The sequence below is a fragment of the Colletes latitarsis genome, unplaced genomic scaffold, assembly GCF_051014445.1.
Source record: "Colletes latitarsis isolate SP2378_abdomen unplaced genomic scaffold, iyColLati1 scaffold0021, whole genome shotgun sequence".
Classification (NCBI taxonomy): Eukaryota; Metazoa; Arthropoda; class Insecta; order Hymenoptera; family Colletidae; genus Colletes; species Colletes latitarsis.
Genome location: NW_027488371.1, coordinates 6,074,352 through 6,218,530, shown reverse-complemented (window position 1 = coordinate 6,218,530; position 144,179 = coordinate 6,074,352).

Below are 144,179 nucleotides of genomic sequence, written 5' to 3'. Positions count from 1 at the left end.
GTGAAAAAGGCGAAAGTATGAGCCAGATAAAGGCAAATACCAGACCTAACCCTGACCTAACCGGTGTTATCCTCCAAAATATAGATTGAATCCAGGTTTAACTCAATGTTTGAGAGTGGCTCCACATTACTACGTGACCCAAACCAGAAAACGCCCAGGATCTGGCCAACAAGGGTGCGAAAAATGCGAAAGTATGAGGTGGATGATGGCAAATACCAGACCTAACCCTGATCTAACCGGTGTTATCCTCTAAAATATAGATTGAATCCAGGATTACTTCACTGCTTCAGTGCGGTACCACACTACTACCTGATACAACCCAGAAAACGCCCAGGATCTGGCCAACAAGTATGCGAAAAATGCGAAAGTATGAGCCGGACGAAGGCAAATACTTGACCTAACCCAGACCTAACCGGTGTTACCCTCTAATATATAGATCGAATCCAGGATGATCTCACTGTTTCAGTGTGGTACCACATTACTACGTGATCCAAACCAGAAAAAGCCAGCATTTGGCCAACAATTATGCGAAAAAGGTGAAAGTATGAGCGAGATGATGGCGAATCCCAGACCTGACCCAGACCTAACAGGTATTATCCTCTGAAGAATTGATCGGATCCCGGTTTAACCCGCTGTTTCATTGTGGTACCACATTACTACGTGATACATACCAGAAAAAGCCCAGGATCTGGACAACATTTATACGAAATATGCGAAAGTATGGGCAAGGTAATATCAAATACCAGACCTAACCCAAACCTAACCGGTGTTACCCTCTAATATATAGATCGAATCCAGCATTAATTCACTGTTTCAGTGTGGCATCACACTACTACGTGATCCAAACCAGAAAAAGCCAGCATTTGGCCAACAATTATGCGAAAAAGGTGAAAGTATGAGCGAGATGATGTCGAATCCCAGACCTGACCCAGGCCTAACCGGTGTTATCCTCTAAAGAATTGTTCGGACCCCGGTTTAACCCGCTGTTTCATTGTGGTACCACATTACCACGTGATCCATACCAGAAAAAGCCAAGGATCTGACCAACATTTATATGAAATATGCGAAATTACGGGCAAGGTAATATCAAATAGCAGACCTAACCCAAACCTAACCGGTGTTACCCTCTAATATATAGATCGAATCCAGCATTAATTCACTGTTTCAGTGTGGCATCACACTACTACGTGATCCAACCCAGAAAACGCCCAGGATCTGGCCAAAAAGTATGCGTAAAATGCGAAAGTATGAGCCAGATGATGGAAAATACCGGCCCTAACCCTGACCTAACCGGTGTTATCCTCTAAAATATAGATTGAATCCAGGTTTAACTCACAGTTGCAGTGTGGTGCCACATTACTACGTGATCCAAACCAGAAAACGCCCAAGATCTGGCCAACAAGAATGCGAAAAATGCGAAAGTATGAGCTGGATGATGGCAAATACCAGACCTAACCCAAACCTAACCGGTGTTACCCTCTAATATATAGATCGAATCCAGGATGATCTCACTGTTTCAGTGTGGTACCACATTACTACGTGATCCAAACCAGAAAAAGCCAGCATTTGGCCAACAATTATGCGAAAAAGGTGAAAGTATGAGCGAGATGATGGCGAATCCCAGACCTGACCCAGGCCTAACCGGTGTTATCCTCTAAAGAATTGTTCGGACCCCGGTTTAACCCGCTGTTTCATTGTGGTACCACATTACCACGTGATCCATACCAGAAAAAGCCAAGGATCTGACCAACATTTATACGAAATATGCGAAATTACGGGCAAGGTAATATCAAATAGCAGACCTAACCCAAACCTAACCGGTGTTACCCTCTAATATATAGATCGAATCCAGCATTAATTCACTGTTTCAGTGTGGCATCACACTACTACGTGATCCAACCCAGAAAACGCCCAGGATCTGGCCAAAAAGTATGCGTAAAATGCGAAAGTATGAGCCAGATGATGGAAAATACCGGCCCTAACCCTGACCTAACCGGTGTTATCCTCTAAAATATAGATTGAATCCAGGTTTAACTCACAGTTGCAGTGTGGTGCCACATTACTACGTGATCCAAACCAGAAAACGCCCAAGATCTGGCCAACAAGTATGCGAAAAATGCGAAAGTATGAGCTGGATGATGGCAAATACCAGACCTAACCCAAACCTAACCGGTGTTACCCTCTAATTTATAGATCGAATCCACGATTAATTCACTGTTTCAGTGTGGCACCACACTACTACGTGATCCAACCCAGAAAACGTCCAGGATCTGGCCAACAAGTATGCGAAAAATGCGAAAGTATGAGACAGATGATGGCAAATGCCAGACCTAACCCTGACCTAACCGGTGTTATCCTCTAAAATATAGATTGAATCCAGGTTTAGCTCACTGTTTCAGTGTGGTTCTACATTACTACCTGATCCAACCAAGAAAAGGCCCAGGATCTGTCCAACAAGTATGCGAAAGATGCGAAAGTATGAGACAGATGATGGCAAATACCAGACCTAACCCTGACCTAACCGCTGTTATCCTCTAAAATATAGATTGAATCCAGGATTAACTCACTGTTTCAGGGTGGTACCATATTACTACGTGATCCAAACCAGAAAACGCTCAGGAGCTGGCCAACAACTATGCGAAAAATGCGAAAGTATGTGCCAGATGATGGCAAATACCAGACCTAACCCTGACCAAACCAGTGTTACCCTCCAATATATAGATCGAACTACAGGATTACTTCACTGTTTCAGTTCGGTACCACACTACTACCTGATGCAACCCAGAAAACGCTCAGGATCTGGCCAACAAGTATGTGAAAAATGCAAAAGTATGAGCCGGATGATGGCAAATACCAGACCTAACCCTGACCTAACAGGTGTTATCCTCTAAAATATAGATTGAATCCAGGTTTAACTCAATGTTTGAGTGTGGCACCATATTACTACGTGACCCAAACCAGAAAACGCTCAGGATCTGGCCAACAAGTATGCGAAAAATGCGAAAGTATGAGCCAGATGATGGCAAATACCAGACCTAACCCTGACCTAACCGGTGTTACCCTCCAATATATAGATCGAATTACAGGATTACTTCACTGTTTCAGTTCGGTACCACACTACTACCTGATGCAACCCAGAAAACGCCCAGGATCTGGACAACAAGGGTGCGAAAAATGCGAAAGTATGAGCGAGATGATGGCGAATCCCAGACCTGACCCAGACCTAATCGGTATTATCCTCTAAAGAATTGATCGGATCCCGGTTTAACCCGCTGTTTCATTGTGGTACCACATTATTACGTGATCCATACCAGAAAAAGCCCAGGATCTGGCCAACAAGTATGCGAAAAATGCGAAAGTATGAGCCGGATGATGGCAAATACCAGACCTAACCCAAACCTAACCGGTGTTATCCTCTAAAATATAGATTGAATCCTGGTTTAACCCACTGTTTCATTGTGGTACCACATTAATGCGTGATCCAACCCAGAAAACGCCCAGGATCAGGCCAACAAGTATGCGAAAAATGCGAAAGTATGAGCCGGATGATGGCAAATACCAGACCTAACCCAAACCTAACCGGTGTTATCCTCTAAAATATAGATTGAATCCTGGTTTAACCCACTGTTTCATTGTGGTACCACATTACTACGTGATCCAACCCAGAAAACGCCCAGGATCAGGCCAACAAGTAGGTGAAAAAGGCGAAAGTATGAGCCAGATAAAGGCAAATACCAGACCTAACCCTGACCTAACCGGTCTTATCCTCCAAAATATAGATTGAATCCAGGTTTAACTCAATGTTTGAGAGTGGCTCCACATTACTACCTGACCCAAACCAGAAAACGCCCAGGATCTGGCCAACAAGGGTGCGAAAAATGCGAAAGTATGAGCTGGATGATGACAAATACCAGACCTAACCCTGACCTAACCGGTGTTACCCTCTAATATATACATCGAATCCAGGATTAATTCACTGTTTCAGTGTGGCATCACACTACTACGTGATCCAACCCAGAAAACGCCCAGGATCTGGCCAAAAAAGTATGCGATAAATGCGCAAGTATGAGACAGATGATGGAAAATACCAGACCTAACCCTGACCTAACCGGTGTTATCCTCTAAAATATAGATTGAATCCAGGATTACTACACTGCTTCAGTGCCGTACCACACTACTACCTGATCCAACCCAGAAAACGCCCTGGATCTGGCCAACAAATATGCGAAAAATGCGAAAGTATGAGCCACGTGATGGCAAATTCCAGACCTAACCCAAAGCTAACCGGTGTTACCCTCTAATATATAGATCGATTCCAGGATTACTTCACTCTTTCAGTGCGGTACCACACTACTACCTGATCCAACCCAGAAAACGCCCAGGATCTGGCCAACAAGTATGCGAAAAATGCGAAAGTATGAGCCGGATGATGGTAAATACCAGACCTAACCCTGACCTAACCGGTGTTATCCTCTAATATATAGATCGAATCCAGGATTACTTCACTCTTTCAGTGCGGTACCACACTACTACCTGATCCAACCCAGAAAACGCCCAGGATCTGGCCAACAAGTATGCGAAAAATGCGAAAGTATGAGCCGGATGATGGCAAATACCAGACCTAACCCGGACCTAGCCGGTGTTATCCTCTAAAATATAGATTGAATCCAGGTTTAACTCACTGTTTGAGTGTGGTGCCACATTACTACGTGATCCGACCCAGAATACGCCCAGGATCTGGCCAACAAGTATGCGAACAATTCGAATATATGAGCCAGATGATGGCAAATACCAGACCTAACCCAGACCTAACCGGTGTTATCCTCTAAAATAAAGATTGTATCCAAGTTTAGCTCACTGTTGCAGTGTGGAACCACATTACCACGTGATCCAAACCAGAAAACGCCCAGGATCTGGCCAACAAGTATGCGAAAAATGCGAAAGTATGAGCCGGATGATGGCAAATACCAGACCTAACCCGGACCTAGCCGGTGTTATCCTCTAAAATATAGATTGAATCCTGGTTTAACCCACTGTTTCAGTGTGGTACCACATTAGTACGTGATACAACCCAGAAAACGTCCAGGATCAGGCCAACAAGTAGGTGAAAAAGGCGAAAGTATGAGCCAGATAAAGGCAAATACCAGACCTAACCCTGACCTAACCGGTGTTATCCTCCAAAATATAGATTGAATCCAGGTTTAACTCACTGTTTGAGTGTGGTGCCACATTACTACGTGATCCGGCCCAGAATACGACCAGGATCTGGCCAACAAGTATGCGAACAATTCGAATGTATGAGCCAGATGATGGCAAATACCACACCTAACCCTGACCTAACCGGTGTTATCCTCTAAAATATAGATTGTATCTAGGTTTAACTCACTGTTTCAGACTGGTTCTACATTCCTACGTGATCCAAACCAGAAAACGCCCAGGATCTGGCTAACAAGTATGCGAAAAATGCGAAAGTATGAGCCACATTATGGCAAATACCAGACCTAACCCTGACCTAACCGGTGTTATCCTCTAAAATATAGATTGTATCCAGGTTTAGCTCACTGTTGCAGTGTGGAACCACATTACCACGTGATCCAAACCAGAAAACGCCCAGGATCTGGCCAATAAGTATGCGAAAAATGCGAAACTATGAGCCAGATGATGGCAAATACCAGACCTAACCCGGACCTAGCCGGTGTTATCCTCTAAAATATAGATTGAATCCAGGTTTAACTCACTGTTTGAGTGTGGTGCCACATTACTACGTGATCCGACCCAGAATACGCCCAGGATCTGGCCAACAAGTATGCGAACAATTCGAATATATGAGCCAGATGATGGCAAATACCAGACCTAACCCAGACCTAACCGGTGTTATCCTCTAAAATATAGATTGAATCCAGGTTTAACTCACAGTTGCAGTGTGGTGCCACATTACTACGTGATCCAAACCAGAAAACGCCCAAGATCTGGCCAACAAGTATGCGAAAAATGCGAAAGTATGAGCTGGATGATGGCAAATACCAGACCTAACCCAAACCTAACCGGTGTTACCCTCTAATTTATAGATCGAATCCACGATTAATTCACTGTTTCAGTGTGGCACCACACTACTACGTGATCCAACCCAGAAAACGTCCAGGATCTGGCCAACAAGTATGCGAAAAATGCGAAAGTATGAGACAGATGATGGCAAATGCCAGACCTAACCCTGACCTAACCGGTGTTATCCTCTAAAATATAGATTGAATCCAGGTTTAGCTCACTGTTTCAGTGTGGTTCTACATTACTACCTGATCCAACCAAGAAAAGGCCCAGGATCTGTCCAACAAGTATGCGAAAGATGCGAAAGTATGAGACAGATGATGGCAAATACCAGACCTAACCCTGACCTAACCGCTGTTATCCTCTAAAATATAGATTGAATCCAGGATTAACTCACTGTTTCAGGGTGGTACCATATTACTACGTGATCCAAACCAGAAAACGCTCAGGAGCTGGCCAACAACTATGCGAAAAATGCGAAAGTATGTGCCAGATGATGGCAAATACCAGACCTAACCCTGACCAAACCAGTGTTACCCTCCAATATATAGATCGAACTACAGGATTACTTCACTGTTTCAGTTCGGTACCACACTACTACCTGATGCAACCCAGAAAACGCTCAGGATCTGGCCAACAAGTATGTGAAAAATGCAAAAGTATGAGCCGGATGATGGCAAATACCAGACCTAACCCTGACCTAACAGGTGTTATCCTCTAAAATATAGATTGAATCCAGGTTTAACTCAATGTTTGAGTGTGGCACCATATTACTACGTGACCCAAACCAGAAAACGCTCAGGATCTGGCCAACAAGTATGCGAAAAATGCGAAAGTATGAGCCAGATGATGGCAAATACCAGACCTAACCCTGACCTAACCGGTGTTACCCTCCAATATATAGATCGAATTACAGGATTACTTCACTGTTTCAGTTCGGTACCACACTACTACCTGATGCAACCCAGAAAACGCCCAGGATCTGGACAACAAGGGTGCGAAAAATGCGAAAGTATGAGCGAGATGATGGCGAATCCCAGACCTGACCCAGACCTAATCGGTATTATCCTCTAAAGAATTGATCGGATCCCGGTTTAACCCGCTGTTTCATTGTGGTACCACATTATTACGTGATCCATACCAGAAAAAGCCCAGGATCTGGCCAACAAGTATGCGAAAAATGCGAAAGTATGAGCCGGATGATGGCAAATACCAGACCTAACCCAAACCTAACCGGTGTTATCCTCTAAAATATAGATTGAATCCTGGTTTAACCCACTGTTTCATTGTGGTACCACATTAATACGTGATCCAACCCAGAAAACGCCCAGGATCAGGCCAACAAGTATGCGAAAAATGCGAAAGTATGAGCCGGATGATGGCAAATACCAGACCTAACCCAAACCTAACCGGTGTTATCCTCTAAAATATAGATTGAATCCTGGTTTAACCCACTGTTTCATTGTGGTACCACATTACTACGTGATCCAACCCAGAAAACGCCCAGGATCAGGCCAACAAGTAGGTGAAAAAGGCGAAAGTATGAGCCAGATAAAGGCAAATACCAGACCTAACCCTGACCTAACCGGTCTTATCCTCCAAAATATAGATTGAATCCAGGTTTAACTCAATGTTTGAGAGTGGCTCCACATTACTACCTGACCCAAACCAGAAAACGCCCAGGATCTGGCCAACAAGGGTGCGAAAAATGCGAAAGTATGAGCTGGATGATGACAAATACCAGACCTAACCCTGACCTAACCGGTGTTACCCTCTAATATATACATCGAATCCAGGATTAATTCACTGTTTCAGTGTGGCATCACACTACTACGTGATCCAACCCAGAAAACGCCCAGGATCTGGCCAAAAAAGTATGCGATAAATGCGCAAGTATGAGACAGATGATGGAAAATACCAGACCTAACCCTGACCTAACCGGTGTTATCCTCTAAAATATAGATTGAATCCAGGATTACTACACTGCTTCAGTGCCGTACCACACTACTACCTGATCCAACCCAGAAAACGCCCTGGATCTGGCCAACAAATATGCGAAAAATGCGAAAGTATGAGCCACGTGATGGCAAATTCCAGACCTAACCCAAAGCTAACCGGTGTTACCCTCTAATATATAGATCGATTCCAGGATTACTTCACTCTTTCAGTGCGGTACCACACTACTACCTGATCCAACCCAGAAAACGCCCAGGATCTGGCCAACAAGTATGCGAAAAATGCGAAAGTATGAGCCGGATGATGGTAAATACCAGACCTAACCCTGACCTAACCGGTGTTATCCTCTAATATATAGATCGAATCCAGGATTACTTCACTCTTTCAGTGCGGTACCACACTACTACCTGATCCAACCCAGAAAACGCCCAGGATCTGGCCAACAAGTATGCGAAAAATGCGAAAGTATGAGCCGGATGATGGCAAATACCAGACCTAACCCGGACCTAGCCGGTGTTATCCTCTAAAATATAGATTGAATCCAGGTTTAACTCACTGTTTGAGTGTGGTGCCACATTACTACGTGATCCGACCCAGAATACGCCCAGGATCTGGCCAACAAGTATGCGAACAATTCGAATATATGAGCCAGATGATGGCAAATACCAGACCTAACCCAGACCTAACCGGTGTTATCCTCTAAAATAAAGATTGTATCCAAGTTTAGCTCACTGTTGCAGTGTGGAACCACATTACCACGTGATCCAAACCAGAAAACGCCCAGGATCTGGCCAACAAGTATGCGAAAAATGCGAAAGTATGAGCCGGATGATGGCAAATACCAGACCTAACCCGGACCTAGCCGGTGTTATCCTCTAAAATATAGATTGAATCCTGGTTTAACCCACTGTTTCAGTGTGGTACCACATTAGTACGTGATACAACCCAGAAAACGTCCAGGATCAGGCCAACAAGTAGGTGAAAAAGGCGAAAGTATGAGCCAGATAAAGGCAAATACCAGACCTAACCCTGACCTAACCGGTGTTATCCTCCAAAATATAGATTGCATCCAGGTTTAACTCACCGTTTGAGTGTGGTGCCACACTACTACGTGATCCAACCCAGAAAACGCCCTGGATCTGGCCAACAAGTATGCGAAAAATGCGAAAGTATGAGGCAGATGATGGCAAATACCAGACCTAACCCGGACCTAGCCGGTGTTATCCTCTAAAATATAGATTGAATCCAGGTTTAACTCACTGTTTGAGTGTGGTGCCACATTACTACGTGATCCGGCCCAGAATACGACCAGGATCTGGCCAACAAGTATGCGAACAATTCGAATGTATGAGCCAGATGATGGCAAATACCACACCTAACCCTGACCTAACCGGTGTTATCCTCTAAAATATAGATTGTATCTAGGTTTAACTCACTGTTTCAGACTGGTTCTACATTCCTACGTGATCCAAACCAGAAAACGCCCAGGATCTGGCTAACAAGTATGCGAAAAATGCGAAAGTATGAGCCACATTATGGCAAATACCAGACCTAACCCTGACCTAACCGGTGTTATCCTCTAAAATATAGATTGTATCCAGGTTTAGCTCACTGTTGCAGTGTGGAACCACATTACCACGTGATCCAAACCAGAAAACGCCCAGGATCTGGCCAATAAGTATGCGAAAAATGCGAAACTATGAGCCAGATGATGGCAAATACCAGACCTAACCCGGACCTAGCCGGTGTTATCCTCTAAAATATAGATTGAATCCAGGTTTAACTCACTGTTTGAGTGTGGTGCCACATTACTACGTGATCCGACCCAGAATACGCCCAGGATCTGGCCAACAAGTATGCGAACAATTCGAATATATGAGCCAGATGATGGCAAATACCAGACCTAACCCAGACCTAACCGGTGTTATCCTCTAAAATATAGATTGAATCCAGGTTTAACTCACTGTTTCAGACTGGTTCTACATTCCTACGTGATCCAAACCAGAAAACGCCCAGGATCTGGCCAACAAGTATGCGAAAACTGCGAAAGTATGAGACAGATGATGGCAAATGCCAGACCTAACCCTGACCTAACCGGTGTTATCCTCTAAAATATAGATTGAGTCCAGGTTTAGCTCACTGTTTCAGAGTGGTTCTACATTACTACGTGATCCAAACCAGAAAACGCCCAGGATCTGGCCAACAAGTATGCGAAAAATGCGAAAGAATGAGGTAGACGATGGCAATCACCAGAGCAAACCCTGACCTAACCGGTGTTATCCTCTGAAATATAGATTGAATCCAGGTTCAACTCACTGTTTGAGTGTGGTGCCACATTACTACGTGATCCAACCCGGAAAACGCCCAGTATCTGGCCAACAAGTAGGTGAAAAATGCAATAGTGTGAGACAGATGATGGCAAATACCAGACCCAACCCTGACCTAACCGGTGTTATCCTCTAAAATATACGTTGAATCCAGGATTAACTCACTGTTTCAGTGCGGTACCGCACTACTACCTGATCCAACCCAGAAAACGCCCAGGATCTGGTCAAGAAGTATGCCAAAAATGCGAAAATATGAGCCAGATTATGGCAAATTCAAGCCCTAACCCTGACCTAACCGGTGTTATCCTCTAATATATAGATCGAATCCAGGATTACTTCACTCTTTCAGTGCGGTACCACACTACTACCTGATCCAACCCAGAAAACGCCCAGGATCTGGCCAACAAGTATGCGAAATATGCGAATGTATGAGCCGGATGATGGCAAATACCAGACCTAACCCTGACCTAACCGGTGTTATCCTCTAATATATAGATCGGTTCCAGGTTTACTTCACTCTTTCAGTGCGGTACCACACTACTACCTGACCCAACCCAGAAAACGCCCAGGATCTGGCCAACAAGTATGCGAAAAATGCGAAAGTATGAGCCGGATGATGGCAAATACCAGACCTAACCCTGACCTAACCGGTGTTATCCTCTGAAATATAGATTGCATCCAGGTTCAAGTCACTGTTTAAGTGTGGTGCCACATTACTACGTGATCCAACCCAGAAAACGCCCAGTATCTGGCCAACAAGTATGCGAAAAATGCGGAAGTATGAGCTGGATGATGGCAAATACCAGACCTAACCCTGATCTAACCGGTGTTTTCCTCTGAAATATAGATTGAATCCTGGTTTTACCCACTGTTTCAGTGTGGTACCACATTACTACGTGACCCAAACCAGAAAACGCCCAGGATCTGGCCAACAAGTAGGTGAAAAATGCGAAAGTATGAGACACATGATGGCAAATACCAGACCTAACCCTGACCTAACCGGTGTTATTCTCTAAAATATAGATTGAATCCAGGATTACTTCACTGCTTCAGTGCGGTACCACACTACTACCTGATACAACCCAGAAAACGCCCAGGATCTGGCCAACAAGTATGCGAAAAATGCGAAAGTATGAGCCGGATGATGGCAAATACCAGACCTAACCCAAACCTAACCGGTGTTATCCTCTAAAATATAGATTGAATCCTGGTTTAACCCACTGTTTCATTGTGGTACCACATTACTACGTGATCCAACCCAGAAAACGCACAGGATCAGGCCAACAAGTAGGTGAAAAAGGCGAAAGTATGAGCCAGATAAAGGCAAATACCAGACCTAACCCCGACCTAACCGGTGTTATCCTCCAAAATATAGATTGAATCCAGGTTTAACTCAATGTTTGAGAGTGGCTCCACATTACTACCTGACCCAAACCAGAAAACGCCCAGGATCTGGCCAACAAGTATACGAAAAATGCGAAAGTATGAGCTGGATGATGGCAAATACCAGACCTATCCCTGACCTAACCGGTGTTATCCTCTGAAATATAGATTGCATCCAGGTTTAACTCACTGTTTGAGTGTGGTGCCACACTACTACGTGATCCAACCCAGAAAACGCCCTGGATCTGGCCAACAAGTATGCGAAAAATGCGAAAGTATGAGCCCGATGATGGCTAATACCAGACCTAACCCAAACCTAACCGGTGTTATCCTCTAAAATATAGATTGAATCCTGGTTTAACCCACTGTTTCATTGTGGTACCACATTACTACGTGATCCAACCCAGAAAACGCCCAGGATCAGGCCAACAAGTATGCGAAAAATGCGAAAGTATGAGCCGGATGATGGCAAATACCAGACCTAACCCAAACCTAACCGGTGTTATCCTCTAAAATATAGATTGAATCCAGGTTTAACCCACTGTTTCATTGTGGTACCACATTACTACGTGATCCAACCCAGAAAACGCCCAGGATCAGGCCAACAAGTAGGTGAAAAAGGCGAAAGTATGAGCCAGATAAAGGCAAATACCAGACCTAACCCTGACCTAACCGGTGTTATCCTCCAAAATATAGATTGAATCCAGGTTTAACTCAATGTTTGAGAGTGGCTCCACATTACTACCTGACCCAAACCAGAAAACGCCCAGGATCTGGCCAACAAGGGTGCGAAAAATGCGAAAGTATGAGCTGGATGATGACAAATACCAGACCTAACCCTGACCTAACCGGTGTTACCCTCTAATATATACATCGAATCCAGGATTAATTCACTGTTTCAGTGTGGCATCACACTACTACGTGATCCAACCCAGAAAACGCCCAGGATCTGGCCAAAAAAGTATGCGATAAATCCGCAAGTATGAGACAGATGATGGAAAATACCAGACCTAACCCTGACCTAACCGGTGTTATCCTCTAAAATATAGATTGAATCCAGGATTAACTCACTGTTTCAGTGTGGTACCATATTACTACGTGATCCAAACCAGAAAACGCCCAGGATCTGGCCAACGAGCATGCGAAAATTGCGAAAGTATGAGCCACATTATGGCAAATACCAGACCTAACCCAAACCTAACCGGTGTTACCTTCTAATATATAGATCGAATCCAGGATTACTTCACTGTTTCAGTGCAGCTCCACACTACTACCAGATCCAACCCAGAAAACGCCCAGGATCTGGCCAACAAGTATGCGAAAAATGCGAAAGTATGAGCCAGATGAAGGCAAATACCAGACCTAACCCTGACCTAGCCGGTGTTATCCTCTAATATATAGATCGAATCCAGGATTACTTCACTCTTTCAGTGCGGTACCTCACTACTACCTGATCCAACCCAGAAAACGCCCAGGATCTGGCCAACAAGTATGCGAAAAATGCGAAAGTATGAGCCGGATGATGGCAAATACCAGACCTAAACCCGGACCTAGCCGGTGTTATCCTCTAAAATATAGATTGAATCCAGGTTTAGCTCACTGTTTCAGAGTGGTTCTACATTACTACGTGATCCAAACCAGAAAACGCCCAGGATCTGGCCAACAAGTATGCGAAAAATGCGAAAGAATGAGGTCGACGATGGCAATCACCAGAGCAAACCCTGACCTAACCGGTGTTATCCTCTGAAATATAGATTGAATCCAGGTTCAACTCACTGTTTGAGTGTGGTGCCACATTACTACGTGATCCAACCCAGAAAACGCCCAGTATCTGGCCAACAAGTAGGTGAAAAATGCAATAGTGTGAGACAGACGATGGCAAATACCAGACCCAACCCTGACCTAACCGGTGTTATCCTCTAAAATATACGTTGAATCCAGGATTAACTCACTGTTTCAGTGCGGTACCGCACTACTACCTGATCCAACCCAGAAAACGCCCAGGATCTGGTCAAGAAGTATGCCAAAAATGCGAAAATATGAGCCAGATTATGGCAAATTACAGACCTAACCCTGACCTAACCGGTGTTATCCTCTAATATATAGATCGAATCCAGGATTACTTCACTCTTTCAGTGCGGTACCACACTACTACCTGATCCAACCCAGAAAACGCCCAGGATCTGGCCAACAAGTATGCGAAAAATGCGAAAGTAAGAGCCGGATGATGGCAAATACCAGACCTAACCCTGACCTAACCGGTGTTATCCTCTAATATATAGATCGAATCCAGGATTACTTCACTCTTTCAGTGCGGTACCACACTACTACCTGATCCAACCCAGAAAACGCCCAGGATCTGGCCAACAAGTATGCGAAAAATGCGAAAGTATGAGCCGGATGATGGCAAATACCAGACCTAACCCTGACCTAACCGGTGTTATCCTCTAATATATAGATCGAATCCAGGATTACTTCACTCTTTCAGTGCGGTACCACACTACTACATGATCCAACCCAGGAAACGCCCAGGATCTGGCCAACAAGTATGCGAAAAATATGAAAGTATGAGCCGGATGATGGCAAATACCAGACCTAACCCAAACCTAACCGGTGTTATCCTCTAAAATATAGATTGAATCCTGGTTTTACCCACTGTTTCAGTGTGGTACCACATTACTACGTGACCCAAACCAGAAAACGCCCAGGATCTGGCCAACAAGGGTGCGAAAAATGCGGAAGTATGAGCAGGATGATGGCAAATACCAGACCTAACCCTGACCTAACCGGTGTTACCCTCTAATATATAGATCGAATCCAGGATGATCTCACTGTTTCAGTGTGGTACCACATTACTACGTGCTCCAAACCAGAAAACGCCCAGGATCTGGCCAACAAGTATGCGAAAAATGCGAAAGTATGAGCCGGATGATGGCAAATACCAGACCTAACCCGGACCTAGCCGGTGTTATCCTCTAAAATATAGATTGAATCCTGGTTTAACCCACTGTTTCAGTGTGGTACCACATTAGTACGTGATACAACCCAGAAAACGTCCAGGATCAGGCCAACAAGTAGGTGAAAAAGGCGAAAGTATGAGCCAGATAAAGGCAAATACCAGACCTAACCCTGACCTAACCGGTGTTATCCTCCAAAATATAGATTGCATCCAGGTTTAACTCACCGTTTGAGTGTGGTGCCACACTACTACGTGATCCAACCCAGAAAACGCCCTGGATCTGGCCAACAAGTATGCGAAAAATGCGAAAGTATGAGGCAGATGATGGCAAATACCAGACCTAACCCGGACCTAGCCGGTGTTATCCTCTAAAATATAGATTGAATCCAGGTTTAACTCACTGTTTGAGTGTGGTGCCACATTACTACGTGATCCGGCCCAGAATACGACCAGGATCTGGCCAACAAGTATGCGAACAATTCGAATGTATGAGCCAGATGATGGCAAATACCACACCTAACCCTGACCTAACCGGTGTTATCCTCTAAAATATAGATTGTATCTAGGTTTAACTCACTGTTTCAGACTGGTTCTACATTCCTACGTGATCCAAACCAGAAAACGCCCAGGATCTGGCTAACAAGTATGCGAAAAATGCGAAAGTATGAGCCACATTATGGCAAATACCAGACCTAACCCTGACCTAACCGGTGTTATCCTCTAAAATATAGATTGTATCCAGGTTTAGCTCACTGTTGCAGTGTGGAACCACATTACCACGTGATCCAAACCAGAAAACGCCCAGGATCTGGCCAATAAGTATGCGAAAAATGCGAAACTATGAGCCAGATGATGGCAAATACCAGACCTAACCCGGACCTAGCCGGTGTTATCCTCTAAAATATAGATTGAATCCAGGTTTAACTCACTGTTTGAGTGTGGTGCCACATTACTACGTGATCCGACCCAGAATACGCCCAGGATCTGGCCAACAAGTATGCGAACAATTCGAATATATGAGCCAGATGATGGCAAATACCAGACCTAACCCAGACCTAACCGGTGTTATCCTCTAAAATATAGATTGAATCCAGGTTTAACTCACTGTTTCAGACTGGTTCTACATTCCTACGTGATCCAAACCAGAAAACGCCCAGGATCTGGCCAACAAGTATGCGAAAACTGCGAAAGTATGAGACAGATGATGGCAAATGCCAGACCTAACCCTGACCTAACCGGTGTTATCCTCTAAAATATAGATTGAGTCCAGGTTTAGCTCACTGTTTCAGAGTGGTTCTACATTACTACGTGATCCAAACCAGAAAACGCCCAGGATCTGGCCAACAAGTATGCGAAAAATGCGAAAGAATGAGGTAGACGATGGCAATCACCAGAGCAAACCCTGACCTAACCGGTGTTATCCTCTGAAATATAGATTGAATCCAGGTTCAACTCACTGTTTGAGTGTGGTGCCACATTACTACGTGATCCAACCCAGAAAACGCCCAGTATCTGGCCAACAAGTAGGTGAAAAATGCAATAGTGTGAGACAGATGATGGCAAATACCAGACCCAACCCTGACCTAACCGGTGTTATCCTCTAAAATATACGTTGAATCCAGGATTAACTCACTGTTTCAGTGCGGTACCGCACTACTACCTGATCCAACCCAGAAAACGCCCAGGATCTGGTCAAGAAGTATGCCAAAAATGCGAAAATATGAGCCAGATTATGGCAAATTCAAGCCCTAACCCTGACCTAACCGGTGTTATCCTCTAATATATAGATCGAATCCAGGATTACTTCACTCTTTCAGTGCGGTACCACACTACTACCTGATCCAACCCAGAAAACGCCCAGGATCTGGCCAACAAGTATGCGAAAAATGCGAATGTATGAGTCGGATGATGGCAAATACCAGACCTAACCCTGACCTAACCGGTGTTATCCTCTAATATATAGATCGGTTCCAGGTTTACTTCACTCTTTCAGTGCGGTACCACACTACTACCTGACCCAACCCAGAAAACGCCCAGGATCTGGCCAACAAGTATGCGAAAAATGCGAAAGTATGAGCCGGATGATGGCAAATACCAGACCTAACCCTGACCTAACCGGTGTTATCCTCTGAAATATAGATTGCATCCAGGTTCAAGTCACTGTTTAAGTGTGGTGCCACATTACTACGTGATCCAACCCAGAAAACGCCCAGTATCTGGCCAACAAGTATGCGAAAAATGCGGAAGTATGAGCTGGATGATGGCAAATACCAGACCTAACCCTGATCTAACCGGTGTTTTCCTCTGAAATATAGATTGAATCCTGGTTTTACCCACTGTTTCAGTGTGGTACCACATTACTACGTGACCCAAACCAGAAAACGCCCAGGATCTGGCCAACAAGTAGGTGAAAAATGCGAAAGTATGAGACACATGATGGCAAATACCAGACCTAACCCTGACCTAACCGGTGTTATTCTCTAAAATATAGATTGAATCCAGGATTACTTCACTGCTTCAGTGCGGTACCACACTACTACCTGATACAACCCAGAAAACGCCCAGGATCTGGCCAACAAGTATGCGAAAAATGCGAAAGTATGAGCCGGATGATGGCAAATACCAGACCTAACCCAAACCTAACCGGTGTTATCCTCTAAAATATAGATTGAATCCTGGTTTAACCCACTGTTTCATTGTGGTACCACATTACTACGTGATCCAACCCAGAAAACGCACAGGATGAGGCCAACAAGTAGGTGAAAAAGGCGAAAGTATGAGCCAGATAAAGGCAAATACCAGACCTAACCCCGACCTAACCGGTGTTATCCTCCAAAATATAGATTGAATCCAGGTTTAACTCAATGTTTGAGAGTGGCTCCACATTACTACCTGACCGAAACCAGAAAACGCCCAGGATCTGGCCAACAAGTATACGAAAAATGCGAAAGTATGAGCTGGATGATGGCAAATACCAGACCTATCCCTGACCTAACCGGTGTTATCCTCTGAAATATAGATTGCATCCAGGTTTAACTCACTGTTTGAGTGTGGTGCCACACTACTACGTGATCCAACCCAGAAAACGCCCTGGATCTGGCCAACAAGTATGCGAAAAATGCGAAAGTATGAGCCGGATGATGGCAAATACCAGACCTAACCCAAACCTAACCGGTGTTATCCTCTAAAATATAGATTGAATCCTGGTTTAACCCACTGTTTCATTGTGGTACCACATTACTACGTGATCCAACCCAGAAAACGCCCAGGATCAGGCCAACAAGTATGCGAAAAATGCGAAAGTATGAGCCGGATGATGGCAAATACCAGACCTAACCCAAACCTAACCGGTGTTATCCTCTAAAATATAGATTGAATCCTGGTTTAACCCACTGTTTCATTGTGGTACCACATTACTACGTGATCCAACCCAGAAAACGCCCAGGATCAGGCCAACAAGTAGGTGAAAAAGGCGAAAGTATGAGCCAGATAAAGGCAAATACCAGACCTAACCCTGACCTAACCGGTGTTATCCTCCAAAATATAGATTGAATCCAGGTTTAACTCAATGTTTGAGAGTGGCTCCACATTACTACCTGACCCAAACCAGAAAACGCCCAGGATCTGGCCAACAAGGGTGCGAAAAATGCGAAAGTATGAGCTGGATGATGACAAATACCAGACCTAACCCTGACCTAACCGGTGTTACCCTCTAATATATACATCGAATCCAGGATTAATTCACTGTTTCAGTGTGGCATCACACTACTACGTGATCCAACCCAGAAAACGCCCAGGATCTGGCCAAAAAAGTATGCGATAAATCCGCAAGTATGAGACAGATGATGGAAAATACCAGACCTAACCCTGACCTAACCGGTGTTATCCTCTAAAATATAGATTGAATCCAGGATTAACTCACTGTTTCAGTGTGGTACCATATTACTACGTGATCCAAACCAGAAAACGCCCAGGATCTGGCCAACGAGCATGCGAAAATTGCGAAAGTATGAGCCACATTATGGCAAATACCAGACCTAACCCAAACCTAACCGGTGTTACCTTCTAATATATAGATCGAATCCAGGATTACTTCACTGTTTCAGTGCAGCTCCACACTACTACCAGATCCAACCCAGAAAACGCCCAGGATCTGGCCAACAAGTATGCGAAAAATGCGAAAGTATGAGCCAGATGAAGGCAAATACCAGACCTAACCCTGACCTAGCCGGTGTTATCCTCTAATATATAGATCGAATCCAGGATTACTTCACTCTTTCAGTGCGGTACCTCACTACTACCTGATCCAACCCAGAAAACGCCCAGGATCTGGCCAACAAGTATGCGAAAAATGCGAAAGTATGAGCCGGATGATGGCAAATACCAGACCTAAACCCGGACCTAGCCGGTGTTATCCTCTAAAATATAGATTGAATCCAGGTTTAGCTCACTGTTTCAGAGTGGTTCTACATTACTACGTGATCCAAACCAGAAAACGCCCAGGATCTGGCCAACAAGTATGCGAAAAATGCGAAAGAATGAGGTCGACGATGGCAATCACCAGAGCAAACCCTGACCTAACCGGTGTTATCCTCTGAAATATAGATTGAATCCAGGTTCAACTCACTGTTTGAGTGTGGTGCCACATTACTACGTGATCCAACCCAGAAAACGCCCAGTATCTGGCCAACAAGTAGGTGAAAAATGCAATAGTGTGAGACAGACGATGGCAAATACCAGACCCAACCCTGACCTAACCGGTGTTATCCTCTAAAATATACGTTGAATCCAGGATTAACTCACTGTTTCAGTGCGGTACCGCACTACTACCTGATCCAACCCAGAAAACGCCCAGGATCTGGTCAAGAAGTATGCCAAAAATGCGAAAATATGAGCCAGATTATGGCAAATTACAGACCTAACCCTGACCTAACCGGTGTTATCCTCTAATATATAGATCGAATCCAGGATTACTTCACTCTTTCAGTGCGGTACCACACTACTACCTGATCCAACCCAGAAAACGCCCAGGATCTGGCCAACAAGTATGCGAAAAATGCGAAAGTAAGAGCCGGATGATGGAAAATACCAGATCTAACCCTGACCTAACCGGTGTTATCCTCTAATATATAGATCGAATCCAGGATTACTTCACTCTTTCAGTGCGGTACCACACTACTACCTGATCCAACCCAGAAAGCGCCCAGGATCTGGCCAACAAGTATGCGAAAAATGCGAAAGTATGAGCCGGATGATGGCAAATACCAGACCTAACCCTGACCTAACCGGTGTTATCCTCTAATATATAGATCGAATCCAGGATTACTTCACTCTTTCAGTGCGGTACCACACTACTACATGATCCAACCCAGGAAACGCCCAGGATCTGGCCAACAAGTATGCGAAAAATATGAAAGTATGAGCCGGATGATGGCAAATACCAGACCTAACCCAAACCTAACCGGTGTTATCCTCTAAAATATAGATTGAATCCTGGTTTTACCCACTGTTTCAGTGTGGTACCACATTACTACGTGACCCAAACCAGAAAACGCCCAGGATCTGGCCAACAAGGGTGCGAAAAATGCGGAAGTATGAGCTGGATGATGGCAAATACCAGACCTAACCCTGACATAACCGGTGTTATCCTCTGAAATATAGATTGCATCCAGGTTTAAGTCACTGTTTAAGTGTGGTGCCACATTACTACGTGATCCAACCCAGAAAACGCCCAGTATCTGGCCAACAAGTATGCGAAAAATGCGGAAGTATGAGCTGGATGATGGCAAATACCAGACCTAACCCTGATCTAACCGGTGTTTTCCTCTGAAATATAGATTGCATCCAGGTTTAACTCACTGTTTGAGTGTGGTGCCACATTACTACGTGATCCAACCCAGAAAACGCCCAGTATCTGGCCAACAAGTATGCGAAAAATGCGAAAGTATGAGCCGGATGATGGCAAATACCAGACCTAACCCAAACCTAACCGGTGTTATCCTCTAAAATATAGATTGAATCCTGGTTTAACCCACTGTTTCATTGTGGTACCACATTACTACGTGATCCAACCCAGAAAACGCACAGGATCAGGCCAACAAGTAGGTGAAAAAGGCGAAAGTATGAGCCAGATAAAGGCAAATACCAGACCTAACCCTGACCTAACCGGTGTTATCCTCCAAAATATAGATTGAATCCAGGTTTAACTCAATGTTTGAGAGTGGCTCCACATTACTACCTGACCCAAACCAGAAAACGCCCAGGATCTGGCCAACAAGTATACGAAAAATGCGAAAGTATGAGCTGGATGATGGCAAATACCAGACCTAACCCTGACCTAACCGGTGTTATCCTCTGAAATATAGATTGCATCCAGGTTTAACTCACTGTTTGAGTGTGGTGCCACACTACTACGTGATCCAACCCAGAAAAGGCCCTGGATCTGGCCAACAAGTATGCGAAAAATGCGAAAGTATGAGCCGGATGATGGCAAATACCAGACCTAACCCAAACCTAACCGGTGTTATCCTCTAAAATATAGATTGAATCCTGGTTTAACCCACTGTTTCATTGTGGTACCACATTACTACGTGATCCAACCCAGAAAACGCCCAGGATCAGGCCAACAAGTATGCGAAAAATGCGAAAGTATGAGCCGGATGATGGCAAATACCAGACCTAACCCAAACCTAACCGGTGTTATCCTCTAAAATATAGATTGGATCCTGGTTTAACCCACTGTTTCATTGTGGTACCACATTACTACGTGATCCAACCCAGAAAACGCCCAGGATCAGGCCAACAAGTAGGTGAAAAAGGCGAAAGTATGAGCCAGATAAAGGCAAATACCAGACCTAACCCTGACCTAACCGGTGTTATCCTCCAAAATATAGATTGAATCCAGGTTTAACTCAATGTTTGAGAGTGGCTCCACATTACTACCTGACCCAAACCAGAAAACGCCCAGGATCTGGCCAACAAGGGTGCGAAAAATGTGAAAGTATGAGCTGGATGATGACAAATACCAGACCTAACCCAGACCTAACCGGTGTTATCCTCTAAAATATAGATTGTATCCAGGTTTAGCTCACTGTTGCAGTGTGGAACCACATTACCACGTGATCCAAACCAGAAAACGCCCAGGATCTGGCCAACAAGTATGCGAAAAATGCGAAAGTATGAGCCGGATGATGGCAAATACCAGACCTAACCCGGACCTAGCCGGTGTTATCCTCTAAAATATAGATTGAATCCAGGATTACTACACTGCTTCAGTGCCGTACCACACTACTACCTGATCCAACCCAGAAAACGCCCTGGATCTGGCCAACAAATATGCGAAAAATGCGAAAGTATGAGCCACGTGATGGCAAATTCCAGACCTAACCCAAAGCTAACCGGTGTTACCCTCTAATGTATAGATCGAATCCAGGATTACTTCACTCTTTCAGTACGGTACCACACTACTACCTGATCCAACCCAGAAAACGCCCAGGATCTGGCCAACAAGTATGCGAAAAATGCGAAAGTATGAGCCGGATGATGGCAAATACCAGACCTAACCCGGACCTAGCCGGTGTTATCCTCTAAAATATAGATTGAATCCAGGTTTAACTCACTGTTTGAGTGTGGTGCCACATTACTACGTGATCCGACCCAGAATACGCCCAGGATCTGGCCAACAAGTATGCGAACAATTCGAATATATGAGCCAGATGATGGCAAATACCAGACCTAACCCAGACCTAACCGGTGTTATCCTCTAAAATATAGATTGTATCCAGGTTTAGCTCACTGTTGCAGTGTGGAACCACATTACCACGTGATCCAAACCAGAAAACGCCCAGGATCTGGCCAACAAGTATGCGAAAAATGCGAAAGTATGAGCCGGATGATGGCAAATACCAGACCTAACCCGGACCTAGCCGGTGTTATCCTCTAAAATATAGATTGAATCCTGGTTTAACCCACTGTTTCAGTGTGGTACCACATTAGTACGTGATACAACCCAGAAAACGTCCAGGATCAGGCCAACAAGTAGGTGAAAAAGGCGAAAGTATGAGCCAGATAAAGGCAAATACCAGACCTAACCCTGACCTAACCGGTGTTATCCTCCAAAATATAGATTGAATCCAGGTTTAACTCAATGTTTGAGAGTGGCTCCACATTACTACCTGACCCAAACCAGAAAACGCCCAGGATCTGGCCAACAAGGGTGCGAAAAATGTGAAAGTATGAGCTGGATGATGACAAATACCAGACCTAACCCAGACCTAACCGGTGTTATCCTCTAAAATATAGATTGAATCCAGGTTTAACTCACTGTTTGAGTGTGGTGCCACATTACTACGTGATCCGGCCCAGAATACGACCAGGATCTGGCCAACAAGTATGCGAACAATTCGAATGTATGAGCCAGATGATGGCAAATACCAGACCTAACCCTGACCTAACCGGTGTTATCCTCTAAAATATAGATTGTATCCAGGTTTAACTCACTGTTTCAGACTGGTTCTACATTCCTACGTGATCCAAACCAGAAAACGCCCAGGATCTGGCCAACAAGTATGCGAAAACTGCGAAAGTATGAGACAGATGATGGCAAATGCCAGACCTAACCCTGACCTAACCGGTGTTATCCTCTAAAATATAGATTGAATCCAGGTTTAGCTCACTGTTTCAGAGTGGTTCTACATTACTACGTGATCCAAACCAGAAAACGCCCAGGATCTGGCCAACAAGTATGCGAAAACTGCGAAAGTATGAGACAGATGATGGCAAATGCCAGACCTAACCCTGACCTAACCGGTGTTATCCTCTAAAATATAGATTGAATCCAGGTTTAGCTCACTGTTTCAGAGTGGTTCTACATTACTACGTGATCCAAACCAGAAAACGCCCAGGATCTGGCCAACAAGTATGCGAAAAATGCGAAAGAATGAGGTAGACGATGGCAATCACCAGAGCAAACCCTGACCTAACCGGTGTTATCCTCTGAAATATAGATTGAATCCAGGTTCATCTCACTGTTTGAGTGTGGTGCCACATTACTACGTGATCCAACCCAGAAAACGCCCAGTATCTGGCCAACAAGTAGGTGAAAAATGCAATAATGTGAGACAGATGATGGCAAATAGCAGACCCAACCCTGACCTAACCGGTGTTATCCTCTAAAATATACGTTGAATCCAGGATTAACTCACTGTTTCAGTGCGGTACCGCACTACTACCTGATCCAACCCAGAAAACGCCCAGGATCTGGTCAAGAAGTATGCCAAAAATGCGAAAATATGAGCCAGATTATGGCAAATTCCAGACCTAACCCTGACCTAACCGGTGTTATCCTCTAATATATAGATCGAATCCAGGATTACTTCACTCTTTCAGTGCGGTACCACACTACTACCTGATCCAACCCAGAAAACGCCCAGGATCTGGCCAACAAGTATGCGGAAAATGCGAAAGTATGAGCCGGATGATGGCAAATACCAGACCTAACCCTGACCTAACCGGTGTTATCCTCTAATATATAGATCGAATCCAGGATTACTTCACTCTTTCAGTGCGGTACCACACTACCACCTGATCCAACCCAGAAAACGCCCAGGATCTGGCCAACAAGTATGCGAAAAATACGAAAGTATGAGCCGGATGATGGCAAATACCAGACCTAACCCAAACCTAACCGGTGTTATCCTCTAAAATATAGATTGAATCCTGGTTTTACCCACTGTTTCAGTGTGGTACCACATTACTACGTGACCCAAACCAGAAAACGCCCAGGATCTGGCCAACAAGGGTGCGAAAAATGCGGAAGTATGAGCTGGATGATGGCAAATACCAGACCTAACCCTGACCTAACCGGTGTTATCCTCTGAAATATAGATTGCATCCAGGTTTAAGTCACTGTTTAAGTGTGGTGCCACATTACTACGTGATCCAACCCAGAAAACGCCCAGTATCTGGCCAACAAGTATGCGAAAAATGCGGAAGTATGAGCTGGATGATGGCAAATACCAGACCTAACCCTGATCTAACCGGTGTTTTCCTCTGAAATATAGATTGCATCCAGGTTTAACTCACTGTTTGAGTGTGGTGCCACATTACTACGTGATCCAACCCAGAAAACGCCCAGTATCTGGCCAACAAGTAGGTGAAAAATGTGAAAGTATGAGACAGATGATGGCAAATACCAGACCTAACCCTGACCTAACCGGTGTTATCCTCTAAAATATAGATTGAATCCAGGATTACTTCACTGCTTCAGTGCGGTACCACACTACTACCTGATACAACCCAGAAAACGCCAAGGATCTGGCTAACAAGTATGCGAAAAATGCGAAAGTATGAGCCGGATGATGGCAAATACCAGACCTAACCCAAACCTAACCGGTGTTATCCTCTAAAATATAGATTGTATCCAGGTTTAGCTCACTGTTGCAGTGTGGAACCACATTACCACGTGATCCAAACCAGAAAACGCGCAGGATCTGGCCAACAAGTATGCGAAAAATGCGAAAGTATGAGCCGGATGATGGCAAATACCAGACCTAACCCGGACCTAGCCGGTGTTATCCTCTAAAATATAGATTGAATCCTGGTTTAACCCACTGTTTCAGTGTGGTACCACATTAGTACGTGATACAACCCAGAAAACGTACAGGATCAGGCCAACAAGTAGGTGAAAAAGGCGAAAGTATGAGCCAGATAAAGGCAAATACCAGACCTAACCCTGACCTAACCGGTGTTATCCTCCAAAATATAGATTGCATCCAGGTTTAACTCACCGTTTGAGTGTGGTGACACACTACTACGTGATCCAACCCAGAAAACGCCCTGGATCTGGCCAACAAGTATGCGAAAAATGCGAAAGTATGAGGCAGATGATGGCAAATACCAGACCTAACCCGGACCTAGCCGGTGTTATCCTCTAAAATATAGATTGAATCCAGGTTTAACTCACTGTTTGAGTGTGGTGCCACATTACTACGTGATCCGGCCCAGAATACGACCAGGATCTGGCCAACAAGTATGCGAACAATTCGAATGTATGAGCCAGATGATGGCAAATACCAGACCTAACCCTGACCTAACCGGTGTTATCCTCTAAAATATAGATTGTATCCAGGTTTAACTCACTGTTTCAGACTGGTTCTACATTCCTACGTGATCCAAACCAGAAAACGCCCAGGATCTGGCTAACAAGTATGCGAAAAATGCGAAAGTATGAGTCACATGATGGCAAATACCAGACCTAACCCTGACCTAACCGGTGTTATCCTCTAAAATATAGATTGTATCCAGGTTTAGCTCACTGTTGCAGTGTGGAACCACATTACCACGTGATCCAAACCAGAAAACGCCCAGGATCTGGCCAATAAGTATGCGAAAAATGCGAAACTATGAGCCAGATGATGGCAAATACCAGACCTAACCCGGACCTAGCCGGTGTTATCCTCTAAAATATAGATTGAATCCAGGTTTAACTCACTGTTTGAGTGTGGTGCCACATTACTACGTGATCCGACCCAGAATACGCCCAGGATCTGGCCAACAAGTATGCGAACAATTCGAATATATGAGCCAGATGATGGCAAATACCAGACCTAACCCAGACCTAACCGGTGTTATCCTCTAAAATATAGATTGAATCCAGGTTTAACTCACTGTTTCAGACTGGTTCTACATTCCTACGTGATCCAAACCAGAAAACGCCCAGGATCTGGCCAACAAGTATGCGAAAACTGCGAAAGTATGAGACAGATGATGGCAAATGCCAGACCTAACCCTGACCTAACCGGTGTTATCCTCTAAAATATAGATTGAATCCAGGTTTAGCTCACTGTTTCAGAGTGGTTCTACATTACTACGTGATCCAAACCAGAAAACGCCCAGGATCTGGCCAACAAGTATGCGAAAAATGCGAAAGAATGAGGTAGACGATGGCAATCACCAGAGCAAACCCTGACCTAACCGGTGTTATCCTCTGAAATATAGATTGAATCCAGGTTCATCTCACTGTTTGAGTGTGGTGCCACATTACTACGTGATCCAACCCAGAAAACGCCCAGTATCTGGCCAACAAGTAGGTGAAAAATGCAATAATGTGAGACAGATGATGGCAAATACCAGACCCAACCCTGATCTAACCGGTGTTATCCTCTAAAATATACGTTGAATCCAGGATTAACTCACTGTTTCAGTGCGGTACCGCACTACTACCTGATCCAACCCAGAAAACGCCCAGGATCTGGTCAAGAAGTATGCCAAAAATGCGAAAATATGAGCCAGATTATGGCAAATTCCAGACCTAACCCTGACCTAACCGGTGTAATCCTCTAATATATAGATCGAATCCAGGATTACTTCACTCTTTCAGTGCGGTACCACACTACTACCTGATCCAACCCAGAAAACGCCCAGGATCTGGCCAACAAGTATGCGAAAAATGCGAAAGTATGAGCCGGATGATGGCAAATACCAGACCTAACCCTGACCTAACCGGTGTTATCCTCTAATATATAGATCGAATCCAGGATTACTTCACTCTTTCAGTGCGGTACCACACTACCACCTGATCCAACCCAGAAAACGCCCAGGATCTGGCCAACAAGTATGCGAAAAATGCGAAAGTATGAGCCGGATGATGGCAAATACAAGACCTAACCCTGACCTAACCGGTGTTATCCTCTAATATATAGATCGAATCCAGGATTACTTCACTCTTTCAGTGCGGTACCACACTACTACCTGATCCAACCCAGAAAACGCCCAGGATCTGGCCAACAAGTATGCGAAAAATACGAAAGTATGAGCCGGATGATGGCAAATACCAGACCTAACCCAAACCTAACCGGTGTTATCCTCTAAAATATAGATTGAATCCTGGTTTTACCCACTGTTTCAGTGTGGTACCACATTACTACGTGACCCAAACCAGAAAACGCCCAGGATCTGGCCAACAAGGGTGCGAAAAATGCGGAAGTATGAGCTGGATGATGGCAAATACCAGACCTAACCCTGACCTAACCGGTGTTATCCTCTGAAATATAGATTGCATCCAGGTTTAAGTCACTGTTTAAGTGTGGTGCCACATTACTACGTGATCCAACCCAGAAAACGCCCAGTATCTGGCCAACAAGTATGCGAAAAATGCGGAAGTATGAGCTGGATGATGGCAAATACCAGACCTAACCCTGATCTAACCGGTGTTTTCCTCTGAAATATAGATTGCATCCAGGTTTAACTCACTGTTTGAGTGTGGTGCCACATTACTACGTGATCCAACCCAGAAAACGCCCAGTATCTGGCCAACAAGTAGGTGAAAAATGCGAAAGTATGAGACAGATGATGGCAAATACCAGACCTAACCCTGACCTAACCGGTGTTATCCTCTAAAATATAGATTGAATCCAGGATTACTTCACTGCTTCAGTGCGGTACCACACTACTACCTGATACAACACAGAAAACGCCCAGGATCTGGCTAACAAGTATGCGAAAAATGCGAAAGTATGAGCCGGATGATGGCAAATACCAGACCTAACCCAAACCTAACCGGTGTTATCCTCTAAAATATAGATTGAATCCTGGTTTAACCCACTGTTTCATTGTGGTACCACATTACTACGTGATCCAACCCAGAAAACGCACAGGATCAGGCCAACAAGTAGGTGAAAAAGGCGAAAGTATGAGCCAGATAAAGGCAAATACCAGACCTAACCCTGACCTAACCGGTGTTATCCTCCAAAATATAGATTGAATCCAGGTTTAACTCAATGTTTGAGAGTGGCTCCACATTACTACCTGACCCAAACCAGAAAACGCCCAGGATCTGGCCAACAAGTATACGAAAAATGCGAAAGTATGAGCTGGATGATGGCAAATACCAGACCTAACCCTGACCTAACCGGTGTTATCCTCTGAAATATAGATTGCATCCAGGTTTAACTCACTGTTTGAGTCTGGTGCCACACTACTACGTGACCCAACCCAGAAAACGCCCTGGATCTGGCCAACAAGTATGCGAAAAATGCGAAAGTATGAGCCGGATGATGGCAAATACCAGACCTAACCCAAACCTAACCGGTGTTATCCTCTAAAATATAGATTGAATCCTGGTTTAACCCACTGTTTCATTGTGGTACCACATTACTACGTGATCCAACCCAGAAAACGCCCAGGATCAGGCCAACAAGTATGCGAAAAATGCGAAAGTATGAGCCGGATGATGGCAAATACCAGACCTAACCCAAACCTAACCGGTGTTATCCTCTAAAATATAGATTGAATCCTGGTTTAACCCACTGTTTCATTGTGGTACCACATTACTAAGTGATCCAACCCAGAAAACGCCCAGGATCAGGCCAACAAAGTAGGTGAAAAAGGCGAAAGTATGAGCCAGATAAAGGCAAATACCAGACCTAACCCTGACCTAACCGGTGTTATCCTCCAAAATATAGATTGAATCCAGGTTTAACTCAATGTTTGAGAGTGGCTCCACATTACTACCTGAGCCAAACCAGAAAACGCCCAGGATCTGGCCAACAAGGGTGCGAAAAATGCGAAAGTATGAGCTGGATGATGACAAATACCAGACCTAACCCTGACCTAACCGGTGTTACCCTCTAATATATACATCGAATCCAGGATTAATTCACTGTTTCAGTGTGGCATCACACTACTACGTGATCCAACCCAGAAAACGCCCAGGATCTGGCCAAAAAAGTATGCGATAAATGCGCAAGTATGAGACAGATGATGGAAAATACCAGACCTAACCCTGACCTAACCGGTGTTATCCTCTAAAATATAGATTGAATCCAGGATTACTACACTGCTTCAGTGCCGTACCACACTACTACCTGATCCAACCCAGAAAACGCCCTGGATCTGGCCAACAAATATGCGAAAAATGCGAAAGTATGAGCCACGTGATGGCAAATTCCAGACCTAACCCAAAGCTAACCGGTGTTACCCTCTAATATATAGATCGATTCCAGGATTACTTCACTCTTTCAGTGCGGTACCACACTACTACCTGATCCAACCCAGAAAACGCCCAGGATCTGGCCAACAAGTATGCGAAAAATGCGAAAGTATGAGCCGGATGATGGTAAATACCAGACCTAACCCTGACCTAACCGGTGTTATCCTCTAATATATAGATCGAATCCAGGATTACTTCACTCTTTCAGTGCGGTACCACACTACTACCTGATCCAACCCAGAAAACGCCCAGGATCTGGCCAACAAGTATGCGAAAAATGCGAAAGTATGAGCCGGGTGATGGCAAATACCAGACCTAACCCGGACCTAGCCGGTGTTATCCTCTAAAATATAGATTGAATCCAGGTTTAGCTCACTGTTTCAGAGTGGTTCTACATTACTACGTGATCCAAACCAGAAAACGCCCAGGATCTGGCCAACAAGTATGCGAAAAATGCGAAAGAATGAGGTAGACGATGGCAATCACCAGAGCAAACCCTGACCTAACCGGTGTTATCCTCTGAAATATAGATTGAATCCAGGTTCAACTCACTGTTTGAGTGTGGTGCCACATTACTACGTGATCCAACCCAGAAAACGCCCAGTATCTGGCCAACAAGTAGGTGAAAAATGGAATAGTGTGAGACAGATGATGGCAAATACCAGACCCAACCCTGACCTAACCGGTGTTATCCTCTAAAATATACGTTGAATCCAGGATTAACTCACTGTTTCAGTGCGGTACCGCACCACTACCTGATCCAACCCAGAAAACGCCCAGGATCTGGTCAAGAAGTATGCCAAAAATGCGAAAATATGAGCCAGATTATGGCAAATTCCAGACCTAACCCTGACCTAACCGGTGTTATCCTCTAATATATAGATCGAATCCAGGATTACTTCACTCTTTCAGTGCGGTACCACACTACTACCTGATCCAACCCAGAAAACGCCCAGGATCTGGCCAACAAGTATGCGAAAAATGCGAAAGTATGAGCCGGATGATGGCAAATACCAGACCTAACCCTGACCTAACCGGTGTTATCCTCTAATATATAGATCGAATCCAGGATTACTTCACTCTTTCAGTGCGGTACCACACTACTACCTGATCCAACCCAGAAAACGCCCAGGATCTGGCCAACAAGTATGCGAAAAATGCGAAAGTATGAGCCGGATGATGGCAAATACCAAGCCTAACCCTGACCTAACCGGTGTTATCCTCTAATATATAGATCGAATCCAGGATTACTTCACTCTTTCAGGGCGGTACCACACTACTACCTGATCCAACCCAGAAAACGCCCAGGATCTGGCCAACAAGTATGCGAAAAATACGAAAGTATGAGCCGGATGATGGCAAATACAAGACCTAACACAAACCTAACCGGTGTTATCCTCTAAAATATAGATTGAATCCTGGTTTTACCCACTGTTTCAGTGTGGTACCACATTACTACGTGACGCAAACCAGAAAACGCCCAGGATCTGGCCAACAAGGGTGCGAAAAATGCGGAAGTATGAGCTGGATGATGGCAAATACCAGACCTAACCCTGACCTAACCGGTGTTATCCTCTGAAATATAGATTGCATCCAGGTTTAAGTCACTGTTTAAGTGTGGTGCCACATTACTACGTGATCCAACCCAGAAAACGCCCAGTATCTGGCCAACAAGTATGCGAAAAATGCGGAAGTATGAGCTGGATGATGGCAAATACCAGACCTAACCCTGATCTAACCGGTGTTTTCCTCTGAAATATAGATTGCATCCAGGTTTAACTCACTGTTTGAGTGTGGTGCCACATTACTACGTGATCCAACCCAGAAAACGCCCAGTATCTGGCCAACAAGTAGGTGAAAAATGCGAAAGTATGAGACAGATGATGGCAAATACCAGACCTAACCCTGACCTAACCGGTGTTATCCTCTAAAATATAGATTGAATCCAGGATTACTTCACTGCTTCAGTGCGGTACCACACTACTACCTGATACAACCCAGAAAACGCCCAGGATCTGGCTAACAAGTATGCGAAAAATGCGAAAGTATGAGCCGGATGATGGCAAATACCAGACCTAACCCAAACCTAACCGGTGTTATCGTCTAAAATATAGATTGAATCCTGGTTTAACCCACTGTTTCATTGTGGTACCACATTACTACGTGATCCAACCCAGAAAACGCACAGGATCAGGCCAACAAGTAGGTGAAAAAGGCGAAAGTATGAGCCAGATAAAGGCAAATACCAGACCTAACCCTGACCTAACCGGTGTTATCCTCCAAAATATAGATTGAATCCAGGTTTAACTCAATGTTTGAGAGTGGCTCCACATTACTACCTGACCCAAACCAGAAAACGCCCAGGATCTGGCCAACAAGTATACGAAAAATGCGAAAGTATGAGCTGGATGATGGCAAATACCAGACCTAACCCTGACCTAACCGGTGTTATCCTCTGAAATATAGATTGCATCCAGGTTTAACTCACTGTTTGAGTCTGGTGCCACACTACTACGTGATCCAACCCAGAAAACGCCCTGGATCTGGCCAACAAGTATGCGAAAAATGCGAAAGTATGAGCCGGATGATGGCAAATACCAGACCTAACCCAAACCTAACCGGTGTTATCCTCTAAAATATAGATTGAATCCTGGTTTAACCCACTGTTTCATTGTGGTACCACATTACTACGTGATCCAACCCAGAAAACGCCCAGGATCAGGCCAACAAGTATGCGAAAAATGCGAAAGTATGAGCCGGATGATGGCAAATACCAGACCTAACCCAAACCTAACCGGTGTTATCCTCTAAAATATAGATTGAATCCTGGTTTAACCCACTGTTTCATTGTGGTACCACATTACTAAGTGATCCAACCCAGAAAACGCCCAGGATCAGGCCAACAAGTAGGTGAAAAAGGCGAAAGTATGAGCCAGATAAAGGCAAATACCAGACCTAACCCTGACCTAACCGGTGTTATCCTCCAAAATATAGATTGAATCCAGGTTTAACTCAATGTTTGAGAGTGGCTCCACATTACTACCTGAGCCAAACCAGAAAACGCCCAGGATCTGGCCAACAAGGGTGCGAAAAATGCGAAAGTATGAGTTGGATGATGACAAATACCAGACCTAACCCTGACCTAACCGGTGTTACCCTCTAATATATACATCGAATCCAGGATTAATTCACTGTTTCAGTGTGGCATCACACTACTACGTGATCCAACCCAGAAAACGCCCAGGATCTGGCCAAAAAAGTATGCGATAAATGCGCAAGTATGAGACAGATGATGGAAAATACCAGACCTAACCCTGACCTAACCGGTGTTATCCTCTAAAATATAGATTGAATCCAGGATTACTACACTGCTTCAGTGCCGTACCACACTACTACCTGATCCAACCCAGAAAACGCCCTGGATCTGGCCAACAAATATGCGAAAAATGCGAAAGTATGAGCCACGTGATGGCAAATTCCAGACCTAACCCAAAGCTAACCGGTGTTACCCTCTAATATATAGATCGATTCCAGGATTACTTCACTCTTTCAGTGCGGTACCACACTACTACCTGATCCAACCCAGAAAACGCCCAGGATCTGGCCAACAAGTATGCGAAAAATGCGAAAGTATGAGCCGGATGATGGTAAATGCCAGACCTAACCCTGACCTAACCGGTGTTATCCTCTAATATATAGATCGAATCCAGGATTACTTCACTCTTTCAGTGCGGTACCACACTACTACCTGATCCAACCCAGAAAACGCCCAGGATCTGGCCAACAAGTATGCGAAAAATGCGAAAGTATGAGCCGGGTGATGGCAAATACCAGACCTAACCCGGACCTAGCCGGTGTTATCCTCTAAAATATAGATTGAATCCAGGTTTAGCTCACTGTTTCAGAGTGGTTCTACATTACTACGTGATCCAAACCAGAAAACGCCCAGGATCTGGCCAACAAGTATGCGAAAAATGCGAAAGTATGAGCCGGGTGATGGCAAATACCAGACCTAACCCGGACCTAGCCGGTGTTATCCTCTAAAATATAGATTGAATCCAGGTTTAGCTCACTGTTTCAGAGTGGTTCTACATTACTACGTGATCCAAACCAGAAAACGCCCAGGATCTGGCCAACAAGTATGCGAAAAATGCGAAAGAATGAGGTAGACGATGGCAATCACCAGAGCAAACCCTGACCTAACCGGTGTTATCCTCTGAAATATAGATTGAATCCAGGTTCAACTCACTGTTTGAGTGTGGTGCCACATTACTACGTGATCCAACCCAGAAAACGCCCAGTATCTGGCCAACAAGTAGGTGAAAAATGGAATAGTGTGAGACAGATGATGGCAAATACCAGACCCAACCCTGACCTAACCGGTGTTATCCTCTAAAATATACGTTGAATCCAGGATTAACTCACTGTTTCAGTGCGGTACCGCACTACTACCTGATCCAACCCAGAAAACGCCCAGGATCTGGTCAAGAAGTATGCCAAAAATGCGAAAATATGAGCCAGATTATGGCAAATTCCAGACCTAACCCTGACCTAACCGGTGTTATCCTCTAATATATAGATCGAATCCAGGATTACTTCACTCTTTCAGTGCGGTACCACACTACTACCTGATCCAACCCAGAAAACGCCCAGGATCTGGCCAACAAGTATGCGAAAAATGCGAAAGTATGAGCCGGATGATGGCAAATACCAGACCTAACCCTGACCTAACCGGTGTTATCCTCTAATATATAGATCGAATCCAGGATTACTTCACTCTTTCAGTGCGGTACCACACTACTACCTGATCCAACCCAGAAAACGCCCAGGATCTGGCCAACAAGTATGCGAAAAATGCGAAAGTATGAGCCGGATGATGGCAAATACCAAGCCTAACCCTGACCTAACCGGTGTTATCCTCTAATATATAGATCGAATCCAGGATTACTTCACTCTTTCAGAGCGGTACCACACTACTACCTGATCCAACCCAGAAAACGCCCAGGATCTGGCCAACAAGTATGCGAAAAATACGAAAGTATGAGCCGGATGATGGCAAATACAAGACCTAACACAAACCTAACCGGTGTTATCCTCTAAAATATAGATTGAATCCTGGTTTTACCCACTGTTTCAGTGTGGTACCACATTACTACGTGACGCAAACCAGAAAACGCCCAGGATCTGGCCAACAAGGGTGCGAAAAATGCGGAAGTATGAGCTGGATGATGGCAAATACCAGACCTAACCCTGACCTAACCGGTGTTATCCTCTGAAATATAGATTGCATCCAGGTTTAAGTCACTGTTTAAGTGTGGTGCCACATTACTACGTGATCCAACCCAGAAAACGCCCAGTATCTGGCCAACAAGTATGCGAAAAATGCGGAAGTATGAGCTGGATGATAGCAAATACCAGACCTAACCCTGATCTAACCGGTGTTTTCCTCTGAAATATAGATTGCATCCAGGTTTAACTCACTGTTTGAGTGTGGTGCCACATTACTACGTGATCCAACCCAGAAAACGCCCAGTATCTGGCCAACAAGTAGGTGAAAAATGCGAAAGTATGAGACAGATGATGGCAAATACCAGACCTAACCCTGACCTAACCGGTGTTATCCTCTAAAATATAGATTGAATCCAGGATTACTTCACTGCTTCAGTGCGGTACCACACTACTACCTGATACAACCCAGAAAACGCCCAGGATCTGGCTAACAAGTATGCGAAAAATGCGAAAGTATGAGCCGGGTGATGGCAAATACCAGACCTAACCCAAACCTAACCGGTGTTATCCTCTAAAATATAGATTGAATCCTGGTTTAACCCACTGTTTCATTGTGGTACCACATTACTACGTGATCCAACCCAGAAAACGCACAGGATCAGGCCAACAAGTAGGTGAAAAAGGCGAAAGTATGAGCCACATAAAGGCAAATACCAGACCTAACCCTGACCTAACCGGTGTTATCCTCCAAAATATAGATTGAATCCAGGTTTAACTCAATGTTTGAGAGTGGCTCCACATTACTACCTGACCCAAACCAGAAAACGCCCAGGATCTGGCCAACAAGTATGCGAAAAATGCGAAAGTACGAGCCGGATGATGGCAAATACCAAGCCTAACCCTGACCTAACCGGTGTTATCCTCTAATATATAGATCGAATCCAGGATTACTTCACTCTTTCAGAGCGGTACCACACTACTACCTGATCCAACCCAGAAAACGCCCAGGATCTGGCCAACAAGTATGCGAAAAATACGAAAGTATGAGCCGGATGATGGCAAATACAAGACCTAACACAAACCTAACCGGTGTTATCCTCTAAAATATAGATTGAATCCTGGTTTAACCCACTGTTTCATTGTGGTACCACATTACTACGTGATCCAACCCAGAAAACGCCCAGGATCAGGCCAACAAGTATGCGAAAAATGCGAAAGTATGAGCCGGATGATGGCAAATACCAGACCTAACCCAAACCTAACCGGTGTTATCCTCTAAAATATAGATTGAATCCTGGTTTAACCCACTGTTTCATTGTGGTACCACATTACTACGTGATCCAACCCAGAAAACGCCCAGGATCAGGCCAACAAGTAGGTGAAAAAGGCGAAAGTATGAGCCAGATAAAGGCAAATACCAGACCTAACCCTGACCTAACCGGTGTTATCCTCCAAAATATAGATTGAATCCAGGTTTAACTCAATGTTTGAGAGTGGCTCCACATTACTACCTGACCCAAACCAGAAAACGCCCAGGATCTGGCCAACAAGGGTGCGAAAAATGCGAAAGTATGAGCTGGATGATGACGAATACCAGACCTAACCCTGACCTAACCGGTGTTACCCTCTAATATATACGTCGAATCCAGTATTAATTCACTGTTTCAGTGTGGCATCACACTACTACGTGATCCAACCCAGAAAACGCCCAGGATCTGGCCAAAAAAGTATGCGATAAATGCGCAAGTATGAGACAGATGATGGAAAATACCAGACCTAACCCTGACCTAACCGGTGTTATCCTCCAAAATATAGATTGAATCCAGGATTACTACACTGCTTCAGTGCCGTACCACACTACTACCTGATCCAACCCAGAAAACCAGTAAACGCCCAGGATCTGGCCAATAAGTATGCGAAAAATGCGAAACTATGAGCCAGATGATGGCAAATACCAGACCTAACCCGGACCTAGCCGGTGTTATCCTCTAAAATATAGATTGAATCCAGGTTTAACTCACTGTTTGAGTGTGGTGCCACATTACTACGTGATCCGACCCAGAATACGCCCAGGATCTGGCCAACAAGTATGCGAACAATTCGAATATATGAGCCAGATGATGGCAAATACCAGACCTAACCCAGACCTAACCGGTGTTATCCTCTAAAATATAGATTGAATCCAGGTTTAACTCACTGTTTCAGACTGGTTCTACATTCCTACGTGATCCAAACCAGAAAACGCCCAGGATCTGGCCAACAAGTATGCGAAAACTGCGAAAGTATGAGACAGATGATGGCAAATGCCAGACCTAACCCTGACCTAACCGGTGTTATCCTCTAAAATATAGATTGAATCAAGGTTTAGCTCACTGTTTCAGAGTGGTTCTACATTACTACGTGATCCAAACCAGAAAACGCCCAGGATCTGGCCAACAAGTATGCGAAAAATGCGAAAGGATGAGGTAGACGATGGCAATCACCAGAGCAAACCCTGACCTAACCGGCGTTATCCTCTGAAATATCGATTGAATCCAGGTTCAACTCACTGTTTGAGTGTGGTGCCACATTACTACGTGATCCAACCCAGAAAACGCCCAGTATCTGGCCAACAAGTAGGTGAAAAATGCAATAGTGTGAGACAGATGATGGCAAATACCAGACCCAACCCTGACCTAACCGGTGTTATCCTCTAAAATATACGTTGAATCCAGGATTAACTCACTGTTTCAGTGCGGTACCGCACTACTACCTGATCCAACCCAGAAAACGCCCAGGATCTGGTCAAGAAGTATGCCAAAAATGCGAAAATATGAGCCAGATTATGGCAAATTCCAGACCTAACCCTGACCTAACCGGTGTTATCCTCTAATATATAGATCGAATCCAGGATTACTTCACTCTTTCAGTGCGGTACCACACTACTACCTGATCCAACCTAGAAAACGCCCAGGATCTGGCCAACAAGTATGCGAAAAATGCGAAAGTATGAGCCGGATGATGGCAAATACCAGACCTAACCCTGACCTAACCGGTGTTATCCTCTAATATATAGATCGAATCCAGGATTACTTCACTCTTTCAGTGCGGTACCACACTACTACCTGATCCAACCCAGAAAACGCCCAGGATCTGGCCAACAAGTATGCGAAAAATGCGAAAGTATGAGCCGGATGATGGCAAATACCAGACCTAACCCTGACCTAACCGGTGTTATCCTCTAATATATAGATCGAATCCAGGATTACTTCACTCTTTCAGTGCGGAACCACACTACTACCTGATCCAACCCAGAAAACGCCCAGGATCTGGCCAACAAGTATGCGAAAAATACGAAAGTATGAACCGGATGATGGCAAATACCAGACCTAACCCAAACCTAACCGGTGTTATCCTCTAAAATATAGATTGAATCCTGGTTTTACCCACTGTTTCAGTGTGGTACCACATTACTACGTGACCCAAACCAGAAAACGCCCAGGATCTGGCCAACGAGGGTGCGAAAAATTCGGAAGTATGAGCTGGATGATGGCAAATACCAGACCTAACCCTGACCTAACCGGTGTTATCCTGTGAAATATAGATTGCATCCAGGTTTAAGTCACTGTTTAAGTGTGGTGCCACATTACTACGTGATCCAACCCAGAAAACGCCCAGTATCTGCCCAACAAGTATGCGAAAAATGCGGAAGTATGAGCTGGATGATGGCAAATACCAGACCTAACCCTGATCTAACCGGTGTTATCCTCTGAAATATAGATTGCATCCAGGTTTAACTCACTGTTTGAGTGTGGTGCCACATTACTACGTGATCCAACCCAGAAAACGCCCAGTATCTGGCCAACAAGTAGGTGAAAAATGCGAAAGTATGAGACAGATGATGGCAAATACCAGACCTAACCCTGACCTAACCGGTGTTATCCTCTAAAATATAGATTGAATCCAGGATTACTTCACTGCTTCAGTGCGGTACCACACTACTACCTGATACAACCCAGAAAACGCCCAGGATCTGGCCAACAAGTATGCGAAAAATGCGGAAGTATGAGCCGGATCATGGCAAATACCAGACCTAACCCAAACCTAACCGGTGTTATCCTCTAAATTATAGATTGAATCCTGGTTTAACCCACTGTTTCATTGTGGTACCACATTACTACGTGATCCAACCCAGAAAACGCACAGGATCAGGCCAACAAGTAGGTGAAAAAGGCGAAAGTATGAGCCAGATAAAGGCAAATACCAGACCTAACCCTGACCTAACCGGTGTTATCCTCCAAAATATTGATTGAATCCAGGTTTAACTCAATGTTTGAGAGTGGCTCCACATTACTACCTGACCCAAACCAGAAAACGCCCAGGATCTGGCCAACAAGTATACGAAAAATGCGAAAGTATGAGCTGGATGATGGCAAATACCAGACCTAACCCTGACCTAACCGGTGTTATCCTCTGAAATATAGATTGCATCCAGGTTTAACTCACTGTTTGAGTGTGGTGCCACACTACTACGTGATCCAACCCAGAAAACGCCCTGGATCTGGCCAACAAGTATGCGAAAACTGCGAGAGTATGAGACAGATGATGGCAAATACCAGACCTAACCCTGACCTAACCGGTGTTATCCTCTAAAATATAGATTGTATCCAGGTTTAACTCGCTGTTTCAGACTGGTTTTACAATCCTACGTGATCCAAACCAGAAAACGCCCAGGATCTGGCTAACAAGTATGCGAAAAATGCGAAAGTATGAGCCACATGATGGCAAATACCAGACCTAAGCCTGACCTAACCGGTGTTATCCTCTAAAATATAGATTGTATCCAGGTTTAGCTCACTGTTGCAGTGTGGAACCACATTACCACCTGATCCAAACCAGAAAACGCCCAGGATCTGGCCAATAAGTATGCGAAAAATGCGAAACTATGAGCCAGATAATGGCAAATACCAGACCTAACCCGGACCTAGCCGGTGTTATCCTCGAAAATATAGATTGAATCCAGGTTTAACTCACTGTTTGAGTGTGGTGCCACATTACTACGTGATCCGACCCAGAATACGCCCAGGATCTGGCCAACAAGTATGCGAACAATTCGAATATATGAGCCAGATGATGGCAAATACCAGACCTAACCCAGACCTAACCGGTGTTATCCTCTAAAATATAGATTGAATCCAGGTTTAACTCACTGTTTCAGACTGGTTCTACATTCCTACGTGATCCAAACCAGAAAACGCCCAGGATCTGGCCAACAAGTATGCGAAAACTGCGAAAGTATGAGACAGATGATGGCAAATGCCAGACCTAACCCTGACCTAACCGGTGTTATCCTCTAAAATATAGATTGAATCCAGGTTTAGCTCACTGTTTCAGAGTGGTTCTACATTACTACGTGATCCAAACCAGAAAACGCCCAGGATGTGGCCAACAAGTATGCGAAAAATGCGAAAGAATGAGGTAGACGATGGCAATCACCAGAGCTAACCCTGACCTAACCGGTGTTATCCTCTGAAATATAGATTGAATCCAGGTTCAACTCACTGTTTGAGTGTGGTGCCACATTACTACGTGATCCAACCCAGAAAATGCCCAGTATCTGGCCAACAAGTAGGTGAAAAATGCAATAGTGTGAGACAGATGATGACAAATACCAGACCCAACCCTGACCTAACCGGTGTTATCCTCTAAAATATACGTTGAATCCAGGATTAACTCACTGTTTCAGTGCGGCACCACACTACTACCTGATCCAACCCAGAAAACGCCCAGAATCTGGCCAAGAAGTATGCCGAAAATGCGAAAATATGAGCCAGATTATGGCAAATTCCAGACCTAACCCTGACCTAACCGGTGTTATCCTCTAATATATAGATCGAATCCAGGATTACTTCACTCTTTCAGTGCGGTACCACACTACTACCTGATCCAACCCAGAAAACGCCCAGGATCTGGCCAACAAGTATGCGAAAAATGCGAAAGTATGAGCCGGATGATGGCAAATACCAGACCTAACCCTGACCTAACCGGTGTTATCCTCTAATATATAGATCGAATCCAGGATTACTTCACTCTTTCAGTGCGGTACCACACTACTACCTGATCCATCCCAGAAAACGCCCAGGATCTGGCCAACAAGTATGCGAAAAATGCGAAAGTATGAGCCGGATGATGGCAAATACCAGACCTAACCCTGACCTAACCGGTGTTATCCTCTAATATATAGATCGAATCCAGGATTACTTCACTCTTTCAGTGCGGTACCACACTACTACCTGATCCAACCCAGAAAACGCCCAGGATCTGGCCAACAAGTATGCGAAAAATGCGAAAGTATGAGCCGGATGATGGCAAATACCAGACCTAACCCAAACCTAACCGGTGTTATCCTCTAAAATATAGATTGAATCCTGGTTTAACCCACTGATTCAGTGTGGTACCACATTACTACGTGACCCAAACCAGAAAACGCCCTGGATCTGGCCAACAAGGGTGCGAAAAATGCGGAAGTATGAGCTGGATGATGGCAAATACCAGACCTAACCCTGACCTAACCGGTGTTATCCTGTGAAATATAGATTGCATCCAGGTTTAAGTCACTGTTTGAGTGTGGTGCCACATTACTACCTGATCCAACCCAGAAAACGCCCAGTATCTGGCCAACAAGTATGCGAAAAATGCGAAAGTATGAGCCGGATGATGGCAAATACCAGACCTAACCCTGACCTAAACGGTGTAATCCTCCAAAATATAGATTGAATCCAGATTTAACTCAATGTTTGAGAGTGGCTCCACATTACTACGTGACCCAAACCAGAAAACGCCCAGGATCTGGCCAACAAGGGTGCGAAGAATGCGAAAGTATTAGCTGGATGATGGCAAATACCAGACCTAACCCTGACCTAACCGGTGTTATCCTCTGAAATATAGATTGCATCCAGGTTTAAGTCACGGTTTGAGTGTGGTGCCACATTACTACGTGATCCAACCCAGAAAACGCCCAGTATCTGGCCAACAAGTATGCGAAAAATGCGAAAGTATGAGCCAGATGATGGCAAATACCAGACCTAACCCTGACCTAACTGGTGTTGTCCTCTAAAATATAGATTGTATCCAGGTTTAACTCACTGTTGCAGTGTGGAACCACATTACCACGTGATCCAAACCAGAAAACGCCCAGGATCTGGCCAATAAGTATGCGAAAAATGCGAAACTATGAGCCAGATGATGGCAAATACCAGACCTAACCCGGACCTAGCCGGTGTTATCCTCTAAAATATAGATTGAATCCAGGTTTAACTCACTGTTTGAGTGTGGTGCCACATTACTACGTGATCCGACCCAGAATACGCCCAGGATCTGGCCAACAAGTATGCGAACAATTCGAATATATGAGCCAGATGATGGCAAATACCAGACCTAACCCTGACCTAACCGGTGTTATCCTCTAAAATATAGATTGAATCCAGGTTTAACTCACAGTTTCAGACTGGTTCTACATTCCTACGTGATCCAAACCAGAAAACGCCCAGGATCTGGCCAACAAGTATGCGAAAACTGCGAAAGTATGAGCCAGATTATGGCAAATTCCAGACCTAACCCTGACCTAACCGGTGTTACCCTCTAATATATAGATTGAATCCAGGATTAACTCACTGTTTGAGTGTGGTGCCACATTACTACGTGATCCAAACCAGAAAACGCCCAGTATCTGGCCAACAAGTAGGTGAAAAATGCAATAGTATGAGACAGATGATGGCAAATACCAGACCTAACCCTGACCTAACTGGTGTTGTCCTCTAAAATATAGATTGTATCCAGGTTTAACTCACTGTTGCAGTGTGGAACCACATTACCACGTGATCCAAACCAGAAAACGCCCAGGATCTGGCCAATAAGTATGCGAAAAATGCGAAACTATGAGCCAGATGATGGCAAATACCAGACCTAACCCGGACCTAGCCGGTGTTATCCTCTAAAATATAGATTGAATCCAGGTTTAACTCACTGTTTGAGTGTGGTGCCACATTACTACGTGATCCGACCCAGAATACGCCCAGGATCTGGCCAACAAGTATGCGAACAATTCGAATATATGAGCCAGATGATGGCAAATACCAGACCTAACCCTGACCTAACCGGTGTTATCCTCTAAAATATAGATTGAATCCAGGTTTAACTCACAGTTTCAGACTGGTTCTACATTCCTACGTGATCCAAACCAGAAAACGCCCAGGATCTGGCCAACAAGTATGCGAAAACTGCGAAAGTATGAGCCAGATTATGGCAAATTCCAGACCTAACCCTGACCTAACCGGTGTTACCCTCTAATATATAGATTGAATCCAGGATTAACTCACTGTTTGAGTGTGGTGCCACATTACTACGTGATCCAAACCAGAAAACGCCCAGTATCTGGCCAACAAGTAGGTGAAAAATGCAATAGTATGAGACAGATGATGGAAAATACCAGACCTAACCCTGACCTAACCGGTGTTATCCTCTAAAATATAGATTGAATCCAGGATTACTTCACTGCTTCAGTGCCGTACCACACTACTACCTGATCCAACCCAGAAAACGCCCTGGATCTGGCCAACAAATATGCGAAAAATGCGAAAGTATGAGCCACGTGACGGCAAATGCCAGACCTAACCCAAAGCTAACCGGTGTTACCCTCTAATATATAGATCGATTCCAGGATTACTTCACTCTTTCAGTGCGGTACCACACTACTACCTGATCCAACCCAGAAAACGCCCAGGATCTGGCCAACAAGTATGCGAAAAATGCGAAAGTATGAGCCGGATGATGGCAAATACCAGACCTAACCCTGACCTAACCGGTGTTATCCTCTAATATATAGATCGAATCCAGGATTACTTCACTCTTTCAGTGCGGTACCACACTACTACCTGATCCAACCCAGAAAACGCCCAGGATCTGGCCAACAAGTATGCGAAAAATGCGATAGTATGAGCCGGATGATGGCAAATACCAGACCTAACCCAAACCTGACCGGTGTTATCCTCTAAAATATAGAATGAATCCTCGTTTAACCCACTGTTTCAGTGTGGTACCACATTACTACGAGATACAACCCAGAAAACGCCCAGGATCAGGCCAACAAGTAGGTGAAAAAGGCGAAAGTATGAGCCAGATAAAGGCAACTACCAGACCTAACCCTGACCTAACCGGTGTAATCCTCCAAAATAAAGATTGAATCCAGATTTAACTCAATGTTTGAGAGTGGCTTCACATTACTACGTGACCCAAGCCAGAAAACGCCCAGGATCTGGCCAACAAGGGTGCGAAGAATGCGAAAGTATGAGCTGGATGATGGCAAATACCAGACCTAACCCTGACCTAACCGGTGTTATCCTCCAAAATATAGATTGAATCCAGGTTTAACTCAATGTTTGAGAGTGGCTCCACATTACTACGTGACCCAAACCAGAAAACGCCCAGGATCTGGCCAACAAGGGTGCGAAAAATGCGAAAGTATGAGCTGGATGATGGCAAATACCAGACCTAACCCTGATCTAACCGGTGTTATCCTCTGAAATATAGATTGCATCCAGGATTACTTCACTGCTTCAGTGCGGTACCACACTACTTCCTGATACAACCCAGAAAACGCCCAGGATCTGGCCAACAAGTATGCGAAAAATGCGAAAGTATGAGCCGCATGATGGCAAATACCAGACCTAACCCTGACCTAACCGGTGTTACCCTCTAATATATAGATCGAATCCAGGATGATCTCACTGTTTCAGTGTGGTACCACATTACTACGTGCTCCAAACCAGAAAACGCCCAGGATCTGGCCACCAAGTATGCGAAAAATGCGAAAGTATGAGCCGGATGATGGCAAATACCAGACCTAACCCAAACCTAACCGGTGTTATCCTCTAAAATATAGATTGAATCCTGGTTTAACCCACTGTTTCAGTGTGGTACCACATTAGTACGTGATACAACCCAGAAAACGCCCAGGATCAGGCCAACAAGTAGGTGAAAAAGGCGAAAGTATGAGCCAGATAAAGGCAAATACCAGACCTAACCCTGACCTTACCGGTGTTATCCTCCAAAATATAGATTGCATCCAGGTTTAACTCACTGTTTGAGTGTGGTGCCACACTACTACGTGATCCAACCCAGAAAACGCCCTGGATCTGGCCAACAAGTATGCGAAAAATGCGAAAGTATGAGCCAGATGATGGCAAATACCAGACCTAACCCGGACCTAGCCGGTGTTATCCTCTAAAATATAGATTGAATCCAGGTTTAACTGAATGTTTGAGAGTGGCTCCGCATTACTACGTGACCCAAACCAGAAAACGCCCAGGATCTGGCCAACAAGTATGCGAAAAGTGCGAGAGTATGAGACAGATGATGGCAAATACCAGACCTAACCCTGACCTAACCGGTGTTATCCTCTAAAATATAGATTGTATCCAGGTTTAACTCGCTGTTTCAGACTGGTTCTACATTCCTACGTGATCCAAACCAGAAAACGCCCAGGATCTGGCTAACAAGTATGCGAAAAATGCGAAAGTATGAGCCACATGATGGCAAATACCAGACCTAAGCCTGACCTAACCGGTGGTATCCTCTAAAATATAGATTGTATCCAGGTTTAGCTCACTGTTGCAGTGTGGAACCACATTACCACCTGATCCAAACCAGAAAACGCCCAGGATCTGGCCAATAAGTATGCGAAAAATGCGAAACTATGAGCCAGATGATGGCAAATACCAGACCTAACCCGGACCTAGCCGGTGTTATCCTCTAAAATATAGATTGAATCCAGGTTTAACTCACTGTTTGAGTGTGGTGCCACATTACTACGTGATCCGACCCAGAATACGCCCAGGATCTGGCCAACAAGTATGCGAACAATTCGAATATATGAGCCAGATGATGGCAAATACCAGACCTAACCCAGACCTAACCGGTGTTATCCTCTAAAATATAGATTGAATCCAGGTTTAACTCACTGTTTCAGACTGGTTCTACATTCCTACGTGATCCAAACCAGAAAACGCCCAGGATCTGGCCAACAAGTATGCGAAAACTGCGAAAGTATGAGGTAGACGATGGCAATCGCCAGAGCTAACCCTGACCTAACCGGTGTTATCCTCTGAAATATAGATTGAATCCAGGTTCAACTCACTGTTTGAGTGTGGTGCCACATTACTACGTGATCCAACCCAGAAAACGCCCAGTATCTGGCCAACAAGTAGGTGAAAAATGCAATAGTGTGAGACAGATGATGGCAAATACCAGACCCAACCCTGACCTAACCGGTGTTATCCTCTAAAATATACGTTGAATCCAGGATTAACTCACTGTTTCAGTGCGGCACGACACTACTACCTGATCCAACCCAGAAAACGCCCAGGATCTGGCCAAGAAGTATGCCAAAAATGCGAAAATATGAGCCAGATTATGGCAAATTCCAGACCTAACCCTGACCTAACCGGTGTTATCCTCTAATATATAGATCGAATCCAGGATTACTTCACTCTTTCAGTGCGGTACCACACTACTACCTGATCCAACCCAGAAAACGCCCAGGATCTGGCCAACAAGTATGCGAAAAATGCGAAAGTATGAGCCGGATGATGGCAAATACCAGACCTAACCCTGACCTAACCGGTGTTATCCTCTAATATATAGATCGAATCCAGGATTACTTCACTCTTTCAGTGCGGTACCACACTACTACCTGATCCAACCCAGAAAACGCCCAGGATCTGGCCAACAAGTATGCGAAAAATGCGAAAGTATGAGCCGGATGATGGCAAATACCAGACCTAACCCTGACCTAACCGGTGTTATCCCCTAATATATAGATCGAATCCAGGATTACTTCACTCTTTCAGTGCGGTACCACACTACTACCTGATCCAACCCAGAAAACGCCCAGGATCTGGTCAACAAGTATGCGAAAAATGCGAAAGTATGAGCCGGATGATGGCAAATACCAGACCTAACCCAAACCTAACCGGTGTTATCCTCTAAAATATAGATTGAATCCTGGTTTAACCCACTGTTTCAGTGTGGTACCACATTACTACGTGACCCAAACCAGAAAACGCCCAGGATCTGGCCAACAAGGGTGCGAAAAATGCGGAAGTATGAGCTGGATGATGGCAAATACCAGACCTAACCCTGACCTAACCGGTGTTATCCTCTGAAATATAGATTGCATCCAGGTTTAAGTCACTGTTTGAGTGTGGTGCCACATTACTACGTGATCCAACCCAGAAAACGCCCAGTATCTGGCCAACAAGTATGCGAAAAATACGAAAGTATGAGCCGGATGATGGCAAATACCAGACCTAACCCTGACCTAACCGGTGTAATCCTCCAAAATATAGATTGAATCCAGATTTAACTCAATGTTTGAGAGTGGCTCCACATTACTACGTGACCCAAACCAGAAAACGCCCAGGATCTGGCCAACAAGGGTGCGAAGAATGCGAAAGTATGAGCTGGATGATGGCAAATACCAGACCTAACCCTGACCTAACCGGTGTTATCCTCTGAAATATAGATTGAATCCTGGTTTAACCCACTGTTTCAGTGTGGTGCCACACTACTACGTGATCCAACCCAGAAAACGCCCTGGATCTGGCCAACAAGTAGGTGAAAAAGGCGAAAGTATGAGCCAGATAAAGGCAAATACCAGACCTAACCCTGACCTTACCGGCGTTATCCTCCAAAATATAGATTGCATCCAGGTTTAACTCACTGTTTGAGTGTGGTGCCACACTACTACGTGATCCAACCCAGAAAACGCCCTGGATCTGGCCAACAAGTATGCGAAAAATGCGAAAGTATGTGCCAGATGATGGCATATACCAGACCTAACCCGGACCTAGCCGGTGTTATCCTCTAAAATATAGATTGAATCCAGGTTTAACTGAATGTTTGAGAGTGGCTCCACATTACTACGTGACCCAAACCAGAAAACGCCCAGGATCTGGCCAACAAGTATGCGAAAAGTGCGAGAGTATGAGACAGATGATGGCAAATACCAGACCTAACCCTGACCTAACCGGTGTTATCCTCTGAAATATAGATTGAATCCTGGTTTAACCCACTGTTTCAGTGTGGTACCACATTAGTACGTGATACAACCCAGAAAACGCACAGGATCAGGCCAACAAGTAGGTGAAAAAGGCGAAAGTATGAGCCAGATAAAGGCAAATACCAGACCTAACCCTGACCTTACCGGCGTTATCCTCCAAAATATAGATTGCATCCAGGTTTAACTCACTGTTTGAGTGTGGTGCCACACTACTACGTGATCCAACCCAGAAAACGCCCAGGATCTGGTCAACAAGGGTGCGAAGAATGCGAAAGTATGAGATGGATGATGGCAAATACCAGAACTAACCCTGACCTAACCGGTGTTATCCTCTGAAATATAGATTGCATCCAGGTTTAAGTCACTGTTTGAGTGTGGTGCCACATTACTACGTGATCCAACCCAGAAAACGCCCAGTATCTGGCCAACAAGTATGCGAAAAATGCGAAAGTATGAGCCGGATGATGGCAAATACCAGACCTAACCCTGACCTAACCGGTGTTATCCTCTGAAATATAGATTGCATCCAGGTTTAAGTCACTGTTTGAGTGTGGTGCCACATTACTACGTGATCCAACCCAGAAAACGCCCAGGATCTGGCCAACAAGGGTGCGAAAAATGCGAAAGTATGAGCTGGATGATGGCAAATACCAGACCTAACCCTGATCTAACCGGTGTTATCCTCTGAAATATAGATTGCATCCAGGATTACTTCACTGCTTCAGTGCGGTACCACACTACTACCTGATACAACCCAGAAAACGCCCAGGATCTGGCCAACAAGTATGCGAAAAATGCGAAAGTATGAGCCGCATGATGGCAAATACCAGACCTAACCCTGACCTAACCGGTGTTACCCTCTAATATATAGATCGAATCCAGGTTTAAGTCACTGTTTGAGTGTGGTGCCACATTACTACGTGATCCAACCCAGAAAACGCCCAGGATCTGGCCAACAAGTATGCGAAAAATGCGAAAGTATGAGCCGGATGATGGCAAATACCAGACCTAACCCTGACCTAACCGGTGTTATCCTCTGAAATATAGATTGCATCCAGGTTTAACTCACTGTTTGAGTGTGGTGCCACACTACTACGTGATCCAACCCAGAAAACGCCCTGGATCTGGCCAACAAGTATGCGAAAAATGCGAAAGTATGAGCCGGATGATGGCAAATACCAGACCTAACCCAAACCTAACCGGTGTTATCCTCTATAATATAGATTGAATCCTGGTTTAACCCACTGTTTCATTGTGGTACCACATTACTACGTGATCCAAACCAGAAAACGCCCAGGATCTGGCCAACAAGGGTGCGAAAAATGCGGAAGTATGAGCTGGATGATGGCAAATACCAGACCTAACCCTGATCTAACCGGTGTTATCCTCTGAAATATAGATTGCATCCAGGTTTAAGTCACTGTTTGAGTGTGGTGCCACATTTCTACGTGATCCAACCCAGAAAACGCCCAGTATCTGGCCAACAAGTATGCGAAAAATACGAAAGTATGAGCCGGATGATGGCAAATACCAGACCTAACCCTGACCTAACCGGTGTTATCCTCTAATATATAGATCGAATCCAGGATTACTTCACTCTTTCAGTGCGGTACCACACTACTACCTGATCCAACCCAGAAAACGCCCAGGATCTGGCCAACAAGTATGCGAAAAATGCGAAAGTATGAGCCGGATGATGGCAAATACCTGACCTAACCCAAACCTAACCGGTGTTATCCTCTAAAATATAGATTGAATCCTGGTTTAACCCACCGTTTCAGTGTGGTACCACATTACTACGTGATACAACCCAGAAAACGCACAGGATCAGGCCAACAAGTAGGTGAAAAAGGCGAAAGTATGAGCCAGATAAAGGCAAATACCAGACCTAACCCTGACCTAACCGGTGTTATCCTCCAAAATATAGATTGAATCCAGGTTTAACACAATGTTTGAGAGTGGCTCCACATTACTACGTGACCCAAACCAGAAAACGCCCAGGATCTGGCCAACAAGGGTGCGAAAAATGCGGATGTATGAGCTGGATGATGGCAAATACCAGACCTAACCCTGATCTAACCGGTGTTATCCTCTGAAATATAGATTGCATCCAGGTTTAACTCACTGTTTGAGTGTGGTGCCACATTTCTACGTGATCCAACCCAGAAAACGCCCAGTATCTGGCCAACAAGTAGGTGAAAAATGCGAAAGTATGAGACAGATGATGGCAAATACCAGACCTAACCCTGACCTAACCGGTGTTATCCTCTAAAATATAGATTGAATCCAGGATTACTTCACTGCTTCACTGCGGTACCACACTACTACCTGATACAACCCAGAAAACGCCCAGGATCTGGCCAACAAGTATGCGAAAAATGCGAAAGTATGAGCCGGATGATGGCAAATACCAGACCTAACCCAAACCTAACCGGTGTTATCCTCTATAATATAGATTGAATCCTGGTTTAACCCACTGTTTCATTGTGGTACCACATTACTACGTGATCCAAACCAGAAAACGCCCAGAATCAGGCCAACAGGTAGGTGAAAAAGGCGAAAGTATGAGCCAGATAAAGGCAAATACCAGACCTAACCCTGACCTAACCGGTGTAATCCTCCAAAATATAGATTGAATCCAGGTTTAACTCAATGTTTGAGAGTGGCTCCACATTACTACCTGACCCAAACCAGAAAACGCCCAGGATCTGGCCAACAAGTATACGAAAAATGCGAAAGTATGAGCTGGATGATGGCAAATACCAGACCTAACCCTGACCTAACCGGTGTTATCCTCTGAAATATAGATTGCATCCAGGTTTAACTCACTGTTTGAGTGTGGTGCCACACTACTACGTGATCCAACCCAGAAAACGCCCTGGATCTGGCCAACAAGTATGCGAAAAATGCGAAAGTATGAGCCAGATGATGGCAAATACCAGACCTAACCCGGACCTAGCCGGTGTTATCCTCTAAAATATAGATTGAATCCAGGTTTAACTCACTGTTTGAGTGTGGTGCCACATTACTGCGTGATCCGGCCCAGAATACGCCCAGGATCTGGCCAACAAGTATGCGAACAATTCGAATGTATGAGCCAGATGATGGCAAATACCAGACCTAACCCTGACCTAACCGGTGTTATCCTCTAAAATATAGATTGTATCCAGGTTTAACTCACTGTTTCAGACTGGTCCTACATTCCTACGTGATCCAAACCAGAAAACGCCCAGGATCTGGCTAACAAGTATGCGAAAAATGCGAAAGTATGAGCCACATGATGGCAAATACCAGACCTAACCCGGACCTAGCCGGTGTTATCCTCTAAAATATAGATTGAATCCAGGTTTAACTCACTGTTTGAGTGTGGTGCCACATTACTACGTGATCCGACCCAGAATACGCCCAGGATCTGGCCAACAAGTATGCGAACAATTCGAATATATGAGCCAGATGATGGCAAATACCAGACCTAACCCAAACCTAACCGGTGTTATCCTCTAAAATATAGATTGAATCCTGGTTTAACCCACTGTTTCAGTGTGGTACCACATTACTACGAGATACAACCCAGAAAACGCCCAGGATCAGGCCAACAAGTAGGTGAAAAAGGCGAAAGTATGAGCCAGATGATGGCAAATACCAGACCTAACCCAAACCTAACCGGTGTTATCCTCTAAAATATAGATTGTATCCAGGTTTAGCTCACTGTTGCAGTGTGGAACCACATTACCACGTGATCCGACCCAGAATACGCCCAGGATCTGGCCAACAAGTATGCGAACAATTCGAATATATGAGCCAGATGATGGCAAATACCAGACCTAACCCTGACCTAGCCGGTGTTATCCTCTAAAATATAGATTGAATCCAGGTTTAACTCACAGTTTCAGACTGGTTCTACATTCCTACGTGATCCAAACCAGAAAACGTCCAGGATCTGGCCAACAAGTATGCGAAAACTGCGAAAGTATGAGCCAGATTATGGCAAATTCCAGACCTAACCCTGACCTAACTGGTGTTGTCCTCTAAAATATAGATTGTATCCAGGTTTAACTCACTGTTGCAGTGTGGAACCACATTACCACGTGATCCAAACCAGAAAACGCCCAGGATCTGGCCAATAAGTATGCGAAAAATGCGAAACTATGAGCCAGATGATGGCAAATACCAGACCTAACCCGGACCTAGCCGGTGTTATCCTCTAAAATATAGATTGAATCCAGGTTTAACTCACTGTTTGAGTGTGGTGCCACATTACTACGTGATCCGACCCAGAATACGCCCAGGATCTGGCCAACAAGTATGCGAACAATTCGAATATATGAGCCAGATGATGGCAAATACCAGACCTAACCCAGACCTAACCCAGACCTAACCCAAAGCTAACCGGTGTTACCCTCTAATATATAGATCGATTCCAGGATTACTTCACTCTTTCAGTGCGGTACCACACTACTACCTGATCCAACCCAGAAAACGCCCAGGATCTGGCCAACAAGTATGCGAAAAATGCGAAAGTATGAGCCGGATGATGGCAAATACCAGACCTAACCCTGACCTAGCCGGTGTTATCCTCTAATATATAGATCGAATACAGGATTACTTCACTCTTTGAGTGCGGTACCACACTACTACCTGATCCAACCCAGAAAACGCCCAGGATCTGGCCAACAAGTATGCGAAAAATGCGAAAGTATGAGCCGGATGATGGCAAATACCAGACCTAACCCAAACCTAACCGGTGTTATCCTCTAAAATATAGATTGAATCCTGGTTTAGCCCACTGTTTCAGTGTGGTACCACATTACTACGAGATACAACCCAGAAAACGCCCAGGATCAGGCCAACAAGTAGGTGAAAAAGGCGAAAGTATGAGCCAGATAAAGGCAAATACCAGACCTAGCCCTGACCTAACCGGTGTAATCCTCCAAAATATAGATGGCATCCAGGATTACTTCACTGCTTCAGTGCGGTACCACACTACTACCTGATACAACCCGGAAAACGCCCAGGATCTGGCCAACAAGTATGCGAAAAATGCGAAAGTATGAGCCGCATGATGGCAAATACCAGACCTAACCCTGACCTAACCGGTGTTACCCTCTAATATATAGATCGAATCCAGGATGATCTCACTGTTTCAGTGTGGTACCACATTACTACGTGCTCCAAACCAGAAAACGCCCAGGATCTGGCCAACAAGTATGCGAAAAATGCGAAAGTATGAGCCGGATGATGGCAAATACCAGACCTAACCCAAACCTAACCGGTGTTATCCTCTAAAATATAGATTGAATCCTGGTTTAACCCACTGTTTCAGTGTGGTACCACATTAGTACGTGATACAACCCAGAAAACGCCCAGGATCAGGCCAACAAGTAGGTGAAAAAGGCGAAAGTATGAGCCAGATAAAGGCAAATACCAGACCTAACCCTGACCTAACCGGTGTTATCCTCCAAAATATAGATTGCATCCAGGTTTAAGTCACTGTTTGAGTGTGGTGCCACATTACTACGTGATCCAACCCAGAAAACGCCCAGTATCTGGCCAACAAGTATGCGAAAAATGCGAAAGTATGAGCCGGATGATGGCAAATACCAGACCTAACCCTGACCTAACCGGTGTAATCCTCCAAAATATAGATTGAATCCAGATTTAACTCAATGTTTGAGAGTGGCTCCACATTACTACGTGACCCAAACCAGAAAACGCCCAGGATCTGGCCAACAAGGGTGCGAAGATTGCGAAAGTATGAGCTGGATGATGGCAAATACCAGACCTAACCCTGACCTAACCGGTGTTATCCTCTGAAATATAGATTGCATCCAGGTTTAAGTCACTGTTTGAGTGTGGTGCCACATTACTACGTGATCCAACCCAGAAAACGCCCAGTATCTGGCCAACAAGTATGCGAAAAATGCGAAAGTATGAGCCGGATGATGGCAAATACCAGACCTAACCCTGACCTAACCGGTGTTATCCTCTAATATATAGATCGAATCCAGGATTACTTCACTCTTTCAGTGCGGTACCACACTACTACCTGATCCAACCCAGAAAACGCCCAGGATCTGGCCAACAAGTATGCGAAAAATGCGAAAGTATGAGCCGGATGATGGCAAATACCTGACCTAACCCAAACCTAACCGGTGTTATCCTCTAAAATATAGATTGAATCCTGGTTTAACCCACCGTTTCAGTGTGGTACCACATTACTACGTGATACAACCCAGAAAACGCCCAGGATCAGGCCAACAAGTAGGTGAAAAAGGCGAAAGTATGAGCCAGATAAAGGCAAATACCAGACCTAACCCTGACCTAACCGGTGTTATCCTCCAAAATATAGATTGAATCCAGGTTTAACACAATGTTTGAGAGTGGCTCCACATTACTACGTGACCCAAACCAGAAAACGCCCAGTATCTGGCCAACAAGGGTGCGAAAAATGCGGAAGTATGAGCTGGATGATGGCAAATACCAGACCTAACCCTGATCTAACCGGTGTTATCCTCTGAAATATAGATTGCATCCAGGTTTAACTCACTGTTTGAGTGTGGTGCCACATTTCTACGTGATCCAACCCAGAAAACGCCCAGTATCTGGCCAACAAGTAGGTGAAAAATGCGAAAGTATGAGACAGATGATGGCAAATACCAGACCTAACCCTGACCTAACCGGTGTTATCCTCTAAAATATAGATTGAATCCAGGATTACTTCACTGCTTCAGTGCGGTACCACACTACTACCTGATCCAACCCAGAAAACGCCCAGGATCTGGCCAACAAGTATGCGAAAAATGCGAAAGTATGAGCCGGATGATGGCAAATACCTGACCTAACCCAAACCTAACCGGTGTTATCCTCTAAAATATAGATTGAATCCTGGTTTAACCAACCGTTTCAGTGTGGTACCACATTACTACGTGATACAACCCAGAAAACGCACAGGATCAGGCCAACAAGTAGGTGAAAAAGGCGAAAGTATGAGCCAGATAAAGGCAAATACCAGACCTAACCCTGACCTAACCGGTGTTATCCTCCAAAATATAGATTGAATCCAGGTTTAACACAATGTTTGAGAGTGGCTCCACATTACTACGTGACCCAAACCAGAAAACGCCCAGGATCTGGCCAACAAGGGTGCGAAAAATGCGGAAGTATGAGCTGGATGATGGCAAATACCAGACCTAACCCTGATCTAACGGGTGTTATCCTCTGAAATATAGATTGCATCCAGGTTTAACTCAATGTTTGAGTGTGGTGCCACATTTCTACGTGATCCAACCCAGAAAACGCCCAGTATCTGGCCAACAAGTAGGTGAAAAATGCGAAAGTATGAGACAGATGATGGCAAATACCAGACCTAACCCTGACCTAACCGGTGTTATCCTCTAAAATATAGATTGAATCCAGGATTACTTCACTGCTTCAGTGCGGTACCACACTACTACCTGATACAACCCAGAAAACGCCCAGGATCTGGCCAACAAGTATGCGAAAAATGCGAAAGTATGAGCCGGATGATGGCAAATACCAGACCTAACCCAAACCTAACCGGTGTTATCCTCTATAATATAGATTGAATCCTGGTTTAACCCACAGTTTCATTGTGGTACCACATTACTACGTGATCCAAACCAGAAAACGCCCAGAATCAGGCCAACAGGTAGGTGAAAAAGGCGAAAGTATGAGCCAGATAAAGGCAAATACCAGACCTAACCCTGACCTAACCGGTGTAATCCTCCAAAATATAGATTGAATCCAGGTTTAACTCAATGTTTGAGAGTGGCTCCACATTACTACCTGACCCAAACCAGAAAACGCCCAGGATCTGGCCAACAAGTATACGAAAAATGCGAAAGTATGAGCTGGATGATGGCAAATACCAGACCTAACCCTGACCTAACCGGTGTTATCCTCTGAAATATAGATTGCATCCAGGTTTAACTCACTGTTTGAGTGTGGTGCCACACTACTACGTGATCCAACCCAGAAAACGCCCTGGATCTGGCCAACAAGTATGCGAAAAATGCGAAAGTATGAGCCAGATGATGGCAAATACCAGACCTAACCCGGACCTAGCCGGTGTTATCCTCTAAAATATAGATTGAATCCAGGTTTAACTCACTGTTTGAGTGTGGTGCCACATTACTGCGTGATCCGGCCCACAATACGCCCAGGATCTGGCCAACAAGTATGCGAACAATTCGAATGTATGAGCCAGATGATGGCAAATACCAGACCTAACCCTGACCTAACCGGTGTTATCCTCTAAAATATAGATTGTATCCAGGTTTAACTCACTGTTTCAGACTGGTTCTACATTCCTACGTGATCCAAACCAGAAAACGCCCAGGATCTGGCTAACAAGTATGCGAAAAATGCGAAAGTATGAGCCACATGATGGCAAATACCAGACCTAACCCGGACCTAGCCGGTGTTATCCTCTAAAATATAGATTGAATCCAGGTTTAACTCACTGTTTGAGTGTGGTGCCACATTACTACGTGATCCGACCCAGAATACGCCCAGGATCTGGCCAACAAGTATGCGAACAATTCGAATATATGAGCCAGATGATGGCAAATACCAGACCTAACCCAAACCTAACCGGTGTTATCCTCTAAAATATAGATTGAATCCTGGTTTAACCCACTGTTTCAGTGTGGTACCACATTACTACGAGATACAACCCAGAAAACGCCCAGGATCAGGCCAACAAGTAGGTGAAAAAGGCGAAAGTATGAGCCAGATGATGGCAAATACCAGACCTAACCCAAACCTAACCGGTGTTATCCTCTAAAATATAGATTGTATCCAGGTTTAGCTCACTGTTGCAGTGTGGAACCACATTACCACGTGATCCGACCCAGAATACGCCCAGGATCTGGCCAACAAGTATGCGAACAATTCGAATATATGAGCCAGATGATGGCAAATACCAGACCTAACCCTGACCTAACCGGTGTTATCCTCTAAAATATAGATTGAATCCAGGTTTAACTCACAGTTTCAGACTGGTTCTACATTCCTACGTGATCCAAACCAGAAAACGTCCAGGATCTGGCCAACAAGTATGCGAAAACTGCGAAAGTATGAGCCAGATTATGGCAAATTCCAGACCTAACCCTGACCTAACTGGTGTTGTCCTCTAAAATATAGATTGTATCCAGGTTTAACTCACTGTTGCAGTGTGGAACCACATTACCACGTGATCCAAACCAGAAAACGCCCAGGATCAGGCCAATAAGTATGCGAAAAATGCGAAACTATGAGCCAGATGATGGCAAATACCAGACCTAACCCGGACCTAGCCGGTGTTATCCTCTAAAATATAGATTGAATCCAGGTTTAACTCACTGTTTGAGTGTGGTGCCACATTACTACGTGATCCGACCCAGAATACGCCCAGGATCTGGCCAACAAGTATGCGAACAATTCGAATATATGAGCCAGATGATGGCAAATACCAGACCTAACCCAGACCTAACCCAGACCTAACCCAAAGCTAACCGGTGTTACCCTCTAATATATAGATCGATTCCAGGATTACTTCACTCTTTCAGTGCGGTACCACACTACTACCTGATCCAACCCAGAAAACGCCCAGGATCTGGCCAACAAGTATGCGAAAAATGCGAAAGTATGAGACGGATGATGGCAAATACCAGACCTAACCCTGACCTAGCCGGTGTTATCCTCTAATATATAGATCGAATACAGGATTACTTCACTCTTTGAGTGCGGTACCACACTACTACCTGATCCAACCCAGAAAACGCCCAGGATCTGGCCAACAAGTATGCGAAAAATGCGAAAGTATGAGCCGGATGATGGCAAATACCAGACCTAACCCAAACCTAACCGGTGTTATCCTCTAAAATATAGATTGAATCCTGGTTTAGCCCACTGTTTCAGTGTGGTACCACATTACTACGAGATACAACCCAGAAAACGCCCAGGATCAGGCCAACAAGTAGGTGAAAAAGGCGAAAGTATGAGCCAGATAAAGGCAAATACCAGACCTAACCCTGACCTAACCGGTGTAATCCTCCAAAATATAGATGGCATCCAGGATTACTTCCCTGCTTCAGTGCGGTACCACACTACTACCTGATACAACCCGGAAAACGCCCAGGATCTGGCCAACAAGTATGCGAAAAATGCGAAAGTATGAGCCGCATGATGGCAAATACCAGACCTAACCCTGACCTAACCGGTGTTACCCTCTAATATATAGATCGAATCCAGGATGATCTCACTGTTTCAGTGTGGTACCACATTACTACGTGCTCCAAACCAGAAAACGCCCAGGATCTGGCCAACAAGTATGCGAAAAATGCGAAAGTATGAGCCGGATGATGGCAAATACCAGACCTAACCCAAACCTAACCGGTGTTATCCTCTAAAATATAGATTGAATCCTGGTTTAACCCACTGTTTCAGTGTGGTACCACATTAGTACGTGATACAACCCAGAAAACGCCCAGGATCAGGCCAACAAGTAGGTGAAAAAGGCGAAAGTATGAGCCAGATAAAGGCAAATACCAGACCTAACCCTGACCTAACCGGTGTTATCCTCCAAAATATAGATTGCATCCAGGTTTAAGTCACTGTTTGAGTGTGGTGCCACATTACTACGTGATCCAACCCAGAAAACGCCCAGTATCTGGCCAACAAGTATGCGAAAAATGCGAAAGTATGAGCCGGATGATGGCAAATACCAGACCTAACCCTGACCTAACCGGTGTAATCCTCCAAAATATAGATTGAATCCAGATTTAACTCAATGTTTGAGAGTGGCTCCACATTACTACGTGACCCAAACCAGAAAACGCCCAGGATCTGGCCAACAAGGGTGCGAAGAATGCGAAAGTATGAGCTGGATGATGGCAAATACCAGACCTAACCCTGACCTAACCGGTGTTATCCCCTGAAATATAGATTGCATCCAGGTTTAAGTCACTGTTTGAGTGTGGTGCCACATTACTACGTGATCCAACCCAGAAAACGCCCAGTATCTGGCCAACAAGTATGCGAAAAATGCGAAAGTATGAGCCGGATGATGGCAAATACCAGACCTAACCCTGACCTAACCGGTGTTATCCTCTAATATATAGATCGAACCCAGGATTACTTCACTCTTTCAGTGCGGTACCACACTACTACCTGATCCAACCCAGAAAACGCCCAGGATCTGGCCAACAAGTATGCGAAAAATGCGAAAGTATGAGCCGGATGATGGCAAATACCTGACCTAACCCAAACCTAACCGGTGTTATCCTCTAAAATATAGATTGAATCCTGGTTTAACCCACCGTTTCAGTGTGGTACCACATTACTACGTGATACAACCCAGAAAACGCCCAGGATCAGGCCAACAAGTAGGTGAAAAAGGCGAAAGTATGAGCCAGATAAAGGCAAATACCAGACCTAACCCTGACCTAACCGGTGTTATCCTCCAAAATATAGATTGAATCCAGGTTTAACACAATGTTTGAGAGTGGCTCCACATTACTACGTGACCCAAACCAGAAAACGCCCAGTATCTGGCCAACAAGGGTGCGAAAAATGCGGAAGTATGAGCTGGATGATGGCAAATACCAGACCTAACCCTGATCTAACCGGTGTTATCCTCTGAAATATAGATTGCATCCAGGTTTAACTCACTGTTTGAGTGTGGTGCCACATTTCTACGTGATCCAACCCAGAAAACGCCCAGTATCTGGCCAACAAGTAGGTGAAAAATGCGAAAGTATGAGACAGATGATGGCAAATACCAGACCTAACCCTGACCTAACCGGTGTTATCCTCTAAAATATAGATTGAATCCAGGATTACTTCACTGCTTCAGTGCGGTACCACACTACTACCTGATACAACCCAGAAAACGCCCAGGATCTGGCCAACAAGTATGCGAAAAATGCGAAAGTATGAGCCGGATGATGGCAAATACCAGACCTAACCCAAACCTAACCGGTGTTATCCTCTATAATATAGATTGAATCCTGGTTTAACCCACTGTTTCATTGTGGTACCACATTACTACGTGATCCAAACCAGAAAACGCCCAGAATCAGGCCAACAGGTAGGTGAAAAAGGCGAAAGTATGAGCCAGATAAAGGCAAATACCAGACCTAACCCTGACCTAACCGGTGTTATCCTCCAAAATATAGATTGAATCCAGGTTTAACTCAATGTTTGAGAGTGGCTCCACATTACTACCTGACCCAAACCAGAAAACGCCCAGGATCTGGCCAACAAGTATACGAAAAATGCGAAAGTATGAGCTGGATGATGGCAAATACCAGACCTAACCCTGACCTAACCGGTGTTATCCTCTGAAATATAGATTGCATCCAGGTTTAACTCACTGTTTGAGTGTGGTGCCACACTACTACGTGATCCAACCCAGAAAACGCCCTGGATCTGGCCAACAAGTATGCGAAAAATGCGAAAGTATGAGCCAGATGATGGCAAATACCAGACCTAACCCGGACCTAGCCGGTGTTATCCTCTAAAATATAGATTGAATCCAGGTTTAACTCACTGTTTGAGTGTGGTGCCACATTACTGCGTGATCCGGCCCAGAATACGCCCAGGATCTGGCCAACAAGTATGCGAACAATTCGAATGTATGAGCCAGATGATGGCAAATACCAGACCTAACCCTGACCTAACCGGTGTTATCCTCTAAAATATAGATTGTATCCAGGTTTAACTCACTGTTTCAGACTGGTTCTACATTCCTACGTGATCCAAACCAGAAAACGCCCAGGATCTGGCTAACAAGTATGCGAAAAATGCGAAAGTATGAGCCACATGATGGCAAATACCAGACCTAACCCGGACCTAGCCGGTGTTATCCTCTAAAATATAGATTGAATCCAGGTTTAACTCACTGTTTGAGTGTGGTGCCACATTACTACGTGATCCGACCCAGAATACGCCCAGGATCTGGCCAACAAGTATGCGAACAATTCGAATATATGAGCCAGATGATGGCAAATACCAGACCTAACCCAAACCTAACCGGTGTTATCCTCTAAAATATAGATTGAATCCTGGTTTAACCCACTGTTTCAGTGTGGTACCACATTACTACGAGATACAACCCAGAAAACGCCCAGGATCAGGCCAACAAGTAGGTGAAAAAGGCGAAAGTAAGAGCCAGATGATGGCAAATACCAGACCTAACCCGGACCTAGCCGGTGTTATCCTCTAAAATATAGATTGAATCCAGGTTTAACTCACTGTTTGAGTGTGGTGCCACATTACTACGTGATCCGACCCAGAATACGCCCAGTATCTGCCCAACAAGTATGCGAACAATTCGAATATTTGAGCCAGATGATGGCAAATACCAGACCTAACCCAAACCTAACCGGTGTTATCCTCTAAAATATAGATTGTATCCAGGTTTAGCTCACTGTTGCAGTGTGGAACCACATTACCACGTGATCCGACCCAGAATACGCCCAGGATCTGGCCAACAAGTATGCGAACAATTCGAATATATGAGCCAGATGATGGCAAACACCACACCTAACCCTGACCTAACCGGTGTTATCCTCTAAAATATAGATTGAATCCAGGTTTAACTCACAGTTTCAGACTGGTTCTACATTCCTACGTGATCCAAACCAGAAAACGCCCAGGATCTGGCCAACAAGTATGCGAAAAATGCGAAACTATGAGCCAGATGATGGCAAATACCAGACCTAACCCGGACCTAGCCGGTGTTATCCTCTAAAATATAGATTGAATCCAGGTTTAACTCACTGTTTGAGTGTGGTGCCACATTACTACGTGATCCGACCCAGAATACGCACAGGATCTGGCCAACAAGTATGCGAACAATTCGAATATATGAGCCAGATGATGGCAAATACCAGACCTAACCCAGACCTAACCCAGACCTAACCCAAAGCTAACCGGTGTTACCCTCTAATATATAGATCGATTCCAGGATTACTTCACTCTTTCAGTGCGGTACCACACTACTACCTGATCCAACCCAGAAAACGCCCAGGATCTGGCCAACAAGTATGCGAAAAATGCGAAAGTATGAGCCGGATGATGGCAAATACCAGACCTAACCCTGACCTAGCCGGTGTTATCCTCTAATATATAGATCGAATACAGGATTACTTCACTCTTTGAGTGCGGTACCACACTACTACCTGATCCAACCCAGAAAACGCCCAGGATCTGGCCAACAAGTATGCGAAAAATGCGAAAGTATGAGCCGGATGATGGCAAATACCAGACCTAACCCAAACCTAACCGGTGTTATCCTCTAAAATATAGATTGAATCCTGGTATAGCCCACTGTTTCAGTGTGGTACCACATTACTACGAGATACAACCCAGAAAACGCCCAGGATCAGGCCAACAAGTAGGTGAAAAAGGCGAAAGTATGAGCCAGATAAAGGCAAATACCAGACCGAACCCTGACCTAACCGGTGTAATCCTCCAAAATATAGATGGCATCCAGGATTACTTCACTGCTTCAGTGCGGTACCACACTACTACCTGATACAACCCGGAAAACGCCCAGGATCTGGCCAACAAGTATGCGAAAAATGCGAAAGTATGAGCCGCATGATGGCAAATACCAGACCTAACCCTGACCTAACCGGTGTTACCCTCTAATATATAGATCGAATCCAGGATGATCTCACTGTTTCAGTGTGGTACCACATTACTACGTGCTCCAAACCAGAAAACGCCCAGGATCTGGCCAACAAGTATGCGAAAAATGCGAAAGTATGAGCCGGATGATGGCAAATACCAGACCTAACCCAAACCTAACCGGTGTTATCCTCTAAAATATAGATTGAATCCTGGTTTAACCCACTGTTTCAGTGTGGTACCACATTAGTACGTGATACAACCCAGAAAACGCCCAGGATCAGGCCAACAAGTAGGTGAAAAAGGCGAAAGTATGAGCCAGATAAAGGCAAATACCAGACCTAACCCTGACCTAACCGGTGTTATCCTCCAAAATATAGATTGCATCCAGGTTTAACTCACTGTTTGAGTGTGGTGCCACACTACTACGTGATCCAACCCAGAAAACGCCCTGGATCTGGCCAACAAGTATGCGAAAAATGCGAAAGTATGAGCCAGATGATGGCAAATACCAGACCTAACCCGGACCTAGCCGGTGTTATCCTCTAAAATATAGATTGAATCCAGGTTTAACTCACTGTTTGAGTCTGGTGCCACATTACTACGTGATCCGACCCAGAATACGCCCAGGATCTGGCCAACAAGTATGCGAACAATTCGAATATATGAGCCAGATGATGGCAAATACCAGACCTAACCCAAACCTAACCGGTGTTATCCTCTAAAATATAGATTGATTCCTGGTGTAACCCACTGTTTCAGTGTGGTACCACATTACTACGAGATACAACCCAGAAAACGCCCAGGATCAGGCCAACAAGTAGGTGAAAAAGGTGAAAGTATGAGCCAGATGATGGCAAATACCAGACCTAACCCGGACCTAGCCGGTGTTATCCTCTAAAATATAGATTGAATCCAGGTTTAACTCACTGTTAGAGTGTGGTGCCACATTACTACGTGATCCGACCCAGAATACGCCCAGGATCTGGCCAACAAGTATGCGAACAATTCGAATATATGAGCCAGATGATGGCAAATACCAGACCTAACCCAAACCTAACCGGTGTTATCCTCTAAAATATAGATTGTATCCAGGTTTAGCTCACTGTTGCAGTGTGGAACCACATTACCACGTGATCCGACCCAGAATACGCCCAGGATCTGGCCAACAAGTATGCGAACAATTCGAATATATGAGCCAGATGATGGCAAATACCAGACCTAACCCTGACCTAACCGATGTTATCCTCTAAAATATAGATTGAATCCAGGTTTAACTCACAGTTTCAGACTGGTTCTACATTCCTACGTGATCCAAACCAGAAAACGCCCAGGATCTGGCCAACAAGTATGCGAAAACTGCGAAAGTATGAGCCAGATTATGGCAAATTCCAGACCTAACCCTGACCTAGCCGGTGTTACCCTCTAATATATAGATTGAATCCAGGATTAACTCACTGTTTGAGTGTGGTGCCACATTACTACGTGATCCAAACCAGAAATCGCCCAGGATCTGGCCAATAAGTATGCGAAAAATGCGAAACTATGAGCCAGATGATGGCAAATACCAGACCTAACCCGGACCTAGCCGGTGTTATCCTCTAAAATATAGATTGAATCCAGGTTTAACTCACTGTTTGAGTGTGGTGCCACATTACTACGTGATCCGACCCATAATACGCCCAGGATCTGGCCAACAAGTATGCGAACAATTCGAATATATGAGCCAGATGATGGCAAATACCAGACCTAACCCAGACCTAACCCAGACCTAACCCAAAGCTAACCGGTGTTACCCTCTAATATATAGATCGATTCCAGGATTACTTCACTCTTTCAGTGCGGTACCACACTGCTACCTGATCCAACCCAGAAAACGCCCAGGATCTGGCCAACAAGTATGCGAAAAATGCGAAAGTATGAGCCGGATGATGGCAAATACCAGACCTAACCCTGACCTAGCCGGTGTTATCCTCTAATATATAGATCGAATACAGGATTACTTCACTCTTTGAGTGCGGTACCACACTGCTACCTGATCCAACCCAGAAAACGCCCAGGATCTGGCCAACAAGTATGCGAAAAATGCGAAAGTATGAGCCGGATGATGGCAAATACCAGACCTAACCCAAACCTAACCGGTGTTATCCTCTAAAATATAGATTGTATCCAGGTTTAGCTCACTGTTGCAGTGTGGAACCACATTACCACGTGATCCGACCCAGAATACGCCCAGGATCTGGCCAACAAGTATGCGAACAATACGAATATATGAGCCAGATGATGGCAAATACCACACCTAACCCTGACCTAACCGGTGTTATCCTCTAAAATATAGATTGAATCCAGGTTTAACTCACAGTTTCAGACTGGTTCTACATTCCTACGTGATCCAAACCAGAAAACGCCCAGGATCTGGCCAACAAGTATGCGAAAACTGCGAAAGTATGAGCAAGATTATGGCAAATTCCAGACCTAACCCTGACCTAACCGGTGTTACCCTCTAATATATAGATTGAATCCAGGATTAACTCACTGTTTGAGTGTGGTGCCACATTACTACGTGATCCAAACCAGAAAACGCCCAGGATCTGGCCAATAAGTATGCGAAAAATGCGAAACTATGAGCCAGATGATGGCAAATACCAGACCTAACCCGGACCTAGCCGGTGTTATCCTCTAAAATATAGATTGAATCCAGGTTTAACTCACTGTTTGAGTGTGGTGCCACATTACTACGTGATCCGACCCAGAATACGCCCAGGATCTGGCCAACAAGTATGCGAACAATTCGAATATATGAGCCAGATGATGGCAAATACCAGACCTAACCCAGACCTAACCCAGACCTAACCCAAAGCTAACCGGTGTTACCCTCTAATATATAGATCGATTCCAGGATTACTTCACTCTTTCAGTGCGGTACCACACTACTACCTGATCCAACCCAGAAAACGCCCAGGATCTGGCCAACAAGTATGCGAAAAATGCGAAAGTATGAGCCACATGATGGCAAATACCAGACCTAACCCGGACCTAGCCGGTGTTATCCTCTAAAATATAGATTGAATCCAGGTTTAACTCACTGTTTGAGTGTGGTGCCACATTACTACGTGATCCGACCCAGAATACGCCCAGGATCTGGCCAACAAGTATGCGAACAATTCGAATATATGAGCCAGATGATGGCAAATACCACACCTAACCCTGACCTAACCGGTGTTATCCTCTAAAATATAGATTGAATCCAGGTTTAACTCACTGTTTGAGTGTGGTGCCACATTACTGCGTGATCCGGCCCAGAATACGCCCAGGATCTGGCCAACAAGTATGCGAACAATTCGAATGTATGAGCCAGATGATGGCAAATACCAGACCTAACCCTGACCTAACCGGTGTTATCCTCTAAAATATAGATTGTATCCAGGTTTAACTCACTGTTTCAGACTGGTTCTACATTCCTACGTGATCCAAACCAGAAAACGCCCAGGATCTGGCTAACAAGTATGCGAAAAATGCGAAAGTATGAGCCACATGATGGCAAATACCAGACCTAACCCGGACCTAGCCGGTGTTATCCTCTAAAATATAGATTGAATCCAGGTTTAACTCACTGTTTGAGTGTGGTGCCACAGTACTACGTGATCCGACCCAGAATACGCCCAGGATCTGGCCAACAAGTATGCGAACAATTCGAATATATGAGCCAGATGATGGCAAATACCAGACCTAACCCAAACCTAACCGGTGTTATCCTCTAAAATATAGATTGAATCCTGGTTTAACCCACTGTTTCAGTGTGGTACCACATTACTACGAGATACAACCCAGAAAACGCCCAGGATCAGGCCAACAAGTAGGTGAAAAAGGCGAAAGTATGAGCCAGATGATGGCAAATACCAGACCTAACCCGGACCTAGCCGGTGTTATCCTCTAAAATATAGATTGAATCCAGGTTTAACTCACTGTTTGAGTGTGGTGCCACATTACTACGTGATCCGACCCAGAATACGCCCAGGATCTGGCCAACAAGTATGCGAACAATTCGAATATTTGAGCCAGATGATGGCAAATACCAGACCTAACCTAAACCTAACCGGTGTTATCCTCTAAAATATAGATTGTATCCAGGTTTAGCTCACTGTTGCAGTGTGGAACCACATTACCACGTGATCCGACCCAGAATACGCCCAGGATCTGGCCAACAAGTATGCGAACAATTCGAATATATGAGCCAGATGATGGCAAATACCACACCTAACCCTGACCTAACCGGTGTTATCCTCTAAAATATAGATTGAATCCAGGTTTAACTCACAGTTTCAGACTGGTTCTACATTCCTACGTGATCCAAACCAGAAAACGCCCAGGATCTGGCCAACAAGTATGCGAAAACTGCGAAAGTATGAGCCAGATTATGGCAAATTCCAGACCTAACCCTGACCTAACCGGTGTTACCCTCTAATATATAGATTGAATCCAGGATTAACTCACTGTTTGAGTGTGGTGCCACATTACTACGTGATCCAAACCAGAAAACGCCCAGGATCTGGCCAATAAGTATGCGAAAAATGCGAAACTATGAGTCAGATGATGGCAAATACCAGACCTAACCCGGACCTAGCCGGTGTTATCCTCTAAAATATAGATTGAATCCAGGTTTAACTCACTGTTTGAGTGTGGTGCCACATTACTACGTGATCCGACCCAGAATACGCCCAGGATCTGGCCAACAAGTATGCGAACAATTCGAATATATGAGCCAGATGATGGCAAATACCAGACCTAACCCAGACCTAACCCAGACCTAACCCAAAGCTAACCGGTGTTACCCTCTAATATATAGATCGATTCCAGGATTACTTCACTCTTTCAGTGCGGTACCACACTACTACCTGATCCAACCCAGAAAACGCCCAGGATCTGGCCAACAAGTATGCGAAAAATGCGAAAGTATGAGCCGGATGATGGCAAATAGCAGACCTATCCCTGACCTAGCCGGTGTTATCCTCTAATATATAGATCGAATACAGGATTACTTCACTCTTTGAGTGCGGTACCACACTACTACCTGATCCAACCCAGAAAACGCCCAGGATCTGGCCAACAAGTATGCGAAAAATGCGAAAGTATGAGCCGGATGATGGCAAATACCAGACCTAACCCAAACCTAACCGGTGTTATCCTCTAAAATATAGATTGAATCCTGGTTTAGCCCACTGTTTCAGTGTGGTACCACATTACTACGAGATACAACCCAGAAAACGCCCAGGATCAGGCCAACAAGTATGCGAAAAATGCGAAAGTATGAGCCGCATGATGGCAAATACCAGACCTAACCCTGACCTAACCGGTGTTACCCTCTAAAATATAGATTGAATCCAGGTTTAACTCACTGTTTGAGTGTGGTGCCACATTACTACGTGATCCGACCCAGAATACGCCCAGGATCAGGCCAACAAGTAGGTGAAAAAGGCGAAAGTATGAGCCAGATAAAGGCAAATACCAGACCTAACCCTGACCTAACCGGTGTTATCCTCCAAAATATAGATTGCATCCAGGTTTAACTCACTGTTTGAGTGTGGTGCCACACTACTACGTGATCCAACCCAGAAAACGCCCTGGATCTGGCCAACAAGTATGCGAAAAATGCGAAAGTATGAGCCAGATGATGGCAAATACCAGACCTAACCCGGACCTAGCCGGTGTTATCCTCTAAAATATAGATTGAATCCAGGTTTAACTCACTGTTTGAGTGTGGTGCCACATTACTACGTGATCCGACCCAGAATACGCCCAGGATCTGGCCAACAAGTATGCGAACAATTCGAATATATGAGCCAGATGATGGCAAATACCAGACCTAACCCAAACCTAACCGGTGTTATCCTCTAAAATATAGATTGAATCCTGGATTAACCCACTGTTTCAGTGTGGTACCACATTACTACGAGATACAACCCAGAAAACGCCCAGGATCAGGCCAACAAGTAGGTGAAAAAGGTGAAAGTATGAGCCAGATGATGGCAAATACCAGACCTAACCCGGACCTAGCCGGTGTTATCCTCTAAAATATAGATTGAATCCAGGTTTAACTCACTGTTTGAGTGTGGTGCCACATTACTACGTGATCCGACCCAGAATACGCCCAGGATCTGGCCAACAAGTATGCGAACAATTCGAATATATGAGCCAGATGATGGCAAATACCAGACCTAACCCAAACCTAACCGGTGTTATCCTCTAAAATATAGATTGTATCCAGGTTTAGCTCACTGTTGCAGTGTGGAACCACATTACCACGTGATCCGACCCAGAATACGCCCAGGATCTGGCCAACAAGTATGCGAACAATTCGAATATATGAGCCAGATGATGGCAAATACCAGACCTAACCCTGACCTAACCGGTGTTATCCTCTAAAATATAGATTGAATCCAGGTTTAACTCACAGTTTCAGACTGGTTCTACATTCCTACGTGATCCAAACCAGAAAACGCCCAGGATCTGGCCAACAAGTATGCGAAAACTGCGAAAGTATGAGCCAGATTATGGCAAATTCCAGACCTAACCCTGACCTAGCCGGTGTTACCCTCTAATATATAGATTGAATCCAGGATTAACTCACTGTTTGAGTGTGGTGCCACATTACTACGTGATCCAAACCAGAAATCGCCCAGGATCTGGCCAATAAGTATGCGAAAAATGCGAAACTATGAGCCAGATGATGGCAAATACCAGACCTAACCCGGACCTAGCCGGTGTTATCCTCTAAAATATAGATTGAATCCAGGTTTAACTCACTGTTTGAGTGTGGTGCCACATTACTACGTGATCCGACCCAGAATACGCCCAGGATCTGGCCAACAAGTATGCGAACAATTCGAATATATGAGCCAGATGATGGCAAATACCAGACCTAACCCAGACCTAACCCAGACCTAACCCAAAGCTAACCGGTGTTACCCTCTAATATATAGATCGATTCCAGGATTACTTCACTCTTTCAGTGCGGTACCACACTACTACCTGATCCAACCCAGAAAACGCCCAGGATCTGGCCAACAAGTATGCGAAAAATGCGAAAGTATGAGCCGGATGATGGCAAATAGCAGACCTATCCCTGACCTAGCCGGTGTTATCCTCTAATATATAGATCGAATACAGGATTACTTCACTCTTTGAGTGCGGTACCACACTACTACCTGATCCAACCCAGAAAACGCCCAGGATCTGGCCAACAAGTATGCGAAAAATGCGAAAGTATGAGCCGGATGATGGCAAATACCAGACCTAACCCAAACCTAACCGGTGTTATCCTCTAAAATATAGATTGAATCCTGGTTTAGCCCACTGTTTCAGTGTGGTACCACATTACTACGAGATACAACCCAGAAAACGCCCAGGATCAGGCCAACAAGTATGCGAAAAATGCGAAAGTATGAGCCGCATGATGGGAAATACCAGACCTAACCCTGACCTAACCGGTGTTACCCTCTAAAATATAGATTGAATCCAGGTTTAACTCACTGTTTGAGTGTGGTGCCACATTACTACGTGATCCGACCCAGAATACGCCCAGGATCAGGCCAACAAGTAGGTGAAAAAGGCGAAAGTATGAGCCAGATAAAGGCAAATACCAGACCTAACCCTGACCTAACCGGTGTTATCCTCCAAAATATAGATTGCATCCAGGTTTAACTCACTGTTTGAGTGTGGTGCCACACTACTACGTGATCCAACCCAGAAAACGCCCTGGATCTGGCCAACAAGTATGCGAAAAATGCGAAAGTATGAGCCAGATGATGGCAAATACCAGACCTAACCCGGACCTAGCCGGTGTTATCCTCTAAAATATAGATTGAATCCAGGTTTAACTCACTGTTTGAGTGTGGTGCCACATTACTACGTGATCCGACCCAGAATACGCCCAGGATCTGGCCAACAAGTATGCGAACAATTCGAATATATGAGCCAGATGATGGCAAATACCAGACCTAACCCAAACCTAACCGGTGTTATCCTCTAAAATATAGATTGAATCCTGGTTTAACCCACTGTTTCAGTGTGGTACCACATTACTACGAGATACAACCCAGAAAACGCCCAGGATCAGGCCAACAAGTAGGTGAAAAAGGTGAAAGTATGAGCCAGATGATGGCAAATACCAGACCTAACCCGGACCTAGCCGGTGTTATCCTCTAAAATATAGATTGAATCCAGGTTTAACTCACTGTTTGAGTGTGGTGCCACATTACTACGTGATCCGACCCAGAATACGCCCAGGATCTGGCCAACAAGTATGCGAACAATTCGAATATATGAGCCAGATGATGGCAAATACCAGACCTAACCCAAACCTAACCGGTGTTATCCTCTAAAATATAGATTGTATCCAGGTTTAGCTCACTGTTGCAGTGTGGAACCACATTACCACGTGATCCGACCCAGAATACGCCCAGGATCTGGCCAACAAGTATGCGAACAATTCGAATATATGAGCCAGATGATGGCAAATACCAGACCTAACCCTGACCTAACCGGTGTTATCCTCTAAAATATAGATTGAATCCAGGTTTAACTCACAGTTTCAGACTGGTTCTACATTCCTACGTGATCCAAACCAGAAAACGCCCAGGATCTGGCCAACAAGTATGCGAAAACTGCGAAAGTATGAGCCAGATTATGGCAAATTCCAGACCTAACCCTGACCTAGCCGGTGTTACCCTCTAATATATAGATTGAATCCAGGATTAACTCACTGTTTGAGTGTGGTGCCACATTACTACGTGATCCAAACCAGAAATCGCCCAGGATCTGGCCAATAAGTATGCGAAAAATGCGAAACTATGAGCCAGATGATGGCAAATACCAGACCTAACCCGGACCTAGCCGGTGTTATCCTCTAAAATATAGATTGAATCCAGGTTTAACTCACTGTTTGAGTGTGGTGCCACATTACTACGTGATCCGACCCAGAATACGCCCAGGATCTGGCCAACAAGTATGCGAACAATTCGAATATATGAGCCAGATGATGGCAAATACCAGACCTAACCCAGACCTAACCCAGACCTAACCCAAAGCTAACCGGTGTTACCCTCTAATATATAGATCGATTCCAGGATTACTTCACTCTTTCAGTGCGGTACCACACTACTACCTGATCCAACCCAGAAAACGCCCAGGATCTGGCCAACAAGTATGCGAAAAATGCGAAAGTATGAGCCGGATGATGGCAAATACCAGACCTAACCCTGACCTAGCCGGTGTTATCCTCTAATATATAGATCGAATACAGGATTACTTCACTCTTTGAGTGCGGTACCACACTACTACCTGATCCAACCCAGAAAACGCCCAGGATCTGGCCAACAAGTATGCGAAAAATGCGAAAGTATGAGCCGGATGATGGCAAATACCAGACCTAACCCAAACCTAACCGGTGTTATCCTCTAAAATATAGATTGTATCCAGGTTTAGCTCACTGTTGCAGTGTGGAACCACATTACCACGTGATCCGACCCAGAATACGCCCAGGATCTGGCCAACAAGTATGCGAACAATTCGAATATATGAGCCAGATGATGGCAAATACCACACCTAACCCTGACCTAACCGGTGTTATCCTCTAAAATATAGATTGAATCCAGGTTTAACTCACAGTTTCAGACTGGTTCTACATTCCTACGTGATCCAAACCAGAAAACGCCCAGGATCTGGCCAACAAGTATGCGAAAACTGCGAAAGTATGAGCCAGATTATGGCAAATTCCAGACCTAACCCTGACCTAACCGGTGTTACCCTCTAATATATAGATTGAATCCAGGATTAACTCACTGTTTGAGTGTGGTGCCACATTACTACGTGATCCAAACCAGAAAACGCCCAGGATCTGGCCAATAAGTATGCGAAAAATGCGAAACTATGAGCCAGATGATGGCAAATACCAGACCTAACCCGGACCTAGCCGGTGTTATCCTCTAAAATATAGATTGAATCCAGGTTTAACTCACTGTTTGAGTGTGGTGCCACATTACTACGTGATCCGACCCAGAATACGCCCAGGATCTGGCCAACAAGTATGCGAACAATTCGAATATATGAGCCAGATGATGGCAAATACCAGACCTAACCCAGACCTAACCCAGACCTAACCCAAAGCTAACCGGTGTTACCCTCTAATATATAGATCGATTCCAGGATTACTTCACTCTTTCAGTGCGGTACCACACTACTACCTGATCCAACCCAGAAAACGCCCAGGATCTGGCCAACAAGTATGCGAAAAATGCGAAAGTATGAGCCGGATGATGGCAAATACCAGACCTAACCCTGACCTAGCCGGTGTTATCCTCTAATATATAGATCGAATACAGGATTACTTCACTCTTTGAGTGCGGTACCACACTACTACCTGATCCAACCCAGAAAACGCCCAGGATCTGGCCAACAAGTATGCGAAAAATGCGAAAGTATGAGCCGGATGATGGCAAATACCAGACCTAACCCAAACCTAACCGGTGTTATCCTCTAAAATATAGATTGAATCCTGGTTTAGCCCACTGTTTCAGTGTGGTACCACATTACTACGAGATACAACCCAGAAAACGCCCAGGATCAGGCCAACAAGTAGGTGAAAAAGGCGAAAGTATGAGCCAGATAAAGGCAAATACCAGACCTAACCCTGACCTAACCGGTGTAATCCTCCAAAATATAGATGGCATCCAGGATTACTTCACTGCTTCAGTGCGGTACCACACTACTACCTGATACAACCCGGAAAACGCCCAGGATCTGGCCAACAAGTATGCGAAAAATGCGAAAGTATGAGCCGCATGATGGCAAATACCAGACCTAACCCTGACCTAACCGGTGTTACCCTCTAATATATAGATCGAATCCAGGATGATCTCACTGTTTCAGTGTGGTACCACATTACTACGTGCTCCAAACCAGAAAACGCCCAGGATCTGGCCAACAAGTATGCGAAAAATGCGAAAGTATGAGCCGGATGATGGCAAATACCAGACCTAACCCAAACCTAACCGGTGTTATCCTCTAAAATATAGATTGAATCCTGGTTTAACCCACTGTTTCAGTGTGGTACCACATTAGTACGTGATACAACCCAGAAAACGCCCAGGATCAGGCCAACAAGTAGGTGAAAAAGGCGAAAGTATGAGCCAGATAAAGGCAAATACCAGACCTAACCCTGACCTAACCGGTGTTATCCTCCAAAATATAGATTGCATCCAGGTTTAACTCACTGTTTGAGTGTGGTGCCACACTACTACGTGATCCAACCCAGAAAACGCCCTGGATCTGGCCAACAAGTATGCGAAAAATGCGAAAGTATGAGCCAGATGATGGCAAATACCAGACCTAACCCGGACCTAGCCGGTGTTATCCTCTAAAATATAGATTGAATCCAGGTTTAACTCACTGTTTGAGTGTGGTGCCACATTACTACGTGATCCGACCCAGAATACGCCCAGGATCTGGCCAACAAGTATGCGAACAATTCGAATATATGAGCCAGATGATGGCAAATACCAGACCTAACCCAAACCTAACCGGTGTTATCCTCTAAAATATAGATTGAATCCTGGTTTAACCCACTGTTTCAGTGTGGTACCACATTACTACGAGATACAACCCAGAAAACGCCCAGGATCAGGCCAACAAGTAGGTGAAAAAGGTGAAAGTATGAGCCAGATGATGGCAAATACCAGACCTAACCCGGACCTAGCCGGTGTTATCCTCTAAAATATAGATTGAATCCAGGTTTAACTCACTGTTTGAGTGTGGTGCCACATTACTACGTGATCCGACCCAGAATACGCCCAGGATCTGGCCAACAAGTATGCGAACAATTCGAATATATGAGCCAGATGATGGCAAATACCAGACCTAACCCAAACCTAACCGGTGTTATCCTCTAAAATATAGATTGTATCCAGGTTTAGCTCACTGTTGCAGTGTGGAACCACATTACCACGTGATCCGACCCAGAATACGCCCAGGATCTGGCCAACAAGTATGCGAACAATTCGAATATATGAGCCAGATGATGGCAAATACCACACCTAACCCTGACCTAACCGGTGTTATCCTCTAAAATATAGATTGAATCCAGGTTTAACTCACAGTTTCAGACTGGTTCTACATTCCTACGTGATCCAAACCAGAAAACGCCCAGGATCTGGCCAACAAGTATGCGAAAACTGCGAAAGTATGAGCCAGATTATGGCAAATTCCAGACCTAACCCTGACCTAGCCGGTGTTACCCTCTAATATATAGATTGAATCCAGGATTAACTCACTGTTTGAGTGTGGTGCCACATTACTACGTGATCCAAACCAGAAATCGCCCAGGATCTGGCCAATAAGTATGCGAAAAATGCGAAACTATGAGCCAGATGATGGCAAATACCAGACCTAACCCGGACCTAGCCGGTGTTATCCTCTAAAATATAGATTGAATCCAGGTTTAACTCACTGTTTGAGTGTGGTGCCACATTACTACGTGATCCGACCCAGAATACGCCCAGGATCTGGCCAACAAGTATGCGAACAATTCGAATATATGAGCCAGATGATGGCAAATACCAGACCTAACCCAGACTTAACCCAGACCTAACCCAAAGCTAACCGGTGTTACCCTCTAATATATAGATCGATTCCAGGATTACTTCACTCTTTCAGTGCGGTACCACACTACTACCTGATCCAACCCAGAAAACGCCCAGGATCTGGCCAACAAGTATGCGAAAAATGCGAAAGTATGAGCCGGATGATGGCAAATACCAGACCTAACCCTGACCTAGCCGGTGTTATACTCTAATATATAGATCGAATACAGGATTACTTCACTCTTTGAGTGCGGTACCACACTACTACCTGATCCAACCCAGAAAACGCCCAGGATCTGGCCAACAAGTATGCGAAAAATGCGAAAGTATGAGCCGGATGATGGCAAATACCAGACCTAACCCAAACCTAACCGGTGTTATCCTCTAAAATATAGATTGTATCCAGGTTTAGCTCACTGTTGCAGTGTGGAACCACATTACCACGTGATCCGACCCAGAATACGCCCAGGATCTGGCCAACAAGTATGCGAACAATTCGAATATATGAGCCAGATGATGGCAAATACCACACCTAACGCTGACCTAACCGGTGTTATCCTCTAAAATATAGATTGAATCCAGGTTTAACTCACAGTTTCAGACTGGTTCTACATTCCTACGTGATCCAAACCAGAAAACGCCCAGGATCTGGCCAACAAGTATGCGAAAACTGCGAAAGTATGAGCCAGATTATGGCAAATTCCAGACCTAACCCTGACCTAACCGGTGTTACCCTCTAATATATAGATTGAATCCAGGATTAACTCACTGTTTGAGTGTGGTGCCACATTACTACGTGATCCAAACCAGAAAACGCCCAGGATCTGGCCAATAAGTATGCGAAAAATGCGAAACTATGAGCCAGATGATGGCAAATACCAGACCTAACCCGGACCTAGCCGGTGTTATCCTCTAAAATATAGATTGAATCCAGGTTTAACTCACTGTTTGAGTGTGGTGCCACATTACTACGTAATCCGACCCAGAATACGCCCAGGATCTGGCCAACAAGTATGCGAACAATTCGAATATATGAGCCAGATGATGGCAAATACCAGACCTAACCCAGACCTAACCCAGACCTAACCCAAAGCTAACCGGTGTTACCCTCTAATATATAGATCGATTCCAGGATTACTTCACTCTTTCAGTGCGGTACCACACTACTACCTGATCCAACCCAGAAAACGCCCAGGATCTGGCCAACAAGTATGCGAAAAATGCGAAAGTATGAGCCGGATGATGGCAAATACCAGACCTAACCCTGACCTAGCCGGTGTTATCCTCTAATATATAGATCGAATACAGGATTACTTCACTCTTTGAGTGCGGTACCACACTACTACCTGATCCAACCCAGAAAACGCCCAGGATCTGGCCAACAAGTATGCGAAAAATGCGAAAGTATGAGCCGGATGATGGCAAATACCAGACCTAACCCAAACCTAACCGGTGTTATCCTCTAAAATATAGATTGAATCCTGGTTTAGCCCACTGTTTCAGTGTGGTACCACATTACTACGAGATACAACCCAGAAAACGCCCAGGATCAGGCCAACAAGTAGGTGAAAAAGGCGAAAGTATGAGCCAGATAAAGGCAAATACCAGACCTAACCCTGACCTAACCGGTGTAATCCTCCAAAATATAGATGGCATCCAGGATTACTTCACTGCTTCAGTGCGGTACCACACTACTACCTGATACAACCCGGAAAACGCCCAGGATCTGGCCAACAAGTATGCGAAAAATGCGAAAGTATGAGCCGCATGATGGCAAATACCAGACCTAACCCTGACCTAACCGGTGTTACCCTCTAATATATAGATCGAATCCAGGATGATCTCACTGTTTCAGTGTGGTACCACATTACTACGTGCTCCAAACCAGAAAACGCCCAGGATCTGGCCAACAAGTATGCGAAAAATGCGAAAGTATGAGCCGGATGATGGCAAATACCAGACCTAACCCAAACCTAACCGGTGTTATCCTCTAAAATATAGATTGAATCCTGGTTTAACCCACTGTTTCAGTGTGGTACCACATTAGTACGTGATACAACCCAGAAAACGCCCAGGATCAGGCCAACAAGTAGGTGAAAAAGGCGAAAGTATGAGCCAGATAAAGGCAAATACCAGACCTAACCCTGACCTAACCGGTGTTATCCTCCAAAATATAGATTGCATCCAGGTTTAACTCACTGTTTGAGTGTGGTGCCACACTACTACGTGATCCAACCCAGAAAACGCCCTGGATCTGGCCAACAAGTATGCGAAAAATGCGAAAGTATGAGCCAGATGATGGCAAATACCAGACCTAACCCGGACCTAGCCGGTGTTATCCTCTAAAATATAGATTGAATCCAGGTTTAACTCACTGTTTGAGTGTGGTGCCACATTACTACGTGATCCGACCCAGAATACGCCCAGGATCTGGCCAACAAGTATGCAAACAATTCGAATATATGAGCCAGATGATGGCAAATACCAGACCTAACCCAAACCTAACCGGTGTTATCCTCTAAAATATAGATTGAATCCTGGTTTAACCCACTGTTTCAGTGTGGTACCACATTACTACGAGATACAACCCAGAAAACGCCCAGGATCAGGCCAACAAGTAGGTGAAAAAGGTGAAAGTATGAGCCAGATGATGGCAAATACCAGACCTAACCCGGACCTAGCCGGTGTTATCCTCTAAAATATAGATTGAATCCAGGTTTAACTCACTGTTTGAGTGTGGTGCCACATTACTACGTGATCCGACCCAGAATACGCCCAGGATCTGGCCAACAAGTATGCGAACAATTCGAATATATGAGCCAGATGATGGCAAATACCAGACCTAACCCAAACCTAACCGGTGTTATCCTCTAAAATATAGATTGTATCCAGGTTTAGCTCACTGTTGCAGTGTGGAACCACATTACCACGTGATCCGACCCAGAATACGCCCAGGATCTGGCCAACAAGTATGCGAACAATTCGAATATATGAGCCAGATGATGGCAAATACCACACCTAACCCTGACCTAACCGGTGTTATCCTCTAAAATATAGATTGAATCCAGGTTTAACTCACAGTTTCAGACTGGTTCTACATTCCTACGTGATCCAAACCAGAAAACGCCCAGGATCTGGCCAACAAGTATGCGAAAACTGCGAAAGTATGAGCCAGATTATGGCAAATTCCAGACCTAACCCTGACCTAGCCGGTGTTACCCTCTAATATATAGATTGAATCCAGGATTAACTCACTGTTTGAGTGTGGTGCCACATTACTACGTGATCCAAACCAGAAATCGCCCAGGATCTGGCCAATAAGTATGCGAAAAATGCGAAACTATGAGCCAGATGATGGCAAATACCAGACCTAACCCGGACCTAGCCGGTGTTATCCTCTAAAATATAGATTGAATCCAGGTTTAACTCACTGTTTGAGTGTGGTGCCACATTACTACGTGATCCGACCCAGAATACGCCCAGGATCTGGCCAACAAGTATGCGAACAATTCGAATATATGAGCCAGATGATGGCAAATACCAGACCTAACCCAGACCTAACCCAGACCTAACCCAAAGCTAACCGGTGTTACCCTCTAATATATAGATCGATTCCAGGATTACTTCACTCTTTCAGTGCGGTACCACACTACTACCTGATCCAACCCAGAAAACGCCCAGGATCTGGCCAACAAGTATGCGAAAAATGCGAAAGTATGAGCCGGATGATGGCAAATACCAGACCTAACCCTGACCTAGCCGGTGTTATCCTCTAATATATAGATCGAATACAGGATTACTTCACTCTTTGAGTGCGGTACCACACTACTACCTGATCCAACCCAGAAAACGCCCAGGATCTGGCCAACAAGTATGCGAAAAATGCGAAAGTATGAGCCGGATGATGGCAAATACCAGACCTAACCCAAACCTAACCGGTGTTATCCTCTAAAATATAGATTGTATCCAGGTTTAGCTCACTGTTGCAGTGTGGAACCACATTACCACGTGATCCGACCCAGAATACGCCCAGGATCTGGCCAACAAGTATGCGAACAATTCGAATATATGAGCCAGATGATGGCAAATACCACACCTAACCCTGACCTAACCGGTGTTATCCTCTAAAATATAGATTGAATCCAGGTTTAACTCACAGTTTCAGACTGGTTCTACATTCCTACGTGATCCAAACCAGAAAACGCCCAGGATCTGACCAACAAGTATGCGAAAACTGCGAAAGTATGAGCCAGATTATGGCAAATTCCAGACCTAACCCTGACCTAACCGGTGTTACCCTCTAATATATAGATTGAATCCAGGATTAACTCACTGTTTGAGTGTGGTGCCACATTACTACGTGATCCAAACCAGAAAACGCCCAGGATCTGGCCAATAAGTATGCGAAAAATGCGAAACTATGAGCCAGATGATGGCAAATACCAGACCTAACCCGGACCTAGCCGGTGTTATCCTCTAAAATATAGATTGAATCCAGGTTTAACTCACTGTTTGAGTGTGGTGCCACATTACTACGTGATCCGACCCAGAATACGCCCAGGATCTGGCCAACAAGTATGCGAACAATTCGAATATATGAGCCAGATGATGGCAAATACCAGACCTAACCCAGACCTAACCCAGACCTAACCCAAAGCTAACCGGTGTTACCCTCTAATATATAGATCGATTCCAGGATTACTTCACTCTTTCAGTGCGGTACCACACTACTACCTGATCCAACCCAGAAAACGCCCAGGATCTGGCCAACAAGTATGCGAAAAATGCGAAAGTATGAGCCGGATGATGGCAAATACCAGACCTAACCCTGACCTAGCCGGTGTTATCCTCTAATATATAGATCGAATACAGGATTACTTCACTCTTTGAGTGCGGTACCACACTACTACCTGATACAACCCAGAAAACGCCCAGGATCTGGCCAACAAGTATGCGAAAAATGCGAAAGTATGAGCCGGATGATGGCAAATACCAGACCTAACCCAAACCTAACCGGTGTTATCCTCTAAAATATAGATTGAATCCTGGTTTAGCCCACTGTTTCAGTGTGGTACCACATTACTACGAGATACAACCCAGAAAACGCCCAGGATCAGGCCAACAAGTAGGTGAAAAAGGCGAAAGTATGAGCCAGATAAAGGCAAATACCAGACCTAACCCTGACCTAACCGGTGTAATCCTCCAAAATATAGATGGCATCCAGGATTACTTCACTGCTTCAGTGCGGTACCACACTACTACCTGATACAACCCGGAAAACGCCCAGGATCTGGCCAACAAGTATGCGAAAAATGCGAAAGTATGAGCCGCATGATGGCAAATACCAGACCTAACCCTGACCTAACCGGTGTTACCCTCTAATATATAGATCGAATCCAGGATGATCTCACTGTTTCAGTGTGGTACCACATTACTACGTGCTCCAAACCAGAAAACGCCCAGGATCTGGCCAACAAGTATGCGAAAAATGCGAAAGTATGAGCCGGATGATGGCAAATACCAGACCTAACCCAAACCTAACCGGTGTTATCCTCTAAAATATAGATTGAATCCAGGTTTAACTCACTGTTTGAGTGTGGTGCCACATTACTACGTGATCCGACCCAGAATACGCCCAGGATCTGGCCAACAAGTATGCGAACAATTCGAATATATGAGCCAGATGATGGCAAATACCAGACCTAACCCAGACCTAACCCAGACCTAACCCAAAGCTAACCGGTGTTACCCTCTAATATATAGATCGATTCCAGGATTACTTCACTCTTTCAGTGCGGTACCACACTACTACCTGATCCAACCCAGAAAACGCCCAGGATCTGGCCAACAAGTATGCGAAAAATGCGAAAGTATGAGCCGGATGATGGCAAATACCAGACCTAACCCTGACCTAGCCGGTGTTATCCTCTAATATATAGATCGAATACAGGATTACTTCACTCTTTGAGTGCGGTACCACACTACTACCTGATACAACCCAGAAAACGCCCAGGATCTGGCCAACAAGTATGCGAAAAATGCGAAAGTATGAGCCGGATGATGGCAAATACCAGACCTAACCCAAACCTAACCGGTGTTATCCTCTAAAATATAGATTGAATCCTGGTTTAGCCCACTGTTTCAGTGTGGTACCACATTACTACGAGATACAACCCAGAAAACGCCCAGGATCAGGCCAACAAGTAGGTGAAAAAGGCGAAAGTATGAGCCAGATAAAGGCAAATACCAGACCTAACCCTGACCTAACCGGTGTAATCCTCCAAAATATAGATGGCATCCAGGATTACTTCACTGCTTCAGTGCGGTACCACACTACTACCTGATACAACCCGGAAAACGCCCAGGATCTGGCCAACAAGTATGCGAAAAATGCGAAAGTATGAGCCGCATGATGGCAAATACCAGACCTAACCCTGACCTAACCGGTGTTACCCTCTAATATATAGATCGAATCCAGGATGATCTCACTGTTTCAGTGTGGTACCACATTACTACGTGCTCCAAACCAGAAAACGCCCAGGATCTGGCCAACAAGTATGCGAAAAATGCGAAAGTATGAGCCGGATGATGGCAAATACCAGACCTAACCCAAACCTAACCGGTGTTATCCTCTAAAATATAGATTGAATCCTGGTTTAACCCACTGTTTCAGTGTGGTACCACATTAGTACGTGATACAACCCAGAAAACGCCCAGGATCAGGCCAACAAGTAGGTGAAAAAGGCGAAAGTATGAGCCAGATAAAGGCAAATACCAGACCTAACCCTGACCTAACCGGTGTTATCCTCCAAAATATAGATTGCATCCAGGTTTAACTCACTGTTTGAGTGTGGTGCCACACTACTACGTGATCCAACCCAGAAAACGCCCTGGATCTGGCCAACAAGTATGCGAAAAATGCGAAAGTATGAGCCAGATGATGGCAAATACCAGACCTAACCCGGACCTAGCCGGTGTTATCCTCTAAAATATAGATTGAATCCAGGTTTAACTCACTGTTTGAGTGTGGTGCCACATTACTACGTGATCCGACCCAGAATACGCCCAGGATCTGGCCAACAAGTATGCGAACAATTCGAATATATGAGCCAGATGATGGCAAATACCAGACCTAACCCAAACCTAACCGGTGTTATCCTCTAAAATATAGATTGAATCCTGGTTTAACCCACTGTTTCAGTGTGGTACCACATTACTACGAGATACAACCCAGAAAACGCCCAGGATCAGGCCAACAAGTAGGTGAAAAAGGTGAAAGTATGAGCCAGATGATGGCAAATACCAGACCTAACCCGGACCTAGCCGGTGTTATCCTCTAAAATATAGATTGAATCCAGGTTTAACTCACTGTTTGAGTGTGGTGCCACATTACTACGTGATCCGACCCAGAATACGCCCAGGATCTGGCCAACAAGTATGCGAACAATTCGAATATATGAGCCAGATGATGGCAAATACCAGACCTAACCCAAACCTAACCGGTGTTATCCTCTAAAATATAGATTGTATCCAGGTTTAGCTCACTGTTGCAGTGTGGAACCACATTACCACGTGATCCGACCCAGAATACGCCCAGGATCTGGCCAACAAGTATGCGAACAATTCGAATATATGAGCCAGATGATGGCAAATACCAGACCTAACCCTGACCTAACCGGTGTTATCCTCTAAAATATAGATTGAATCCAGGTTTAACTCACAGTTTCAGACTGGTTCTACATTCCTACGTGATCCAAACCAGAAAACGCCCAGGATCTGGCCAACAAGTATGCGAAAACTGCGAAAGTATGAGCCAGATTATGGCAAATTCCAGACCTAACCCTGACCTAGCCGGTGTTACCCTCTAATATATAGATTGAATCCAGGATTAACTCACTGTTTGAGTGTGGTGCCACATTACTACGTGATCCAAACCAGAAATCGCCCAGGATCTGGCCAATAAGTATGCGAAAAATGCGAAACTATGAGCCAGATGATGGCAAATACCAGACCTAACCCGGACCTAGCCGGTGTTATCCTCTAAAATATAGATTGAATCCAGGTTTAACTCACTGTTTGAGTGTGGTGCCACATTACTACGTGATTCGACCCGGAATACGCCCAGGATCTGGCCAACAAGTATGCGAACAATTCGAATATATGAGCCAGATGATGGCAAATACCAGACCTAACCCAGACCTAACCCAGACCTAACCCAAAGCTAACCGGTGTTACCCTCTAATATATAGATCGATTCCAGGATTACTTCACTCTTTCAGTGCGGTACCAAACTACTACCTGATCCAACCCAGAAAACGCCCAGGATCTGGCCAACAAGTATGCGAAAAATGCGAAAGTATGAGCCGGATGATGGCAAATACCAGACCTAACCCTGACCTAGCCGGTGTTATCCTCTAATATATAGATCGAATACAGGATTACTTCACTCTTTGAGTGCGGTACCACACTACTACCTGATCCAACCCAGAAAACGCCCAGGATCTGGCCAACAAGTATGCGAAAAATGCGAAAGTATGAGCCGGATGATGGCAAATACCAGACCTAACCCAAACCTAACCGGTGTTATCCTCTAAAATATAGATTGAATCCTGGTTTAACCCACTGTTTCAGTGTGGTACCACATTACTACGAGATACAACCCAGAAAACGCCCAGGATCAGGCCAACAAGTAGGTGAAAAAGGCGAAAGTATGAGCCAGATAAAGGCAAATACCAGACCTAACCCTGACCTAACCGGTGTAATCCTCCAAAATATAGATTGAATCCAGATTTAACTCAATGTTTGAGAGTGGCTCCACATTACTACGTGACCCAAACCAGAAAACGCCCAGGATCTGGCCAACAAGGGAGCGAAGAATGCGAAAGTATGAGCTGGTTGATGGCAAATACCAGACCTAACCCTGACCTAACCGGTGTTATCCTCCAAAATATAGATTGAATCCAGGTTTAACTCAATGGGTGAGAGTGGCTCCACATTACTACGTGACCCAAACCAGAAAACGCCCAGGATCTGGCCAACAAGGGTGCGAAAAATGCGAAAGCATGAGCTGGATGATGGCAAATACCAGACCTAACACTGATCTAACCGGTGTTATCCTCTGAAATATAGATGGCATCCAGGATTTCTTCACTGCTTCAGTGCGGTACCACACTACTACCTGATACAACCCAGAAAACGCCCAGGATCTGGCCAACAAGTATGCGAAAAATGCGAAAGTATGAGCCGCATGATGGCAAATACCAGACCTAACCCTGACCTAACCGGTGTTACCCTCTAATATATAGATCGAATCCAGGGTGATCTCACTGTTTCAGTGTGGTACCACATTACTACGTGCTCCAAACCAGAAAACGCCCAGGATCTGGCCAACAAGTATGCGAAAAATGCGAAAGTATGAGCCGGATGATGGCAAATACCAGACCTAACCCAAACCTAACCGGTGTTATCCTCTAAAATATAGATTGAATCCTGGTTTAACCCACTGTTTCAGTGTGGTACCACATTAGTACGTGATACAACCCAGAAAACGCCCAGGATCAGGCCAACAAGTAGGTGAAAAAGGCGAAAGTATGAGCCAGATAAAGGCAAATACCAGACCTAACCCTGACCTAACCGGTGTTATCCTCCAAAATATAGATTGCATCCAGGTTTAACTCACTGTTTGAGTGTGGTGCCACACTACTACGTGATCCAACCCAGAAAACGCCCTGGATCTGGCCAACAAGTATGCGAAAAATGCGAAAGTATGAGCCAGATGATGGCAAATACCAGACCTAACCCGGACCTAGCCGGTGTTATCCTCTAAAATATAGATTGAATCCAGGTTTAACTGAATGTTTGAGAGTGGCTCCACATTACTCCGTGACCCAAACCAGAAAACGCCCAGGATCTGGCCAACAAGTATGCGAAAACTGCGAAAGTATGAGCCACATGATGGCAAATACCAGACCTAACCCTGACCTAACCGGTGTTATCCTCTAAAATATAGATTGTATCCAGGTTTAGCTCACTGTTGCAGTGTGGAACCACATTACCACGTGATCCAATCCAGAAAACGCCCAGGATCTGGCCAATAAGTATGCGAAAAATGCGAAAGTATGAGCCAGATGATGGCAAATACCAGACCTAACCCGGACCTAGCCGGTGTTATCCTCTAAAATATAGATTGAATCCAGGTTTAACTCACTGTTTGAGTGTGGTGCCACATTACTACGTGATCCGACCCAGAATACGCCCAGGATCTGGCCAACAAGTATGCGAACAATTCGAATATATGAGCCAGATGATGGCAAATACCAGACCTAACCCAGACCTAACCGGTGTTATCCTCTAAAATATAGATTGAATCCAGGTTTAACTCACTGTTTCAGACTGGTTCTACATTCCTACGTGATCCAAACCAGAAAACGCCCACGATCTGGCCAACAAGTATGCGAAAACTGCGAAAGTATGAGGTAGACGATGGCAATCACCAGAGCTAACCCTGACCTAACCGGTGTTATCCTCTGAAATATAGATTGAATCCAGGTTCAACTCACGGTTTGAGCGTGGTGCCACATTACTACGTGATCCAACCCAGAAAACGCCCAGTATCTGGCCAACAAGTAGGTGAAAAATGCGAAAGTATGAGCCAGATGATGGCAAATACCAGACCCAACCCTGACCTAACCGGTGTTATCCTCTAAAATATACGTTGAATCCAGGATTAACTCACTGTTTCAGTGCGGCACCACACTACTACCTGATCCAACCCAGAAAACGCCCAGGATCTGGCCAAGAAGTATGCCAAAAATGCGAAAATATGAACCAGATTATGGCAAATTCCAGACCTAACCCTGACCTAACCGGTGTTATCCTCTAATATATAGATCGAATCCAGGATTACATCACTCTTTCAGTGCGGTACCACACTACTACCTGATCCAACCCAGAAAACGCCCAGGAACTGGCCAACAAGTATGCGAAAAATGCGAAAGTATGAGCCGGATGATGGCAAATACCAGACCTAACCCTGACCTAACCGGTGTTATCCTCTAATATATAGATCGAATCCAGGATTACTTCACTCTTTCAGTGCGGTACCACACTACTACCTGATCCAACCCAGAAAACGCCCAGGATCTGGCCAACAAGTATGCGAAAAATGCGAAAGTATGAGCCGGATGATGGCAAATACCAGACCTAACCCAAACCTAACCGGTGTTATCCTCTAAAATATAGATTGAATCCTGGTTTAACCCACTGTTTCAGTGTGGTACCACATTACTACGTGACCCAAACCAGAAAACGCCCAGGATCTGGCCAACAAGGGTGCGAAAAATACGGAAGTATGAGCTGGATGATGGCAAATACCAGACCTAACCCTGACCTAACCGGTGTTATCCTCTGAAATATAGATTGCATCCAGGTTTAAGTCACTGTTTGAGTGTGGTGCCACATTACTACGTGATCCAACCCAGAAAACGCCCAGTATCTGGCCAACAAGTATGCGAAAAATGCGAAAGTATGAGCCGGATGATGGCAAATACCAGACCTAACCCTGACCTAACCGGTGTAATCCTCCAAAATATAGATTGAATCCAGATTTAGCTCAATGTTTGAGAGTGGCTCCACATTACTACGTGACCCAAACCAGAAAACGCCCAGGATCTGGCCAACAAGGGTGCGAAGAATGCGAAAGTATGAGCTGGATGATGGCAAATACCAGACCTAACCATGACCTAACCGGTGTTATCCTCTGAAATATAGATTGCATCCAGGTTTAAGACACTGTTTGAGTGTGGTGCCTCATTACTACGTGATCCAACCCAGAAAACGCCCAGTATCTGGCCAACAAGTATGCGAAAAATGCGAAAGTATGAGCCGGATGATGGCAAATACCAGACCTAACCCTGACCTAACCGGTGTTATCCACTAATATATAGATCGAATCCAGGATTACTTCACTCTTTCAGTGCGGTACCACACTACTACCTGATCCAACCCAGAAAACGCCCAGGACCTGGCCAACAAGTATGCGAAAAATGCGAAAGTATGAGCCGGATGATGGCAAATACCTGACCTAACCCAAACCTAACCGGTGTTATCCTCTAAAATATAGATTGAATCCTGGTTTAACCCACTGTTTCAGTGTGGTACCACATTACTACGTGATACAACCCAGAAAACGCCCAGGATCACGCCAACAAGTAGGTGAAAAAGGCGAAAGTATGAGCCAGATAAAGGCAAATACCAGAACTAACCCTGACCTAACCGGTGTTATCCTCCAAAATATAGATTGAATCCAGGTTTAACTCAATGTTTGAGAGTGGCTCCACATTACTACGTGACCCAAACCAGAAAACGCCCAGGATCTGGCCAACAAGGGTGCGAAAAATGCGAAAGTATGAGGTAGACGATGGCAATCACCAGAGCTAACCCTGACCTAACCGGTGTTATCCTCTGAAATATAGATTGAATCCAGGTTCAACTCACGGTTTGAGTGTGGTGCCACATTACTACGTGATCCAACCCAGAAAACGCCCAGTATCTGGCCAACAAGTAGGTGAAAAATGCAATAGTGTGAGACAGATGATGGCAAATACCAGACCCAACCCTGACCTAACCGGTGTTATCCTCTAAAATATACGTTGAATCCAGGATTAACTCACTGTTTCAGTGCGGCACCACACTACTACCTGATCCAACCCAGAAAACGCCCAGGATCTGGCCAAGAAGTATGCCAAAAATGCGAAAATATGAGCCAGATTATGGCAAATTCCAGACCTAACCCTGACCTAACCGGTGTTATCCTCTAATATATAGATCGAATCCAGGATTACATCACTCTTTCAGTGCGGTACCACACTACTACCTGATCCAACCCAGAAAACGCCCAGGATCTGGCCAACAAGTATGCGAAAAATGCGAAAGTATGAGCCGGATGATGGCAAATACCAGACCTAACCCTGACCTAACCGGTGTTATCCTCTAATATATAGATCGAATCCAGGATTACTTCACTCTTTCAGTGCGGTACCACACTACTACCTGATCCAACCCAGAAAACGCCCAGGATCTGGCCAACAAGTATGCGAAAAATGCGAAAGTATGAGCCGGATGATGGCAAATACCAGACCTAACCCTGACCTAACCGGTGTTATCCTCTAATATATAGATCGAATCCAGGATTACTTCACTCTTTCAGTGCGGTACCACACTACTACCTGATCCAACCCAGAAAACGCCCAGGATCTGGCCAACAAGTATGCGAAAAATGCGAAAGTATGAGCCGGATGATGGCAAATACCAGACCTAACCCAAACCTAACCGGTGTTATCCTCTAAAATATAGATTGAATCCTGGTTTAACCCACTGTTTCAGTGTGGTACCACATTACTACGTGACCCAAACCAGAAAACGCCCAGGATCTGGCCAACAAGGGTGCGAAAAATACGGAAGTATGAGCTGGATGATGGCAAATACCAGACCTAACCCTGACCTAACCGGTGTTATCCTCTGAAATATAGATTGCATCCAGGTTTAAGTCACTGTTTGAGTGTGGTGCCACATTACTACGTGATCCAACCCAGAAAACGCCCAGTATCTGGCCAACAAGTATGCGAAAAATGCGAAAGTATGAGCCGGATGATGGCAAATACCAGACCTAACCCTGACCTAACCGGTGTAATCCTCCAAAATATAGATTGAATCCAGATTTAGCTCAATGTTTGAGAGTGGCTCCACATTACTACGTGACCCAAACCAGAAAACGCCCAGGATCTGGCCAACAAGGGTGCGAAGAATGCGAAAGTATGAGCTGGATGATGGCAAATACCAGACCTAACCCTGACCTAACCGGTGTTATCCTCTGAAATATAGATTGAATCCAGGTTCAACTCACGGTTTGAGTGTGGTGCCACATTACTACGTGATCCAACCCAGAAAACGCCCAGTATCTGGCCAACAAGTAGGTGAAAAATGCGAAAGTATGAGCCAGATGATGGCAAATACCAGACCCAACCCTGACCTAACCGGTGTTATCCTCTAAAATATACGTTGAATCCAGGATTAACTCACTGTTTCAGTGCGGCACCACACTACTACCTGATCCAACCCAGAAAACGCCCAGGATCTGGCCAAGAAGTATGCCAAAAATGCGAAAATATGAACCAGATTATGGCAAATTCCAGACCTAACCCTGACCTAACCGGTGTTATCCTCTAATATATAGATCGAATCCAGGATTACATCACTCTTTCAGTGCGGTACCACACTACTACCTGATCCAACCCAGAAAACGCCCAGGAACTGGCCAACAAGTATGCGAAAAATGCGAAAGTATGAGCCGGATGATGGCAAATACCAGACCTAACCCTGACCTAACCGGTGTTATCCTCTAATATATAGATCGAATCCAGGATTACTTCACTCTTTCAGTGCGGTACCACACTACTACCTGATCCAACCCAGAAAACGCCCAGGATCTGGCCAACAAGTATGCGAAAAATGCGAAAGTATGAGCCGGATGATGGCAAATACCAGACCTAACCCAAACCTAACCGGTGTTATCCTCTAAAATATAGATTGAATCCTGGTTTAACCCACTGTTTCAGTGTGGTACCACATTACTACGTGACCCAAACCAGAAAACGCCCAGGATCTGGCCAACAAGGGTGCGAAAAATACGGAAGTATGAGCTGGATGATGGCAAATACCAGACCTAACCCTGACCTAACCGGTGTTATCCTCTGAAATATAGATTGCATCCAGGTTTAAGTCACTGTTTGAGTGTGGTGCCACATTACTACGTGATCCAACCCAGAAAACGCCCAGTATCTGGCCAACAAGTATGCGAAAAATGCGAAAGTATGAGCCGGATGATGGCAAATACCAGACCTAACCCTGACCTAACCGGTGTAATCCTCCAAAATATAGATTGAATCCAGATTTAGCTCAATGTTTGAGAGTGGCTCCACATTACTACGTGACCCAAACCAGAAAACGCCCAGGATCTGGCCAACAAGGGTGCGAAGAATGCGAAAGTATGAGCTGGATGATGGCAAATACCAGACCTAACCATGACCTAACCGGTGTTATCCTCTGAAATATAGATTGCATCCAGGTTTAAGACACTGTTTGAGTGTGGTGCCTCATTACTACGTGATCCAACCCAGAAAACGCCCAGTATCTGGCCAACAAGTATGCGAAAAATGCGAAAGTATGAGCCGGATGATGGCAAATACCAGACCTAACCCTGACCTAACCGGTGTTATCCTCTAATATATAGATCGAATCCAGGATTACTTCACTCTTTCAGTGCGGTACCACACTACTACCTGATCCAACCCAGAAAACGCCCAGGATCTGGCCAACAAGTATGCGAAAAATGCGAAAGTATGAGCCGGATGATGGCAAATACCTGACCTAACCCAAACCTAACCGGTGTTATCCTCTAAAATATAGATTGAATCCTGGTTTAACCCACTGTTTCAGTGTGGTACCACATTACTACGTGATACAACCCAGAAAACGCCCAGGATCACGCCAACAAGTAGGTGAAAAAGGCGAAAGTATGAGCCAGATAAAGGCAAATACCAGAACTAACCCTGACCTAACCGGTGTTATCCTCCAAAATATAGATTGAATCCAGGTTTAACTCAATGTTTGAGAGTGGCTCCACATTACTACGTGACCCAAACCAGAAAACGCCCAGGATCTGGCCAACAAGGGTGCGAAAAATGCGAAAGTATGAGGTAGACGATGGCAATCACCAGAGCTAACCCTGACCTAACCGGTGTTATCCTCTGAAATATAGATTGAATCCAGGTTCAACTCACGGTTTGAGTGTGGTGCCACATTACTACGTGATCCAACCCAGAAAACGCCCAGTATCTGGCCAACAAGTAGGTGAAAAATGCAATAGTGTGAGACAGATGATGGCAAATACCAGACCCAACCCTGACCTAACCGGTGTTATCCTCTAAAATATACGTTGAATCCAGGATTAACTCACTGTTTCAGTGCGGCACCACACTACTACCTGATCCAACCCAGAAAACGCCCAGGATCTGGCCAAGAAGTATGCCAAAAATGCGAAAATATGAGCCAGATTATGGCAAATTCCAGACCTAACCCTGACCTAACCGGTGTTATCCTCTAATATATAGATCGAATCCAGGATTACATCACTCTTTCAGTGCGGTACCACACTACTACCTGATCCAACCCAGAAAACGCCCAGGATCTGGCCAACAAGTATGCGAAAAATGCGAAAGTATGAGCCGGATGATGGCAAATACCAGACCTAACCCTGACCTAACCGGTGTTATCCTCTAATATATAGATCGAATCCAGGATTACTTCACTCTTTCAGTGCGGTACCACACTACTACCTGATCCAACCCAGAAAACGCCCAGGATCTGGCCAACAAGTATGCGAAAAATGCGAAAGTATGAGCCGGATGATGGCAAATACCAGACCTAACCCTGACCTAACCGGTGTTATCCTCTAATATATCGATCGAATCCAGGATTACTTCACTCTTTCAGTGCGGTACCACACTACTACCTGATCCAACCCAGAAAACGCCCAGGATCTGGCCAACAAGTATGCGAAAAATGCGAAAGTATGAGCCGGATGATGGCAAATACCAGACCTAACCCAGACCTAACCGGTGTTATCCTCTAAAATATAGATTGAATCCAGGTTTAACTCACTGTTTCAGACTGGTTCTACATTCCTACGTGATCCAAACCAGAAAACGCCCACGATCTGGCCAACAAGTATGCGAAAACTGCGAAAGTATGAGGTAGACGATGGCAATCACCAGAGCTAACCCTGACCTAACCGGTGTTATCCTCTGAAATATAGATTGAATCCAGGTTCAACTCACGGTTTGAGCGTGGTGCCACATTACTACGTGATCCAACCCAGAAAACGCCCAGTATCTGGCCAACAAGTAGGTGAAAAATGCGAAAGTATGAGCCAGATGATGGCAAATACCAGACCCAACCCTGACCTAACCGGTGTTATCCTCTAAAATATACGTTGAATCCAGGATTAACTCACTGTTTCAGTGCGGCACCACACTACTACCTGATCCAACCCAGAAAACGCCCAGGATCTGGCCAAGAAGTATGCCAAAAATGCGAAAATATGAACCAGATTATGGCAAATTCCAGACCTAACCCTGACCTAACCGGTGTTATCCTCTAATATATAGATCGAATCCAGGATTACATCACTCTTTCAGTGCGGTACCACACTACTACCTGATCCAACCCAGAAAACGCCCAGGAACTGGCCAACAAGTATGCGAAAAATGCGAAAGTATGAGCCGGATGATGGCAAATACCAGACCTAACCCTGACCTAACCGGTGTTATCCTCTAATATATAGATCGAATCCAGGATTACTTCACTCTTTCAGTGCGGTACCACACTACTACCTGATCCAACCCAGAAAACGCCCAGGATCTGGCCAACAAGTATGCGAAAAATGCGAAAGTATGAGCCGGATGATGGCAAATACCAGACCTAACCCAAACCTAACCGGTGTTATCCTCTAAAATATAGATTGAATCCTGGTTTAACCCACTGTTTCAGTGTGGTACCACATTACTACGTGACCCAAACCAGAAAACGCCCAGGATCTGGCCAACAAGGGTGCGAAAAATACGGAAGTATGAGCTGGATGATGGCAAATACCAGACCTAACCCTGACCTAACCGGTGTTATCCTCTGAAATATAGATTGCATCCAGGTTTAAGTCACTGTTTGAGTGTGGTGCCACATTACTACGTGATCCAACCCAGAAAACGCCCAGTATCTGGCCAACAAGTATGCGAAAAATGCGAAAGTATGAGCCGGATGATGGCAAATACCAGACCTAACCCTGACCTAACCGGTGTAATCCTCCAAAATATAGATTGAATCCAGATTTAGCTCAATGTTTGAGAGTGGCTCCACATTACTACGTGACCCAAACCAGAAAACGCCCAGGATCTGGCCAACAAGGGTGCGAAGAATGCGAAAGTATGAGCTGGATGATGGCAAATACCAGACCTAACCATGACCTAACCGGTGTTATCCTCTGAAATATAGATTGCATCCAGGTTTAAGACACTGTTTGAGTGTGGTGCCTCATTACTACGTGATCCAACCCAGAAAACGCCCAGTATCTGGCCAACAAGTATGCGAAAAATGCGAAAGTATGAGCCGGATGATGGCAAATACCAGACCTAACCCTGACCTAACCGGTGTTATCCACTAATATATAGATCGAATCCAGGATTACTTCACTCTTTCAGTGCGGTACCACACTACTACCTGATCCAACCCAGAAAACGCCCAGGACCTGGCCAACAAGTATGCGAAAAATGCGAAAGTATGAGCCGGATGATGGCAAATACCTGACCTAACCCAAACCTAACCGGTGTTATCCTCTAAAATATAGATTGAATCCTGGTTTAACCCACTGTTTCAGTGTGGTACCACATTACTACGTGATACAACCCAGAAAACGCCCAGGATCACGCCAACAAGTAGGTGAAAAAGGCGAAAGTATGAGCCAGATAAAGGCAAATACCAGAACTAACCCTGACCTAACCGGTGTTATCCTCCAAAATATAGATTGAATCCAGGTTTAACTCAATGTTTGAGAGTGGCTCCACATTACTACGTGACCCAAACCAGAAAACGCCCAGGATCTGGCCAACAAGGGTGCGAAAAATGCGAAAGTATGAGGTAGACGATGGCAATCACCAGAGCTAACCCTGACCTAACCGGTGTTATCCTCTGAAATATAGATTGAATCCAGGTTCAACTCACGGTTTGAGTGTGGTGCCACATTACTACGTGATCCAACCCAGAAAACGCCCAGTATCTGGCCAACAAGTAGGTGAAAAATGCAATAGTGTGAGACAGATGATGGCAAATACCAGACCCAACCCTGACCTAACCGGTGTTATCCTCTAAAATATACGTTGAATCCAGGATTAACTCACTGTTTCAGTGCGGCACCACACTACTACCTGATCCAACCCAGAAAACGCCCAGGATCTGGCCAAGAAGTATGCCAAAAATGCGAAAATATGAGCCAGATTATGGCAAATTCCAGACCTAACCCTGACCTAACCGGTGTTATCCTCTAATATATAGATCGAATCCAGGATTACATCACTCTTTCAGTGCGGTACCACACTACTACCTGATCCAACCCAGAAAACGCCCAGGATCTGGCCAACAAGTATGCGAAAAATGCGAAAGTATGAGCCGGATGATGGCAAATACCAGACCTAACCCTGACCTAACCGGTGTTATCCTCTAATATATAGATCGAATCCAGGATTACTTCACTCTTTCAGTGCGGTACCACACTACTACCTGATCCAACCCAGAAAACGCCCAGGATCTGGCCAACAAGTATGCGAAAAATGCGAAAGTATGAGCCGGATGATGGCAAATACCAGACCTAACCCTGACCTAACCGGTGTTATCCTCTAATATATAGATCGAATCCAGGATTACTTCACTCTTTCAGTGCGGTACCACACTACTACCTGATCCAACCCAGAAAACGCCCAGGATCTGGCCAACAAGTATGCGAAAAATGCGAAAGTATGAGCCGGATGATGGCAAATACCAGACCTAACCCAAACCTAACCGGTGTTATCCTCTAAAATATAGATTGAATCCTGGTTTAACCCACTGTTTCAGTGTGGTACCACATTACTACGTGACCCAAACCAGAAAACGCCCAGGATCTGGCCAACAAGGGTGCGAAAAATACGGAAGTATGAGCTGGATGATGGCAAATACCAGACCTAACCCTGACCTAACCGGTGTTATCCTCTGAAATATAGATTGCATCCAGGTTTAAGTCACTGTTTGAGTGTGGTGCCACATTACTACGTGATCCAACCCAGAAAACGCCCAGTATCTGGCCAACAAGTATGCGAAAAATGCGAAAGTATGAGCCGGATGATGGCAAATACCAGACCTAACCCTGACCTAACCGGTGTAATCCTCCAAAATATAGATTGAATCCAGATTTAGCTCAATGTTTGAGAGTGGCTCCACATTAGTACGTGACCCAAACCAGAAAACGCCCAGGATCTGGCCAACAAGGGTGCGAAGAATGCGAAAGTATGAGCTGGATGATGGCAAATACCAGACCTAACCCTGACCTAACCGGTGTTATCCTCTGAAATATAGATTGAATCCAGGTTCAACTCACGGTTTGAGTGTGGTGCCACATTACTACGTGATCCAACCCAGAAAACGCCCAGTATCTGGCCAACAAGTAGGTGAAAAATGCGAAAGTATGAGCCAGATGATGGCAAATACCAGACCCAACCCTGACCTAACCGGTGTTATCCTCTAAAATATACGTTGAATCCAGGATTAACTCACTGTTTCAGTGCGGCACCACACTACTACCTGATCCAACCCAGAAAACGCCCAGGATCTGGCCAAGAAGTATGCCAAAAATGCGAAAATATGAACCAGATTATGGCAAATTCCAGACCTAACCCTGACCTAACCGGTGTTATCCTCTAATATATAGATCGAATCCAGGATTACATCACTCTTTCAGTGCGGTACCACACTACTACCTGATCCAACCCAGAAAACGCCCAGGAACTGGCCAACAAGTATGCGAAAAATGCGAAAGTATGAGCCGGATGATGGCAAATACCAGACCTAACCCTGACCTAACCGGTGTTATCCTCTAATATATAGATCGAATCCAGGATTACTTCACTCTTTCAGTGCGGTACCACACTACTACCTGATCCAACCCAGAAAACGCCCAGGATCTGGCCAACAAGTATGCGAAAAATGCGAAAGTATGAGCCGGATGATGGCAAATACCAGACCTAACCCAAACCTAACCGGTGTTATCCTCTAAAATATAGATTGAATCCTGGTTTAACCCACTGTTTCAGTGTGGTACCACATTACTACGTGACCCAAACCAGAAAACGCCCAGGATCTGGCCAACAAGGGTGCGAAAAATACGGAAGTATGAGCTGGATGATGGCAAATACCAGACCTAACCCTGACCTAACCGGTGTTATCCTCTGAAATATAGATTGCATCCAGGTTTAAGTCACTGTTTGAGTGTGGTGCCACATTACTACGTGATCCAACCCAGAAAACGCCCAGTATCTGGCCAACAAGTATGCGAAAAATGCGAAAGTATGAGCCGGATGATGGCAAATACCAGACCTAACCCTGACCTAACCGGTGTAATCCTCCAAAATATAGATTGAATCCAGATTTAGCTCAATGTTTGAGAGTGGCTCCACATTACTACGTGACCCAAACCAGAAAACGCCCAGGATCTGGCCAACAAGGGTGCGAAGAATGCGAAAGTATGAGCTGGATGATGGCAAATACCAGACCTAACCATGACCTAACCGGTGTTATCCTCTGAAATATAGATTGCATCCAGGTTTAAGACACTGTTTGAGTGTGGTGCCTCATTACTACGTGATCCAACCCAGAAAACGCCCAGTATCTGGCCAACAAGTATGCGAAAAATGCGAAAGTATGAGCCGGATGATGGCAAATACCAGACCTAACCCTGACCTAACCGGTGTAATCCTCTAATATATAGATCGAATCCAGGATTACTTCACTCTTTCAGTGCGGTACCACACTACTACCTGATCCAACCCAGAAAACGCCCAGGATCTGGCCAACAAGTATGCGAAAAATGCGAAAGTATGAGCCGGATGATGGCAAATACCTGACCTAACCCAAACCTAACCGGTGTTATCCTCTAAAATATAGATTGAATCCTGGTTTAACCCACTGTTTCAGTGTGGTACCACATTACTACGTGATACAACCCAGAAAACGCCCAGGATCACGCCAACAAGTAGGTGAAAAAGGCGAAAGTATGAGCCAGATAAAGGCAAATACCAGAACTAACCCTGACCTAACCGGTGTTATCCTCCAAAATATAGATTGAATCCAGGTTTAACTCAATGTTTGAGAGTGGCTCCACATTACTACGTGACCCAAACCAGAAAACGCCCAGGATCTGGCCAACAAGGGTGCGAAAAATGCGAAAGTATGAGGTAGACGATGGCAATCACCAGAGCTAACCCTGACCTAACCGGTGTTATCCTCTGAAATATAGATTGAATCCAGGTTCAACTCACGGTTTGAGTGTGGTGCCACATTACTACGTGATCCAACCCAGAAAACGCCCAGTATCTGGCCAACAAGTAGGTGAAAAATGCAATAGTGTGAGACAGATGATGGCAAATACCAGACCCAACCCTGACCTAACCGGTGTTATCCTCTAAAATATACGTTGAATCCAGGATTAACTCACTGTTTCAGTGCGGCACCACACTACTACCTGATCCAACCCAGAAAACGCCCAGGATCTGGCCAAGAAGTATGCCAAAAATGCGAAAATATGAGCCAGATTATGGCAAATTCCAGACCTAACCCTGACCTAACCGGTGTTATCCTCTAATATATAGATCGAATCCAGGATTACATCACTCTTTCAGTGCGGTACCACACTACTACCTGATCCAACCCAGAAAACGCCCAGGATCTGGCCAACAAGTATGCGAAAAATGCGAAAGTATGAGCCGGATGATGGCAAATACCAGACCTAACCCTGACCTAACCGGTGTTATCCTCTAATATATAGATCGAATCCAGGATTACTTCACTCTTTCAGTGCGGTACCACACTACTACCTGATCCAACCCAGAAAACGCCCAGGATCTGGCCAACAAGTATGCGAAAAATGCGAAAGTATGAGCCGGATGATGGCAAATACCAGACCTAACCCTGACCTAACCGGTGTTATCCTCTAATATATCGATCGAATCCAGGATTACTTCACTCTTTCAGTGCGGTACCACACTACTACCTGATCCAACCCAGAAAACGCCCAGGATCTGGCCAACAAGTATGCGAAAAATGCGAAAGTATGAGCCGGATGATGGCAAATACCAGACCTAACCCAAACCTAACCGGTGTTATCCTCTAAAATATAGATTGAATCCTGGTTTAACCCACTGTTTCAGTGTGGTACCACATTACTACGTGACCCAAACCAGAAAACGCCCAGGATCTGGCCAACAAGGGTGCGAAAAATACGGAAGTATGAGCTGGATGATGGCAAATACCAGACCTAACCCTGACCTAACCGGTGTTATCCTCTGAAATATAGATTGCATCCAGGTTTAAGTCACTGTTTGAGTGTGGTGCCACATTACTACGTGATCCAACCCAGAAAACGCCCAGTATCTGGCCAACAAGTATGCGAAAAATGCGAAAGTATGAGCCGGATGATGGCAAATACCAGACCTAACCCTGACCTAACCGGTGTAATCCTCCAAAATATAGATTGAATCCAGATTTAGCTCAATGTTTGAGAGTGGCTCCACATTACTACGTGACCCAAACCAGAAAACGCCCAGGATCTGGCCAACAAGGGTGCGAAGAATGCGAAAGTATGAGCTGGATGATGGCAAATACCAGACCTAACCCTGACCTAACCGGTGTTATCCTCTGAAATATAGATTGCATCCAGGTTTAAGTCACTGTTTGAGTGTGGTGCCTCATTACTACGTGATCCAACCCAGAAAACGCCCAGTATCTGGCCAACAAGTATGCGAAAAATGCGAAAGTATGAGCCGGATGATGGCAAATACCAGACCTAACCCTGACCTAACCGGTGTTATCCTCTAATATATAGATCGAATCCAGGATTACTTCACTCTTTCAGTGCGGTACCACACTACTACCTGATCCAACCCAGAAAACGCCCAGGATCTGGCCAACAAGTATGCGAAAAATGCGAAAGTATGTGCCGGATGATGGCAAATACCTGACCTAACCCAAACCTAACCGGTGTTATCCTCTAAAATATAGATTGAATCCTGGTTTAACCCACTGTTTCAGTGTCGTACCACATTACTACGTGATACAACCCAGAAAACGCCCAGGATCACGCCAACAAGTAGGTGAAAAAGGCGAAAGTATGAGCCAGATAAAGGCAAATACCAGAACTAACCCTGACCTAACCGGTGTTATCCTCCAAAATATAGATTGAATCCAGGTTTAACTCAATGTTTGAGAGTGGCTCCACATTACTACGTGACCCAAACCAGAAAACGCCCAGGATCTGGCCAACAAGGGTGCGAAAAATGCGAAAGTATGAGGTAGACGATGGCAATCACCAGAGCTAACCCTGACCTAACCGGTGTTATCCTCTGAAATATAGATTGAATCCAGGTTCAACTCACGGTTTGAGTGTGGTGCCACATTACTACGTGATCCAACCCAGAAAACGCCCAGTATCTGGCCAACAAGTAGGTGAAAAATGCAATAGTGTGAGACAGATGATGGCAAATACCAGACCCAACCCTGACCTAACCGGTGTTATCCTCTAAAATATACGTTGAATCCAGGATTAACTCACTGTTTCAGTGCGGCACCACACTACTACCTGATCCAACCCAGAAAACGCCCAGGATCTGGCCAAGAAGTATGCCAAAAATGCGAAAATATGAGCCAGATTATGGCAAATTCCAGACCTAACCCTGACCTAACCGGTGTTATCCTCTAATATATAGATCGAATCCAGGATTACATCACTCTTTCAGTGCGGTACCACACTACTACCTGATCCAACCCAGAAAACGCCCAGGATCTGGCCAACAAGTATGCGAAAAATGCGAAAGTATGAGCCGGATGATGGCAAATACCAGACCTAACCCTGACCTAACCGGTGTTATCCTCTAATATATAGATCGAATCCAGGATTACTTCACTCTTTCAGTGCGGTACCACACTACTACCTGATCCAACCCAGAAAACGCCCAGGATCTGGCCAACAAGTATGCGAAAAATGCGAAAGTATGAGCCGGATGATGGCAAATACCAGACCTAACCCTGACCTAACCAGTGTTATCCTCTAATATATAGATCGAATCCAGGATTACTTCACTCTTTCAGTGCGGTACCACACTACTACCTGATCCAACCCAGAAAACGCCCAGGATCTGGCCAACAAGTATGCGAAAAATGCGAAAGTATGAGCCGGATGATGGCAAATACCAGACCTAACCCAAACCTAACCGGTGTTATCCTCTAAAATATAGATTGAATCCTGGTCTAACCCACTGTTTCAGTGTGGTACCACATTACTACGTGACCCAAACCAGAAAACGCCCAGGATCTGGCCAACAAGGGTGCGAAAAATACGGAAGTATGAGCTGGATGATGGCAAATACCAGGCCTAACCCTGACCTAACCGGTGTTATCCTCTGAAATATAGATTGCATCCAGGTTTAAGTCACTGTTTGAGTGTGGTGCCACATTACTACGTGATCCAACCCAGAAAACGCCCAGTATCTGGCCAACAAGTATGCGAAAAATGCGAAAGTATGAGCCGGATGATGGCAAATACCAGACCTAACCCTGACCTAAACGGTGTAATCCTCCAAAATATAGATTGAATCCAGATTTAGCTCAATGTTTGAGAGTGGCTCCACATTACTACGTGACCCAAACCAGAAAACGCCCAGGATCTGGCCAACAAGGGTGCGAAGAATGCGAAAGTATGAGCTGGATGATGGCAAATACCAGACCTAACCCTGACCTAACCGGTGTTATCCTCTGAAATATAGATTGCATCCAGGTTTAAGTCACTGTTTGAGTGTGGTGCCTCATTACTACGTGATCCAACCCAGAAAACGCCCAGTATCTGGCCAACAAGTATGCGAAAAATGCGAAAGTATGAGCCGGATGATGGCAAATACCAGACCTAACCCTGACCTAACCGGTGTTATCCTCTAATATATAGATCGAATCCAGGATTACATCACTCTTTCAGTGCGGTACCACACTACTACCTGATCCAACCCAGAAAACGCCCAGGATCTGGCCAACAAGTATGCGAAAAATGCGAAAGTATGAGCCGGATGATGGCAAATACCAGACCTAACCCTGACCTAGCCGGTGTTATCCTCTAATATATAGATCGAATACAGGATTACTTCACTCTTTGAGTGCGGTACCACACTACTACCTGATCCAACCCAGAAAACGCCCAGGATCTGGCCAACAAGTATGCGAAAAATGCGAAAGTATGAGCCGGATGATGGCAAATACCAAACCTAACCCAAACCTAACCGGTGTTATCCTCTAAAATATAGATTGAATCCTGGTTTAACCCACTGTTTCAGTGTGGTACCACATTACTACGTGATCCGACCCAGCATACGCCCAGGATCTGGCCAACAAGTATGCGAACAATTCGAATATATGAGCCAGATGATGGCAAATACCAGACCTAACCCAAACCTAACCGGTGTTATCCTCTAAAATATAGATTGAATCCTGGTTTAACCCACTGTTTCAGTGTGGTACCACATTACTACGAGATACAACCCAGAAAACGCCCAGGATCAGGCCAACAAGTAGGTGAAAAAGGTGAAAGTATGAGCCAGATGATGGCAAATACCAGACCTAACCCGGACCTAGCCGGTGTTATCCTCTAAAATATAGATTGAATCCAGGTTTAACTCACTGTTTGAGTGTGGTGCCACATTACTACGTGATCCGACCCAGAATACGCCCAGGATCTGGCCAACAAGTATGCGAACAATTCGAATATATGAGCCAGATGATGGCAAATACCGGACCTAACCCAAACCTAACCGGTGTTATCCTCTAAAATATAGATTGTATCCAGGTTTAGCTCACTGTTGCAGTGTGGAACCACATTACCACGTGATCCGACCCAGAATACGCCCAGGATCTGGCCAACAAGTATGCGAACAATTCGAATATATGAGCCAGATGATGGCAAATACAAGACCTAACCCTGACCTAACCGGTGTTATCCTCTAAAATATAGATTGAATCCAGGTTTAACTCACAGTTTCAGACTGGTTCTACATTCCTACGTGATCCAAACCAGAAAACGCCCAGGATCTGGCCAACAAGTATGCGAAAACTGCGAAAGTATGAGCCAGATTATGGCAAATTCCAGACCTAACCCAGACCTAGCCGGTGTTACCCTCTAATATATAGATTGAATCCAGGATTAACTCACTGTTTGAGTGTGGTGCCACATTACTACGTGATCCAAACCAGAAATCGCCCAGGATCTGGCCAATAAGTATGCGAAAAATGCGAAACTATGAGCCAGATGATGGCAAATACCAGACCTAACCCGGACCTAGCCGGTGTTATCCTCTAAAATATAGATTGAATCCAGGTTTAACTCACTGTTTGAGTGTGGTGCCACATTACTACGTGATCCGACCCAGAATACGCCCAGGATCTGGCCAACAAGTATGCGAACAATTCGAATATATGAGCCAGATGATGGCAAATACCAGACCTAACCCAGACCTAACCCAGACCTAACCCAAAGCTAACCGGTGTTACCCTCTAATATATAGACCGATTCCAGGATTACTTCACTCTTTCAGTGCGGTACCACACTACTACCTGATCCAACCCAGAAAACGCCCAGGATCTGGCCAACAAGTATGCGAAAAATGCGAAAGTATGAGCCGGATGATGGCAAATACCAGACCTAACCCTGACCTAGCCGGTGTTATCCTCTAATATATAGATCGAATACAGGATTACTTCACTCTTTGAGTGCGGTACCACACTACTACCTGATCCAACCCAGAAAACGCCCAGGATCTGGCCAACAAGTATGCGAAAAATGCGAAAGTATGAGCCGGATGATGGCAAATACCAGACCTAACCCAAACCTAACCGGTGTTATCCTCTAAAATATAGATTGAATCCTGGTTTAACCCACTGTTTCAGTGTGGTACCACATTACTACGAGATACAACCCAGAAAACGCCCAGGATCAGGCCAACAAGTAGGTGAAAAAGGCGAAAGTATGAGCCAGATAAAGGCAAATACCAGACCTAACCCTGACCTAACCGGTGTAATCCTCCAAAATATAGATTGAATCCAGATTTAACTCAATGTTTGAGAGTGGCTCCACATTACTACGTGACCCAAACCAGAAAACGCCCAGGATCTGGCCAACAAGGGTGCGAAGAATGCGAAAGTATGAGCTGGATGATGGCAAATACCAGACCTAACCCTGACCTAACCGGTGGTATCCTCCAAAATATAGATTGAATCCAGGTTTAACTCAATGTTTGAGAGTGGCTCCACATTACTACGTGACCCAAACCAGAAAACGCCCAGGATCTGGCCAACAAGGGTGCGAAAAATGCGAAAGTATGAGCTGGATGATGGCAAATACCAGACCTAACACTGATCTAACCGGTGTTATCCTCTGAAATATAGATGGCATCCAGGATTACTTCACTGCTTCAGTGCGGTACCACACTACTACCTGATACAACCCAGAAAACGCCCAGGATCTGGCCAACAAGTATGCGAAAAATGCGAAACTATGAGCCGCATGATGGCAAATACCAGACCTAACCCTGACCTAACCGGTGTTACCCTCTAATATATAGATCGAATCCAGGATGATCTCACTGTTTCAGTGTGGTACCACATTACTACGTGCTCCAAACCAGAGAACGCCCAGGATCTGGCCAACAAGTATGCGAAAAATGCGAAAGTATGAGCCGGATGATGGCAAATACCAGACCTAACCCAAACCTAACCGGTGTTATCCTCTAAAATATAGATTGAATCCTGGTTTAACCCACTGTTTCAGTGTGGTACCACATTAGTACGTGATACAACCCAGAAAACGCCCAGGATCAGGCCAACAAGTAGGTGAAAAAGGCGAAAGTATGAGCCAGATAAAGGCAAATACCAGACCTAACCCTGACCTAACCGGTGTTATCCTCCAAAATATAGATTGCATCCAGGTTTAACTCACTGTTTGAGTGTGGTGCCACACTACTACGTGATCCAACCCAGTAAACGCCCTGGATCTGGCCAACAAGTATGCGAAAAATGCGAAAGTATGAGCCAGATGATGGCAAATACCAGACCTAACCCGGACCTAGCCGGTGTTATCCTCTAAAATATAGATTGAATCCAGGTTTAACTCACTGTTTGAGTGTGGTGCCACATTACTACGTGATCCGACCCAGAATACGCCCAGGATCTGGCCAACAAGTATGCGAACAATTCGAATATATGAGCCAGATGATGGCAAATACCAGACCTAACCCAGACATAACCGGTGTTATCCTCTAAAATATAGATTGAATCCAGGTTTAACTCACTGTTTCAGACTGGTTCTACATTCCTACGTGATCCAAACCAGAAAACGCCCACGATCTGGCCAACAAGTATACGAAAACTGCGAAAGTATGAGGTAGACGATGGCAATCACCAGAGCTAACCCTGACCTAACCGGTGTTATCCTCTGAAATATAGATTGAATCCAGGTTCAACTCACGGTTTGAGTGTGGTGCCACATTACTACGTGATCCAACCCAGAAAACGCCCAGTATCTGGCCAACAAGTAGGTGAAAAATGCAATAGTGTGAGACAGATGATGGCAAATACCAGACCCAACCCTGACCTAACCGGTGTTATCCTCTAAAATATACGTTGAATCCAGGATTAACTCACTGTTTCAGTGCGGCACCACACTACTACCTGATCCAACCCAGAAAACGCCCAGGATCTGGCCAAGAAGTATGCCAAAAATGCGAAAATATGAGCCAGATTATGGCAAATTCCAGACCTAACCCTGACCTAACCGGTGTTATCCTCTAATATATAGATCGAATCCAGGATTACATCACTCTTTCAGTGCGGTACCACACTACTACCTGATCCAACCCAGAAAACGCCCAGGAACTGGCCAACAAGTATGCGAAAAATGCGAAAGTATGAGCCGGATGATGGCAAATACCAGACCTAACCCTGACCTAACCGGTGTTATCCTCTAATATATAGATCGAATCCAGGATTACTTCACTCTTTCAGTGCGGTACCACACTACTACCTGATCCAACCCAGAAAACGCCCAGGAACTGGCCAACAAGTATGCGAAAAATGCGAAAGTATGAGCCGGATGATGGCAAATACCAGACCTAACCCTGACATAACCGGTGTTATCCTCTAATATATAGATCAAATCCAGGATTACTTCACTCTTTCAGTGCGGTACCACACTACTACCTGATCCAACCCAGAAAACGCCCAGGATCTGGCCAACAAGTATGCGAAAAATGCGAAAGTATGAGCCGGATGATGGCAAATACCAGACCTAACCCTGACATAACCGGTGTTATCCTCTAATATATAGATCAAATCCAGGATTACTTCACTCTTTCAGTGCGGTACCACACTACTACCTGATCCAACCCAGAAAACGCCCAGGATCTGGCCAACAAGTATGCGAAAAATGCGAAAGTATGAGCCGGATGATGGCAAATACCAGACCTAACCATGACCTAACCGGTGTTATCCTCTGAAATATAGATTGCATCCAGGTTTAAGTCACTGTTTGAGTGTGGTGCCTCATTACTACGTGATCCAACCCAGAAAACGCCCAGTGTCTGGCCAACAAGTATGCGAAAAATGCGAAAGTATGAGCCGGATGATGGCAAATACCAGACCTAACCCTGACCTAACCGGTGTTATCCTCTAATATATAGATCGAATCCAGGATTACTTCACTCTTTCAGTGCGGTACCACACTACTACCTGATCCAACCCAGAAAACGCCCAGGATCTGGCCAACAAGTATGCGAAAAATGCGAAAGTATGAGCCGGATGATGGCAAATACCTGACCTAACCCAAACCTAACCGGTGTTATCCTCTAAAATATAGATTGAATCCTGGTTTAACCCACTGTTTCAGTGTGGTACCACATTACTACGTGATACAACACAGAAAACGCCCAGGATCACGCCAACAAGTAGGTGAAAAAGGCGAAAGTATGAGCCAGATAAAGGCAAATACCAGAACTAACCCTGACCTAACCGGTGTTATCCTCCAAAATATAGATTGAATCCAGGTTTAACTCAATGTTTGAGAGTGGCTCCACATTACTACGTGACCCAAACCAGAAAACGCCCAGGATCTGGCCAACAAGGGTGCGAAAAATGCGGAAGTATGAGCTGGATGATGGCAAATACCAGACCTAACCATGATCTAACCGGTGTTATCCTCTGAAATATAGATTGCATCCAGGTTTAACTCACTGTTTGAGTGTGGTGCCACATTACTACGTGATCCAACCCAGAAAACGCCCAGTATCTGGCCAACAAGTAGGTGAAAAATGCGAAAGTATGAGGCAGATGATGGCAAATACCAGACCTAACCCTGACCTAACCGGTGTTATCCTCTAAAATATAGATTGAATCCAGGATTACTTCACTGCTTCAGTGCGGTACCACACTACTACCTGATACAACCCAGAAAACGCCCAGGATCTGGCCAACAAGTATGCGAAAAATGCGAAAGTATGAGCCGGATGATGGCACATACCAGACCTAACCCAAACCTAACCGGTGTTATCCTCCAAAATATAGATTGAATCCAGGTTTAACTCAATGTTTGAGAGTGGCTCCACATTACTACCTGACCCAAACCAGAAAACGCCCAGGATCAGGCCAACAAGTATACGAAAAATGCGAAAGTATGAGCTGGATGATGGCAAATACCAGACCTAACCCAGACCTAACCCAGACCTAACCCAAAGCTAACCGGTGTTACCCTCTAATAGATAGATCGATTCCAGGATTACTTCACTCTTTCAGTGCGGTACCACACTACTACCTGATCCAACCCAGAAAACGCCCAGGATCTGGCCAACAAGTATGAGAAAAATGCGAAAGTATGAGCCGGATGATGGCAAATACCAGACCTAACCCTGACCTAACCGGTGTTATCCTCTAATATATAGATCGAATCCAGGATTACTTCACTCTTTGAGTGCGGTACCACACTACTACCTGATCCAACCCAGAAAACGCCCAGGATCTGGCCAACAAGTATGCGAAAAATGCGAAAGTATGAGCCGGATGATGGCAAATACCAGACCTAACCCTGACATAACCGGTGTTATCCTCTAATATATAGATCAAATCCAGGATTACTTCACTCTTTCAGTGCGGTACCACACTACTACCTGATCCAACCCAGAAAACGCCCAGGATCTGGCCAACAAGTATGCGAAAAATGCGAAAGTATGAGCCGGATGATGGCAAATACCAGACCTAACCCTGACATAACCGGTGTTATCCTCTAATATATAGATCAAATCCAGGATTACTTCACTCTTTCAGTGCGGTACCACACTACTACCTGATCCAACCCAGAAAACGCCCAGGATCTGGCCAACAAGTATGCGAAAAATGCGAAAGTATGAGCCGGATGATGGCAAATACCAGACCTAACCCTGACATAACCGGTGTTATCCTCTAATATATAGATCAAATCCAGGATTACTTCACTCTTTCAGTGCGGTACCACACTACTACCTGATCCAACCCAGAAAACGCCCAGGATCTGGCCAACAAGTATGCGAAAAATGCGAAAGTATGAGCCGGATGATGGCAAATACCAGACCTAACCCTGACATAACCGGTGTTATCCTCTAATATATAGATCAAATCCAGGATTACTTCACTCTTTCAGTGCGGTACCACACTACTACCTGATCCAACCCAGAAAACGCCCAGGATCTGGCCAACAAGTATGCGAAAAATGCGAAAGTATGAGCCGGATGATGGCAAATACCAGACCTAACCATGACCTAACCGGTGTTATCCTCTGAAATATAGATTGCATCCAGGTTTAAGTCACTGTTTGAGTGTGGTGCCTCATTACTACGTGATCCAACCCAGAAAACGCCCAGTGTCTGGCCAACAAGTATGCGAAAAATGCGAAAGTATGAGCCGGATGATGGCAAATACCAGACCTAACCCTGACCTAACCGGTGTTATCCTCTAATATATAGATCGAATCCAGGATTACTTCACTCTTTCAGTGCGGTACCACACTACTACCTGATCCAACCCAGAAAACGCCCAGGATCTGGCCAACAAGTATGCGAAAAATGCGAAAGTATGAGCCGGATGATGGCAAATACCTGACCTAACCCAAACCTAACCGGTGTTATCCTCTAAAATATAGATTGAATCCTGGTTTAACCCACTGTTTCAGTGTGGTACCACATTACTACGTGATACAACACAGAAAACGCCCAGGATCACGCCAACAAGTAGGTGAAAAAGGCGAAAGTATGAGCCAGATAAAGGCAAATACCAGAACTAACCCTGACCTAACCGGTGTTATCCTCCAAAATATAGATTGAATCCAGGTTTAACTCAATGTTTGAGAGTGGCTCCACATTACTACGTGACCCAAACCAGAAAACGCCCAGGATCTGGCCAACAAGGGTGCGAAAAATGCGGAAGTATGAGCTGGATGATGGCAAATACCAGACCTAACCATGATCTAACCGGTGTTATCCTCTGAAATATAGATTGCATCCAGGTTTAACTCACTGTTTGAGTGTGGTGCCACATTACTACGTGATCCAACCCAGAAAACGCCCAGTATCTGGCCAACAAGTAGGTGAAAAATGCGAAAGTATGAGGCAGATGATGGCAAATACCAGACCTAACCCTGACCTAACCGGTGTTATCCTCTAAAATATAGATTGAATCCAGGATTACTTCACTGCTTCAGTGCGGTACCACACTACTACCTGATACAACCCAGAAAACGCCCAGGATCTGGCCAACAAGTATGCGAAAAATGCGAAAGTATGAGCCGGATGATGGCACATACCAGACCTAACCCAAACCTAACCGGTGTTATCCTCCAAAATATAGATTGAATCCAGGTTTAACTCAATGTTTGAGAGTGGCTCCACATTACTACCTGACCCAAACCAGAAAACGCCCAGGATCAGGCCAACAAGTATACGAAAAATGCGAAAGTATGAGCTGGATGATGGCAAATACCAGACCTAACCCAGACCTAACCCAGACCTAACCCAAAGCTAACCGGTGTTACCCTCTAATAGATAGATCGATTCCAGGATTACTTCACTCTTTCAGTGCGGTACCACACTACTACCTGATCCAACCCAGAAAACGCCCAGGATCTGGCCAACAAGTATGAGAAAAATGCGAAAGTATGAGCCGGATGATGGCAAATACCAGACCTAACCCTGACCTAACCGGTGTTATCCTCTAATATATAGATCGAATCCAGGATTACTTCACTCTTTGAGTGCGGTACCACACTACTACCTGATCCAACCCAGAAAACGCCCAGGATCTGGCCAACAAGTATGCGAAAAATGCGAAAGTATGAGCCGGATGATGGCAAATACCAGACCTAACCCAAACCTAACCGGTGTTATCCTCTAAAATATAGATTGAATCCTGGTTTAACCCTCTGTTTCAGTGTGGTACCACATTAGTACGTGATACAACCCAGAAAACGCCCAGGATCAGGCCAACAAGTAGGTGAAAAAGGCGAAAGTATGAGCCAGATAAAGGCAAATACCAGAACTAACCCTGACCTAACCGGTGTTATCCTCCAAAATATAGATTGCATCCAGGTTTAACTCACTGTTTGAGTGTGGTGCCACACTACTACGTGATCCAACCCAGAAAACGCCCTGGATCTGGCCAACAAGTATGCGAAAAATGCGAAAGTATGAGCCAGATGGTGGCAAATACCAGACCTAACCCGGACCTAGCCGGTGTTATCCTCTAAAATATAGATTGAATCCAGGTTTAACTGAATGTTTGAGAGTGGCTCCACATTACTACGTGACCCAAACCAGAAAACGCCCAGGATCTGGCCAACAAGTATGCGAAAACTGCGAAAGTATGAGCCACATGATGGCAAATACCAGACCTAACCGGTGTTATCCTCTAAAATATAGATTGTATCCAGGTTTTGCTCACTGTTGCAGTGTGGAACCACATTACCACGTGATCCAAACCAGAAAACGCCCAGGATCTGGCCAATAAGTATGCGAAAAATGCGAAACTATGAGCCAGATGATGGCAAATACCAGACCTAACCCGGACCTAGCCGGTGTTATCCTCTAAAATATAGATTGAATCCAGGTTTAACTCACTGTTTGAGTGTGGTGCCACATTACTACGTGATCCGACCCAGAATACGCCCAGGATCTGGCCAACAAGTATGCGAACAATTCGAATATATGAGCCAGATGATGGCAAATACCAGACCTAACCCAGACCTAACCGGTGTTATCCTCTAAAATATAGATTGAATCCAGGTTTAACTCACTGTTTCAGACTGGTTCTACATTCCTACGTGATCCAAACCAGAAAACGCCCAGGATCTGGCCAACAAGTATGCGAAAACTGCGAAAGTATGAGACAGATGATGGCAAATGCCAGACCTAACCCTGACCTAACCGGTGTTATCCTCTAAAATATAGATTGAATCCAGGTTTAGCTCACTGTTTCAGAGTGGTTCTACATTACTACGTGATCCAAACCAGAAAACGCCCAGGATCTGGCCAACAAGTATGCGAAAAATGCGAAAGAATGAGGTAGACGATGGCAATCACCAGAGCTAACCCTGACCTAACCGGTGTTATCCTCTGAAATATAGATTGAATCCAGGTTCAACTCACTGTTTGAGTGTGGTGCCACATTACTACGTGATCCAACCCAGAAAACGCCCAGTATCTGGCTAACAAGTAGGTGAAAAATGCAATAGTGTGAGACAGATGATGGCAAATACCAGACCCATCCCTGACCTAACCGGTGTTATCCTCTAAAATATACGTTGAATCCAGGATTAACTCACTGTTTCAGTGCGGTACCACACAACTACCTGATCCAACCCAGAAAACGCCCAGGATCTGGCCAAGAAGTATGCCAAAAATGCGAAAATATGAGCCAGATTATGGCAAATTCCAGACCTAACCCTGACCTAGCCGGTGTTATCCTCTAATATATAGATCGAATCCAGGATTACTTCACTCTTTCAGTGCGGTACCACACTACTACCTGATCCAACCCAGAAAACGCCCAGGATCAGGCCAACAAGTATGCCAAAAATGCGGAAGTATGAGTCGGATGATGGCAAATACCAGACCTAACCCTGACCTAACCGGTGTTATCCTCTAATATATAGATCGAATCCAGGATTACTTCACTCTTTCAGTGCGGTACCACACTACTACCTGATCCAACCCAGAAAACGCCCAGGAACTGGCCAACAAGTATGCGAAAAATGCGAAAGTATGAGCCGGATGATGGCAAATACCAGACCTAACCCTGACCTAACCGGTGTTATCCTCTAATATATAGATCGAATCCAGGATTACTTCACTCTTTCAGTGCGGTACCACACTACTACCTGATCCAACCCAGAAAACGCCCAGGATCTGGCCAACAAGTATGCGAAAAATGCGAAAGTATGAGCCGGATGATGGCAAATACCAGACCTAACCCAAACCTAACCGGTGTTATCCTCTAAAATATAGATTGAATCCTGTTTAACCCACTGTTTCAGTGTGGTACCACATTACTACGTGATCCAACCCAGAAAACGCCCAGTATCTGGCCAACAAGTATGCGAAAAATGCGAAAGTATGAGCCGGATGATGGCAAATACCAGACCTAACCCTGACCTAACCGGTCTAATCCTCCAAAATATAGATTGAATCCAGATTTAACTCAATGTTTGAGAGTGGCTCCACATTACTACGTGACCCAAACCAGAAAACGCCCAGGATCTGGCCAACAAGGGTGCGAAGAATGCGAAAGTATGAGCTGGATGATGGCGAATACCAGACCTAACCCTGACCTAACTGGTGTTATCCTCTGAAATATAGATTGCATCCAGGTTTAAGTCACTGTTTGAGTGCGGTACCACACTACTACCTGATCCAACCAAGAAAACGCCCAGGATCTGGCCAACAAGTATGCGAAAAATGCGAAAGTATGAACCGGATGATGGCAAATACCTGACCTAACCCTGACCTAACCGGTGTTTTCCTCTGAAATATAGATTGCATCCAGGTTTAACTCACTGTTTGAGTGTGGTGCCACACTACTACGTGATCCAACCCAGAAAACGCCCTGGATCAGGCCAACAAGTAGGTGAAAAAGGCGAAAGTATGAGCCAGATAAAGGCAAATACCAGACCTAACCCTGACCTAACCGGTGATATCCTCCAAAATATAGATTGAATCCAGGTTTAACTCAATGTTTGAGAGTGGCTCCACATTACTACCTGACCCAAACCAGAAAACGCCCTGGATCTGGCCTACAAGTATGCTAAAAATGCGAAAGTATGAGCCAGATGATGGCAAATACCAGACCTAACCCTGACCTAACTGGTGTTATCCTCTGAAATATAGATTGCATCCAGGTTTAAGTCACTGTTTGAGTGCGGTACCACACTACTACCTGATCCAACCAAGAAAACGCCTAGGATCTGGCCAACAAGTATGCGAAAAATGCGAAAGTATGAGCCGGATGATGGCAAATACCTGACCTAACCCTGACCTAACTGGTGTTATCCTCTGAAATATAGATTGCATCCAGGTTTAAGTCACTGTTTGAGTGCGGTACCACACTACTACCTGATCCAACCAAGAAAACGCCCAGGATCTGGCCAACAAGTATACGAAAAATGCGAAAGTATGAGCTGGATGATGGCAAATACCAGACCTAACCCTGACCTAACCGGTGTTTTCCTCTGAAATATAGATTGCATCCAGGTTTAACTCACTGTTTGAGTGTGGTGCCACACTACTACGTGATCCAACCCAGAAAACGCCCTGGATCTGGCCTACAAGTATGCTAAAAATGCGAAAGTATGAGCCAGATGATGGCAAATACCAGACCTAACCCGGACCTAGCCGGTGTTATCCTCTAAAATATAGATTGAATCCAGGTTTAACTCACTGTTTGAGTGTGGTGCCACATTACTACGTGATCCGGCCCAGAATACGCCCAGGATCTGGCCAACAAGTATGCCAACAATTCGAATGTTTGAGCCAGATGATGGCAAATACCAGACCTAACACTGACCTAACCGGTGTTATCCTCTAAAATATAGATTGTATCCAGGTTTAACTCACTGTTTCAGACTGGTTCTACATTCCTACGTGATCCAAACCAGAAAACGCCCAGGATCTGGCTAACAAGTATGCGAAAAATGCGAAAGTATGAGCTGGATGATGGCAAATACCAGACCTAACCCTGACCTAACCGGTGTTTTCCTCTGAAATATAGATTGCATCCAGGTTTAACTCACTGTTTGAGTGTGGTGCCACACTACTACGTGATCCAACCCAGAAAACGCCCTGGATCTGGCCTACAAGTATGCTAAAAATGCGAAAGTATGAGCCAGATGATGGCAAATACCAGACCTAACCCGGACCTAGCCGGTGTTATCCTCTAAAATATAGATTGAATCCAGGTTTAACTCACTGTTTGAGTGTGGTGCCACATTACTACGTGATCCGGCCCAGAATACGCCCAGGATCTGGCCAACAAGTATGCCAACAATTCGAATGTTTGAGCCAGATGATGGCAAATACCAGACCTAACACTGACCTAACCGGTGTTATCCTCTAAAATATAGATTGTATCCAGGTTTAACTCACTGTTTCAGACTGGTTCTACATTCCTACGTGATCCAAACCAGAAAACGCCCAGGATCTGGCTAACAAGTATGCGAAAAATGCGAAAGTATGAGCCACATGATGGCAAATACCAGACCTAACCCTGACCTAACCGGTGTTATCCTCTAAAATATAGATTGTATCCAGGTTTAATTCACTGTTGCAGTGTGGAACCACATTACTACGTGATCCAAACCAGAAAACGCCCAGGATCTGGCCAACAAGTATGCGAAAAATGCGAAAGCATGAGCCAGATGATGGCAAATACCAGACATAACCCAAACCTAACCGGTGTTACCCTCTAATATATAGATCGAATTCAGGATTACTTCACTGATTCAGTGGGGTACCACACTACTACCTGATCCAACCCAGAAAACGCCCAGGTTCTGACCAACAAGTATGCGAAGAATGCGAAAGTATGAGCCAGATGATGGCAAATACCAGACCTAACCCTGACCTAACCGGTGTTATCCTCTAAAATATAGATTGTATCCAGGTTTAACTCACTGTTTCAGACTGGTTCTACATTCCTACGTGATCCAAACCAGAAAACGCCCAGGATCTGGCCAACAAGTATACGAAAAATGCGAAAGTATGAGCTGGATGATGGCAAATACCAGACCTAACCCTGACCTAACCGGTGTTTTCCTCTGAAATATAGATTGCATCCAGGTTTAACTCACTGTTTGAGTGTGGTGCCACATTACTACGTGATCCGGCCCAGAATACGCCCAGGATCTGGCCAACAAGTATGCCAACAATTCGAATGTTTGAGCCAGATGATGGCAAATACCAGACCTAACCCGGACCTAGCCGGTGTTATCCTCTAAAATATAGATTGTATCCAGGTTTAGCTCACTGTTGCAGTGTGGAACCACATTACCACGTGATCCAAACCAGAAAACGCCCAGGATCTGGCCAGTAAGTATGCGAAAAATGCGAAACTATGAGCCAGATGATGGCAAATACCAGACCTAACCCTGACCTAGCCCGTGTTATCCTCTAAAATATTGATTGAATCCAGGTTTACCTCACTGTTGCAGTGTGGTGCCACATTACTACGTGTTCCAAACCAGAAAACGCCCAGGATCTGGCCAACAAGTATGCGAAATATGCGAAAGTATGAGCCTGATGATGGCAAATACCAGACCTATCACAGACGTAACCGGTGTTACCCTCTAATATATAGATCGAATCCAGGATTACTTCACTGTTTCAGTGCGGTACCACACTACTACCTGATCCAACCCAGAAAACGCACAGGATCTGGCCAACAAGTATGCGAAAAATGCGAAAGAATGAGGCAGATGATGGCAAATACCAAACCTAACCCTGACATAACCGGTGTTACCCACTAATATATAGATCGAATCCAGGATTAACTCACTGTTTCAGTTTGGTACCACACTACTACCTGATCCAACCCAGAAAACGCCCAGGATCAGGCCAACAAGTATGCGAAAAATGCGAAAGTATGAGCCAGATGATGGCAAATACCAGAGCTAACGCTGACCTAACCGGTGCTATCCTCTAAAATATAGATTGTATCCAGGTTTAATTCACTGTTGCAGTGTGGAACCACATTACTACGTGATCCAAACCAGAAAACGCCCAGGATCTGGCCAACAAGTATGCGAAAAATGCGAAAGCATGAGCCAGATGATGGCAAATACCAGACATAACCCAAACCTAACCGGTGTTACCCTCTAATATATAGATCGAATTCAGGATTACTTCACTGATTCAGTGGGGTACCACACTACTACCTGATCCAACCCAGAAAACGCCCAGGTTCTGACCAACAAGTATGCGAAGAATGCGAAAGTATGAGCCAGATGATGGCAAATACCAGAGCTAACCCTGACCTAACCGGTGTTATCCTCTAAAATATAGATTGTATCCAGGTTTGGTACACTGTTGCAGTGTGGCACCACACTACTACCCGATCCAACCCAGAAAACGCCCAAGATCTGGCCAAAAAGTATGCGAAAAATGCGAAAGTATGAGCCAGATGATGGCAAATACCAGACCTAACCCTGACATAACCGGTGTTACCCTCTAATATATAGATCGAATCCAGGATTAACTCACTGTTTCAGTGTGGTACCACATTACTACGTGATCCAAACCAGAAAACGCCCAGGATCTGGCCAACAAGTATGCCAAAAATGCGGAAGCATGAGCCAGATGATGGCAAATACCGGGCCTAACCCAAACCTAACCGGTGTTACCCTCTAATACATAGATCGAATCCAGGATTACTTCACTGTTTCAGTGCGGTACCACACTACTACCTGATCCAAAGCACAAAACGCCCAGGGTCTGGCCAGCAAGTATGCGAAAAATGCGAAAGTATGAGCCAGATGATGGCAAATACCAGACCTAACCCTGACCTAACCGTTGTTATCCTCTAAAATATAGATTGTATCCAGGATTAACTCACTGTTGCAGTGTGGTACCACATTACTACCTGATCCAACCCAGAAAACGCCCAGGATCTGGCCAACAAGTATGCGAAAAATGCGAAAGTATGAGCCAGATGATGGCAAATACTAGACCTAACGCTGACCTAAACGGTGTTATCCTCTAAAATATAGATTGTATCCAGGTTTAACTCACTGTTGCAGTTTGGAACCACATTACTACGTGATCCAAACCAGAAAACGCCCAGGATCTGGCCAACAAGTATGCGAAAAATGAGAAAGCATGAGCCAGATGATGGCAAATACCAGACCTAACCCAAACCTAACCGGTGTTACCCTCTAATATATACATCGAATTCAGGATTACTTCACTGTTTCAGTGGGGTACCACACTACTACCTGATACAACCCAGAAAACGCCCAGGTTCTGACCAACAAGTATGCGAAGAATGCGAAAGTATGAGCCAGATGATGGCAAATATCAGACCTAACCCTGACCTAACCGGTGTTATCCTGTAAAATATAGAATCCAGGATTAACTCACTGGTTCAGTGTGGTACCACATTACTACGTGATCCAAACCAGAATACGCCCAGGATCTGGCCAACAAGTATGCGAAAAATGCGAAAGCATGAGGCAGATGATGGCAAATACCAGACCTAACCCAAACCTAACCGGTGTTACCCTCTAATATATAGATCGAATTCAGGATTACTTCACTGATTCAGTGGGGTACCACACTACTACCTGATCCAACCCAGAAAACGCCCAGGTTCTGACCAACAATTATGCGAAGAATGCGAAAGTATGAGCCAGATGATGGCAAATATCAGACCTAACCCTGACCTAACCGGTGTTATCCTCTAAAATATAGATTGTATCCAGGATTAACTCACTGTTGCAGTGCGGTACCACATTACTACGTGATCCAAACCAGAATACGCCCAGGATCTGGCCAACAAGCATGCGAGAAATGCGAAAGTATGAGCCAGATGATGGCAAATACCAGAGCTAACCCTGACCTAGCCCGTGTTATCCTCTAAAATATTGATTGAATCCAGGTTTACCTCACTGTTGCAGTGTGGTGCCACATTACTACGTGTTCCAAACCAGAAAACGCCCAGGATCTGGCCAACAAGTATGCGAAATATGCGAAAGTATGAGCCTGATGATGGCAAATACCAGACCTATCACAAACGTAACCGGTGTTACCCTCTAATATATAGATCGAATCCAGGATTACTTCACTGTTTCAGTGCGGTACCACACTACTACCTGATCCAACCCAGAAAACGCTCAGGATCTGGCCAACAAGTATGCGAAAAATGCGAAAGAATGAGGCAGATGATGGCAAATACCAGACCGAACCCTGACATAACCGGTGTTACCCACTAATATATAGATCGAATCCAGGATTAACTCACTGTTTCAGTTTGGTACCACACTACTACCTGATCCAACCCAGAAAACGCCCAGGATCAGGCCAACAAGTATGCGAAAAATGCGAAAGTATGAGCCAGATGATGGCAAATACCAGAGCTAACGCTGACCTAACCGGTGCTATCCTCTAAAATATAGATTGTATCCAGGTTTAATTCACTGTTGCAGTGTGGAACCACATTACTACGTGATCCAAGCCAGAAAACGCCCAGGATCTGGCCAACAAGTATGCGAAAAATGCGAAAGCATGAGCCAGATGATGGCAAATACCAGACATAACCCAAACCTAACCGGTGTTACCCTCTAATATATAGATCGAATTCAGGATTACTTCACTGATTCAGTGGGGTACCACACTACTACCTGATCCAACCCAGAAAACGCCCAGGTTCTGACCAACAAGTATGCGAAGAATGCGAAAGTATGAGCCAGATGATGGCAAATACCAGAGCTAACCCTGACCTAACCGGTGTTATCCTCTAATATATAGATTGTATCCAGGTTTGGTACACTGTTGCAGTGTGGCACCACACTACTACCCGATCCAACCCAGAAAACGCCCAGGATCTGGCCAAAAAGTATGCGAAAAATGCGAAAGTATGAGCCAGATGATGGCAAATACCAGACCTAACCCTGACATAACCGGTGTTACCCTCTAATATATAGATCGAATCCAGGATTAACTCACTGTTTCAGTGTGGTACCACATTACTACGTGATCCAAACCAGAATACGGCCAGGATCTGGCCAACAAGTATGCGAAATATGCGAAAGCATGAGCCAGATGATGGCAAATACCAGACCTAACCCAAACCTAACCGGTGTTACCCTCTAATATATAGATCGAATTCAGGATTACTTCACTGTTTCAGTGGGGTACCACACTACTACCTGATCCAACCCAGAAAACGCCCAGGATCTGGCCAACAAGTATGCGAGAAATGCGAAAGTATGAGCCAGATGATGGCAAATACCAGAGCTAACCCTGACCTAACCGGTGTTACCCTCTAATATATAGATCGAATTCAGGATTACTTCACTGATTCAGTGGGGTACCACACTACTACCTGATCCAACCCAGAAAACGCCCAGGATCTGGCCAACAAGTATGCGAAAAATGCGAAAGTATGAGCCAGATGATGGCAAATACCAGAGCTAACCCTGACCTAACCGGTGTTATCCTCTAAAATATAGATTGTATCCAGGTTTGGTACACTGTTGCAGTGTGGCACCACATTACTACGAGATCGAAACCAGAAAGCGCCCAGGATCTGGCCAACAAGTATGCGAAAATGCGAAAGTATGAGCCTGACGATTGCAAATACCAGAACTAACCCTGACCTAACCGGTGTTATCCTGTAAAATATAGATCGAATCCAGGATTACTTCACTGTTTCAGTGGGGTACCACTCTACTACCTGATCCAACCCAGAAAACGCCCAGGATCTGGCTAACATGTATGCGAAAAATGAGAAAGCATGAGCCAGATGATGGCAAATACCAGACCTAACCCAAACCTAACCGGTGTTACCCTCTAATATATAGATCGAATCCAGGATTAACTCACTGTTTCAGTGTGGCACCACACTACTACCTGATCCAACCCAGAAAACGCCCAGGATCTGGCCAGCAAGTGTGCGAAAAATGCGAAAGTATGAGCCAGATGATGGCAAATACCAGACCTAACCCTGACCTAACCGGTGTTTTCCTCTAAAATATAGATTGTATCCAGGTTTAATTCACTGTTGCAGTGTGGAACCACATTACTACGTGATCCAAACCAGAAAACGCCCAGGATCTGGCCAACAAGTATGCGAAAAATGCGAAAGTATGAGCCAGATGATTGCAAATACCAGACCTAACCCTGACCTAACCGTTATTACCCTCTAATATATAGATCGAATTCAGGATTACTTCACTGTTTCAGTGGGGTGCCACACTACTGCCTGATCCAACCCAGAAAATGCCCAGGATCTGACCAAAAAGTATGCGAAAAATGCGAAGGTATGGGCCAGATGATGGCAAATATCAGACCTAACCCAATCCTAACCGGTGTTACCCTCTAATATATAGATCGAATCCAGGATTAACTCACTGTTTCAGTGTGGTACCACACTACTACCTGATCCAACCCAGAAAACGCCCAGGATCAGGCCAACAAGTATGCGAAAAATGCGAAAGTATGAGCCAGATGATGGCAAATACCAGACCTAACCCAAACCTAACCGGTGTTACTCTCTAATCTATAGATCGAGTTCAGGATTACTTCACTGTTTCAGTGGGGTACCACACTACTACCTTATCCAACCCAGAAAACGCCCAGGATCTGGCCAACAAGTATGCGAAAAATGCGAAAGTATGAGCCAGATGATGGCAAATACCAGACCTAACCCTGACCTAACCGGTGTTATCCTCTAAAATATAGATCGAATCCAGGATTAACTCACTGTTTCAGTGTGGTACCACATTACTACGTGATCCAACCCAGAAAACGCCTAGGATCTGGCCAACAAGTAGGTGAAAAGGCGAATGTATGAGCCTGATGATGGCAAATACCAGACCTAACCTAAACCTAACCGGTGTTATCCTCTAAAATATAGGTCGAATCCAGGATTAACTCACTGTTTCAGTGTGGTACCACATTACTACCTGATCCAAACCAGAAAACGCCCAGGATCTGGCCAACAAGTATGCGAAAAATGCGAAAGCATGAGCCAGATGATGGCAAATACCAGACCTAACCCAAACCTAACCGGTGTTACTCTCTAATCTATAGATCGAATTCAGGATTACTTCACTGTTTCAGTGTGGTACCACATTACTACCTGATCCAAACCAGAAAACGCCCAGGTTCTGGCCAACAAGTATGCGAAAAATGCGAAAGCATGAGGCAGATGATGGCAAATACCAGACCTAACCCAAACCTAACCGGTGTTATCCTCTAATATATAGATTGTATCCAGGTTTAATTCACTGTTGCAGTGTGGAACCACATTACTACGTGATCCAAACCAGAAAACGCCCAGGATCTGGCCAACAAGTATGCGAAAAATGCGAAAGCATGAGCCAGATGATGGCAAATACCAGACATAACCCAAACCTAACCGGTGTTACCCTCTAATATATAGATCGAATTCAGGATTACTTCACTGATTCAGTGGGGTACCACACTACTACCTGATCCAACCCAGAAAACGCCCAGGATCTGACCAACAAGTATGCGAAAAATGCGAAAGCATGAGCCAGATGATGGCAAATACCAGACATAACCCAAACCTAACCGGTGATACTCTCTAATCTATAGATCGAATTCAGGATTACTTCACTGTTTCAGTAGGGTACCACACTACTACCAGATCCAACCCAGAAAACGCCCAGGATCAAACCAACAAGTATGCGAAAAATGCGAAAGTATGAGCCAGATGATGGCAAATACCAGACCTAACCCAAACCTAACCGGTGTTACCCTCTAATATATAGATCGAATCCAGGATTATCTCACCCTTTCCGTGTGGTACCACATTACTACGTGATCCAAATCAGAAAACGCCCAGGATCTGACCAACAAGTATCCGAAAAATGCGAATGTATGAGCCAGATGATTGCAAATACCAGACCTAACCCTGACCTAACCGGTGTTATCCTCTAATATATAGATTGTATCCAGGTTTAATTCACTGTTGCAGTGTGGAATCACATTACTACGTGATCCAAACCAGAAAACGCCCAGGATCTGGCCAACAAGTATTCGAAAAATGCGAAAGCATGAGCCAGATGATGGCAAATACCAGACCTAACCCAAACCTAACCGGTGTTACTCTCTAATCTATAGATCGAATTCAGGATTAGTTCACTGTTTCAGTGGGGTACCACACTACTACCTTATCCAACCCAGAAAACGCCCAGGATCTGACCAACAAGTATGCGAAAAATGCGAAAGTATCAGCCAGATGATGGCAAATACCAGAACTAACCCAAACCTAACAGGTGTTACCCTCTAATATATAGATCGAATCCAGGATTAACTCACTGTTTCAGTGCGGCAACCACACTACTACCTGATCCAACCCAGAAAACGCCCAGGATCTGACCAACAAGTATGCGAAAAATGCGAAAGTATCAGCCAGATGATGGCAAATACCAGAACTAACCCAGACCTAACCGTTGTTACCCTCTAATATATAGATCGAATTCAGGATTACTTCACTGTTTCAGTGGGGTACCACACTACTACCTGATCCAACCCAGAAAACGCCCAGGATCTGGCCAGCAAGTATGCGAAAAATGCGAAAGTATGAGCCAGATGATGGCAAATGCCGGACCTAACACAAACCTAACCGGTGTTACCCTCTAATATATAGGTCGAATCCAGGATTAACTCATTCTTTCAGTGTGGTACCACATTACTACGTGTTCCCAACCAGAAAACGCCCAGGATCTGGCCAACAAGTATCCGAAAAATGCGAAAGTATGAGCCAGATGATGGCAAATACCAGACCTAACCCTGACCTAACCGGTGTTATCCTCTAAAATATAGATTGTATCCAGCTTTAATTCACTGTTGCAGTGTGGAACCACATTACTACGTGATCCAAACCAGAAAACGCCCAGGATCTGGCCAACAAGTATGCGAAAAATGCGAAAGTATGAGACAGATGATGGCAAATACCAGACCTAACCCTGACCTAACCGGTGTTATCCTCTAAAATATAGATTGTATCCAGGATTAACTCACTGTTGCAGTGCGGAACCACATTACTACGTGATCCAAACCAGAATACGCCCAGGATCTGGCCAATAAGTATGCGAAAAATGCGAAAGCATGAGCCAGATGATGGCAAATACCAGACCTAACCCAAACCTAACCGGTGTTACCCTCTAATATATAGATCGAATTCAGGATTACTTCACTGTTTCAGTGGGGTACCACACTACTACCTGATCCAACCCAGAAAACGCCCAGGATCTGGCCAACAAGTATGCGAAAAATGCGAAAGTATGAGCCAGATGATGGCAAATACCAGAGCTTACCCTGACCTAACCGGTGTTATCCTCTAAAATATAGATTGTATCCAGGTTTGGCACACTGTTTCAGTGTGGTACCACATTACTACGTGATCCAAACCAGAATACGCCCAGAATCTGGCCAACAAGTATGCGAAAAATGCGAAAGCATGAGCCAGATGATGGCAAATACCAGACCTAACCCAAACCTAACCGGTGTTACCCTCTAATATATAGATCGAATTCAGGATTACTTCACTGTTTCAGTGCGGTACCACACTACTACCTGATCCAAAGCACAAAACGCCCAGGGTCTGGACAGCAAGTATGCGAAAAATGCGAAAGTATGAGCCAGATGATGGCAAATACCAGACCTAACCCTGACCTAACCGGTGTTATCCTCTAAAATATAGATTGTATCCAGGATTAACTCACTGTTTCAGTGTGGTACCACATTACTACCTGTTCCAACCCAGAAAACGCCCAGGATCTGGCCAACAAGTATGCGAAAAATGCGAAAGTATGAGCCAGATGATGGCAAATACTAGACCTAACGCTGACCTAAACGGTGTTATCCTCTAAAATATAGATTGTATCCAGGTTTAACTCACTGGTTCAGTGTGGTACCACATTACTACGTGATCCAAACCAGAATACGCCCAGGATCTGGCCAACAAGTATGCGAAAAACGCGAAAGCATGAGGCAGATGATGGCAAATACCAGAACTAACCCAAACCTAACCGGTGTTACCCTCTAATATATAGATCGAATTCAGGATTACTTCACTGATTCAGTGGGGTACCACACTACTACCTGATCCAACCCAGAAAACGCCCAGGTTCTGACCAACAATTATGCGAAGAATGCGAAAGTATGAGCCAGATGATGGCAAATATCAGACCTAACCCTGACCTAACCGGTGTTATCCTGTAAAATATAGATCGAATCCAGGATTAACTCACTGGTTCAGTGTGGTACCACATTACTACGTGATCCAACCCAAAAAACGCCCAGGATCTGGCCAACAAGCATGCGAGAAATGCGAAAGTATGAGCCAGATGATGGCAAATACCAGAGCTAACCCTGACCTAGCCCGTGTTATCCTCTAAAATATTGATTGAATCCAGGTTTACCTCACTGTTGCAGTGTGGCGCCACATTACTACGTGTTCCAAACCAGAAAACGCCCAGGATCTGGCCAACAAGTATGCGAAATATGCGAAAGTATGAGCCTGATGATGGCAAATATCAGACCTATCACAAACGTAACCGGTGTTACCCTCTAATATATAGATCGAATCCAGGATTACTTCACTGTTTCAGTGCGGTACCACACTACTACCTGATCCAACCCAGAAAACGCCCAGGATCAGGCCAACAAGTATGCGAAAAATGCGAAAGTATGAGCCAGATGATGGCAAATACCAGAGCTAACGCTGACCTAACCGGTGCTATCCTCTAAAATATAGATTGTATCCAGGTTTAATTCACTGTTGCAGTGTGGAACCACATTACTACGTGATCCAAACCAGAAAACGCCCAGGATCTGGCCAACAAGTATGCGAAAAATGCGAAAGAATGAGGCAGATGATGGCAAATACCAGACCTAACCCTGACATAACCGGTGTTACCCACTAATATATAGATCGAATCCAGGATTAACTCACTGTTTCAGTTTGGTACCACACTACTACCTGATCCAACCCAGAAAACGCCCAGGATCAGGCCAACAAGTATGCGAAAAATGCGAAAGTATGAGCCAGATGATGGCAAATACCAGAGCTAACGCTGACCTAACCGGTGCTATCCTCTAAAATATAGATTGTATCCAGGTTTAATTCACTGTTGCAGTGTGGAACCACATTACTACGTGATCCAAACCAGAAAACGCCCAGGATCTGGCCAACAAGTATGCGAAAAATGCGAAAGCATGAGCCAGATGATGGCAAATACCAGACATAACCCAAACCTAACCGGTGTTACCCTCTAATATATAGATCGAATTCAGGATTACTTCACTGATTCAGTGGGGTACCACACTACTACCTGATCCAACCCAGAAAACGCCCAGGTTCTGACCAACAAGTATGCGAAGAATGCGAAGGTATGGGCCAGATGATGGCAAATATCAGACCTAACCCAATCCTAACCGGTGTTACCCTCTAATATATAGATCGAATCCAGGATTAACTCACTGTTTCAGTGTGGTACCACACTACTACCTGATCCAACCCAGAAAACGCCCAGGATCAGGCCAACAAGTATGCGAAAAATGCGAAAGTATGAGCCAGATGATGGCAAATACCAGAGCTAACCCTGACCTAACCGGTGTTATCCTCTAAAATATAGATTGTATCCAGGTTTGGTACACTGTTGCAGTGTGGCACCACATTACTACGAGATCGAAACCAGAAAGCGCCCAGGATCTGGCCAACAAGTATGCGAAAATGCGAAAGTATGAGCCTGACGATTGCAAATACCAGAACTAACCCTGACCTAACCGGTGTTATCCTGTAAAATATAGATCGAATCCAGGATTACTTCACTGTTTCAGTGGGGTACCACACTACTACCTGATCCAACCCAGAAAACGCCCAGGATCTGGCTAACAAGTATGCGAAAAATGAGAAAGCATGAGCCAGATGATGGCAAATACCAGACCTAACCCAAACCTAACCGGTGTTACCCTCTAATATATAGATCGAATCCAGGATTAACTCACTGTTTCAGTGTGGCACCACACTACTACCTGATCCAACCCAGAAAACGCCCAGGATCTGGCCAGCAAGTGTGCGAAAAATGCGAAAGTATGAGCCAGATGATGGCAAATACCAGACCTAACCCTGACCTAACCGGTGTTATCCTCTAAAATATAGATTGTATCCAGGTTTAATTCACTGTTGCAGTGTGGAACCACATTACTACGTGATCCAAACCAGAAAACGCCCAGGATCTGGCCAACAAGTATGCGAAAAATGCGAAAGTATGAGCCAGATGATTGCAAATACCAGACCTAACCCTGACCTAACCGTTATTACCCTCTAATATATAGATCGAATTCAGGATTACTTCACTGTTTCAGTGGGGTGCCACACTACTGCCTGATCCAACCCAGAAAATGCCCAGGATCTGACCAAAAAGTATGCGAAAAATGCGAAGGTATGGGCCAGATGATGGCAAATATCAGACCTAACCCAATCCTAACCGGTGTTACCCTCTAATATATAGATCGAATCCAGGATTAACTCACTGTTTCAGTGTGGTACCACACTACTACCTGATCCAACCCAGAAAACGCCCAGGATCAGGCCAACAAGTATGCGAAAAATGCGAAAGTATGAGCCAGATGATGGCAAATACCAGACCTAACCCAAACCTTACCGGTGTTACTCTCTAATCTATAGATCGAGTTGAGGATTACTTCACTGTTTCAGTGGGGTACCACACTACTACCTTATCCAACCCAGAAAACGCCCAGGATCTGGCCAACAAGTATGCGAAAAATGCGAAAGTATGAGCCAGATGATGGCAAATACCAGACCTAACCCTGACCTAACCGGTGTTATCCTCTAAAATATAGATCGAATCCAGGATTAACTCACTGTTTCAGTGTGGTACCACATTACTACGTGATCCAACCCAGAAAACGCCTAGGATCTGGCCAACAAGTAGGTGAAAAGGCGAATGTATGAGCCTGATGATGGCAAATACCAGACCTAACCCAAACCTAACCGGTGTTATCCTCTAAAATATAGGTCGAATCCAGGATTAACTCACTGTTTCAGTGTGGTACCACATTACTACCTGATCCAAACCAGAAAACGCCCAGGATCTGGCCAACAAGTATGCGAAAAATGCGAAAGCATGAGCCAGATGATGGCAAATACCAGACCTAACCCAAACCTAACCGGTGTTACTCTCTAATCTATAGATCGAATTCAGGATTACTTCACTGTTTCAGTGTGGTACCACATTACTACCTGATCCAAACCAGAAAACGCCCAGGTTCTGGCCAACAAGTATGCGAAAAATGCGAAAGCATGAGCCAGATGATGGCAAATACCAGACCTAACCCAAACCTAACCGGTGATACTCTCTGATCTATAGATCGAATTCAGGATTACTTCACTGTTTCAGTGGGGTACCACACTACTACCTGATCGAACCCAGAAAACGCCCAGGATCTGACCAACAAGTATGCGAAAAATGCGAAAGTATCAGCCAGATGATGGCAAATACCAGACCTAACCCAAACCTAACAGGTGTTACCCTCTAATATATAGATCAAATCCAGGATTAACTCTCTGTTTCAGTGTGGCACCACACTACTACCTGATCCAACCCAGAAAACGCCCAGGATCTGGCCAGCAAGTATGCGAAAAATGCGAAAGTATGAGCCAGATGATGACAAATACCAGACCTAACCCTGACCTAACCGGTGTTATCCTCTAATATATAGATTGTATCCAGGTTTAGTTCACTGTTGCAGTGTGGAACCACATTACTACGTGATCCAAACCAGAAAACGCCGAGGATCTGGCCAACAAGTATGCGAAAAATGAGAAAGCATGAGCCAGATGATGGCAAATACCAGACCTAACCCAAACCTAACCGGTGTTACCCTCTAATATATAGATCGAATTCAGGATTACTTCACTGTTTCAGTGGGGTACCACACTACTACCTGATCCAACCCAGAAAACGCCCAGGTTCTGACCAACAATTATGCGAAGAATGCGAAAGTATGAGCCAGATGATGGCAAATGTCAGACCTAACCCTGACCTAACCGGTGTTATCCTGTAAAATATAGATCGAATCCAGGATTAACTCACTGGTTCAGTGTGGTACCACATTACTACGTGATCCAACCCAAAAAACGCCCAGGATCTGGCCAACAAGCATGCGAGAAATACGAAAGTATGAGCCAGATGATGGCAAATACCAGAGCTAACCCTGACCTAGCCCGTGTTATCCTCTAAAATATTGATTGAATCCAGGTTTACCTCACTGTTGCAGTGTGGTGCCACATTACTACGTGTTCCAAACCAGAAAACGCCCAGGATCTGGCCAACAAGTATGCGAAAAATGCGGAAGTATGAGCCAGATGATGACAAATACCAGACCTAACCCTGACCTAACCGGTGTTATCCTCTAAAATATAGATTGTATCCAGCTTTAATTCACTGTTGCAGTGTGGAACCACATTACTACGTGATCCAAACCAGAAAACGCCCAGGATCTGGCCAACAAGTATGCGAAAAATGCGAAAGCATGAGCCAGATGATGGCAAATACCAGACCTAACCCAAACCTAACCGGTGTTACTCTCTAATCTATAGATCGAATTCAGGATTAGTTCACTGTTTCAGTGGGGTACCACACTACTACCTTATCCAACCCAGAAAACGCCCAGGATCTGACCAACAAGTATGCGAAAAATGCGAAAGTATCAGCCAGATGATGGCAAATACCAGAACTAACACAGACCTAACCGTTGTTACCCTCTAATATATAGATCGAATTCAGGATTACTTCACTGTTTCAGTGGGGTAGCACACTACTACCTGATCCAACCCAGAAAACGCCCAGGATCTGGCCAGCAAGTATGCGAAAAATGCGAAAGTATGAGCCAGATGATGGCAAATGCCGGACCTAACACAAACCTAACCGGTGTTACCCTCTAATATATAGGTCGAATCCAGGATTAACTCATTCTTTCAGTGTGGTACCACATTACTACGTGTTCCCAACCAGAAAACGCCCAGGATCTGGCCAACAAGTATCCGAAAAATGCGAAAGTATGAGCCAGATGATGGCAAATACCAGACCTAACCCTGACCTAACCGGTGTTATCCTCTAAAATATAGATTGTATCCAGCTTTAATTCACTGTTGCAGTGTGGAACCACATTACTACGTGATCCAAACCAGAAAACGCCCAGGATCTGGCCAACAAGTATGCGAAAAATGCGAAAGTATGAGACAGATGATGGCAAATACCAGACCTAACCCTGACCTAACCGGTGTTATCCTCTAAAATATAGATTGTATCCAGGATTAACTCACTGTTGCAGTGCGGTACCACATTACTACGTGATCCAAACCAGAATACGCCCAGGATCTGGCCAACAAGTATGCGAAAAATGCGAAAGCATGAGCCAGATGATGGCAAATACCAGACCTAACCCAAACCTAACCGGTGTTACCCTCTAATATATAGATCGAATCCAGGATTAACTCACTGTTTCAGTGTGGCACCACACTACTACCTGATCCAACCCAGAAAACGCCCAGGATCTGGCCAGCAAGTGTGCGAAAAATGCGAAAGTATGAGCCAGATGATGGCAAATACCAGACCTAACCCTGACCTAACCGGTGTTATCCTCTAAAATATAGATTGTATCCAGGTTTAATTCACTGTTGCAGTGTGGAACCACATTACTACGTGATCCAAACCAGAAAACGCCCAGGATCTGGCCAACAAGTATGCGAAAAATGCGAAAGTATGAGCCAGATGATTGCAAATACCAGACCTAACCCTGACCTAACCGTTATTACCCTCTAATATATAGATCGAATTCAGGATTACTTCACTGTTTCAGTGGGGTGCCACACTACTGCCTGATCCAACCCAGAAAATGCCCAGGATCTGACCAAAAAGTATGCGAAAAATGCGAAGGTATGGGCCAGATGATGGCAAATATCAGACCTAACCCAATCCTAACCGGTGTTACCCTCTAATATATAGATCGAATCCAGGATTAACTCACTGTTTCAGTGTGGTACCACACTACTACCTGATCCAACCCAGAAAACGCCCAGGATCAGGCCAACAAGTATGCGAAAAATGCGAAAGTATGAGCCAGATGATGGCAAATACCAGACCTAACCCAAACCTTACCGGTGTTACTCTCTAATCTATAGATCGAGTTCAGGATTACTTCACTGTTTCAGTGGGGTACCACACTACTACCTTATCCAACCCAGAAAACGCCCAGGATCTGGCCAACAAGTATGCGAAAAATGCGAAAGTATGAGCCAGATGATGGCAAATACCAGACCTAACCCTGACCTAACCGGTGTTATCCTCTAAAATATAGATCGAATCCAGGATTAACTCACTGTTTCAGTGTGGTACCACATTACTACGTGATCCAACCCAGAAAACGCCTAGGATCTGGCCAACAAGTAGGTGAAAAGGCGAATGTATGAGCCTGATGATGGCAAATACCAGACCTAACCCAAACCTAACCGGTGTTATCCTCTAAAATATAGGTCGAATCCAGGATTAACTCACTGTTTCAGTGTGGTACCACATTACTACCTGATCCAAACCAGAAAACGCCCAGGATCTGGCCAACAAGTATGCGAAAAATGCGAAAGCATGAGCCAGATGATGGCAAATACCAGACCTAACCCAAACCTAACCGGTGTTACTCTCTAATCTATAGATCGAATTCAGGATTACTTCACTGTTTCAGTGTGGTACCACATTACTACCTGATCCAAACCAGAAAACGCCCAGGTTCTGGCCAACAAGTATGCGAAAAATGCGAAAGCATGAGCCAGATGATGGCAAATACCAGACCTAACCCAAACCTAACCGGTGATACTCTCTAATCTATAGATCGAATTCAGGATTACTTCACTGTTTCAGTGGGGTACCACACTACTACCTGATCCAACCCAGAAAACGCCCAGGATCTGACCAACAAGTATGCGAAAAATGCGAAAGTATCAGCCAGATGATGGCAAATACCAGACCTAACCCAAACCTAACAGGTGTTACCCTCTAATATATAGATCAAATCCAGGATTAACTCTCTGTTTCAGTGTGGCACCACACTACTACCTGATCCAACCCAGAAAACGCCCAGGATCTGGCCAGCAAGTATGCGAAAAATGCGAAAGTATGAGCCAGATGATGACAAATACCAGACCTAACCCTGACCTAACCGGTGTTATCCTCTAATATATAGATTGTATCCAGGTTTAATTCACTGTTGCAGTGTGGAACCACATTACTACGTGATCCAAACCAGAAAACGCCCAGGATCTGGCCAACAAGTATGCGAAAAATGAGAAAGCATGAGCCAGATGATGGCAAATACCAGACCTAACCCAAACCTAACCGGTGTTACCCTCTAATATATAGATCGAATTCAGGATTACTTCACTGTTTCAGTGGGGTACCACACTACTACCTGATCCAACCCAGAAAACGCCCAGGTTCTGACCAACAATTATGCGAAGAATGCGAAAGTATGAGCCAGATGATGGCAAATGTCAGACCTAACCCTGACCTAACCGGTGTTATCCTGTAAAATATAGATCGAATCCAGGATTAACTCACTGGTTCAGTGTGGTACCACATTACTACGTGATCCAACCCAAAAAACGCCCAGGATCTGGCCAACAAGCATGCGAGAAATACGAAAGTATGAGCCAGATGATGGCAAATACCAGAGCTAACCCTGACCTAGCCCGTGTTATCCTCTAAAATATTGATTGAATCCAGGTTTACCTCACTGTTGCAGTGTGGTGCCACATTACTACGTGTTCCAAACCAGAAAACGCCCAGGATCTGGCCAACAAGTATGCGAAAAATGCGTAAGTATGAGCCAGATGATGACAAATACCAGACCTAACCCTGACCTAACCGGTGTTATCCTCTAAAATATAGATTGTATCCAGCTTTAATTCACTGTTGCAGTGTGGAACCACATTACTACGTGATCCAAACCAGAAAACGCCCAGGATCTGGCCAACAAGTATGCGAAAAATGCGAAAGCATGAGCCAGATGATGGCAAATACCAGACCTAACCCAAACCTAACCGGTGTTACTCTCTAATCTATAGATCGAATTCAGGATTAGTTCACTGTTTCAGTGGGGTACCACACTACTACCTTATCCAACCCAGAAAACGCCCAGGATCTGACCAACAAGTATGCGAAAAATGCGAAAGTATCAGCCAGATGATGGCAAATACCAGAACTAACCCAGACCTAACCGTTGTTACCCTCTAATATATAGATCGAATTCAGGATTACTTCACTGTTTCAGTGGGGTACCACACTACTACCTGATCCAACCCAGAAAACGCCCAGGATCTGGCCAGCAAGTATGCGAAAAATGCGAAAGTATGAGCCAGATGATGGCAAATGCCGGACCTAACACAAACCTAACCGGTGTTACCCTCTAATATATAGGTCGAATCCAGGATTAACTCATTCTTTCAGTGTGGTACCACATTACTACGTGTTCCCAACCAGAAAACGCCCAGGATCTGGCCAACAAGTATCCGAAAAATGCGAAAGTATGAGCCAGATGATGGCAAATACCAGACCTAACCCTGACCTAACCGGTGTTATCCTCTAAAATATAGATTGTATCCAGCTTTAATTCACTGTTGCAGTGTGGAACCACATTACTACGTGATCCAAACCAGAAAACGCCCAGGATCTGGCCAACAAGTATGCGAAAAATGCGAAAGTATGAGACAGATGATGGCAAATACCAGACCTAACCCTGTCCTAACCGGTGTTATCCTCTAAAATATAGATTGTATCCAGGATTAACTCACTGTTGCAGTGCGGTACCACATTACTACCTGATCCAAACCAGAAAACGCCCAGGTTCTGGCCAACAAGTATGCGAAAAATGCGAAAGCATGAGCCAGATGATGGCAAATACCAGACCTAACCCAAACCTAACCGGTGATACTCTCTAATCTATAGATCGAATTCAGGATTACTTCACTGTTTCAGTGGGGTACCACACTACTACCTGATCCAACCCAGAAAACGCCCAGGATCTGACCAACAAGTATGCGAAAAATGCGAAAGTATCAGCCAGATGATGGCAAATACCAGACCTAACCCAAACCTAACAGGTGTTACCCTCTAATATATAGATCAAATCCAGGATTAACTCTCTGTTTCAGTGTGGCACCACACTACTACCTGATCCAACCCAGAAAACGCCCAGGATCTGGCCAGCAAGTATGCGAAAAATGCGAAAGTATGAGCCAGATGATGACAAATACCAGACCTAACCCTGACCTAACCGGTGTTATCCTCTAATATATAGATTGTATCCAGGTTTAATTCACTGTTGCAGTGTGGAACCACATTACTACGTGATCCAAACCAGAAAACGCCCAGGATCTGGCCAACAAGTATGCGAAAAATGAGAAAGCATGAGCCAGATGATGGCAAATACCAGACCTAACCCAAACCTAACCGGTGTTACCCTCTAATATATAGATCGAATTCAGGATTACTTCACTGTTTCAGTGGGGTACCACACTACTACCTGATCCAACCCAGAAAACGCCCAGGTTCTGACCAACAATTATGCGAAGAATGCGAAAGTATGAGCCAGATGATGGCAAATATCAGACCTAACCCTGACCTAACCGGTGTTATCCTGTAAAATATAGATCGAATCCAGGATTAACTCACTGGTTCAGTGTGGTACCACATTACTACGTGATCCAACCCAAAAAACGCCCAGGATCTGGCCAACAAGCATGCGAGAAATGCGAAAGTATGAGCCAGATGATGGCAAATACCAGAGCTAACCCTGACCTAGCCCGTGTTATCCTCTAAAATATTGATTGAATCCAGGTTTACCTCACTGTTGCAGTGTGGTGCCACATTACTACGTGTTCCAAACCAGAAAACGCCCAGGATCTGGCCAACAAGTATGCGAAAAATGCGTAAGTATGAGCCAGATGATGACAAATACCAGACCTAACCCTGACCTAACCGGTGTTATCCTCTAAAATATAGATTGTATCCAGCTTTAATTCACTGTTGCAGTGTGGAACCACATTACTACGTGATCCAAACCAGAAAACGCCCAGGATCTGGCCAACAAGTATGCGAAAAATGCGAAAGCATGAGCCAGATGATGGCAAATACCAGACCTAACCCAAACCTAACCGGTGTTACTCTCTAATCTATAGATCGAATTCAGGATTAGTTCACTGTTTCAGTGGGGTACCACACTACTACCTTATCCAACCCAGAAAACGCCCAGGATCTGACCAACAAGTATGCGAAAAATGCGAAAGTATCAGCCAGATGATGGCAAATACCAGAACTAACCCAGACCTAACCGTTGTTACCCTCTAATATATAGATCGAATTCAGGATTACTTCACTGTTTCAGTGGGGTACCACACTACTACCTGATCCAACCCAGAAAACGCCCTGGATCTGGCCAGCAAGTATGCGAAAAATGCGAAAGTATGAGCCAGATGATGGCAAATGCCGGACCTAACACAAACCTAACCGGTGTTACCCTCTAATATATAGGTCGAATCCAGGATTAACTCATTCTTTCAGTGTGGTACCACATTACTACGTGTTCCCAACCAGAAAACGCCCAGGATCTGGCCAACAAGTATCCGAAAAATGCGAAAGTATGAGCCAGATGATGGCAAATACCAGACCTAACCCTGACCTAACCGGTGTTATCCTCTAAAATATAGATTGTATCCAGCTTTAATTCACTGTTGCAGTGTGGAACCACATTACTACGTGATCCAAACCAGAAAACGCCCAGGATCTGGCCAACAAGTATGCGAAAAATGCGAAAGTATGAGACAGATGATGGCAAATACCAGACCTAACCCTGTCCTAACCGGTGTTATCCTCTAAAATATAGATTGTATCCAGGATTAACTCACTGTTGCAGTGCGGTACCACATTACTACGTGATCCAAACCAGAATACGCCCAGGATCTGGCCAACAAGTATGCGAAAAATGCGAAAGCATGAGCCAGATGATGGCAAATACCAGACCTAACCCAAACCTAACCGGTGTTACCCTCTAATATATAGATCGAATTCAGGATTACTTCTCTGTTTCAGTGGGGTACCACACTACTACCTGATCCAACCCAGAAAACGCCCAGGATCTGGCCAACAAGTATGCGAAAAATGCGAAAGTATGAGCCAGATGATGGCAAATACCAGAGCTTACCCTGACCTAACCGGTGTTATCCTCTAAAATATAGATTGTATCCAGGTTTGGCACACTGTTTCAGTGTGGTACCACATTACTACGTGATCCAAACCAGAATACGCCCAGAATCTGGCCAACAAGTATGCGAAAAATGCGAAAGCATGAGCCAGATGATGGCAAATACCAGACCTAACCCAAACCTAACCGGTGTTACCCTCTAATATATAGATCGAATTCAGGATTACTTCACTGTTTCAGTGCGGTACCACACTACTACCTGATCCAAAGCACAAAACGCCCAGGGTCTGGCCAGCAAGTATGCGAAAAATGCGAAAGTATGAGCCAGATGATGGCAAATACCAGACCTAACCCTGACCTAACCGGTGTTATCCTCTAAAATATAGATTGTATCCAGGATTAACTCACTGTTGCAGTGTGGTACCACATTACTACCTGTTCCAACCCAGAAAACGCCCAGGATCTGGCCAACAAGTATGCGAAAAATGCGAAAGTATGAGCCAGATGATGGCAAATACTAGACCTAACGCTGACCTAAACGGTGTTATCCTCTAAAATATAGATTGTATCCAGGTTTAACTCACTGTTGCAGTTTGGAACCACATTTCTACGTGATCCAAACCAGAAAACGCCCAGGATCTGGCCAACAAGTATGCGAAAAATGAGAAAGCATGAGCCAGATGATGGCAAATACCAGACCTAACCCAAACCTAACCGGTGTTACCCTCTAATATATACATCGAATTCAGGATTACTTCACTGTTTCAGTGGGGTACCACACTACTACCTGATACAACCCAGAAAACGCCCAGGTTCTGACCAACAAGTATGCGAAAAATGCGAAAGCATGAGGCAGATGATGGCAAATACCAGAACTAACCCAAACCTAACCGGTGTTACCCTCTAATATATAGATCGAATTCAGGATTACTTCACTGATTCAGTGGGGTACCACACTACTACCTGATCCAACCCAGAAAACGCCCAGGTTCTGACCAACAATTATGCGAAGAATGCGAAAGTATGAGCCAGATGATGGCAAATATCAGACCTAACCCTGACCTAACCGGTGTTATCCTGTAAAATATAGATCGAATCCAGGATTAACTCACTGGTTCAGTGTGGTACCACATTACTACGTGATCCAACCCAAAAAACGCCCAGGATCTGGCCAACAAGCATGCGAGAAATGCGAAAGTATGAGCCAGATGATGGCAAATACCAGAGCTAACCCTGACCTAGCCCGTGTTATCCTCTAAAATATTGATTGAATCCAGGTTTACCTCACTGTTGAAGTGTGGTGCCACATTACTACGTGTTCCAAACCAGAAAACGCCCAGGATCTGGCCAACAAGTATGCGAAATATGCGAAAGTATGAGCCTGATGATGGCAAATACCAGACCTATCACAAACGTAACCGGTGTTACCCTCTAATATATAGATCGAATCCAGGATTACTTCACTGTTTCAGTGCGGTACCACACTACTACCTGATCCAACCCAGAAAACGCACAGGATCTGGCCAACAAGTATGCGAAAAATGCGAAAGAATGAGGCAGATGATGGCAAATACCAGACCTAACCCTGACATAACCGGTGTTACCCACTAATATATAGATCGAATCCAGGATTAACTCACTGTTTCAGTTTGGTACCACACTACTACCTGATCCAACCCAGAAAACGCCCAGGATCAGGCCAACAAGTATGCGAAAAATGCGAAAGTATGAGCCAGATGATGGCAAATACCAGAGCTAACGCTGACCTAACCGGTGCTATCCTCTAAAATATAGATTGTATCCAGGTTTAATTCACTGTTGCAGTGTGGAACCACATTACTACGTGATCCAAACCAGAAAACGCCCAGGATCTGGCCAACAAGTATGCGAAAAATGCGAAAGCATGAGCCAGATGATGGCAAATACCAGACCTAACCCAAACCTAACCGGTGTTACCCTCTAATATATAGATCGAATTCAGGATTACTTCACTGATTCAGTGGGGTACCACACTACTACCTGATCCAACCCAGAAAACGCCCAGGATCTGGCCAACAAGTATGCGAAAAATGCGAAAGTATGAGCCAGATGATGGCAAATACCGGAGCTAACCCTGACCTAACCGGTGTTATCCTCTAAAATATAGATTGTATCCAGGTTTGGTACACTGTTGCAGTGTGGCACCACATTACTACGAGATCGAAACCAGAAAGCGCCCAGGATCTGGCCAACAAGTATGCGAAAATGCGAAAGTATGAGCCTGACGATTGCAAATACCAGAACTAACCCTGACCTAACCGGTGTTATCCTGTAAAATATAGATCGAATCCAGGATTACTTCACTGTTTCAGTGGGGTACCACACTACTACCTGATCCAACCCAGAAAACGCCCAGGATCTGGCTAACAAGTATGCGAAAAATGAGAAAGCATGAGCCAGATGATGGCAAATACCAGACCTAACCCAAACCTAACCGGTGTTACCCTCTAATATATAGATCGAATCCAGGATTAACTCACTGTTTCAGAGTGGCACCACACTACTACCTGATCCAACCCAGAAAACGCCCAGGATCTGGCCAGCAAGTGTGCGAAAAATGCGAAAGTATGAGCCAGATGATGGCAAACACCAGACCTAACCCTGACCTAACCGGTGTTATCCTCTAAAATATAGATTGTATCCAGGTTTAATTCACTGTTGCAGTGTGGAACCACATTACTACGTGATCCAAACCAGAAAACGCCCAGGATCTGGCCAACAAGTATGCGAAAAATGCGAAAGTATGAGCCAGATGATTGCAAATACCAGACCTAACCCTGACCTAACCGTTATTACCCTCTAATATATAGATCGAATTCAGGATTACTTCACTGTTTCAGTGGGGTGCCACACTACTGCCTGATCCAACCCAGAAAATGCCCAGGATCTGACCAAAAAGTATGCGAAAAATGCGAAGGTATGGGCCAGATGATGGCAAATATCAGACCTAACCCAATCCTAACCGGTGTTACCCTCTAATATATAGATCGAATCCAGGATTAACTCACTGTTTCAGTGTGGTACCACACTACTACCTGATCCAACCCAGAAAACGCCCAGGATCAGGCCAACAAGTATGCGAAAAATGCGAAAGTATGAGCCAGATGATGGCAAATACCAGACCTAACCCAAACCTTACCGGTGTTACTCTCTAATCTATAGATCGAGTTCAGGATTACTTCACTGTTTCAGTGGGGTACCACACTACTACCTTATCCAACCCAGAAAACGCCCAGGATCTGGCCAACAAGTATGCGAAAAATGCGAAAGTATGAGCCAGATGATGGCAAATACCAGACCTAACCCTGACCTAACCGGTGTTATCCTCTAAAATATAGATCGAATCCAGGATTAACTCACTGTTTCAGTGTGGTACCACATTACTACGTGATCCAACCCAGAAAACGCCTAGGATCTGGCCAACAAGTAGGTGAAAAGGCGAATGTATGAGCCTGATGATGGCAAATACCAGACCTAACCCAAACCTAACCGGTGTTATCCTCTAAAATATAGGTCGAATCCAGGATTAACTCACTGTTTCAGTGTGGTACCACATTACTACCTGATCCAAACCAGAAAACGCCCAGGATCTGGCCAACAAGTATGCGAAAAATGCGAAAGCATGAGCCTGATGATGGCAAATACCAGACCTAACCCAAACCTAACCGGTGTTACTCTCTAATCTATAGATCGAATTCAGGATTACTTCACTGTTTCAGTGTGGTACCACATTACTACCTGATCCAAACCAGAAAACGCCCAGGTTCTGGCCAACAAGTATGCGAAAAATGCGAAAGCATGAGCCAGATGATGGCAAATACCAGACCTAACCCAAACCTAACCGGTGATACTCTCTAATCTATAGATCGAATTCAGGATTACTTCACTGTTTCAGTGGGGTACCACACTACTACCTGATCCAACCCAGAAAACGCCCAGGATCTGACCAACAAGTATGCGAAAAATGCGAAAGTATCAGCCAGATGATGGCAAATACCAGACCTAACCCAAACCTAACAGGTGTTACCCTCTAATATATAGATCAAATCCAGGATTAACTCTCTGTTTCAGTGTGGCACCACACTACTACCTGATCCAACCCAGAAAACGCCCAGGATCTGGCCAGCAAGTATGCGAAAAATGCGAAAGTATGAGCCAGATGATGACAAATACCAGACCTAACCCTGACCTAACCGGTGTTATCCTCTAATATATAGATTGTATCCAGGTTTAATTCACTGTTGCAGTGTGGAACCACATTACTACGTGATCCAAACCAGAAAACGCCCAGGATCTGGCCAACAAGTATGCGAAAAATGAGAAAGCATGAGCCAGATGATGGCAAATACCAGACCTAACCCAAACCTAACCGGTGTTACCCTCTAATATATAGATCGAATTCAGGATTACTTCACTGTTTCAGTGGGGTACCACACTACTACCTGATCCAACCCAGAAAACGCCCAGGTTCTGACCAACAATTATGCGAAGAATGCGAAAGTATGAGCCAGATGATGGCAAATATCAGACCTAACCCTGACCTAACCGGTGTTATCCTGTAAAATATAGATCGAATCCAGGATTAACTCACTGGTTCAGTGTGGTACCACATTACTACGTGATCCAACCCAAAAAACGCCCAGGATCTGGCCAACAAGCATGCGAGAAATGCGAAAGTATGAGCCAGATGATGGCAAATACCAGAGCTAACCCTGACCTAGCCCGTGTTATCCTCTAAAATATTGATTGAATCCAGGTTTACCTCACTGTTGCAGTGTGGTGCCACATTACTACGTGTTCCAAACCAGAAAACGCCCAGGATCTGGCCAACAAGTATGCGAAATATGCGAAAGTATGAGCCTGATGATGGCAAATACCAGACCTATCACAAACGTAACCGGTGTTACCCTCTAATATATAGATCGAATCCAGGATTACTTCACTGTTTCAGTGCGGTACCACACTACTACCTGATCCAACCCAGAAAACGCACAGGATCTGGCCAACAAGTATGCGAAAAATGCGAAAGAATGAGCCAGATGATGGCAAATACCAGACCTAACCCTGACATAACCGGTGTTACCCACTAATATATAGATCGAATCCAGGATTAACTCGCTGTTTCAGTTTGGTACCACACTACTACCTGATCCAACCCAGAAAACGCCCAGGATCAGGCCAACAAGTATGCGAAAAATGCGAAAGTATGAGCCAGATGATGGCAAATACCAGAGCTAACGCTGACCTAACCGGTGCTATCCTCTAAAATATAGATTGTATCCAGGTTTAATTCACTGTTGCAGTGTGGAACCACATTACTACGTGATCCAAACCAGAAAACGCCCAGGATCTGGCCAACAAGTATGCGAAAAATGCGAAAGCATGAGCCAGATGATGGCAAATACCAGACATAACCCAAACCTAACCGGTGTTACCCTCTAATATATAGATCGAATTCAGGATTACTTCACTGATTCAGTGGGGTACCACACTACTACCTGATCCAACCCAGAAAACGCCCAGGTTCTGACCAACAAGTATGCGAAGAATGCGAAGGTATGGGCCAGATGATGGCAAATATCAGACCTAACCCAATCCTAACCGGTGTTACCCTCTAATATATAGATCGAATCCAGGATTAACTCACTGTTTCAGTGTGGTACCACACTACTACCTGATCCAACCCAGAAAACGCCCAGGATCAGGCCAACAAGTATGCGAAAAATGCGAAAGTATGAGCCAGATGATGGCAAATACCAGAGCTAACCCTGACCTAACCGGTGTTATCCTCTAAAATATAGATTGTATCCAGGTTTGGAACACTGTTGCAGTGTGGCACCACACTACTACCCGATCCAACCCAGAAAACGCCCAGGATCTGGCCAAAAAGTATGCGAAAAATGCGAAAGTATGAGCCAGATGATGGCAAATACCAGACCTAACCCTGACATAACCGGTGTTACCCTCTAATATATAGATCGAATCCAGGATTAACTCACTGTTTCAGTGTGGCACCACATTACTACGTGATCCAAACCAGAATACGGCCAGGATCTGGCCAACAAGTATGCGAAATATGCGAAAGCATGAGCCAGATGATGGCAAATACCAGACCTAACCCAAACCTAACCGGTGCTACCCTCTAATATATAGATCGAATTCAGGATTACTTCACTGTTTCAGTGGGGTACCACACTACTACCTGATCCAACCCAGAAAACGCCCAGGATCTGGCCAACAAGTATGCGAGAAATGCGAAAGTATGAGCCAGATGATGGCAAATACCAGAGCTAACCCTGACCTAGCCCGTGTTATCCTCTAAAATATTGATTGAATCCAGGTTTACCTCACTGTTGCAGTGTGGAACCACATTACTACGTGATCCAAACCAGAAAACGCCCAGGATCTGGCCAACAAGTATGCGAAAAATGCGAAATAATGAGCCAGATGATGGCAAATACCAGACCTAACCCAAACCTAACCGGTGTTACCCTCTAATATATAGATCGAATTCAGGATTACTTCACTGATTCAGTGGGGTACCACACTACTACCTGATCCAACCCAGAAAACGCCCAGGATCTGGCCAACAAGTATGCGAAAAATGCGAAAGTATGAGCCAGATGATGGCAAATACCGGAGCTAACCCTGACCTAACCGGTGTTATCCTCTAAAATATAGATTGTATCCAGGTTTGGTACACTGTTGCAGTGTGGCACCACATTACTACGACATCGAAACCAGAAAGCGCCCAGGATCTGGCCAACAAGTATGCGAAAATGCGAAAGTATGAGCCTGACGATTGCAAATACCAGAACTAACCCTGACCTAACCGGTGTTATCCTGTAAAATATAGATCGAATCCAGGATTACTTCACTGTTTCAGTGGGGTACCACACTACTACCTGATCCAACCCAGAAAACGCCCAGGATCTGGCTAACAAGTATGCGAAAAATGAGAAAGCATGAGCCAGATGATGGCAAATACCAGACCTAACCCAAACCTAACCGATGTTACCCTCTAATATATAGATCGAATCCAGGATTAACTCACTGTTTCAGTGTGGCACCACACTACTACCTGATCCAACCCAGAAAACGCCCAGGATCTGGCCAGCAAGTGTGCGAAAAATGCGAAAGTATGAGCCAGATGATGGCAAATACCAGACCTAACCCTGACCTAACCGGTGTTATCCTCTAAAATATAGATTGTATCCAGGTTTAATTCACTGTTGCAGTGTGGAACCACATTACTACGTGATCCAAACCAGAAAACGCCCAGGATCTGGCCAACAAGTATGCGAAAAATGCGAAAGTATGAGCCAGATGATTGCAAATACCAGACCTAACCCTGACCTAACCGTTATTACCCTCTAATATATAGATCGAATTCAGGATTACTTCACTGTTTCAGTGGGGTGCCACACTACTGCCTGATCCAACCCAGAAAATGCCCAGGATCTGACCAAAAAGTATGCGAAAAATGCGAAGGTATGGGCCAGATGATGGCAAATATCAGACCTAACCCAATCCTAACCGGTGTTACCCTCTAATATATAGATCGAATCCAGGATTAACTCACTGTTTCAGTGTGGTACCACACTACTACCTGATCCAACCCAGAAAACGCCCAGGATCAGGCCAACAAGTATGCGAAAAATGCGAAAGCATGAGCCAGATGATGGCAAATACCAGACCTAACCCAAACCTAACCGGTGTTACTCTCTAATCTATAGATCGAATTCAGGATTACTTCACTGTTTCAGTGTGGTACCACATTACTACCTGATCCAAACCAGAAAACGCCCAGGTTCTGGCCAACAAGTATGCGAAAAATGCGAAAGCATGAGCCAGATGATGGCAAATACCAGACCTAACCCAAACCTAACCGGTGATACTCTCTAATCTATAGATCGAATTCAGGATTACTTCACTGTTTCAGTGGGGTACCACACTACTACCTGATCCAACCCAGAAAACGCCCAGGATCTGACCAACAAGTATGCGAAAAATGCGAAAGTATCAGCCAGATGATGGCAAATACCAGACCTAACCCAAACCTAACAGGTGTTACCCTCTAATATATAGATCAAATCCAGGATTAACTCTCTGTTTCAGTGTGGCACCACACTACTACCTGATCCAACCCAGAAAACGCCCAGGATCTGGCCAGCAAGTATGCGAAAAATGCGAAAGTATGAGCCAGATGATGACAAATACCAGAACTAACCCTGACCTAACCGGTGTTATCCTCTAATATATAGATCGAATTCAGGATTACTTCACTGTTTCAGTGGGGTACCACACTACTACCTGATCCAACCCAGAAAACGCCCAGGATCAAACCAACAAGTATGCGAAAAATGCGAAAGTATGAGCCAGATGATGGCAAATACCAGACCTAACCCAAACCTAACCGGTGTTACCCTCTAATATATAGATCGAATCCAGGATTATCTCACCCTTTCCGTGTGGTACCACATTACTACGTGATCCAAATCAGAAAACGCCCAGGATCTGACCAACAAGTATGCGAAAAATGCGAATGTATGAGCCAGATGATTGCAAATACCAGACCTAACCCTGACCTAACCGGGGTTATCCTCTAATATATAGATTGTATCCAGGTTTAATTCACTGTTGCAGTGTGGAACCACATTACTACGTGATCCAAACCAGAAAACGCCCAGGATCTGGCCAACAAGTATGCGAAAAATGCGAAAGCATGAGCCAGATGATGGCAAATACCAGACCTAACCCAAACCTAACCGGTGTTACTCTCTAATCTATAGATCGAATTCAGGATTAGTTCACTGTTTCAGTGGGGTACCACACTACTACCTTATCCAACCCAGAAAACGCCCAGGATCTGACCAACAAGTATGCGAAAAATGCGAAAGTATCAGCCAGATGATGGCAAATACCAGAACTAACCCAAACCTAACCGGTGTTACCCTCTAATATATAGATCGAATCCAGGATTAACTCACTGTTTCAGTGTGGCAACCACACTACTACCTGATCCAACCCAGAAAACGCCCAGGATCTGGCCAGCAAGTATGCGAAAAATGCGTAAGTATGAGCCAGATGATGACAAATACCAGACCTAACCCTGACCTAACCGGTGTTATCCTCTAATATATAGATTGTATCCAGGTTTAATTCACTGTTGCAGTGTGGAACCACATTACTACGTGATCCAAACCAGAAAACGCCCAGGATCTGGCCAACAAGTATGCGAAAAATGAGAAAGCATGAGCCAGATGATGGCAAATACCAGACCTAACCCATACCTAACCGGTGTTACCCTCTAATATATAGATCGAATTCAGGATTACTTCACTGTTTCAGTGGGGTACCACACTACTACCTGATCCAACCCAGAAAACGCCCAGGATCTGACCAAC